Source organism: Talpa occidentalis, unplaced genomic scaffold (assembly GCF_014898055.3).
Source record: "Talpa occidentalis isolate TD23 unplaced genomic scaffold, MPIMG_talOcc4v2.1 talOcc4.15, whole genome shotgun sequence".
Classification (NCBI taxonomy): Eukaryota; Metazoa; Chordata; class Mammalia; order Eulipotyphla; family Talpidae; genus Talpa; species Talpa occidentalis.
This window is the reverse complement of record NW_023601543.1, coordinates 906642-1042200: the sequence shown is the minus strand read 5'-3', so window position 1 is coordinate 1042200 and position 135559 is coordinate 906642. Positions and strand designations below refer to the sequence as shown.

General features: G+C 60.7%; 7 protein-coding genes across 14 annotated transcripts; 2 read left to right on the top strand and 5 right to left on the bottom strand.

The window, feature by feature from the left end:
* Window positions 1-10239: 10239 nt before the first annotated feature.
* On the bottom strand, window positions 10240-22707 carry L1CAM (L1 cell adhesion molecule). Its single transcript, XM_037512844.1, is given in 28 exon segments — window positions 10240-10379; window positions 10382-10470; window positions 11089-11161; window positions 11508-11642; window positions 12001-12156; window positions 12268-12387; window positions 12466-12639; window positions 12724-12846; window positions 12927-13128; window positions 13293-13408; window positions 13816-14038; window positions 14201-14271; window positions 14459-14656; window positions 14898-15008; window positions 15159-15283; window positions 15459-15615; window positions 15719-15885; window positions 16001-16112; window positions 16624-16767; window positions 16891-17022; window positions 17193-17377; window positions 17510-17621; window positions 17875-18045; window positions 18134-18256; window positions 19148-19350; window positions 19528-19633; window positions 19996-20010; window positions 22598-22707. Coding segments are annotated over 28 exon segments (3759 nt in total). The 5' UTR covers window positions 22674-22707.
* A 31187-nt stretch (window positions 22708-53894) lies between these two features.
* AVPR2 (arginine vasopressin receptor 2) lies at window positions 53895-55540 on the top strand. The gene is made up of 3 exons (XM_037512843.2): window positions 53895-53925; window positions 54254-55135; window positions 55268-55540. The coding sequence occupies exons 1-3, from the start codon at window positions 53901-53903 to the stop codon at window positions 55471-55473; spliced, it is 1113 nt and encodes a 370-aa protein (XP_037368740.1). The 5' UTR covers window positions 53895-53900; the 3' UTR covers window positions 55474-55540.
* Window positions 55541-56045: 505 nt separating this feature from the next.
* On the bottom strand, window positions 56046-70554 carry ARHGAP4 (Rho GTPase activating protein 4). Its single transcript, XM_037511774.2, is given in 23 exon segments — window positions 56046-56530; window positions 57520-57619; window positions 57905-57994; window positions 58124-58307; window positions 58380-58453; window positions 58540-58690; window positions 58693-58772; window positions 58862-58967; window positions 59049-59183; window positions 59264-59341; window positions 59424-59484; window positions 59967-60069; window positions 60309-60336; window positions 60574-60658; window positions 60738-60929; window positions 61045-61146; window positions 64769-64990; window positions 65071-65199; window positions 65827-66003; window positions 66214-66276; window positions 66444-66606; window positions 66690-66897; window positions 70488-70554. Coding segments are annotated over 23 exon segments (2811 nt in total). The 3' UTR covers window positions 56046-56317.
* A 4316-nt stretch (window positions 70555-74870) lies between these two features.
* NAA10 (N-alpha-acetyltransferase 10, NatA catalytic subunit) lies at window positions 74871-80276 on the bottom strand. 2 transcript variants are annotated; one of them, XM_037511771.2, is made up of 8 exons: window positions 80115-80202; window positions 79636-79734; window positions 79259-79299; window positions 78275-78320; window positions 78066-78181; window positions 77839-77883; window positions 76467-76551; window positions 74871-75805 (listed from the first exon to the last, which is right to left on the bottom strand). In XM_037511771.2, exons 1-8 carry the CDS (start codon window positions 80133-80135, stop codon window positions 75569-75571), a joined length of 690 nt encoding a protein of 229 aa, XP_037367668.1. In that variant the 5' UTR covers window positions 80136-80202; the 3' UTR covers window positions 74871-75568. The 2 variants fall into 2 exon arrangements, with proteins under 2 accessions (XP_037367668.1, XP_037367669.1); XM_037511772.2 differs by having other exon boundaries at window positions 74873-75805; window positions 79241-79299; window positions 80115-80276.
* Window positions 80277-80563: 287 nt separating this feature from the next.
* Window positions 80564-86647, bottom strand: RENBP (renin binding protein). The gene is made up of 11 exons (XM_037511770.2): window positions 86591-86647; window positions 86184-86293; window positions 85941-86016; window positions 85675-85750; window positions 85284-85456; window positions 84509-84733; window positions 84045-84126; window positions 83596-83771; window positions 82868-82999; window positions 80761-80848; window positions 80564-80693 (listed from the first exon to the last, which is right to left on the bottom strand). Exons 2-11 carry the CDS (start codon window positions 86288-86290, stop codon window positions 80566-80568), a joined length of 1263 nt encoding a protein of 420 aa, XP_037367667.1. The 5' UTR covers window positions 86291-86293; window positions 86591-86647; the 3' UTR covers window positions 80564-80565.
* Window positions 86648-88878: 2231 nt separating this feature from the next.
* Window positions 88879-110217, bottom strand: HCFC1 (host cell factor C1). Of its 6 annotated transcripts, none has more exons than XM_037511768.2 (26): window positions 108968-110217; window positions 104370-104518; window positions 104028-104188; window positions 103321-103529; window positions 102689-102773; window positions 102094-102200; window positions 100804-100983; window positions 100327-100686; window positions 100017-100177; window positions 99265-99462; window positions 98826-99050; window positions 98643-98747; window positions 98177-98396; window positions 97814-97956; window positions 97529-97667; window positions 97164-97384; window positions 95115-96603; window positions 94782-94945; window positions 93754-94330; window positions 93059-93382; window positions 92793-92911; window positions 92565-92702; window positions 92149-92334; window positions 91263-91563; window positions 90912-90975; window positions 88879-90628 (listed from the first exon to the last, which is right to left on the bottom strand). In XM_037511768.2, exons 1-26 carry the CDS (start codon window positions 109158-109160, stop codon window positions 90589-90591), a joined length of 6258 nt encoding a protein of 2085 aa, XP_037367665.1. In that variant the 5' UTR covers window positions 109161-110217; the 3' UTR covers window positions 88879-90588. The 6 variants fall into 6 exon arrangements, with proteins under 6 accessions (XP_037367665.1, XP_054551472.1, XP_054551473.1 ...); XM_054695497.1 differs by having other exon boundaries at window positions 93059-93379; XM_054695498.1 differs by having other exon boundaries at window positions 93754-94327.
* Window positions 110218-111044: 827 nt separating this feature from the next.
* TMEM187 (transmembrane protein 187) lies at window positions 111045-117721 on the top strand. 2 transcript variants are annotated; one of them, XM_037511767.2, is made up of 2 exons: window positions 111045-111167; window positions 113384-117721. In XM_037511767.2, the coding sequence occupies exon 2, from the start codon at window positions 113547-113549 to the stop codon at window positions 114348-114350; it is 804 nt and encodes a 267-aa protein (XP_037367664.1). In that variant the 5' UTR covers window positions 111045-111167; window positions 113384-113546; the 3' UTR covers window positions 114351-117721. The 2 variants fall into 2 exon arrangements, with proteins under 2 accessions (XP_037367664.1, XP_037367662.1); XM_037511765.2 differs by lacking the exon at window positions 111045-111167 and adding an exon at window positions 112553-112998.
* The last annotated feature ends 17838 nt before the right edge of the window (window positions 117722-135559 follow it).

The window sequence follows — 135559 nt, the reverse complement described above, 5'->3', positions numbered from 1 at the left end:
ATATAAATAATACAAAACATTTGATATCTTATGCACGCCTGCCATGTTCTGGCTCTCTGGAGACCCCTGACTGACATCTGGGACACTCACAAGCTGCTTCTGCTGCTCCCGCCTGTGCCTCCGCCCCCCAGAAGGACCCGTCCCACTCCCCCCAAAGCACACCCGGAAAAAGAGCCCCCCCCAAGTTACCATTACCCTGAGGGAGTGCAGCTAGAACTCGCCAGAAGCCGGCCTGGAGGAGTGCATGTAGGTGGGGGGCTGGCGTGGAGGAGGGGCGTGTGTAGGTGGGGGCTCCCCATGACCCACTGAAGAGGGTGGGCTGGGGAGACTCAGGAGCACCTGCCCTCTGCCCCGTGATTCAACGCACGGGTCCGAGGGAGCCGGGAAAGGTCAGTGTGGCAGGCCCTGACCGACCTCTACCCTCGAGTCGGGGGACCCTAGGCAGGGCCCTCTTTCCCTGGCCACAGAATGGAGCCCCCCTCAGCCATGGGAGTCACGCCGGGTGGACCGGGCACTGCACTGTGATGTACCGGCCACCCCAGGACCGCCACTGGCCCGGAGGGGCGGCTCTGGCCAACCCAACAGCCGCAAGGCGTGGCCCACCACCAGCCTGCAGACGGCAGATGCCAGAGGCGGGAGCTCAGGAGCCCAGGATCGGACACCCCCAGCTCGCCTCAGGCATCCAAGGGCCCACGGGTGGCACAAGGCAATCGGGTGTCTTTGCGAGCCCTCCCAATGAGCGGGCGGCAAAGGAAGGAAGGGAAGGGGCGGGTGTCTGACAAGAGGGGGAGGTGCATCTGGTGGAGCTGGGGGTCCCACCAGCAGGTGACTGGGTGACTGGGTCTGTGTCCCCAGCAGACAAGCCCAGGTAGGGTCACGTGGTGGTGGTCTCAGTATTCCAAGGAGCAGCATGGGAGAAATTCCCAATGCCCAAGGGCTTTTTGAAGTTCACACTTGCTAATGTCAAAGCAGACCACTTGGCCAGCTCAGCTCCTCAGGGAAGGGGATGGATTCTGCCGCCCGCCCGGGGAGAAGCTGCAGTCACCTTGCGAAAGACCATCACACAGGACTAGGAAGAATTCGTGGCCGTTTTTTAAATGATCTACCTCAGATATTTTCATTGGATACTGTAAGGTCGGTGCAGGGGGCCTGGTGAGGGCCCCAGGCCGCGGGCTCAAGGAGGGGCCTTGAAACCGCAGAGGGAATTCCACCCTTGCCTCAGCTCCCGGAACCGGAGGCTTCCACCCGAGGCAAATGGGACCTGATAGCGATGAACCAGAAACCACCAAAAAAAAAACTTCGGTTCCGCAGACCCAGTTTCCCTAACCTTTCCTCACCCTATAAAAGGACATCTTCCCCCAACAAGAGGCGACTTCTCCTGGCTGGGGGGTCAGCGAATCTTGCCAGGGAGCGCAATGAAGTTCCTGCCTGTGAGAAACTTAGCCTGGCTCTCCTTTTCTTTACCGCGCCAATCCTCTCAGACACAATATCCAAGGTTGGCAGTTATTTTGTCAGCACGTTGAATATATCGTTGCCTTGCTTTCTGGTTACGTATTACTTTTCTAATTTATTTTTATGACTTTGTCTTTGCTCAGTATGATCTGGTTATTTTTTAATGGAATGTTCAGCATTGTAGAAAACTGTATAAATAATTTTTTTTTTATTATTCTTTTTAAAGATTCATTCATTCCTGCCCACAAGAGCTGGGGTACAGGCCAAAGGTGCGGGGGGTGAGAGGATTCACCAGAGACAGGGCTGGGAACAGAACAGGAGGAATGACTGAAACACACTGCTGAGGGGAGCAGCGGACGAGTGGGGAGCTCCCTGGCCAGGTATCGAACTCGTGCTGCAGTGGCTGCGGATAGCTTCATAGGCTGCGCCTCCACCCCTTGTGCCACCAGGGAGGCCCTGTATAAATAATTTAAAACTATGGATGATGTTCTCTTCCTCTAGAGGAGATGTATTTGCTTTTACAGGGACACAGAGATCCTAGATCCTAGATCACCTCAATCCAATTTCCAGGAATTTAAATGGTTTAAATCTTAGCCACAGTCCCTTATGGGACAGCGCTACAGATTTTTAGAGGGCTGTTCTGTGTCTGATGGACCCTTTCTGTACGTCTTTGGGTTGCAGCCCAAAACATGATGTGGCCCCTCTTCGTGGGCCCTGAACTCCCAGTGCACAGATCTGTCAAAAAACGGTGCTCATCAGACGCTAATGCTAATAGAGGGCCTCAGGGGACAAGCTGCCTTAAATGCGGATGTCACCTGTTTCTTCACTGTCCCATATCTTGGCCTCTTAATTCCTCAGGACTTTTTATCAGTTGGATATTATCAAGCAAGTGAAACTTTTTTCATAGTTTGTTGAGCTTGTTTAGTGGAAGTTCTTCCTTGCATTACTGATTCTGTCATTCCCGGACACAGACAGCTTCCAGCACTCTGCTGTTGGGCTCTTTCTATGGCTGGGTTCGCCTCCGATGCTGCTGGCAGACAGTGCACGATGCTCCCTCCACCAGGTCCACTGCCACCAGATTGCCCGTGTCTCCCTGACTCAGTAAGTCATACCACAATGAGCCTTGTCACGCATGCCTCTGTGCACCTGTGCACAGGCTCCTCTGTGATGCACGGGACAGAGCAGAGCTACTGGGTCTGGGAGTGGGTGTGTACTTAACTAGATGCCTGCGCTCTTCTCTGCAATGGCGGGGCGGTCTCCAACACGCCCAGCCCTCCAGGGCTCCCAGACACCTGACAGCCTTTGGTATCAGGGACTTTCTAGGTGTGTGTGCAGGGGTGTGGTTCCTTAATGGGTGTAAAGTGATACCTCCTTGCTTTAATTTTCATTTCTCTAACAATAGGTTTGAGCATTTTTTTTTTTTTTTAGTATATTGGGTTTTTCTTCTATAAAATTTCTACTCATCTGCTTTGCCCATTTTTCTTTTTCCCCCAGTTTTATTGAGATATAGTTGAAAGTACACTACAAATCATGGACCAGCAGGGAAAACAGAAATGGCACCGAGTCTTTGAAGAAAGAAGATAGTGTGTGGAGGACTGACTGCCACGCAGTGTAGGGCCGGGCGCAGGGAGACCAAAGGAAGAGGTTGGGCCATGGCGCCCTGGCGCCCAGGACAGGAGCCTGCTGGCTGGAGTCAGAGCAGAGAGGGCCGGGTAGTGCAGCACATCATGACCCGCCCACTTAGTTCGGGGACAGACACCAGAGTTCTGATGTCTGTGGGGCCCCCCTCCTGGCTCCGACCACGCTGGAATTAGCAGGAGGCGGAAACCAGCCGTGCTGCCAGGCTGAGGCCTCCCTCTTCCTCTAGCACCCCTGTTGGTGGCCCCTGGCAGCCGCAGAGATCCAGAGCCAGCGTGACCAGCTGACTGTGCCATACACCCCCTGTCCTGCCCCTTCTTTTTCTGGGCGCCAGCACAGACTTTTCCACATCAGCAGGGGTTGACACCTTTGTTTCTGCCTGACAAAACGCCCGTGTTCTCCCCGAAGAGCAGAAACTAAGCCCCAGCAGCCTTTGCCGCCATCTCCAGATGGAATTAATTCCGCCCCTAGGCTAGCCAGAGCCCCGCTTGACTACTCTGTGACCCAGACACTAAATTGTAGTCCCCCAGCAGAACAACTGCTACATAAATAAGGGGAAGGAGAGAAAGCAGAAAAGAAATTACAGCTACATGTACGTATATCTGCTGATATGAGTAAAGAAGAAATTACAGATAGTTGTACGTTCATTTCTGTGACTGATCAATCAGGCAAAGAACATGAACAGACATTTCTCCAAGGAAGACACCGACATGGCCAACAGGCACGCGAGGACACTCAGCAGCACTCACGAGGGCCGCGGAGGCACAAGCACGGCGAGCCGGCACCTCATGCCGGTCGTGATGAATCTCATGCAAGAGACAAGAAGAAGCAAGGGATGATGAGGATGCGGAGGAAAAGGAGTCCTTGTGGGATTATAAAATGGTGCAGCCACTATGGAAAACACTATGGAGGCTGCTCAAGAGACTAGAAATAGAATTGCCATAGGACCCAGCAATCCCACTCCTGGGCATGAATGGGGAGGCACAGACACCTCCGTGTGGAGAGATGCCTGCATGGCTGTGTTCGTTGCAGTGTTGTTCACAAGGCACGGAAGCGCTTAAGAGCCTGTTAACAGATACACGAATGAAGGTGAACACACGCGCGTGCACAGACACACACACACACACACACACAGGAACATTATTCAGCAGTTAATAAAGGAAAGCACGCCCTCTCCAACAGCATGGAGGGGCCAGAGCGCATGATATTAAGTGAATGAGGGAACGAAGCAGCACAGAGAAAGACATGATTCACCCACAAGCGCAGTCTACAAAGGCTGAGCTGACAGAATAGAGAGAAGTGGAGTCACCAGGGCCCAGGAGTGCAGACAAGGGAGCTTTTGGCCTGCAGCGGGCCAACCAAGCACAGGGAAGGGAAGGCAGGGGGCCAGGAGGCTCGGATGTCTCCTGCCCCCACCCTATTCTTACTCTTTCCCTGGGTTCTGTGGCGTTCTCTCTCTCATATCACCTCGTGGCCTCACCTCTTCGTAGTCACTTGTCCCCCGTAGCCCTCTGAGTGACGCTGTCCTTGTGTCCCCGGCCTCTGGCTCAGGTGTGTGTACTTACACACGTCCCACACTATGCTCCAGGTGTGCACCATCAGGCAGGCCCGCGTGCCCCACGCCCACGCTCCCAGGTGCCTTCTGCACCTGTTCCAGGGCAGGGAGAGGGGCAGCCCAGACCCCACAAACCTGCCTGCTCTACATAGGTTCTGCCATTCGCCGCATCAACACAAAACACAGGAGACTTTAATGGGAAGGAACTTTAATACAATTAGGAAACAACACAGGAAAGGCAAAGAACCTAGTTTCTAAATCAAGCGCCCAAAGTGATCCGTCCCCTCGTGGGCAAAAGTCCACCCAAATGGGACTGGCCCAGAGCAAGGCCCCAAAGCCTGGCACAGTCCAAAGCACCTTTTGGTGGGGACCCACAGAAAAGGGTCAGAAACAACCAGACAAGTCTGGAGGGAAAAGAGCAAAATCAAAACCAAGACAAAAACCGCCATTGTCACCCCCCACGGGTCTCTCACCCGCATCTGTGTCACCCGGTCCACGACCAGAAGGCAAGCGCAGTTGCTTCACGTGTCTCTCGGCTCCATGCGCCTCCTCCAGGTCTCCTTCTGGCTCCATCCTGCCTCCTTCCTTCCTTCCTTCCTTCCTCAGTCTCCTCTGCAGCTTCTTCTCTCTGCTCTGCTCCATCCTCCCTTGGGTGGGGCAGGAAACCTGGAACCACCCCCTTTCCTGGGGGCCCCCGTGTTACACGTCGACATGATCAAGGCCGCAGGTGAGGGCCACAGAGGCCAGCGGTGCAAAAAGCCTGATTCATTCATTCACCCTACATTGTCACAGGGTTAGACTCGAGGCTGAAGATGAGTGGCCCCTGGGGATTCCTGTCCAGCGTGTAGACTATAGTTGACGATACCGTGTTGTATATTTAACAGCTATGATGAGAGTGGATTTTATTTTATTTTTTAAAGATTTATTTATTTTTATACAAGAGCTGGGGTACAGGCCAGAGGTGCAGGAGGGTGAGAGGATTCACCAGAGACAGAGCGGGGAACAGAACAGGCAGACGAACCAAAGTACATCGCTGAGGGGAGCAGTGGGCGAGACAGGAGAGGGCTGCCGCACCAAGTGGGTTGCTCCCTGACCGGCTGGGATTGAAACTGCGCTGCAGACAGCTTCACAGCACTGCACTCAATCCGCTGTACCACCGGGGAGGCCCAGAGAGTGAATTTGAAATGCTGTCAACGTAACAACAAAATGGTAATCCTATGAGGTGAAGGACATGTTAACTAACCGATGTAAACATCTCACGACATAACATTCACACACCGAGTCACCACATTGTACACCTGAAACTTACACGACGCCAGCCGTCCATCACATCTCAATGAGGCAGAGAAGGGCTGCCACTTGGGAAGCTGCCCTTTGCCACTGTCCTTCAGGGTCCCCCTGCACGTCGCCATGATGCCGCCGCAGCTGGTGAGCACAGGTCGTGCAGAGTTGTCTGTAAACCGGGCTGGAGTGACTTCCTCCTCTGTCCGGACTTCCTTCTTCACTGCCTCGCCATCCACGAGCGATGACATCGTCCTGACCGAATCTGATGAGCAAGAAGCAGAAAGTCCTACAGATGCTTTCCTAAGACATATGCAAACCAGAAGGGGGGACATACACCCCTTGAAAACACAGTGTTAACCTCAGTGAAGTTTCTAGAAGTTCAGGGCAGTAAAGCATGTAAAGTCGCTCACTCCTGCACTATGGCCAGAGGAGGAAAGACGAGGTGACCCTTAGGGCAGAATGTGAAGGACTTTCTCTCGGCCGGCCAGGTGAACAAACTGCTTCCAGGAGACTTTGCAAATCGTGGAGAGTCAAATATTTGTCAGCTCATGCCCGGGGCCAGGGGCTGAGCCGCGTGGCTTCGCCTGACACCACACACGGCTGTGGCCTGATGAGCTACACTGACCCGGTCTCTCTCCGAGACCCGTGCGCCTCGGCACAGGTTCAGGCATGTGGCGGGAATCTGATCATTTTAACTTCCAGTCAGGATGAACGGCACCCCGCCAGGGCCATGGAGGTGTGCCCTGCCCGCCTTTTCGTCCAGTGTGACCCTGGGGGACGCTCTTGGCTTCTGGAAATCAGGGGGGCTTCGCCAAATGAAAGGGGTGACAGCAGGTCGTTTTGAACAGCCGTGCTGCCTCTGTTCCTTCTGTTACATGCCCCAAGCTGTTTGAGGCCACAGGCTGCAGAGCCTACATTCCATGCTGCTGTTGTCTAAGTGTATATACATAGCTGTTTCCCCACGCTCTGTGCGTTTGAATATATTGCCCTATTTAATGACCTTTTTCATTATTAGCAATAAAAAAAAAATCTCAAGGATGTATTATTCATTTCTTCTTATTCTTCTTTTCCGGCTTGCTTTTCAAAATTTCTCCAAGATTTTTTTTTTTTTTTTTTTTTGTGGGACCCTCGCCCGTGGCCGGGGATCAAACTGGCGCTGCAGAGGTTGCGGGCAGCCTTGCAACCCAGCGCTCAACCGCTGCACCACCAGGAGAGGCCCTCTTTTTTTCTTTTAAGATTTATTTTATTTATTTATGCATTCAAGAAGAGGGGTGCAGGCCAGAGGTGCGGGGGTGAGATGATTTACCAGAGACAGAGTGAGGAGCAGAACAGGGGGAGCCACTGAAATCCACTGCTGAGGGGAGCAGCGGGGAGGCAGGAGAGGTCTGCTGCGCCATGTGGGTAGCTCCCTGGTCGGGGATGGAACTCGTGCTGCAGTGGCTGCCGATAGCTTCACAGTGCTGAGACTTAACCCCTTGTGCCACCAGGGAGGCCCCCACGCCCCATTTTCTCCAAGATCTTTTCTGGAGTTGGGGAAACCAAAAGTCTCTTTCACAGATTTCCTGCCCTGGAGCAAAGCCCATCCCTCTTGCTGAATCTCAAGGGCTTGGACAGAAAGTGACTGAGTTCCCCTGCCACAGCCGCGCTGAGGCTCAGCTGTCCGATCTGCTCCCCTTCCTTGCTCTGGCTCTTACTTCTTCTAGAATAGCCCTCAAAAGTCTCTCATATGTAGCTGTGGGTCTGACTGTGCTGAAGGTCATCGCTACGCGTGACTGTGCGGGTGCCCGGATCCCAGGGCAGGCTGCATCCCAGGCTCACCGCATTTCTCGCGGCAGGGCCAGTGCAGTGGGTGCACAGTGGGACCCGGAAACTTAATGGTGGTTTCCAGCCAACGATGCAGACCAACCTACGCATCTCCAAAGTCTCTTTCAGAACATGATTCTTGACTTCCTGACCCCGCTGGTCTTCCCACATTTAGTCAGGAAGCAAAAAGGAGGCCAGTCCCCCCCGCACCCCCACACATACCTTTTCAGGGAGCAGGCCCAGCAGGCCCCAGCTCAGTCTCCAGAGCAAACTCTAGAGGCCCCGAAAGCCCCACAGTGGTGTGCTTTATTTCCTGCCGGCACCTGCAACACGGCGTTTGCATGGCACCGTTGGGGGTGGTCCATGGCATCACACACGCGTCCAAACGCAGGGAGCACCCTGGCCCAAGACAGCGGTGGACCACGGTCGATGATCACAGCTCACTGCTAGCTCGCCCACTACGTGTCAACCACGGCTCTCCTGAGGGCAGCCAGGGTGGCGCCTCGGGACCTAAAATCACCCTGAAAAGCAAAGTCCACGAGGTGTTTGAACATCCAGGGGACCAGATGACGGCATGTCCTGTTTTGTTCCTGCTCCGTCACCCGCAGTCACCAGCTGCGCATGGAGGTCTCCGCGTGGGCGGCGAGGCGTGCAGGCGGTGAAAGGCCCTGCTGCTTTTCCCACACACAGCCCAGAGCCCTCCACTCATGCCACTGGCCAGACGCTCGCCCCGGCCTCCAGATGCCAAGGGGCCGGGGAGCGGAGCTCAGCTGAGCAGCCGTCCCTTGCTACGCTGCGGTGGACACACGGGTTGGGGACAACCGGCCAGCAGGCAGCCACGGGTGGCTGTTGGGAGCCGACCCCGGTCTCCTAGGCGTTTGCTGTAAATAGGAGCAGAGAAGCGGGGCCAGAGCTGGCGTGGGGGAAGGCGGCTAGTGCCCCGGCTCCGCAGCAGTTTCTCCGCCAACAGGACGGACCCCCGGGAATGCAGAATAACCTGAGAATGGGCTAAACAGCGCCAGGGGGCAGGGCGGACCCCAGGGGGGAGGCACGAGGACCTCGGAGGGCAGAGCTTGAGGTTTGGGTGTGGGAACCCCGGGAAAGAGATACTCTTGTGGCGCCTTCTCCTGGCGCAGCTGAAGGTGACGCAGGCCTGGAGCCACAGTGCAAGGCCAGGGCCTGTGGGCAGGGCGCGTCCCCTCCAGGGGCGGCGGGAGAAATGCGGCTGGGAAGGTTGGGGGTACGCCATGCAGGCTCTGAGGCGCTCCCAGACTGGCTGTCACCTCCGAGGAGAAGCGGCTCTGCCCCTTCTGCCCAGTCACGGGAAAGAGGGGCCGGCCGCGGGGTGGGAGCCCAGGCTCGGCAGCGGGCGAAGGGCGGTGGGCCGGGCACAGCGGCCACCCTCAGGCTGGCAGGGCAGGAAAGGGAAGTGGCTGGGAACAACGACAGCAGCTCTGTTTCCAGGTCTTTATTGGCTGTTAGAATTCTGGCGTATGTACATATGTATACTCCCGCGGTCTCGTCTCGCCAGCTCCAGGCGGCGGCCCGGCCGGGACTGCCGGGCGGGGCACAGCAGAGCCGGGAAGAGCCATCTTTCCTTTCTTCCCTTTTTAAATCTGTTCTTCTTTTTCCTGGGGTGGGATCACCAAAGCTAACTGCTATAAAACCTAGAAACCACCTAGACTCAGACATCCGCCTACACACTAGGGGCACAGGGGGCGGGGGCAGGGGACAAACTTTCAAAGTCACGGTGTATTTACATTCCCGAGGTGCGTGGTGGGGAGGCTGAGGAAAGAACTGTTCAGGGGGCAGGAGTTTGGGGAGACCGAGGGGTCTTGGGGTACAGTGGCAGCTGGGAGAGGCTGGGGCATGGGCAGTGAGGGGTGCTGCCCCATACCCCAGCAGTGATGGAGGCCACTTGGATGTTGTCTGGTGGGTACCAAAGGCAGCGTGTGTGGGGAGCCCCTGATAGCCGGCCACGAGGTGGGTGGCTGCGGGAGGGGTGCAGACTGAGTATGCTGGGGGCTCGGCAGACGGCCTCCTCTGCACCCACGACTGGAGGAAAGCGAGCAGATGAGGGGGACACAGAGTTCTGTCCCAGCCAGGCTGGCCGAGGGGCTGGAGGTAGAGGTGCCACCCCGGTCCTGAGGAGACCCTTTGAGGCCACCCCTACTTCCTGTCCCCCCCACAGCCTCTCTGCGCGGAGGCTTGCGAGGCAGCACCTGAAGGCTCCTGCTGTGTGTGATGGGCCCCCGAGCTGGAGCAAAGCAGTGTGTGCCCAAGAATGGGATACAGCTGGGTTTTGGCAATCAAGTGGGGATCGGGGAGTCAGAAGGGATTCAAGGCAGTGAGGTCCTCTTCTCTGCCCCCGACTCAAGCCCCCCACGGGCCCAGGGCCAGAGGGGAGGCGGAGGCTGGGTGGGGAGGGAGGGCCCCGGTCCCAAGGTCAGGGGGCCGGCACCGGCGGTGTCAGGCTCAGGGGTCCCGGCCTCCCCACCACGGGGCGGCTATTCCAGGGTCCCCGCGGGGTTGGTGGGGGAGGCGGCCCCTGAGCTGTCGTTGCCTCCAGCCGCCCCCTTCTCCTTCTTGCCGCTGTACTGGCCGATGAAGGAGCCATCCTCGTTGAACTGCACGTCCACGCTGCCCCGTAGTCGGCCAGGCTGTCGTCACTGCCCAGGGGCTTGATGTCCCCGTTGAGAGAGGGCTGGCTGCTGCCGAAGGCCTTCTCCTCGTTGTCGCTGCCGGGAGGAGGGGGCGGGCGGGAGGGCGTGAGGAGGGCAAGGGCGGCACTGGCCCGTGGGGAGCCTGGCTGCGGGGAGGGCCCCCACCACCGTCTTGGCAAGCCGGGGTAGCTTGGGGCTTTGGAGGCACCGGGGAAGAGGCTCTCGTCCTTCACCCCACGGCAGGGCAGGCGGCACACAGGTGAGGGCACGGCAGGAGCAAGCAGGCTCCCAGCCTGGGGCTCGGGGGGGCTCCCGGCGCACAGCCGTGTTTGCAAGGGGCGCCTGGCTAGCAGTTGGCCCTGGCTGCGGCCGCGGGCCCGGGCTTCCCTGGGGGCTGGGCGCTGGGACGGTGACAGGCAGGCCCAGCACTGGGTGTCCGTGTGGGGAGAGGGATGGCACGTGTTGGCTTTTCCCTGAAACGGGGCTGCGGGCCGTGCTGGAAAGCAGGAGTGGGCGGGGCCGGGGGTCACGGAGCACTCCCAGGCTTACACTGTCCCCGGGAGGGGCCCCCTGCCTTACCTCTCCAGGGACCTGAGGTCACCCGGCAGCACGAAAGAGAGAAAGACAGGGTCAGAGCAGCCCAGCGGCCGCCGGACGGGGCAGCCCAGCGCGGCCCCCGCCAGCCCGGCTCACCTGTACTCGCCGAAGGTCTCGTCCTTCATGGGTCGGGCCTCGGAGTCCACCTGCGTGTCCTCCTTGTCCTTCACTGCAGACACAGAGGGCAGCTTCCTCTCTGGCCCGGCCTGTCCCTGGCCTCCGGGTCCCAGCCCGGGCAGGGGCACTGGTGGGGCGGTCCTCAGAGCCGAGGGCCCCCACCACCGTCTTGGCAGCACTCAAGAGGCCAGGAAGCCTTCAAGGCTGTAGCCCTCCCTGCCGAGGCGCCCAGCTGCCATCTGTGCCCATTGGCACAGCAGCTCCCTCCCTCCCCTCTCCGACCTGAGCCTTGGCACAAGCCGGGGCAGAGGAGGACTGGGAGAAACAAGAGGTGCCCCGCTCCTCTCTCCCCTGCGATCTCTCGGCCTTGCAGCTGTGCGCCCCGGGGTGGGGGTTACCTGAGTACTTGCCGCCCTTGCTGTGCTTGATAAAGCAGAGGATGAGCAAGATGAGGAGCAAGAGCACCACGGCGCTGACGAAGCTGATGAACCAGGCCTCGGTGGCGAAGCCGGCCGGCCGGAGCAGCACACGGCCTGAGCGGGGAGGCAGGCCGGGCCCGGGGTGAGACGCCTGGCCTCGGACGCCGCCTCCCCCACTCACGGCCCTGCTGACCCCAGGTCCTTGGGCCCCGCACGCAGGGTGATGGCCCGGAGCTGAAGCTCCAGGGACTGACGTGTGGGGGAGCTTTTGAGGGTCAGGGGAAGCCATCTGTGAAAATGACTGCCTGGGAGTAGTTAAAACAGAAAAATGCTAAAAGAGGAATGGCGGGGCCCAGACACCTCCTTCACCGGCCAAGGGCACCCAGTTTATGGGGGCAGGGCGTGCTGTGGGGGGGGGGGGGCGAGCTGTGGGGGGCACGGACTGCTAGCAGGGCACTGCGGGCAGCCTCACCGGTGCCGTTGGTCTTCACCACGAACTCCCGCAGCAGCGCGCTCTCCTTGAGCAGGAGGATGGTGTACTTGGTGTCGGGCTGCAGGTCCCCCTGCGTGTAGGAGCTCTGGCTGTAGCTGACGTCCTGCGGCGCGATGTGAGGGCCCAGCTTCTCGTCTGTGTGGGGGAGGGCGGGGCAGGGGGGAGTGGCTGCAGCACACTGCTCCAGGCACCCCCAGCCCTCCTGGCCCAGGCCCCCCTCACACCAGGGGCCCTACTTGTGCTCACCCTGGAAGGCTTTGAACTTGATCTGGAACCCGAAGTTGCACTGGCCCTCCTTGGGGACCCACGAGACCACGCTATAGTTCTCGCCTGTTGTGACGGAGATGTTGCCAAAATCCGGGGTCCCTGGGAGTGTAGGGAGGGTGTGAGGCCGGGGGCAGCCCAAGGCGCACCCGCCTGGTTCCCCGCAGACCCCCAGCTCACCAGACAAGGCCATGGTGCCGCCCTCCCGCGCGATGGCCTCGCCGGGGCCCTCCTTGGTGGTGGCCTGCAGCTGGAAGCGGTAGCGCAGGCGCGGGCTGAGGTTGGTCAGGTTGTGCGTCCGCAGCTCCGGGTCGGGCAGGTGGAAGGACAGCTGCTGCTCACCCCCGTCGTCCACTGTGGGGCAGGAGGGAGTTGGTTCTGCCTGCCCGCTCTGACCCCCTCGGCCCCCCACTCCGGGCCAGGCAGGTGTGCACGTACGGGGCTGGTAGGTGAGCACGTAGCCGGTGAGCACGCCGTTGTGGCTGCGCGGGGGCAGCCAGTGCAGCAGCAGGCTGGTATCCGACTGGCACTCCAGCTGCAGCGCTTCAGGGCAGCCAGGCACTGTGGGGCACAGACGTGAGCGCTCCAGCCAGGTCCGCCCTGGGGGAGGGGCGCGGGGGAGAGTGGCCTGCCGAGCTCACCTCCCTCTGGGGTGCTGAAGGTCTTCCAGCTGGCGGGCCCCAAGCCCCGGCCGTTAAAGGCTTGCACCTCCAGATAGTAGATGCTGTAGGGCCGAAGGCCTCTGAGGATGGTGCTGGTGGAGTTGGCGGGCACCACCACGTGCTCCTTGTGGACGTGCCTCTTGCTGTGCTTCCTCTGGCTGCTCTGCCACCAGTACGTCACCTGCAGGGGCAGGAGCCTCCACTGGGGCACAAGGCACCAAGTGGCAGCCCCCGCTGCATCTGCCCGCCACCGTGCCCTCCCCGCCAGAGGGCTTCCCCGAGACCTGCCAATGCCGTGGCCCCTGGTCCGTGGGGGTCCCCAGCCCCCACGCCTTGGACCCTTACATTGTACCCCCGGAGATGGCCCTTGACTTGGGCGGGGTCCAGAGGCCGCCACCTGACCAGCACGGCACTGGAGTTGAGGATCTCCACGTCTCCCAGCTCAGGCTTTGCCTGCGGGTCTAGAGGAGCGGGGACGCGGATGAGGGGCGCAACAGCCCGAGGCACCCCAGGACACTCCCGCGCCGGGAAATGGATCCCGGCTACGTGTGGGTGGGTCGATGGGGAGCAGGGCCTTCCCGCTGTCTCAGGGGGCCCTGCGGGGTGTTCATTTGTGGCAGGGAGAAACAGTAACGATGACGCAGAAGGGACAGGGCGACGAAAGGCACATCTGGTGACATTTCCGACCCAAGGGAAGATGCAGGTGGTGAGCCCGGGCAGGAGCACCCACCCTGAGCCGGATCGGCCAGACCCGCAGGCTGGCGCCAAGTTGGAGTGTCTCCTAATGGTGCGCCGGTGGCCGATGGAAGGAGGCACAGGGAGAGAGGTGGGCGCGGGAGGGGAGCAGGCCCGGGGCACCGATACTCACAGTCCTCCCCAGAGTAGCCCACGGTGACGGGGGGCTCCGGGCCCTTGCCCTGGCTATTGACGGCCTGGACCTTGATCTCATAGGGCACGAAGGTGGACGTGTTGGACACAACCAGGAAGGCCTCACTCACAGTCTTCTCCTGCCAGCTCCCCCGCGAGCCCTGAGGGCGCCACTGTACCCGGTACTGAATTTGTGGGGCGTTCCAGTCCATCCACCTGAGTGGCTGGAGGGGGCAGGGAGGATCTGGTGGGCCACAGCTGCCTCCTTCTGTCAGCTGCCCCCAGCTGCCCTCCACCCCCAGCCATGGGGGCCATGCACAGCTGTTGGGAGCAGGGGCGTCGGCGTGCAGCCTGATGTCCAGGGGAGCTCGCCCGGGGCCCCTCACCTTCCAAGTAATGACCATGTTGTCAGTCTCGTTGCCCTCCCCCTTCACATCCACGGGGTTCTTCTCCGGTGCTGGAAAGGCACACATTAGCATGTCAGGGCTGCCAGGCTGGGGAAGGGGTGGCCCATTCTGAGCCCAGAAGCCAGGAGCCAGCAGCCCCAAGGGCACCCGGAACCAGAAGATCCTGGCCACAGTCACTCTCCAGAGCCTCTTGACAGACCCTGGAGTCCCGGCACCTGATGCTCCCCAGTGGCTCACCTGCCTCGGGTGTGACCACAGTCTCAGAGGCAGGACTAGGTTCTCCGGGGCCGTATTTGTTGATGGCGGTAACTCTAAAGGTGTAGTGGACATAGGGTGACAGCTTGAGGATGGTGGACGTCTCGTTCCCAGGCACCTTGCCCAGACTGTGCAGCTTCTCAGGGGCCATTTCCTTGTCTTCAAATTCAATGTCATACTCTGCCAAGAAGAGAGGCAGCCGTGGAGTACGCAGCGTGGGCCGCGTGGGGGCAGTAGTGGGGGGACAGTTGTGGCTCTCCCTGAGGACAGAGGGAGGGAGGGCCCAGGCAACTAACTGGCTTCCTCAGATGCCCATGAGTCCCCACGCCCAGGCGCATGGTTCGGCGAGGGCCGCCAGAGGGGAAAGCATGGGAGCTGCTAGCTGGGGTGGCAGTGGGGGTGGCACGCTCAGGCCTCTTACTCTCGATGGGGGCGTTGTGGTCATCGGCGGGACTCCAGGACAGGCGCACCTGGTTCTGCCTCAGCAGGTGACGATCAGACAGCTCCAGACGGGGCACCGGCCCGGGGCTCCCTGAGGGTCACAAAGGGTGGGTGCTCCAGCCCACTTCAAAGCCAGCCGCCGCTCCCAACTTGCAAGGGCCAGGCAGTGTGAGCCGGGGCTCCCGTGCCTGCGGCACCCCCATGCCCTCCAGCACAAGCCCCATGCCGCCCCAAGACTCACCCACCACCAGGAGCTCGGCCCTGCTCTCCACTGTGTCCAGCTGGGTGCTGGCCACGCAGCTGTAATTGCCCTGGTCACTGTAGTCCAGACTGTGGATGACCAGGCGCCCATCCTCTATGAAGTACCTGGGGAGCGGGAGTACGCTTGTCCTGTTGCCGCTGACCCACCCCCTCCTGCCCTCTCCTGCCAGAAACTTCCCCCTCCAAGGCAGGTTGCTCCCCACGACGAGTACAAGGCCGGCACCTGCTCTTCCCGCCCCCCACGCCATTCGCCCTGAGTGCATTGGGGCTGGGGCCGCACTTGTCACTGTCCCCCAGCTCCTGGAGGGCTCGGCCATCCCCACGCCAGGTGATGCGGTGCTGCAGGGAGGGGTCAAAGGAGGCCTGGCACGTGAATGTCACCCTTGAACCTTTCTTCTCGATGGCGCTCCGGGGCCCCTGTGTGATCCGAGTGGCATCTGTGGGTAATGATGGGACGGGAGGGTCACCCCAGTGTCATCCAGAAAACCTAACCTTCCCCCCACAGGTGTCACTTCTCTCACAGCAACAGAAGTGCCTGACCTTTGACCTGCAGGTTAGCCGCAATGGTCACGTTGTTTTGGTCGTTGGCAGCCTGGCAGAAGTAGTGTCCGGTGTCGTTGGCCTGGAGGTCACGGATGCCCAGGGTCCCGTTGGTGTAGGGGAAGAAGCGCTCATCCTGCAGCACCGTCTTGCCGTCCTTGTCCAGCCTGCGGAGCGGGACCCAGCTGGCTCAGACTCCACCTGGGACGGGCCCCTCTGCCGTCCCTGGCTCTCAGGGCCCGGAGGTGCATAGAGGCGCCCCAGCAGGGAGCGGGCACTCACCACTGGACACTGGGCACGGGGGCTCCGAAGGCCTTGCACAGAAGGTAGGCAGTACTGCCCTCCACTGCCAGGTACGTCTCATTGTCTGGGGTCAAGATTTTGGTCGGCAGCTCTGGGGAGTGGGCACGGGAGATGGGGCAGGACTCAGGCCCGGCAGGGGCACAGCTGTGAGGGGTGGACGCAGGGCAGCGCTCCCAGGAGGGCTCGTGGCCTTTGGAAGTGCAGTGACGGCAGCGGGCACGCCCAGGCCCAGGCCCGTCTCACGACTCTGCTCCGCTCTGACCCCAGGCTGAGCCGCCAGATGTGCCTCCCGGCCCGGCCCCCCTTGAGGCCTCACGACCAGTTGAGCCCGCTGACACTCTACCTCCTCCCGAGAGCCCCCTGGCCCAGCCCCATGGGCCCGGGGTTCCAGGCCGCGGGCGGCTTCTGCACCTGTAAATGACACCGGGCCCGCTCCCCTTCCATCGCGACCCCACCCCGGCGCTGGGAGGATGGGCGAGAGGGGCGGGCCCCGGCGCGGAGGAAGGCGGCTGTGGTAAGAAACTCCGCTGCTGGCTGAGTCAGGCTGGTGGCCTTGCCCGGAGGGCCCGGGGGTGGGGCGGGTGCCCAGGGCTGACACTCACGGACGACGTAGATGTAGGCATTGGCCAGCAGGACGCCATGCCGGTTTCGGGCTTCGCACTGGGTCACCATCGTGTCGCTGGGCTGCACGTTGCTCAGGACCAGGGATCCGGGCTGAATCCGGTATTTCTGGTCCGTGGTCAGTTCTGTGTGTGCGGCAGGCGGGCCCCGAGAGCCGGAGGCAGGGCTGAGCCCCCGCCTGGCCCCCTCTCCCTCTCCCGGGCCCCGACTCAGCGCACCCTGCGCCCGCCCCGCCCGCAGCGGCTCACCCTGCACAGGGATCCCATTGATTCTCCAGGTGACCTCGGGCTGGGGCCTGCCCTGCACCTGGCAGTCCAGGCGGGCCGTCTCCCCGGGCCCGTACAAACGGCTCTGGGGCTTGCGCAGCCAGTACGGAGCAGCTGCAAGAGGGGACAGCCGGCCTGAGCCCCGCCTGCGGTCTGCTCCGGCCCTGCTGCAGGTCCCCCCCCCCCGCCCGCCGCATGACGGTGGGCATCGCGGTCCACCGGCCGGGGCCCTGCTGGGAGCCTGCGGCAGCGGGTGGCAGCCGTGCCCGACAGAGGCGCCCTACCCTCCACGGTGACGTCGTAGGCGTGGCGGGCACTGCCCAGCGCGTTCTCGGCCAGGCACAGGTACTCGCCGTAGTCCTCCTCGCCCACGTTCAGCAGGTGCAGCGTCTTGTTGTGGTTCTGGTACGTGACCCGGTCCGCCGGCATGGGGACGCTCAGGCGCAGCCACTTGATGGTGGGCGTGGGGCTGCCCGGAGCCACGGTCCAGGGAGACGAAGGGAGGGAGCAGGGAGCAGAGGGGAGGGGGACAAGGGCCTCAGCTGAGCCCGGCCGGCGGCTGACCACCTCCCCGCACCCCGCAGCCGGCACGCAGACTCACAAGCCCTCGGCGATGCACTCCAGGACCAGGGGCTGCCCCTGCAGGGCCACCAGGTGGCTGCTGGCGTTGGTGGGGAAGAGCAGGCGCGGCTTCCGGTCGATCATGCTGTTGGCTGGGAGGAGAAGGGGGTGGGGCGCGGCCCACCCCTCCCCGCCCCAGCGGGCGCCCGGGCTGGGGATCTCCGCAGAGCCCGCAGTGTGCCAGTGTGCCCCGGGCCTCCGCTCACTCGCAGGGAGTGCCCCTCTCTGTTGTCATCACCGGGGAAGGGGGGGTGGGGGGGGAGCCGGGGGTGTCTGCTGGAAGCAGGCCCAGCTGGCGGGCGGAGAGGCGCCGGGAGGGTGTCCGTGGGAGCCTTTTGGACTCACTGGCCTTGACCCGGAGGTCAATGGGCTCCTTCTGAATGATGGTCCGGGTGCCCGGGAAGTGGGCGTGGCAGATGTAGTCCGAGTGGTTGTCCGAGGTGAGCACGTTGGCAAAGTAGAGGTTGCCGTTCTGGCCCATAGTCACCCGCTCATCCTGCTTGATGTGTAAGATCTCTGCGGGAGCAGGAGGCACAGGTCAGGGCCCGTCCTGGAGACATGCGCACTGGGCCCCGCCCCAGGCAGCGGCCCCCGTGGCACCCACTGCTATTCATCCAGTAGATCCGCAGCGGCTCAGCACTGGGTGGGGGGTGGCAGGGCAGAATCACCGACTCCCCTTCCTCTACCTCCACGGGTTTCACGGTCTCCTTTGGCCACTTGGGGGCACCTAGACGGGACAGAGGCTGTCAGCGGGTCCCGACCCCCCCAAGTCGAGGCGGTGCAGGGCAGAGGGAAGGAGGTCCGAGGACTTCCCGGGGGTGGCCGAGGGGGTGAGAGGAGCAGGCTGGCAGGAAATTCACATCAAGGTCCTCTCGGCCCCAGCTGGAGATGGGGGCCCACGAGGAGGAGAGCGTGGCGGAGGCCGGCAGTCCCCGCTCCCTGCGGCCCTCAGCGCCCACCCTCAGGACATGCGGGGACGGGCGGGTGAGGCCAGGTGCGGTGACGGGGGAGGGGAGCTGTGCAGGGATGCAGGAGTCACAGGCCCTTCCATCATCCTGGCATGGAAACCATGGCGATGGTCCCCAAGGTAACCAGAGGGCGGCAGCTCAGGGAGACGGCGGCAGAGGGAAACCCCAGGGAAGCGCCACCCAGACCAGCGCAGAGTGCCAGGGCGGCAAGGAGGCGGGATGCCAGGTCAGTGGCAAGGGGAGAGATGAGGACAGACGGCGCCAGTCGAGGAGAGAGGAGACAGATCGACGCGGAGACAGAGAGAGGACAGAAGGGGTGGCAAAGGGCGCGGAGCATGGAGATGGAGACAGGACAGAAGCCAGAGGCCAGGCAACGGGTCAGACAGACGGGCCGGCTGGGTGGGGCACACGGAGCAGGCGTGACGGGGATCTCCGGCCAGAAGCCGAGCGCCGCCCCAAGAGAGGGAGAAGACAGGGCGGGGTGGCAGGAAGCCGCTGGGGAACTGGGCAGAGGGGCGTTGAGGCTGGCAGCGCACCCAGCCCCCGTGGCCACACAACCTCCCGCCGAGGCACCGGGCCTCCCAGCGCCAGCCCAGCTCCCGAGACTTGCTCCGGGGCTCCCGGGCCCCGGGCCCCTCGGCGCCTCGCACCCTCAGCCATGAGCTGGATCTCATGGGACATGGCAGTGCCCAGGTCGTTGCTGGCAAAGCAGCGATAGGTGCCCTGGAACCTCTGGGCAAAGTTGCTGTTGTTGCCGGTGATGGTGAAGGAGCCGGAGTGAGGCGCCTGGTGCACGGTGACGCCCAGCTCCTCGCTGGGCAGGAAGTGGACGCCGTCCCGAGTCCAGCGGAACCTGTGGGCGGAGAACGGCTCAGCGGCCTGCGGTCCTGGAACCCAGGGCAGGGACGGCAGAGACCAGGAGCAAGTGTTCGAGGGGCCGGGGCCCCTAGGGCAGGCTGGCACACGGCAGGACCCGCCGAGACCCAGAGCTGACAGCAAGGCTCAGGGCACAGGGTGAGGGGCCACTCACTGCACTTCGGGTTTGCCGCTGGCCTCGCACTTGAGGCTGATGTCATCTGTGGGGAAGACAACCAGGCGCCGTGGAGACTGTTCCGTGATGACGGGCGGCTCCATCACTGTGACGGGAGTAGCGGGCCGGTGAGGACAGCGTCCCGCCAGCCTCACGGCCTTGACCCCGTCCCATCATGGGGGACGCAGGGTCTGGAGCCCTTAGAGGACCCACAGCCATGGGGGAGGGGGAGGGCCTAGGCCCGTGGGTAGAGGGAGGGCAAAAGGGATGCAGCAGGCGCCCAGGCAGGACGGCGAGAAGGCCGCGACAACAGTGACAAGAGACGCGTCGGAGCCAAAGAGCGTGAAAGGGAGCAGAGAGCCAAAGCCACCCCTGCCAGACAGCCCCAGAAAGAAAGGGTGTAGGGAGGCCGCCCCGCTTTCCCTCTCTCCTGGCCTTCTGGGAAATGCTCCCATCCTCCCAACTTACCGTGGTGCCCTTCATCTGGGGGTCCAGCAGCGTGGGGGAGGGGAAAGAAATGCTGAGCCAAAAGCCCCAGAGGGGCCAATGCGGATGGGGCACGTGCCGCGCCTGGGTCACAGGGCTCAGGGCCAGGCGATGCTGGGTACAGCCCGAGCAGACCGGGGAGAAAGTCTTGCCTTTCACGAGGCGCGTCCTTTGGACAGACCCTTCGCTCTCCGGGCAGAGCCTGCAGAAGCGACTCTATCCCACATGCCCCACCCGCAGTCTCTCGCAGCCTCCCAGGCAGCCCGCGCGCCCCCCTGCTCCAGCCCACTTCCCTGCTAATCCAATTAGCGCAGCCCAGTGTTTTCGATGACCAGGCTCGGCCTGCGGAGCCCCGCTGCCCCTCCGCGCCCTCCCTGAGGAGCATCTGAGTTTCCGCTGCCTGCAGGGCTCACGCCTGCCCTCTTTTTTTTTTTTTTTGGTCTTTTTTTCCTCTCCTTCCTTCCTCCCAGCCCGCTACCAAGCTCCGGGAGGCAGAGGCCAGAGCAACTGCCCCCACCCAGGACTCAGCCAGCACCCTGGTCGCGAAGAGAGGACCTAGGAGAAGAGGGGAAGGGAGGAGTGACTGCTTCTGGAAGCTTTGTCTCCACCAAAGACCCCAGTGTAAGGCCCCCAGGAGAGGGGGGTGCTCCCTGGGGACACTGCAAGGAGCCCTGAGTTGGGGAGGGGCCAGAACAGGCAGCCCAAGAGCAAGAGACAAGGACTGGGATGACAGAATGGGGAAAAGCTGGGTGGAGGAAGCAGGAGAAGGCACAAAGGGATCTGGAGTGGCTGGGTAGGGAGAGGGCTCAGACCGGCGGGCAGCTCCCACCACGGCGGGGCCAGGCCACCACGGTAAGGCCTCCGGTGCAAAGCACACAGTGGGGCTGCTCAGTAACCTTCTTCTCTCCTCGCTCCCTTCTCCAAATTCTCCCTGTCCCTCCACACAGATGCAGCAGTCAGATGGCCCGGCCCACGTGCGAGCAGGGCAGGCCAATGCCCAGGCTGAGACCTGAAGGCAACCGAGCGTGGAAGGGAGGAGGATGAATGTGTGGCTGTGAATGTGCAGAGGCAGGAGGCGGCAGTGGAAGGGTGGATGGCCCAGGGCATAATGCAGTGTATCTGTGAGTGTCTAGCAGGTGTTTGTACTGCGGGTGTGTCTTTGGGGAGTGCCGATGAGGGCTGTGTGTTTAAGTGTGTGCCTCCATTCAGTGTACAATTTTGTGCTTTATACCCACCTATGGGTCTGTGCGGATGACTGCCTTTGCGTCCCAACCCCTCGTGGGTGTGTGTCTCCTGTATGTCCTCGTGGGGTGTTGGTCCCTTCCTATCTCTGTGCCAGGAAGGGGTACAGGTATCTGGCTCACCTGTGTCTACCCAGGTGCATATCTGTGTGCATCTGTAGCTGGGGGAATCGGTGTGACGGTGCGTGACTAAAGGGGCATTTCCCCACCTTTGTCACCTCAGCCCCTCTCCACCTTCTCAAACCCCTACCCTACAATGCCAGCTGCCTTTGAAGACCACTTCCCTCCACCCCTGGCATTGACAGTTTTCCCATCACTGTCTCCACCAATGTCTACTGACACTGGCCTCCTCCAAGTCCAGAGGAGATGGCGAGGTGGCAAGATGAGGGGGAAGGAGCCCCTGAGGAGCAGGTCAGGTTCACAAATGCCCTCACACACTCAACGACGAAATGTCCCTTCACACAAACCCCTTCCTTACACAGGCATTCAGTGTGTTCACATCTTCTGCTCACATTCAGGAGAAAACATCATCACAGTACACACAGCACACACACAGACAGGTGCTCACAAGCACACACTCACTGCAATCAAATGTGAACAGATACCACAGAGCTTCGCAAAGCTGACCAATGAGTAACAGTTATAGTGACTCACAAACATACCATACAGGAAATCAAAATCGGCCTAATGACACACCCACAGACAAATACACAGTCTGCCCAGATCGCAAGCACACACATACTCGTGTTTACTCACAAAGCTCCAGCAACACTCCCCAACACCCACATACCTCCCCATGACCTCCCACAAACAGAATGCTCTAGCAGCCCCAGCCCCCAGCCCCACCAAATAACTACTCATCAAATCATAAGGTGCCAGAAGGCTCCTGCATCTTTTCCTATCCCAGTCCATTGCAAAGCTACTGAGGGCCCAAAATAGGATTAACCAGATCAGCAGCAGGGCCAAGACTTGACTCCAGGCCTTCTCACAAGCCAGCTGAGGACAGGGAAGGCCCACCCCACCACACCCTTGCGGGAAGAGGACGGGAGGGACAGGGCAAGGGAAAACAGCGAGGAGGCTGGGCCAGCGCCCTGTCCGCTGTCCTTGGTGCTGAAACCTCCCCGTCCCGCCTGCGCGCCTGTTCTCTGTCCTTGGTGCTGACACACCTCGCAGTTTCCACCCTCTCCTTTCCAGAAGTACACGACGCCCTGGGTACCTTCTGCCCACTCCGTGCCCAGGAAAGGAGGGATGAGGGTGTAGAGCTGGGAGGTGAGGAGGCAGAAGATAAAGGGGGCTCCAGTGTGAAGGCAAAGGGAGGCACGAGTATCCTTCCAGCTACTCACATTCTTCCGGGATCTGGATGAGCAGGCAAGGACTGCAAAGGAGGAGAGGCCACAGGTACCGCAGCGCCACAGCCATCTTCCAGGCGGCGCCGGCAGCTCAGCTGGGCACAGCTGGCCGGGGACTCAGGATCCAGCCAGAAGGAAGGGGGCCGATGGGAGGCTTCGGGTGGGAGCTGGGGGTGGAGGCACTGGGAGAAGGAAGGGAAAGGAAGGGTGGAGGACGAGAGAGGGAGAGAGCGGATGGACGTTAGTGACTAACATCTGGGTGAGCCCAGGCTCCCGGCCCCGCCCCTAGCCCCGCCCCTGACTATCTGACTACACCATTCCTCCCACCCCCCCCCCACCTTGGACTACCTAGAGGGAGAAATCTGGAAGACACTTAGCCCCAGCTGGCCTTCAGGTTGCCTCTCATTGTCTTCCTGCTCTGTCTGCGTTTTCCCCACCAGCTGCCCCTCCAGCACCAACTTGTTGCCCCCATCAGCTCCCCTGGGTATGCCACAGACTGCTCCATACATGCTGTCCCCATGTGCGCCAGCAAGCAGGTGCCTGTGGCATATGAGTGTGGATGTGGATCTGTAAGCAGCCAAAAGGCACATCATGTTTATGTGGTATTCATGTGGCTGTGTGTGTGCAAGCAAGGGCACATCTGTATGTGTCTTTTCAGGAAGGGGTACACTCCCAAGTGGCTGTGTATCTGAAGGAATCAGTACCCAGGTCTGCTAGCAATCTGCACACAAAGGTGTGCTGTGTTTTCTTGTATATCTGTTTCTGTGGGAGGTGAATGTTCATGTGTGCTATCTGCGTGCACACAAGCATGCACACACACGGAGAGAAATCTTGTTGCAGCGTCATTACTATAGGTTCTAAAGCCAACTGATTGCTGGTGCTGTTCAGGCCTAAGAAGCTGGTGGGGGCTTGGCAAGTGGGGACAAGGAAGAGAGGAAAGGGTCTCAAGAAGGTTGCTTTTCACAGAACAGGTTCAGGAAAAGCAAGAAAAAAGGGGGGGGGGAGCTTCCCTTCAAGAAGTGGCAGGAGGGGCCTCCCTGGTGGCACAAGGGGTTAAGACGCAGCACTGTGAGGCTGTCCACAGCCTCTGCAGCATGAGTTCGATCCCCTGCCAGGGAGCTACCCACATGGCACAGCAGACCTCTCCTGACCCCCCGCTGCTCCCCTCAGCAGTGGATTTCAACCTGCCTGTTCTGTTCCCCGCTCTGTCTCTGGTGAATCCTCTCACCCCCACACACACCTCTGCCCTGTACCCCAGTTCTTGTATGCATAAAATAAAGAAATTTTTTTTTTAAATTAGTGGCAGGGCCTCCCCGGTGGTGCAGCGGTTGAGTGCCACGCTGCGAAGCTGTCCGCAGCCTCTGCAGCACCAGTTCGATTCCCCACCAGCCAGGGAGATTCCCACATAGCAGGACAGACCTCTCCTGCCTCGCCCGCTGCTCCCCTCAGCAATGTCTTTGGTCCATCTGCCTGCTCTGCTCCCCGCTCTGACTCTGGTGAATTCTCTCACCCTCCTGGGCTTCTGACTCTACCCAGTGCTTGTATAAATAAATAAATAAATAAATAAATAAATAAATAAATAAATAAATCAATCTTTAAAAAAAAAAAATAAAGAAGTGGCAGGAGGGAGGAAAGCACCCGTCTTTTGCCCCTCAGATTCCCAACGGTTAGTAGTGGTGACAGTGGCCTTCCCCTTGCAGACATTCCAGGCCGGTGTCAGGGCAGGGGTGCGGCAAGCTCTGGGACAGTGTTTCTGACACCTCAAGTGTCTGGGAAATTTAATTTCTGGTTCTTGTTCTGAGTCTTCAGAACCCAACTGCTACATATGTCCAGCTCAAGCCCAAGTAATTCCAGCCATGCTACATTCAAGGAGCTCTAAGAGCTGGGGGCCCAGGAGAGGGCAGCGTCTGTGCCAATGGTTAGAAAAGGAATACTCTCAAGAAGCCACGTTGAGTTGAAAAAGGAGGGGGTGAGGGCAGTGGTGAAAGTGCAGGCGCGCTGTTGGGTGACTGAGCGTGGACGCTGCAGTCTGGATGCTCTCACCAAATCCATATTGAGCATGGGCCCTACAGCCAGTCAGGGCACTTTGACAAAGGGGGGGCAAGCCTCACCCAGACATGGAAGGAGGGGGGAATGCCATGGTCAGCAGGCAAGCGGAAGCCATGCACTGGTTTTGTGTGAGGAGGTGACCCAACAAGAGTGGCAAATACGGCAGACTGCCTGGGACTGGGCAGAAGATGGATGGTGCAAAGAGCAATCTTCGTAGGGCACTCAGACTCCCCCACCCGAAGCCGGAGAGGGAAGGGGAGCGCACTGGGGTGGGTCGATAAGGATGGGTTGAAAGCAGAATGACTTAGAGAGTCGGCAGAGGCGAACACACACGGTCCCTTCCCAGCTTCCCAGAGCGGTGCTGGGGCCCAGAACAGAGGAAAACAGCCGACCTGTCCTGCCCACCGCTCCCCACAAAGCCGTGTAAGCAGGGCGGCCGCGGGCGGCCCTGGCCTCAACTTCAAGGCCTGTAGGAAGCAGTTGGAGACTCAGATCAGAGGGCAGGCGATCAAACAGCAGCCTCGGGAGCTCTGAGTCCTCGGGTGGAGGGAGGGGGAGGGGAGGAAAGAGCAAGCCGGCAAGAAGTGGGAGGACGCCCTGCGTGCCAGGAGCCCGAGTGCTGCTTGCTGTGCCAGCGCCTCCATTTGTTCTGCACATCTAAGTGCCCTGAATGGCGTCAGCAGGTCTACCCCGGGTGTATAAGACACCCCCGACCCTTGGTCCCCATTCTCTGCCCTATCCCTGTCCTGTTCTGGTCTCACATCCAAGCTCACCCAGTCTCTTGGTATTTGCCACCCGGTTCTCCACCTTCCAGGGCATTCGGAGACAGAAAGTTGAGAAGCATTGACAGCTGGGAGGGACTTGCTGTAGCCCCCCCCCCCCAAGCTGCCGGGTCTCTGATCTCTCACCATTCCTCAGGCAATTATGGAGCAAGCAGCTCAGGTTGTCAGCACAGCAGGCCCCCACCCCCCACCAGCACCTCCAGGGGAAAGCGGTCCACAAGCTGGTGTGCAGATGGAGCCAAGGCCTTGTCTGTGGGGGGGGGGCCGGGAAGACTGAAGGGTGACAGACAGGGCGAGAAGAGGCAGGAGGGAGCAGGAGAAGCTGGGATGTGGGTCTGGGGGAGGGAGGGCAGGGAACAGAGACAAAGACGATAAGACGATGCTGGAGCCCCTGTAAACGAGAGGGAGCCTGTCAGGGAGCAGAGAAACCCAGGCCCAGGCCGGTGGCAAAGGAGTACAAAGGGTGAGAGCGCAGAGCACCCACGAGAAATGGCTGCAAGAAAGAGTGAGAGACACACGCGCATTTGCGTGTGTGAGTGTGTGTGTACAAGCACGCAGCCCTGGCGGCGCTGCATTGATGTCCTTGTCCCTGGGGGGTGCGCCAGGCTGGGGAAGGGGAAGGAGAGACGGGCCTGAGTCGGCGGAGGTCAGCCTCGGCCGCCCCGACAAGTGACAGGTCCTGGCCACTTGTGGCGCCGGTGCGGAGAGGGGCTGAGACAAGACGAATGAGTCACTACGGGCCCATTCTCTGGGAGCAGGTGGGGCTACCACAGGGGAGGTGAAAGAGGACCCCAGCAGGCACCCAAGATTGCTGCTAGCTCAGAGCAGTCGTCTGACCGGGAGGGGCGCACTTGGCTACAGGCAGAACAGTGAGTGCACGCCCACCGCTGCACACCGCTGCACAGCGCTCATGGGGCGGGCAAAACAATGGTGGGCCAGCCCTGGGCCGGCAGCCTGGACCCACTCCTGCCCTGGGACCTCACAACCGCACTGGGAAGGCGCTGAGGGGCCCCAGGGCAGGCCCGACACGCCTGCAAGGAGAGGCTAGAGAGGCCACAGGAGAGCCCCGCTCAGGGAAGCCCCACTTGCCCCTGGGGCCCCAAGGTGGTCTCCTCTGGCCCATGGCGGGGAGGGACCTGGGAGACTGTGGCCCTGGCTGAGACAGGCTGCTTTCCTCCCTGAAAGCGCACACACACACCCCAGCCTGGGACTCTCGTACAGCACCTGCTCGCTGCACCCCAAGGCCCAGATCCAGGGCCTACCCGCAGTCCTCTCCACTCCGACCCCACGGGTGGAAATGCCTGACGGGGAGGAGCACCAAGAGGGCCCTCCATCAGGTGTCCTCTGAGAGTGGCCAGGCCCCAGGCCCTGGCAGGCCTGAATGGGGTCAGGCTGGGGGCTCAGCACCCATGTAGGATGGACAGACTGGGGGCTGGAGAGCGGAGGGGGTCCCCCTGCCTGGGTTGCCGCGTGTCTGTGAGGGTGTGAATGTCACCTACACCCCAAGCACTGTGTTCCTTTAAGCTCCTCCTCCCCTCCCCCCAAGGCTGTGGCTGGCGGGTTTCCATGGAGACGGAGGCCCGCTCCCTCCCCTGGCAGATAGGGGGAAGCCGAGAGGAAAAGCTTGCCAAGCTAATGGCTTCTTTCGATAATACATAAAGGAGGTTGCTGGGTGGGTGCCCCCACAGGGACCTGGGGGCCCCCGGAAGCCTTACAGGACACGCTGCTTTGTCTGCTGTGCCCTCCCACCTCGCCTTACCCCTCCCTAAGGGGGCCCCCTAGAGTGCGCCCTCAGCCCCCTGAAGATTGCGGTCTCCAAGGCAACGACAGCTCACCTGTAATGGACCATTCTCCAGAAAGGATGAGGAAGGGGCGGGACTAGGTTAACCCTTTGCTGAAGGGAGGGTTTTGCCAGCAGACAGTTTTGCCAGTCAGCTGCCCACTCCCTGCCCGCCCCTCCGGCCCGCCCCCGCCGAGCGCACACACCGACTCCAGTCAGTCTGCAGATGACCCGGGCGAGGGAAGTGCTCCCTTTAGCCCGTGTTACAGGTGAGGAAACAGGTTCGAGGAGCTGGGACACCACGTCACAGAGTCGGCTCTGGATGGGTACAGGCTCCCGCGGCCCCTGACCACGCTGGGGGCAGCTGGACTCTCAGGGACCAGAGCGCCCACGCATGTGGCCTGCTCGCTCCCCGGGCGTGGTCAGAGGTCTGGGCCAGGATGCGCTCCAAGCCTTCCTGCCCCTGGGGAAAGGCCTATTTGCTGGGCAGATGGCAGGCAAATGCAGGGAACAGGGAGTGGAGTCTTAGGAGGCTGCCATGTGGGAGGAGGCCGCGACCCACGGCCTGGCCCACACTCCGCAGGCACCGTCCCACCGCTCAGCCCGTGCGCTTTACACGCGCCCCCTCACCAGGACTGGTGGAGAACACGCCCATTTCTTTCCCTGCTGGGCTCGCGATGACCTCGGCTCCTGTGTTCCACCCTTCGCGTGCAGAATGTTGGACGGTTCTCAAGAGCAAAGGCCCCACACTCCCTCCCAAAGAGGCCTTGCCTCCCCTGGAAGGCCCCTCTCTCCTGTTGGGGCTGAGAAACAGCGATGTCTCCCTGCCTTGCAGAAGGGGAAACTGAGGCCCACCAGCATGGGGCCAAGACTCTGGCCTCCTAGAATGCCAGCACTGGAGCTGAGTTCCCCATGCAGCTGGGGAGACTGGTGCCATCACTGAAAAGCTGCCCCCACCTTCCTCTGACCCCTCTCGGGCTCTGCAAAACGGGCTCAGAGCAAGCCCAGAAACTGCGCCCCTGAGACATGACCCTGGCGCTGCAGGGGGTTTCGGGCCGAGGGCCGGGCCGCCAGGCCCAGAGGACCAGTGCTCGGTGTGCCGTATGCGTGAGTCCTGCGGCCCAAAGGAGCAGGCGCGGGCAAGGTGAGCTCCAGGAGGGGGCCAGGCGAAGCCGGGGTGGGGGCGGGTGAGAGGCGTCCGGCCGGGAGACGGAGGTGCGGCCCCCTCAGAGCTTGCTGCTCACACCCAGTCCCGGACCTCCGGCCCAAAGGGGGGGCCGGGAAACGACTCAGACAAGGCCAGGTCCCTCCCGCCCCCTCCGGGTTCCCCACTCCCAAAGGGTTAAAGGGCAGAGGGGGACGCAGGAAGCCTGGGGGTGGACAAAGGCGCCTCTGTCCTGCCCAGGGCCTCAGCATTCCTAAGGCATGAACTCCCAAGGCACGGCCTCGGCAGCCAGGAGAGGGACCCGTGCGCACCCCCTTCTCCTGTGGTTCTGGTTAATTCCAGCCCAGGGGCACTGCCACCAGCCCCGCCCCTTCCGGCACAGGCCCAGGTCGGGCCTCCAAGGGGACCAGATGGGCACATGAGGGTGTGTGGCGACCAGAGGTGATTCCCATACACACAAGCAGGGATGCTGGAGGCGACACCCACACGCCCACACCCCCAAACCTCCCGGCCTCGCCCACATCTGCCTTGCGCTGAAGCTTCAGGCAAGAGAGCCGGAGCAGGGGCTCTTGGGGACCCCTCCAGCCCCTGCCAGCTTCGCCATCGGGCTCACTTCAACGCGGACAGGTGCAGAGCGCCCCTGACCCAGCGCACAGCACAGCACACCGCCGCCGTCCTGCTTGCCCAGATCCTGGCCACGCCGCGGGGCTGCTGGGCTCAAGGCTGAGACGGGACGAGCAGCAGGGCAGCAGGACAGTGGGCAGATGCCCCCTCTGCAGCTTCCCGGCCAAGGGAGAACGTGGAGGGCCAAGCTTCTGAGGCCTGGAGGGTGGCGGGGAGGGAACTGGACAGAGAGGCTTCTGGAAAGACCAGCAGTCCAGACCCATTCTCGGCTCTTCCCTCTCCAACCATGGCCTCTAGGGAGCCCTGTTTGGCCTCTAGGGAGCCCAAAGATCCTGTTGCTCTCTGGAGAGAAGGTTAGCTGGCCCTGCTACCCCCCTGTCCTCTGGTTCTAGCCACCGGGCGCCCCCGTTTCCACAAGACACCTGGGCTCAGGGCGGAGGCTGCGGGGATGAGGAGGGCTCACCCCCAGGGGAGAGCTCAGGTGCCTCGGGACCTGGGCAGGGAGGGGGGCAGAGAAGACAGGAGAGGTGAAGCAGGGGCCTCTACTGGGCGGGGGGCGTGCGCGCTCACAGCAGAGGTCCAGCAGAGGGAGGCGGTAGCGACGAGGAGGGGTGGGCAGTGGGCGAGGGGGGCAGGAGAGGGATGGGCTGGCACAGCCTGCGGAGGGCCCAGCCCATGTGGCCGCCCAGGGGCCACACCCGGCCTTCCTGAGCTTCAGGGGCGCTCACACTCTAGGTCCCCATTGTCTGAATCCGAGGGCGGGGCGGGGCACCTGGGGGTGCTGTCTAGGCCCCCAGTCCCACCCACAGAGGGGCGCTTGGGGAGCAGGGAGGCTGGCATGCCCTTCCCGCACAGGGCCCCAAAGCACGCGGCTCTGAGGGTGCCTCTCACCCCCTCGCCTCAGCTTTTTCAACCTTTTTCCAAGGGGGTCGGGGAAGCTCAGCCAGGCCGGGGACCCCGTGGGCCAGAGCAGCGCCCCAGACGCCCTCTCCGCTCGTCGTCGTCGTCACTGACAGAGGCACCAGGGGGCCTTCCCCAGAGAGGGACGATGGAGTCCACACCCCACCCGACAGCAGAGAGTGGGCAGAGCCGGGCGTCTGAGCCAGGGGCCCGGGTGGCGGGCGCGGCCGGGGATGGGCCGGCCAGAGCGCCGCTGCAGGGGCGGACGGGGTCGTGGGGGTACATGGGGGGGGCCCTTGCCCACTTGCTGCCTCCCTTTCCCCTTCACAGCCACAGCGCAAAGCCCACCAGCACCCCGACGACAAAGCCGAGTTGGGGGGTCTGCAACTGGCTTTTACACAGGCCCGAGCCTGGCCCACGAGGGCACTGGGCAGCGCGCAGCTGCCCACCGAGTGAGGGTGAGGCCCACGGAGCGCGGGCGGGACCCAGTGCTGGGAGGGGTGGAGGGAGGGGCCTGCCTGCTCTGCAAGGGCTGGACGCTGGGACCGGGAGGCGCCCTTTGGGAGCCGGTTGTTGCCAACCAGGGAGACCGAGGCCCGAGCACTGAGAGGGTCTCTCCGGGTCATCTGATCCCCAGTGAGCCTTAATTTCTTTTGTTCTTGTCCACAGATTTCAAACGTGCGACCGTGAGATGTAGTACTCGGGACGGCACACACAGACACAAGGCAGGACGGAGCGCGAGGAGGGGACCGCAGAAAAGCCGCCAGGAGCCTGGGAGGGGGTGTCCCAGCCTCAGCCTGGCCAGGAACATCCTATGCGGTCACAGAAACGTTCTATAGAAACCTCAAGGCCCGAAGTGTCAGGAGCCCCCGTGGGTGCCGGCCAGGTGAGAGGCCAGGCCAGGCCGCATCCCACCACCTGCAGCAGGGAGTCCACCAGAGGCCTGAGGCCCCGGGCTGACCCCCGCCCCAGCCCTCCCACAGGGGACGGGAAACAGGGCTGGGCAGTCGCTCTCGGGAAGAAAGGCCGCCTGGCTCCTGGCTGCTTCACCAGCAGGGCCACGTGAGTCAGCACAGGTGCCCGGAGCTGCCCAGAGCCCCTGCCCTCTGGGAGGAGTGAACGCCAGGCCCCCACTCTTGGCGGGGAGCCTGCCTCCCTGGGCAGGCCACTGATGGGGGCGCCGGGCGCACCTACCCTGCAGAGGGCAGCAGCTTGTGCTAGGGGCTCCCTGCAAGCCCTGCCAGTGCAGAGACCCCAAAATCTGCCCTGGGGAGGGGGCCAGGAACAGCAGACCTTCCCCACAGCCAAGGACAGGAACTCGCCCCTCCACGAGCAAAAGGCCTACAGTGGGCAGGGACAGGCCTCGGCGCCTGGCTCCCCGCAGACCCCCTCCCCAGCGGCCGTGGCCCACGGGCCTCCCTCCTTCACCCCTCCCGGATGGACTCACTTTCTGCACCCGCGGGGGCCCAGGCCCACCTCCCCAAGAGAACCCGTTCTTGGTGGCAAGATTCCAGAACAGAAGCTCTGGAATGGCCCAGTGCCTGGGGGTGGGGAGGGAATTTCGGTCGCGGTGTCCCAGGGCTGGCTTGGAGGGGAAGCGGGGTCTAGGCTGGGGGTCGGGAAAAGGAGGGAGAACAAAGCCCCCTACCCACTTGGGTGCGGAAGGCCAGCACCCAGTCCTGCTCCCTCCCCTCCCCCCGCGGCGGGGGTAGTCCCACCCAGCCTCCCCCCACCAAGCTGGTCCAGAAGGGCAGCCACGCCCAGGGCCACACCCCGTGCGGCCGGTGGGGTACCGCTCGGCCCCTCGAGGTCCCTTTCTCGCGCGCGCACACCCAGAGGGATGTGCCCACTTCAGGCCCCACCTGTGCGCCCAGCCCCGGGCCCCCGGAGTGTCCCTCCAGAAATCAGCCTTTTGGGAGCCGCCAGGCACCCCTCACCTTGCGGGCTCCGGCTTCCGGCCTCCTACCCCCGTCCCGTTCCCGACCGCTCCTCGGTGCCCGGGGTCGGGGGCCCGACTGGGTGGGGTCCGGTCGCCCCGCCTGGGACCGCCGGCGGCGGCCCCAGCTCTTGCCCCCGGGGCAGGGCTGGAGCGGGAGCGGGAGCCGGGTCCTCGCCTCCGCGGCCGGGGCGTCAGCGCCGGCTCCCCGCCTTACCTGCCGGAGGCCGCCGCTCGGGCTGCCCGCCCAGCCTCCGCGCACGCCCGCCTGCGACCCGCCGCCCGAGCGCGTCTGCGATGCCGGAGCCGATGCCGATGCCGATGCTGCGGCGGCGGCGGCGGGCGGGGGCGGGGCGGGGCGGGCGAGCGCCGGGCGGGGGAGGGGAGCGCGCGAGGCGGGGGCGGGGGGAGTGAGATCACCTCCCCGGCCGCGCGCCCCGCCCCGCCGCGCCCTCGCCCCTCGGCCCGCCGGAGCCCGGCCGCCCAGCCCGCCGCGGCCTGGGAACCCCGGGCGGTGCCCCCCCCCGGAGCTCAGCGGGACCGCAGCCGCTCGGTCCCGCCGGTCCGCGCCCACAGCCCGGTGGCCCTGGCCCTGGGGTGCTCCGCACTGGGGGGCCCGCGCCGCAGTGGTGCCTCGAGGCCGAATCACGGGCGGGGCGCCCCTGGGTTGCCGGCCGGATGGCGCAGGGAGAAGACGGGTGGGGAGACTGAACCCCAGCCCTCCTGGCCTTCGAGGGCCCTGGCGATGACCCCCCCCCACGGGGTCCTGGACCCCGCCAGTGGACGGGCTTTTGGACACCCCTCCCCCGCAGACCCAGGAGTCACAGGGCTCTCCCCCATTCCGGGCGCACGTCTGGGAGGGGCCGGCAGGCCTGGATTCCCCGCCTGGCAGAGGGGTGCAGGCTCCTGCGCACGCTACAGCCACGGTGAGGCCATCGCCCCTCTAGCTCAACGCCCCTCTAGCTCAACACCCCTACATGCCAGATCTTCCAGTGACTCCCTGCCAGGTTTTCCAGGCCCGGTGTCTTATTTCTTTGTTCTGGGAATTGGCCCCATCCTGACCTTTCCCTGAGTCCCCACTGTCCCTGGAGCCCAGCACTGACCCCTCCCCAGCGCCCCACCGGGCTTGGCTCAGACACTCAGGGCGGCGAGCAGCGAGGGCTCAGGAATTCCGGAATAAGCTGAGCCAGCCGCCGGACAAGGAAGGCCCCGGGCCCAGATGGCAGATTGCAGCCCTGGTGGCCACGGTATTTTTATGGGCATGCCTGTGGCCCAGTGAAGCATTCCGGGGGGGGCCTCAGCTCAGCATCCCCAGCCCCTCCAAGCGCTGTGGGGGGCCGCGTGGGAGGGGCCTGGCAACCTAGCCTGGACTTTCCACAGCATCTGACCATCTCCTGCCAGCTTCTGCTTCCCCTGGAAAGGGGCGGCCAGAGCTCACCTGCCCTGGGAGCGGGTGGAGGGGTGTCTGGGTGGGTGTTTTCAGTAGTCTTTAAGGAGCTGGGACTGCACTAGGCCCCCCCAGAGAAAGTGGAGGGGAGGTGGGCGAGGAAGCAGGAGCCCAGGGAGCTACCGGTGGCCACTGTTTGGTTCCAGTAGCCCAGACAGGGCTGGGCAAGTGTCACTGGTGTGGGCCTTTGGGTGCCAGCTGGTAGGCTGATCATGGGGGGGTCAGTGGGTGGGGAGCTGCATGTGAAGGGCGGGCCTGGGTGCTGGACATGGGGTATTTTCCATGACATAGTGACTCACATTTGCCTCCTACCTGCTCTGACCCCACCTTGGTAAGACTGGCCTCTTTGCTTTCCAGCCCACTCACCCCCAAAGTTCCCAGCTTCTTCCTCCAACCCCAACTTCCAAAAATCCTTTGCGGATTATAGGACTTGGTGTCGATCCCTGAGACAACAACTGAGCGCAGTATGAGGGACTAACCTTCTTCAGAACAGGCCTGTAGGTGCAGGCCGGCAAGCTGTGTCCATCAGCCAGCACGGGGCCCCTTGCTCTGGCTACACTGGCTTGTTGAGCCTAGGTGCCTCTCATAGACTGGCACATTTTGCACACCCACCGGGGGAGGCCCATCCGATCATCAGGCCACATTACAGGTGAGGACATGAAACCCCAAGAGCTCTGGGCCTGAGTGTGGCACTTGCACATTGGAAGAGCTCTGCAGGCTCGAGAGGGGCCCCGGGCTGAGAGTCAGGCAGACTCCCGGGGCTATGCCAGGCCTTCCGGTGCCTGTGCTCATTACTCCCAGCCCGTCAGTCACCCTGGGCACTGTCATCGCCTCCATTTTGTACAAGAGGAAATTGGGGTTCAGATGGCTCAAGTGACTTAACCCTAACCACCCTAAATAGCAGGCTGGGGTTTGAACAGCTTCGAGGGGACTGCAAAACCGACCTCACTTCTGTGTGCCGAGATAGAGGAGGCCTGGGAGAGGCGCAGGGACAGAGCAAGTCCCAGGAGAAGCAGAGGGGTTGGGTTCAGGGGTTGGTCTTCAGGGGAGCCATCTCTCCACTGCACGGACTGCCCGTGGAGGTTGTGAGGCACTGGAGAGACAGAGCTGGGTCTTGCCCACTCACACCTCTTCAGTAGCAAGTGCTCCTCCCAGCTTCCTGGGATCCATCCATCTTGGGCACAGTCTACCGGAGGGCAGCTCCCCAGAGTCAGAGCTCCCAAGACAAAGGCCCCGTGATGGGGGTGGACACTACAGCAGCCGTGGGGCAGGAGGAAAGCGGATGCGGCCCTCTGCTCTCTGGTTCTGCCTGGCCAGGGGGTCTCCTGAAGCCCCATGTGTTTGGGTCTGGGGGTGAGTCGTGTGTCACTTAAAGATCAGCTTTATTGAGTGTAATTTACACCCATCAGTCTCTCCTCGAGGGTTGAGCTCCAGGAGTTTTGCTAAGTGCCTGGTAAGACCAGACTCAAGGTGTGGAATCTCCTTGATTTTCCTCATGGCCCCTTCCATCTCAGCCCCCACTCCCACACTGCTCTGCTTTCTGTCTTTTCTAGAACTTACTACAAGCTTCTTTCCCTCAGCACAGGTTTGGAGACTCATCCATGTTGGGCCACCACGTGTGTGCGTGTGTGCATACGCTGGAAGGGCGGACACGGCACCATCCTCGCGCCAGGCACCATCACACGCGGGCCAGGGCGCGGGCAGACAACCGCGAGAAGCGTCTGGACCCCAGAGCTCTGATGCTGAGGCCACAGTGCCCCTTTGGCCTTGCCAGTCAAACACAGGGCTGCACAGCAGGGAGCCGGCTGCCCTTCTCCTGCCAGCTCACCTGGTTGGTAATATCCGATTTGCCTCCGCAAGCCACATAGCAGTGTGGGAAAAGCCTCCTGAAGCACAAGGAGAAAGGCCTGGGAGGAGGTGTGCCTTCCCCTCTCTTTGTTTAGAATCACTATGTAATTTTTTTGGTACTTTGTGTTTTTTCTGTGTCTTCTTCACAAAGTCTGAAGCTGGCCTGAAGCTGTGCTCCAGCTCCCATGGCCACAGTCTCTGACGCCCCCCCTCAAGAGAACAGCTCCTTCCCCCCTCGTGAGTGTGAGTGGGACTCGGTTGTCCATACTCGATGACTCTCCAATGAAGGGAGCGAGACTGAAGTGGGGGCAGGTCACAAGAAGCACCACCGTGTCCCTGCGTCCTGGTTCAGCAGGAAGTCCAGGACCTCGGCGCCACGCAGGGAGGACACTCAACAGCTCTCAGCACAGCTCACTTCTGGGATCTTTTCGTTCGCCTAGCCACCCTCAGCAACTTGTGCTCTCACTGCCTCATTCACCAGTGTCTCCCTGGAACTGCACCCTGGAACAGCTGGTCCCCTCACCCACACCACATCCCAACCTCTCCATTTCTTGACCTTCTTATCTCCAAGGAGCTTCTGGACCTTGCTTGCACTGCTCATACGTGGGCCTTGTATACCCCATTGTCTCCACAGAATGGCCCCCAACCTGTTCCCTCCTGATCTCCAACAGCCTCCTGCATTTTGACCCCACAGAGCTTTCCAGTGCCTTGGTGCCACTCGCACTAGACCTTTCTCTCTAGTCCCTGTCTTTTTTTTTTTTTTTTAAGATTTATTTATACAAGAACTGGGGTACAGGCCAAAGGTGGGGGGTGAGAGGATTCACCAGAGACAGAACGGGGAACAGAACAGGCAGACTGATGAAATACACTGCTGAGGGGAGCAGCGGGTGAGACAGGAGAGGTCTGCTGCGCCATGTGGGCTGCCCCGAGGCCGGCAGGGGATCGAACTCGCACTGCAGAGGCTGAGGACAACTTCACAGCGCTACGCTCAACCCCACTGCGCCACCTGGGAGGCCCCCCTAGGCCCTGTCTTGAGGGAGGATTCGTGCAGGAATGAGGGAGACAGCCGCATTTTTCAGGGGTCCACTAAGAAACAGCCCCGCAGAACGAGTGTGTGTGAGGACACAGTTACCAGGAATCCAGTCGTGTGACACAGAAGCTGGGAAGTCCTGCCACAGACGGCTCAGGAGCTGGATACCAGAGAAAGCTGGCGCTGAGCTGCAGCCCAAGGGCAGGGCAGGAGCAAGCCAGCCCGGGCGCCTCCAGGAGCTCCTCTTCCCGCTTTTTCTCTGCCTTCCATTGCGGCCCGGGGCCTCCGGCTCGGGGCAGTGATGCCCTTCCCGCGGCTCACGGATCTCAGCGTCAGCCTCGCGCAGATTCCTTCCCGCGCCGGCCCCCGCTGCTGTGGTGGCATCTTCTGTATCTACTCGCTGCGCAGACATCGGTGAGACGTCGTTCTGGGCGTGTCTGTGAGGGTATTTCTGGGCTGCGGGGAGTGGGGACCAGGTTTTCTTTCTGTGGTATTTTATTTTTTCCCCCACCACCATCCCTTCCATCTCCTTGACCCTTTCTCTAACGCCTCCCCTTAGCTTCAGCGTCCTCACAGCGCTTACTAGTGCGCACTGCTTTTTGCACGTATTTTACGAGTGTCATGTGAATGTCCAGTATGCAGCTGTCTCCTTCTGGTTTTTTTTCTAACTTTTGTTCAATTTCTCTGAAAAATGTTCTTTGAAGCAGGATTTTCTCTCCTTTTTTTTTAAAGATATATTTATTTATTTATTTATTTATACAGGCACTGGGTACAGTCAGAAGCGCGGGAGGGCGAGAGAATTCACCAGAGCCAGAGCGGGGAGCAGAGCAGGCAGAAGGACCGAAGGACACTGCTGAGGGGAGCAGCGGGCGGCAGGAGAGGTCTGCGCGCCATGTGGGACCCTCCTCCGGTGGCCGGGGAGCAGCCGGGGATCGAACTGGCACTGCGGAGGCTGCGGGCAGCTTCACAGCCCAGCGCTCAACCGCTGCGCCACCAGGGGAGGCCCAGAAGCAGGATTTTCAATAGCTCTAGGGACCAGGTTCTCTTCCCACATCCCCAGCCTCCCACCCCTGCTGCCCCAGGCCGCCCACCCGCTCCCTCACCCTCCCCTCTGCGTGGGCCTATCCCCCCTGCCTTAGCCTGGGGGACTTCGGTGCCTTGTGCTACTGACACGGCGCCCTCTCTCTGCATGTCTCCTGGCTTCGGGCCTCACTGCAGTACAAGTGCCCACAAGAAAGAAAGGTACTGACCCAAATGCCATCTCTGTGTGGGGAGAGCTTTCATGCCAGGCAATGTGGCGGGCAAGTGGGTAGCCCGCGGGCTGCTTGTGCCGCGGCCAATGCCGTGCGCACCGCACAGCGTCCACTCTGGGCCCCACGAGGATCACGTTGAAGCCCCGTTCCCCCATGCAGCGTGACTGGGCTCAGAGGTGGGGTTGCTGGGGAGGGAGTTAGGATTGAGTGAGGTCGTAAGGGCGGGTGCTGATTTAGCAGCACTAGTGTCCTTTAAGAAACGACCGCAGGGCCTCCCCGGTGGCGCAGCGGTTGAGCGCTGGGTTGCAAAGCTGCCGGCGACCTCTGCGGCGCCGGTTCGATCCCCGGCTGCTCCCCGGCCACCGGAGGAGGGTCCCACATGGCGCGCAGACCTCTCCTGCCGCCCGCTGCTCCCCTCAGCAGTGTACTTCAGTCCTTCTGCCTGCTCTGCTCCCTGCTCTGGCTCTGGTGAATTCTCTCACCCTCCCGCGCTTCTGACTGTACCCAGTGCATGTATAAACAAAAACGAACGAACAAACAAACAAACAAATAAATAAATAAAAACATGCCTCTATAAAAAAAAAAAAAAAAAAAAAAAAAAAAAGAAACGACCGCAGAGCGCAGCTGTCTCCTGTGAGGACGTGGCAAGCACGGTGGGAGCAGCCGAGGGGAGCCGCCTCACGGGAGCCTGCCTGGAGGGGGCTCGAGCTGGGGACTTTCCAAGCGCACATGCGTGAGAACACGGGCCTGTCACCTGAGTTCCCCAGCTAATGGGGTTTTGTCACATCAGCTTGGAAAGACAAGAAACCCCAGGAAGTGGTGCCAGGGTGGGCACTTTGCTTGGCATATTCAGTCTACGCACAGTCCAGTCCCCTGTCCCCCATTTCCCCGACAAAACCCCAGGCTTACGACGGAATTGCCATTCTCGCTTCTCTGCTGCCATCACAGACTACCGAGAAACCCGTCCGGTGTGTAGGCCTGTCAATAAGGATTCTGGGGCTCCAAACAAGGTGGTTGGGGTGCCAAGGCCTTGACCCATGCCTCCCTCTCTTTCTATTCTCCCAGGTGGCTCTCGCACACTTTCCCCACATGCTGTCCACGGAGAAACCAGGGGACACACATGCATTTATTTCTCTCCCTCCTGAAACCCCACTGGACACGACAGTGAATGACCTCTGAAATGTGACGACTCCTGAGGACAGCAGTACGAGAGGAGAACGCACAGCCAGAGACAGTACTGGCTGACAATGCCACGGGCTCAGCTCTGGGGAAACTGGGTCAGCGAGGACCAGTCAGCAGTCGCGCGGGGCTGGGCCGAAGGTGGAGCCGCAGCTGAAAGCTGTCTAAGAGGCAGTGGCGTTGCAGATGCTGTGGCCAGTCCCCAGCAGGAAAGGAGGTGGATGTTTTGCGGATGATGAAACCAGGTGTCTTAAAGGGGGACGCCAGCATTCCGGGCTTAGAAGCCCCGCACCGAAAGCAGGAGAGCGCTACCACAGTCCCCTGCCTGAGGGAGAGCGCCATGCCTGGGCCTCGGCCCCTGGAGTGTAATGGCAGCCCCAGGCGACAGCCCCTTCTCTGGGCAGTTTGGCCATCCAAAGAGGAAGGAACCGAAGAAAGAGTACATTGGGGTTCCCCAGAGAAGCCCTGCAGAGAAGCCCTTAGTTGACAAGCCCGCCCCTTCCAATGAGCTTTTCAGGACCCTGCTGTCAAATCTGAGATGGCAGCGCAGGGTCAGCAGATGCCTGAGGAGGTCTCTAACATAAAAGCATGAAAGACAGAGATCGAAAACAGGAGGAAAACAATTTGTGGGAAACAGGACTTGAGGGGTAAGAAGTGATACATTTTTTTTTTTAGATATTTTCTTAAAAAATGCTTTCTTTACAACTTGTTAATTTCCTGAGGAAGAGAATAGAATTTGACTATATCCATGAAAGACTAGAATGATATACGAAGGAACATTCAGAGAACAAACCAGAGCTTCCTTTTCTTTTAAATGTTTTTATAATTATTTTTTTAAAGATTTATTTATTTATACAAGAACCGGGGTACAGGCCAGATGCACAGGAGGGTGAGAGGATTCACCAGAGACAGAGTGGGGAACAGAACAGGCAGACTGACTGAAATACACTGCTGAGGGGAGCAGCGGGCGACACAGGAGAGGTCTGCTGTGCCATGTGGGACCCTGGCCGGCTGGCCAGGATCGAACCGGCGCTGCAGAGGCTGCGGGCAGCTTCACAGCGTGGCGCTCAACCGCCTGCACCACCAGGGGAGGCCCTATAATTAATTTTTAACTGCGGTAATATTGGGGTACCCCATTAGGTATTACCACCCTAGTGTACACACCACCAACTCACCTATATTCCACCACCATTGACTGTTGTGGGAAGAAATGGGGTGTAGGCTGGAGGCACAGAGGTGAAAGAATTCATCAGAGTGGAGAACAGAGAAGGCAGATTTATTGAAAAACACTGCTAAGAGTGATAGTGAAGGCAAAGATAAACAGCTGGGACTACATCCAATTAAAGAGCTTCTGCACAGCAAAAGAGACAGTAACCAAAACAAAGAGAAACCCCACCGACTGGGAGAACATTTTTGCACACAACGCAAATGATAAAGGATTGATCAAAAAAATCTACAAAGAGCTGATGAGACTCAACAAAATCAAAGAAAATAATCCAGTCAAAAAATGGGCAGAAATGCTAAAAAGGAACTTGTCCAAAGAGGAAATGCAAATGGCCAACAGGCATATGAAAAAATGTTCAACATCCCTTGTCATCAGGGAAATGCAAATCAAAACCACCATGAGATACCATCTTACACCAGTGAGAATGGCACATATTAAAAAAATTAGCAACAGCAAATGTTGGCGAGGGTGTGGAGAAAAAGGAACTCTCCTGCACTGCTGGTGGGAGTGCAAACTGGTCCAACCACTGTGGAGAGCTGTGTGGAGATTTCTGGACCTACTAAATACAGAGCTTCCATAGGATCCAGCAATTCCACTCCTAGGTATTTACCCAAAGGACACAGAAACATCAATTCCAAAGAACACCTGCACCCCTATGTTTAGAGCAGCACTGTTTACAATAGCTAAGCTTTGGAAACAACCCAAATGCCCAAAAATAGGTGACTGGATCAAGAAGATGTGGTCCATATACACCATGGAATATTACTCAGCAGTCAAAAAAGATAAACTCATGCCATTTGCAGCAACATGGATGGCGCTGGAAGGGATCCTGCTCAGCGAAATAAGCCAAAAAGAAAAAGAAAAATACCAGATGGTCTCACTCATAGCAGGAATCTAGAAAACCTAAATAAGGGACCAGGAAAAAGACTAATTATAAAAAAGTGAAAATGAAAATCAACAAGCAACTATAAACCCGAGACACACTACAGCGGGGAGGAGGGAGTAGGATCAAAACAAGGGGGGGTGAGAATTGCATGGGGACTATAACCAAGATGAAAATGCATACATTGTGCAAAAATGAAAAATGATGTAAAAAATGTATAAAATTAAAATAATAATAATATAAAAGCTTGAACAAAGGTTTATGACATAATGAATAAAAAAAGATAATAAACCATTACTGATATAAAAAAATAAAGTGAGGGGCCTCCCCTGGTGGCGCAGGCGATTGAGTGTAGCACTGTGAAGCTGTCCGCAGCCTCTGCAGCGCCGGTTCGATCCCGGCTGGCCGGCGAGGGTCCCACATGGCGCAGCAGACCTCTCCTGTCGCTCCCACTGCTCCCCTCAGCAGTGTTTTTCGCCTGTCTGCCTGTTCTGTACCCCGCTCTGTCTCTGGTGAATCCTATCACCCTCCCGAGCATCTCACCTGTACCCCGGTTCTTGTATAAATAAATAAATAAATCTTAAAAAAAAAAGTGAATAGTCAGGTGAAGTATTTTTCTTAATGGAGGCGTGTTTTATTTATTTATTTGTTTGTTTGTTTACACAAGCACTGGGTACAGTCAGAAGCGCGGGAGGGTGAGAGAATCCACCAGAGCCAGAGCGGGGAGCAGAGCAGGCAGAAGGACTGAAGTACACTGCTGAGGGGAGCAGCGGGCGGCAGGAGAGGTCTGCGCTCCATGTGGGACCCTCCTCCGGTGGCCGGGGAGCAGCCGGGGATCGAACCGGTGCCACAGAGGCCGCGGGCAGCTTCACAGCCCAGCGCTCAACCGCTGCGCCACCGGGGAAGCCCTCAGGTGAAGTATTTAAAAAAAAAAAAGAAAAGAAAAAGAAAAAGAAAAGAAAAACACTGCTAAGAGAAGCAGCGGGCGAGACAGGAGAAGTCTTCGCCCAAATCAGAACTTTCTGTGGTAACATCACTTCAACCATCTCTAGATGGATATTTCACTTCCTTTCTGGCTATAAGGAGCTGTCTGCAGAATCCAACAGCAGCTTTAGACTTCTCTTAAGTGTTCAGGTAGCTGAAGTTTCCAGAGACAATCTAAAAACTGACAAAGCCTTTCTCGTGGTGCCACAGTAGGAGGCTGCCAAGGACAAAACGGGGTGGGGTTGGGGGACTTTGAGAGAGCAGGAGGGCATGGCTGTTCGCATCCCTAGGGCCTCAGACACAAAGAGAGTTTGAGTTTACCCATCTACCCTTTTCTGTGGGCCTTCACCAAGAGAGTGTGGCAACAGGGAGGGAGAGCTGGCCGAGACGCACAAGCCCTGGCTACTGCTTGGACAGAGGACAGGCAGGGCAGAAACACAGCCAGGCGCCTGCTAATGGGCTGACGACAGGCCCCATGAAGTCCTGGTGCGACCACAGATACTGGGGCAGACCCTGGATGTGCCCCATAAGAAAAAATCTGAAGGCTCTGTACGTCCTCGCGCATCTGCCCAGCTTCCGGCACTCACGCTTGTTACCAGGCCCCGGAGCAGCCGAGGGACCTGTACACACCCAGCTGCTCCACCAGCAAGCTCGTCGCCAGAGCCAAGGGCCACACCACCATCCAGATGGATGTGGCTGACGGTGACAAGGTGACAGGCAGGCCAGTGCCCACCCAGCCTAGGGACCTGTGTGATCTATAGAGTCATTTTCAGGCTGGGCGGAGAGCATCAAAATCACTACCAAGGGCCTCCCTGGTGGCGCAAGGGGTTAAGCACAGCACTATGAAGTTGTCCGCAGCCTCTGCAGCACCGGTTCGATCCTGGCCAGCCGGCGAGGGTCCCACAGGGTGTGGCAGACCTCTCCTGTGTCGCCCGCTGCTCCCCTCAGCAGTGCATTTCAGTCCATCCACCTGTTCAGCTCCCCGCTCTGTCTCTGGGGAGTCCTCTCACCCCCTGCATCTCTGGCCTGTACCCAGCTCTTGTATGCATAAATAAATAAATCTTTTTTTAAAAAAAAGATAAAATAGCAAATAAATTCAATTTGTCTCCCGATAAAAGGCAGAAAGGAAGAAAAAGAAGAACAAAAATGTGTGAGACAAGTTCAAATCAAACACCGAGAAGGTAGACTCCAGCTCAAAGATAGCAACAATTATATTAAATAAGAATTGACTAAATCGTACTAGAACTCTAGTCTAGTGATTGTTGCTCCAAAATGTAGTGTTTGACAATAACTGCACTCACTTGCTTTTTGGTCTTGGTTTGTGTGACTCGTGTACGTGGGAGAGTCGTTCCTCAGAAAGCTGAAGTAAAACAGAATGACCATGTGGTCCAGAAATCCCACCTCCACGTATAGCCTCAGAAGCATCGATGCTCGCACACCCAGGCTCAAGGCGGCGCTAGTCACAAGGCCCAAACGGTGCGAAGGGCCCAGATGCGCAGGCCAGATGAGCCCACAGGCACCCGCGCTGGCCACATGAGGCGCACCCCTGGGCCACAAAAGAGGATGGGGCTCGCGCCCGCTGCTGCGTGTATGAGCCTCGAAAATACCGTGCTGAGCTAAGGAAGGAAGACAGGACAGGACAGACGTGGTGCGCTTGCACTCGCGTGGGCCCTGGAGCAGCCCAGTCCTAGAGACAGAAGAGAGACGGGCCATGGCCGGAGGCTGAGCAGGGGCGCAGGGTCCTTGCCGAGGCCGCAGAGCTTCTGCTGACAGCGACTAGCCCAGTGCCGCGTGCAAAGGGGCCGCGAGGACCGAGTCATTAGTACCGTGACTCTCACGCTTACAACCATGAAGTGCCAAGTGCATTTATGATCCACTCCCCACTTCTTTTAAAGATTTATTTTGATTTATACAAGAGCTGGGGTGCAGGCCAGGGGCGCGGGAGGGTGAGAGGATTCACAAGAGACAGAGCGGGGAGCAGAACAGGCAGACGGACCGAAGATACTGCTGAGGGGAGCAGCGGGGAGACAGGAGAGGGCTGCGCGCCATGTGGGGATCTCCCTGGCCGGCTGGGACCTGCGCTGCAGAGGCTGCGGGCAGCTCCACAGCGCTGTGCTCAACCTGCTGCGCCACCGGGGAGGCCCCACTCCCCACTTTTAAAAAGAGTCTGGGGAGGTCACCGTGGGGCATTTCGGGTGGAAGCTCCTTTGCGCCCAGCTGGAAGAGTGTGCAGCTGGACGCCCCAGAGCCACTGAGCAGCTCTCCCTCTTCACTTCCGTGGGGTCTCTCCAAGAGGCCTTCTCCGGGGTTCTTCTTAGCCCGCTGACAAGGCAAAAGCTGCATCGTCCTTTCTGGCCGCACCTCGAAAATCAAGCTTTTACCACATTCTGCCGGCCCAGATTGGGGGGAGGGTGGAATTCCACTTCTTGATGGGGAAATGGCGAGGTTCCAGAAGGGCATGTGGGATGGGAGCCACCGCAGCGCTACCTTTGACAAACGCTGTCTGCTCTGCGCACCAGTGAGCAGGCGGCGGCTGCCGGCCCAGACCCACGCGGCGTGCTGTTTGCAAGAGGCTCAAAGATCCCGACAAGTTGAAAGTGAAAGGGTGGGAAGAGCGAGGCCACAGACAGTGAGCATGAGAGAGTCGCGCGCGGTGCGTGTGTGTGTGTGTGTGGGGGGGGGGGAGAGAGAGGGGAAGGGAAGGGAGGGGAGGGGAGGGGAGGGGAGGGGAGGGGAGGAGAGGGGAGGGGAGGGGAGGGGAGGGAAGGGAGGGGAGGAGAGGGGAAGGGAGGGGAGGGGAGGGAGAGAGGGAAACAAGCAAGCCAGGGCGGCTGCACTGAGGGGGGGGGGGGGCGGCGCGGAGCCCAGCAGACGGCAGCAGAGGTGAACGTGCACGCACGTAACAACAAGGCCCCAAACACAGGAAACAAGAGGGATCGCACCAGAAATAAGCGACGGTCATCCACGAATCTCCAAACATCATCGGAGACTTAGCAACCCTTTCAGAGCAGTTCATACCCCAAGGCCCGGGGTGAGGGCAGCAGGAACACAGAAGGCTTGAATAGCATTATCAGCCAAAGTGACCTGATGGATAGTCACAGACGACTCCAACCCCCACGGGAGAACACGCGTTCTCCTCAAGTACACATGTAACATTCGCCAGCACACAGAACCTTCTGGGCAACTGAACAAGCCTCGATAAATTGCAAAGAGAGAAATCATACAAAGCAGGGTTTCTGACCATATGATGTTGAAGTGAAAATTGATAACAAAACCATCTAGGGCCTCCCTGGTGGCGCAAAGGGTTAAGATGCAACCTATGAAGCAATCCGCAGCCACTGCAGCACCAGTTCAATCCCCGGCCAGGGAGCCACCCACATGGCACAGCAGACCTCTCCTGACTTGCCCGCTGCCCCCCTCAGCAGTGGATTTCAGTCCGTCTGCCTGTTCTGGTCCCCACTCTGTCTCTGGTGAGTCCTCTCACCCCTGCATATCTGGCCTGCATCCCAGCTTTGGTCTACACTCCAGCAGGGCAGAAGCGGTCGTCCTATGCTGCACTGCGGGCAGGAGGCTAGTGGGTTCGGTGAGTGTGGAAAGCAGCCAGGCACTTTCTGATCAACCGAACACACTGGGGACATTGCAACACGCCCACAGGCTAGCCCTCAAGCGTTGGGGGTAGCCCTATTTACAACACCCTAGAACTGGCAACTGCCTAGGCGTCCGTGGCAGGTAGTGTGCTGAATGATCCATGGCCCACTGGCTTAGCCAAAAGGGGAACAAGCTCCTGAAACCACAAACTGAAATGAACTCAAAGGCACGCAGCTGAGCGCAGGCCGGTGGCCAGAGATAGCACCAATGCTGTGATTCTGTCTATGGAACTTTAGCAGCGACAAATCTACAGTGACAGGAAGGAGACTGCAAAGGACCATGAGGGAACTTTCTGGAGTGAAGCAAATGTTATAGCTCACGACTATGGTGGGGTTTATGCATGCATCAAATCACATCAAATTATGGTTTGTGAATTTTCTGTATACCAATCACACTTCGATCAAGCTGACAGTGACAAGAGGCTCAGGAGAAGGAGGGAGGCCATGGCATTGAGAACAGCGTAAGCAGTGAACCTGACAAAGCTGCCCTAGATGCAGCCACCATGGAGGCCAGGTGGGCCAGAGGAAGAAGGACCCATGAAACAGCCAAGGACTCAGCGATGCGCAGGAGGGACACTCACCCCAAGAGCTCCTGCTGAAGTCAGTTGCCTCTGTGAAGGGGGCCATGGGGAGGGGCTGCTGCTGCTGCTTTTTGTTACCAGCCTCAGGGCTGGGAACAATCTGACCATAACCCAGGAGCTTGCTTGACAGACTGGGAAGTCAGCCTGCCCCCAAAACCAGGACCCTCTGGCTATCCAGGGACAGCACCTCCACTGCTCACCTGCCTTCTGCCCCTCCCCAGCTCTGTAGCCCAGGACAGAGGTGCCTGGCAGAGCCCTCTGCCTTGCCCCTCCCACTCTGCAGGGCCCCTAACACATCAAGTGTCACCTCCCCTACTGCAACCTGCAAACAAGCTTTGTCTGACTTTCAAAATCACTATTCATTTCCATTTGGACCTGCTTAGTGGACACAGTCTCTTCCTGTCATCATTGAGCCCTGCATATCCCAACACACATTCACACACATGCATGTGTTTCTATTAAATGCCCATCCTCTGACCTACTGCTCCCCTCCCCACAGGTACCTCTCCCAGGTGTTTCATTGACCTGGCTCTCCTCATTCTGCTCTTGATATCATTTCAGTGGGTTTGCGCTCATTCATTTGTAGGGGAAGAAGGATAATCTTCCTTCCACTCTTTTGGGTTCTTGGATAAGATCGTCCTGTAATAAAAGGCAGATTATGTCATATATATTTAAATATTTATTTATTTATGCATACAAGAGCTGGGGTACAGGCCAGAGGTGTGTGTGTGTGTGTGTGTGTGTGTGTGTGAGAGAGAGAGAGAGAGAGAGAGAGAGAGAGGACCCACCAGAGACAGAGCGGGGAACAGAACAGGAAGATCGACCAAAGTACACTGCAGAGGAGAGCAGCGGGGAGGCAGGAGCGGTCTGCTGGGCCATGTGGGCTGCTCCCTGGCCGGGGATCAAATTTGCGCTGCAGAGGCTGCGGACAGCTTCATAGGCTGTGTCCCAACCCCTTGTGCCACCAGGGAGGCCCCAGGTTATATTATATATTTTTACCACAATAAAATTTCCCCCCCCCAAAAGAAAACACTATTAAAAAGAAGACAGATTAGCAGGAGAAAAGCAAGCAGACGCTCAATCACATGCGCCCCCCATCTAGCTGAGGGAGACCCAGCATAACCCAGGAACTCCCGGACATGGCCCGAGTCACCGCCTTCGATACCCTCTGAGGGGAAGGCCGGTACTGGTCGTTACGCCGACTTGGTCTGCACTGATAAGGGATCAAGAGAGTGGTCATGCCCCGCTTCCCAGTCCGCAGAGGGAGACACCCTCACAACTGTGGACTCCCCTTGTTTGGGCGCAGTCAGTAAGTGGCCCCCTGGAAGGCTGACTACCATTATTTGCCGTGATATGATGCTAAATATAGAAAGCCCTAGAGATCGTACCAAAACTCATTTAGAAATAACAAAAGAATACAGTGAAGTGGTAGGCTGCAAAATTAACACGCAAAAATCCATTGAGCTTTTACAGTTAAACAAATAATGAGCAAGAAGAAAAGGAAATGAAGAAAGTAATTCCATTTACAATCTCTTCAAAGAGAATTAGGTACCTAAGCACTAACCTAAGAAGGTGAAAGATTTGTAAAATAAACATTAGAAGACTTTACTAAAGGATATAGAATAAGACAAAGAGATGGAAAGATTCCATGTTCATGGATGGCGAGAATCAATACAGTCAAAATGACTATTCTATTAGAAGTGATATATAGATTTAAGTCAATCGCCATTAAAGTTCCAAAATATCCTTCAGGGAAATAAAACAAAAAAAATTAAAATTTATATGGAACCATAGAAAGCTCTGAACAGCTAAAGATAGCCTGACCCTCCCCCCAAAAGGGCCAAAAATGGAGGCATCATGTTACCTGATTAAAACTACATTACAAAGCAATAGTGATTACAACAATATGGTACTAGAATCAAAATAGACATGTGGATCAAAAGCCCAGAGTTAAATCCACAGATATAGCAACACCTAATTTACGGCAAAGGAGTCAATAGCATACAGCACACAAAGGAGAGTGTCTTTAGCCAAGGGTGCCGGGAAAACTGGACGCGCACATGTGAAGGGATGAAATGGGATCACTCTCCAGCTCTGCACACAGACATCAACTCAAAAGGCTTTCAGGCCTTAGATGTAAGCCCCATCACAATGAAACACATACAAGAAAACACTGGGGCTACATCTCATGACATCAATGACAAAGACATTTTGGAGACTCAATCCCTACAATGGAAATAAACACAAACGTAAATAACAGGGGTTCCCTCCAATTAAAAAGCCTTTACACAGTAAAAGAAGTATAAGTAGTTGAAAGGCACATCCTACTGAAACAAAAGATACACATTACACAATCTACAAGGGGTTACTCTCCCAGGTAAACAAAAAGCATATTCAACTTAACAGCAGAAAAACAACCCAACTGATAAATGGACAGAAGACCTGAGCAGACAGTTCACCGCAGAGTTGCTCCAGAAGGTCAGCAGCCATGGAAAGGCAGTCATCAGCGCTGCCGCCATAGAGATGCAGGTTCGCGAGGTGTCATCTCACACCCACGAGAGCAGCACGTGTGAGAAGGACCCCAACAGCGGCGGGAGAGGACATGGAGGAGCAGCAGCTCTCCTGCGCTGCTGGCGGCAGTGGAAACTGGTGCAGACATTCTGGAAAGCGATCTGGATTGACCTTTAAAAACTAAAAATGGAAATACCACCCAGGAGTTCCACTCTTGGGTATCTAGCCAAAGAAGCAAAAAAACCATGTATTCTGTAATGTTATTGCGGCATTATGTGCGATGCCTGGGGTCTGGAAGCAGGCTCAGCACCCTGATGGAAGACTGGGTGAAGGTGGGGTCACCCACACCAGGGGACACTATTCAGCTGTAAGGGAAGATGAAATGTCACCGTTTACAGCAAAAAGAAAGGCTCTTGAGGGAATGACAGAGCCTGGCAGAAGGACAAAGACAACTGCAGGATTTCCACGTATGTGAGTAAAACAAGGAGTCGTGGTGGATGAAACGCTGAAGCTAAAGAGTCACGAGCTAGCAGACTCCTAGTCCCAGAGTCGTGTCTGTGGCTAAGAGGGACGGGAGGGAGAAAGGGTCAAAAGGGCATAGAGATGGTGGTGGAGTAAAAATAACCAGCCTAAAATAATCTGATGCCAGAGAGGCTTTATTTGCTCCCCTCCACATTCTTCCCACCGCCCACAGGACCCCCATTTGTATGGTGCAGGAGTTCGGGAGGGATGCCCACTCCGGGGTCCTCCTCCGTGCCCAGGCCTGACCCCTCAGCAGCTCGACTGTGGCCTGCCTTCCTGTGGGCGCCTGTGTCTCCCGGTTTTCTGGCTTTTCTCTCTTTCATCCCTGAAATGTCCTTCAAAGATCTGTCCAGGGCCTCCCTGGGGGCGCAGGGGGTTAGGACGCAACCTACGAAGCTGTCCGCAGCCTCTGCAGCGCGAGTTCGATCCCCGGCCAGGGAGCAACCCACATGGCTCAGCAGACCTCTCCTGTCTCCCCGCTGCTCCCCTCAGCAGTGGATTTCAGTCAGTCTGCCTGTTCTGCTCCCCACTCTGTCTCTGGTGAATCCTCTCACCCCCTGCACCTCTGGCCTGTACCCCAGTTCTTGTATGCTTAAATAAATCTTTTTTTTTTTTTAAAGATTTATTTATTTATACAAGCACTGGGTACAGTCAGAAGCGTGGGAGGGCGAGAGGACCCGCCAGAGCCAGAGCGGGGAGCAGAGCAGGCAGAAGGACCGAAGGACATTGCTGAGGGGAGCAGCGGGCGGCAGGAGAGGTCTGCGCGCCATGCGGGACCCTCCTCCGGTGGCCGGGGAGCAGCCGGGGATTGAACCGGTGCTGCAGAGGCTGAGGGCAGCCTCGCAGCCCAGCGCCCAACCGCTGCGCCACCGGGGAGGCCCGCATAAATAAATCTTTAAAAAAAGAAAAAAACAACAAAGGGCCTCCCCTGGTGGCGCAGCGGTTGAGCGCTGGGCTGTGAGGCTGCCCTCAGCCTCTGCAGCACCGGTTCGATCCCGGCCGCCTGCGAGCGTCCCACATGGTGCGCAGACCTCTCCTGCCACCCGCTGCTCCCCTCAGCAGTGTGCTTCAGTCGATCTTGCCTGTTCTGTTCCCGGCTCTGGCTCTGGTGAATTCTCTCACCTTCCAGCGCTTCTGACTGTACCCAGTGCTTGTGTAAATAAATAAATAAATCTTCCAAAAACAAAAACAAAAACAAAGGTCTGTCTAGGGCTGGAGAAATGCCACTCTCTTCAGCCTCACTGCCAGCATTAACCAGGTCCCGCCATCTCCATGCTGGCCGAGCGTGGCAGCCTCCTCCTCCGAGCCCCACGCCACACTCTTCTGGGCATGGGCTACACAGCGCAGGGCAGGGCCCAGGTCCCGCTGTGTCCCCACCAGCAACGTGAGGCCAGTGGCAATGCTGTTTATGGAGCCCCGAGAGCCAGTGGGGTGCAGGACAGCAAGTCTGGGGTCCTGCAGACTCTGAACCCAATCCCCTCATCTTCCCCCTGTCCCCTCTGTTTGGCCACTAAGCTGGCCCACCTACAGAGCCCCTTCCAGAAGCACAGTCCTAGAAGGAGCTGGGGGCCGACTGAAGGGGCAGCCCTCAGGGGCAGGGAGAAGGGGTGAGTCCACTGAGGATAACTGGCCAGTCCTTGGCAAGGCCCTTCCACAGCCTTCCAGAAGTAGCTTCTCGGGGCTCCCTAGCCACTCTAAGATCCCTGCCCTTCAGTAACCACCTCAGGGAGACTGGCCCAGGGCTCTGCTATAGGTGCACAGAATGTGGTGGGCCTGGGCCCCCGCGGGTGCAGAAAGTGAGTCCATCCGGGAGGGGTGAAGGAGGGAGGCCCGTGGGCCACGGCCGCTGGGGAGGGGGTCTGCGGGGAGCCAGGCGCCGAGGCCTGTCCCTGCCCACTGTAGGCCTTTTGCTCGTGGAGGGGCCGAGTTCCTGTCCTTGGCTGTGGGGAAGGTCTGCTGTTCCTGGCCCCCTCCCCAGGGCAGATTTTGGGGTCTCTGCACTGGCAGGGCTTGCAGGGAGCCCCTAGCACAAGCTGCTGCCCTCTGCAGGGTAGGTGCGCCCGGCGCCCCCATCAGTGGCCTGCCCAGGGAGGCAGGCTCCCCGCCAAGAGTGGGGGCCTGGCGTTCACTCCTCCCAGAGGGCAGGGGCTCTGGGCAGCTCCGGGCACCTGTGCTGACTCACGTGGCCCTGCTGGTGAAGCAGCCAGGAGCCAGGCGGCCTTTCTTCCCGAGAGCGACTGCCCAGCCCTGTTTCCCGTCCCCTGTGGGAGGGCTGGGGCGGGGGTCAGCCCGGGGCCTCAGGCCTCTGGTGGACTCCCTGCTGCAGGTGGTGGGATGCGGCCTGGCCTGGCCTCTCACCTGGCCGGCACCCACGGGGGCTCCTGACACTTTGGGCCTTGAGCTAAGGGGCCCAACCCCCTCCTGGTCGCCATCTTGCTTTATGGCTCGAGGTTCCTCCCTTCAGGACTTGCTCTGGCTGAGCAGGGAGCTGTATGCGCTGGTGCTATCCATGCCTTGGGGGACAAAGCCCCTGCCTTTCTTCTTAGAGCCCAGAGAAAACCTTGGAGAGGCCTTCCTGAAGACTTCCCTGGCTCAAAGGGAAACCAGGAAAGCAGGAAGCAGTGAGGGCCAAGGGCCTGGCCCACGGCTCAGCACCAACTCACCCTCAGGACCCTTCCTGCTGGGCCTTGCGTGGGCCCAGAAGGGGGGCCTGGGTGATGCCCCCTCCCCTGAGGCAGGCCTGCCCTCCTGCCTTCCCAGGTTGCTCTGCTGCTCTCCATGCACGACAGGAGGAGGCTCTTCCATAGGTCATGATCTGTGGGCACCTTCACCCCATCTCTCTCCGTTGTTCACCCTTCAAGCGGGGTGGGGGGGCGGAGGGGGAGGTGCAGAGGGGGCGCGCTGAGGCCCAAGACTGGGTGTGGTGGGTGGAGACATCGCTCCCACCTCACCTGCCTGCTGTGGGGGCGGGGGTGAGGACCGAACCCTCGAGGCCACCCTGACCTGGCATGGGTGGGGGGTGGGGGTGGAAGGACAGATTGAACACGCTGTGACTTTTTTCTCAGTGACCCACAGCTTTTCCTTGAATAATCTGTTTTAGAAACTTGTCAGGACCTGCACTTTCTGCCACTTTTGCTCCCTGGACCACAGTAGGAGAGTCTCTGCTCTGTTCCTGGGTTGAGGGCAGTGTGGTCAGTCAGGGCACCCTGTCCCAGCAGCTGAGGTCAGGGAGTTCCCATGGCGGCCGTGGGTACCCTACTTTCAGCTGTCCAGCAAAAGACACTGTGAATGGAACGTGCGGGGGTGGGGGCAGTATGTGTGTGTGGGAGTAGGGGTGTGGCGAGTGTGTAAGACACTGGATCCCTAGTGCTACCCAGTGAGGGAGGGACGCAGGAGGGCTGGGGCGCTGCCAGGTCCTCGGCAGGAAGATGAGGCCTTGGCCTCGGCCGTACTTGGACTCGGTGAGTGCGAGGCTGTTTTGGTCTCGAGCCTCGTAGGCCAACAGAGAAGCCGGACAAACAGGAAAAAGGAGCCATTCTCCAGCGCAGCCTGGCCCGGAGGCGTGCGGGCCACTGCCTTGGGCTGGCCCGGGCCGGCCGGGCCGGGGGCATGGAAAGAGGCAGGGGAAGGATGGGGCAAAGAATGGGCTGGAGGGGGCGAGGTCCTGGTGCCAGGGGAGGGGAGAGGGAGGAGGCGGGCCCCTTGGTCAGCCACTGCACACTGTAGCCTCTATGTGAAGTGCCCATGGGCCCGAAGTGGTGCCTGTGAGAGCCCGGGGAGAGCTGGCACACTGCAGGGGCCCAGAGCCCCTCCTCCAAGGGCAGGTAGCTCCAGGTAGGCAGGAGGAAGATGGGGCAGTGTCCCTGGCTCCCAAGGGCCTGAGGGAGGAAGCTGTGTCTCAGGGGGCACTTTAAACTCCAACTGGACCCTGCCCCACCCCCTCCTTCCTGGCCCTCCTCTCCAGAGCCCTGATGGAGGATGGGTGGGGCCCCCTCTGGTGCAGGGGACTCCCTGAGCTCTCACCCCTTCCTCTCCTGGACTCACAGTGGGACAGAGGTGCTCGGCCAGGAAGAGGAAAGCTGGTCCCCCCATCTACCCCCGGCCTCATGTTCCTCGATTATAACAGGAGCAGCTGGACTGAGTGACGCCCCGGAGCCCCACCAGACTGAAGACTTTGTGTGGAGATGGGCCCCGGGGTGGGGGCGGGGACAGGGCCCGGGCCTGGCGGTCCAGGCTGGACCAAGCTGGGACCAGCCAAGCTGGCCCAGGGCCCTCCGGAGTCCGAGGACGAACCGGGAGGGCAGGGGCAGGAAGGGAAGCAGCGACCAGGCGCCAACTTCCCGGTGCCACAGGCAGGAGGCCAGGGGAGGCACGTGGGGGCGGGGGAGGGGCGGGGAGGAAGTCCCCTCCTGGGCAGGTCACTCCCTGAGGCCGGGCGGGGCGGGGCTGCGATGCGGAGCAGATTGAGCTGCTGGCCTCCTTCTGCCCTCCACCCAGCCGCCCAGGAGGCCCAGGGCGCAGCCAGGTAAGGAGCTCTGAGGGGGAGTGGGGAGCACTTCAGCCCCTCCTAGCCCGTCCCCAGTCTTCCCATGGCCTCTTCTCTTGGCCCCTGTCACAGCAGGGTGCAGTCTCTGCCAGCCCTGGTCTCCTCATCTACCCACCTGAGCGCCCCGCTCTCTCACCTGCTGGCTGCGAGGAGAGCAGCTGGGCGCCCAGGTCCATGTCTGGTCTGGGGGGCAGACCTCATCAACCTTGACTAGGCTGAGGGTGCACCCCCATCGCCCAATGCGGGGAACACCTCTACACGGCTGCACACGCGGCTGAACCCCACCCCTCCAGGCACAGAGGCTCCTGGCCATCCTGTCTTGGGTCAGCCCTCAAGGTTGAGCACCCCACCCCGTCTCCTCCAGGCGCTCAGGACACCTGCCGCCCCACCGCCCACCGGCCTGCCATGCTCACGGCATCGCCCACCTCTGGTAAGCTGCCAGCCAGGCCCTTGCCCAGCCCCGGTGAGCCAGGTGGCCCGTGGGGTGCGCAAAGCCCAGATGCCCCTTTCAGAGCCTGCTTTTACCCTCCTCTCCAGGGCACGGGGGGCTGGGGGGCAAGCCTGAACTAAAGCCCGGGAGCTGGGGCCACCAGGCCACCCCCATGCAGGGGTGTCGCTCGCAGCGTCCCCTGCACTGGGGGCTGCGAGCCAGGCTGCAGGAGACCAAGGCCACCCGCTCCAGGCAGCAGAAAGCACCTTGGGCCTGCTGCCCCCGCGGAGCATGGCCCTGACCCGGCCCTCTCTCCCACCCGGCCCAGTTGTGCCCGGGCCCCTCTCTCGGCGCAGCCCACCAGGCAACAGGAGCGAGGAGCCGCCGGACACCCGAGACCCGCTGCTGGCCCAGGCGGAGCTGGCCCTGCTCTCCACGGTCTTTGTGGCCGTAGCCCTGAGCAACGGCCTGGTGCTGGGGGCTCTGGCGAGGCGGGGCCGGCGGGGCCGCTGGGCACCCATGCACGTCTTCATCTGCCACTTGTGTCTGGCGGATCTGGCTGTGGCTCTGTTCCAAGTGCTGCCCCAGCTGGCCTGGGATGCCACCGACCGCTTCCGTGGGCCCGACGCCCTGTGCAGGGCTGTCAAGTACCTGCAGATGGTGGGCATGTACGCGTCCTCCTACATGATCCTGGCCATGACACTGGACCGCCACCGTGCCATCTGCCGGCCCATGCTGGCACACCGCCACGGAGGTGGTGCTCGCTGGAACCGGCCGGTGTTGGTGGCCTGGGCCTTCTCGCTGCTCCTCAGCCTGCCCCAGCTCTTCATCTTCGCGCAGCGCGATGTGGGGGATGGCAGCGGTGTCCTCGACTGCTGGGCCCGCTTTGCTGAGCCCTGGGGCCTCCGTGCCTACGTCACCTGGATCGCCCTGATGGTATTCGTGGCACCTGCCCTGGGCATTGCTGCCTGCCAGGTGCTCATCTTCCGGGAGATTCATGCCAGCCTGGTGCCAGGACCGGCAGAGGGGCCCGGGGAGCGCCGAGGAGCAGGCCGGATTGGCAGTGCCAGCGAGGGGGCCCGGGTGTCAGCAGCCATGGCCAAGACCGTGAGGATGACGCTGGTGATCGTGATCGTGTATGTGCTGTGTTGGGCGCCCTTCTTCCTCGTGCAGCTGTGGGCTGCGTGGGACCCAGAGGCACCTCTGGAGGGTAGGCAGTGCTGTGGCCAGAGCCTTGAGGGTGCTTGGGCTGGGCTGTGTCTCCCCTGAGCCCCTAGCAGACGCGTGGGGTTACAGCCTGGCCCAGACACCCTGAGCCCACCAAGATGCTCCGTCCCCACAGGGCCCCCCTTCGTTCTGCTCATGCTGCTGGCAAGCCTCAACAGCTGTACCAACCCCTGGATCTATGCCTTCTTCAGCAGCAGTGTCTCCTCAGAGCTGCGCGGCCTGCTCTGCTGCACCCGGAGGCACCCCCCACCCAGTCCAGGCCCCCAAGATGCGTCCTGCGCCACTGCCAGCTCCTTCCTGGCCAAAGACACATCCACCTGAGAAGCCAGGAGCCGGCCCTGGATGGAGACGCAACCCCAGGGTCGCTCCCTGGTGCAGGGCGTGGGGAGGGGTGGGAGAGGGCTGCAGGGCCCGGGGCAGCAAAAGGTTTCCACCCCAATGAATGCCAGGCAGCTGACAGCCAGGCTCCAGAGCCCGGACCACCGGGACGGCTGGGGCTGGTGGGGCCACCTCCCTCTCTCTCCCTCCGTGCCCCTCTTCCCTCCTCCCTCCACTTCTCCCTAATTAAAATTCCAGCTCGTTTCCCACCCAGCGAAGGTCTCCTTTGGATCAGGATAATGGCATGGGAGGGACCCCGCACACCCAGATAGAGCGGCTTGGGAACCCACAATGCAGGGGACTGACCTCTTAACGGGGTGAATCCCCAACCCATGCAGCTGTGGCACAGATGGCTCTGTGCCAAGGGGCCCTAGCGGCTCTGCCAAGCGAGCCAACATGTCACTTGGGCTGAGCATCCTGGCATCTGGGCTTGAGCAGCAGGGGTGCCAGAGGGCTGCCCTGTACCCACCTGTCCAGCTCCCCTAGACAAAGAACTGGCACACATTGGGAGGCAACACAGGTTTTTTATGAATGCCTGCCAACCTCACCAGGTGAGCGCCCTGGGCTCAGGCAGACAAGGGCCTGGGGGCTGGTAGGCCCACAGGCAGAGCTGGGCGGGGCCTGTTCCCACCACCTCCCCAGGCTGCTCCCAGAGGGGCCCAGGGCCAGGTTGGGGCAGGCAGAGGGCCAAAAGCAGCGCCCTGTGCTTGCAGGGCAGAGCTAGGGGAAGCAGAGGTCTAGGGAGAGGGCTGCGGAGGGCACGCGGGCCTGTACAGCCAGCAGGGCATCAGTGTGGCTTGAGGGTCGAGTCCAGGCCCTGGGGTTGGGGCTCCAAGGGTGACACTGGGGTCCCAGGGCCGCGGGAGAAGCCTTTGTTCTTGCCCAAGCGGCTGCGGGGCCCGGGGCTGGGGGTGCTGGTGGGCGTGGGCCCGAGAGCCTGTCGAGTTGCTGTCTTCCCCAAGAGCTCTCTGAACACGGAGCCCATGTTCTGTGCCACCGCCTGGCGGGGAGGGAAGAGGAGGGGCTGCTGAGGGCGCCCCGTGCCCTGGCTGCCTGGCCATGCCCCCACCCAGCTCGGCGCTGACCACCAACCCAGGCGAGCCCCCCTCACGCTACCCTGGCCTCCTCCCTGCTCCCCCAGGGGCCAGCGGGCCGCCCCTGTCCAGGGCCCGCGCTGCCGTCACACCCCCCTCCGCATTCCCTCCGGCCACCTCAGCTGCGGCTGTCACAGCGTCCTCTGGGGACAGCGCTCCTCAGCCCGGCCCATGAAGCGGGGGCCCTCGAGCTGGGTCCCCGCCCCTCTTCTCACACCCGCTCTCCCTGACTGAGACCACGGCCACCCCCCGCAGCCCCAGGGACCACGGGCGCACCAGAGAGCCCGGTTCCGCCCCACCCGCACCCGACCTGGCCCGCGCCCCTGGGGCCTCCCACTGCCGCGCCCGGCCCCAGCGCCCCTCCTGTCGCAGGCTCCCAGGCGTGGCCGCGGGACAGGACACCGGGTGTGCTCACGAGGGTGCCCGCGGGGCTCAGTCCCATCCCCAGGGCTTTGGTCTCAGCCCATCGGGGCTCGCTGGGAGCCACAGGGGGCCGCTTGCCCCAGACTGCACCCACTGTTCCCCGCTTCGAGAACCTCCTCACCTGGTTTCCTGGCCTGTCAGTCTCTCCTCCCCCTCCCTAGCCCGCTCAGCTCCCGCCATGTCACTGCCCGCCACCTGCCCCTTGCCCACGCCATTCTGGCCTCAGTGCCGACACCACCCACTCAGGAACCCAGTGAGGGACCTGTGGCCTCCATCCTGTCTCTAGGCCTGTCCTGCCCCACGTTCACCCCTGGCGGGCCACTCCCTGAGCTGGGGGGGGGTCACATCAGCTTGTCTGAGCCAGGAAAAGAAGGCTAACTTGGGGTGGTGGGGGAAAGAGGGGTTCATAAGCAGAGACAGAGACCCCTCAGGAGAGGTGCCCCCTCCTGACACACAGCCAGTCACAACTCACCTCATCCACCTCAATGAGCCGATCCGGGGACGTGGGGACGAAGCAGTGCCGTCTGTGCCCAGAGGGGCCACCAGCATCAGGTGGGGTGCACGGCTCTGGCCTGCAGGGCACAGGCGGTGAGACTGGCAGGGGGTGGGACAGGCAGTCCCTGGGCTAGGCCAACAGAGCCTCCCGCCCCAGGCGCGGCCCAGGAAGGGGCCTGCTGGCCCAGAGGGCCCATTCTGTCCTCAGTGTCCCTCAGTAGATGACCCTTCCCCCCACGGCAGCCCTTTCTGCACAGCCAGAGCTTGAGCCCAGCCCCCTGGGGTCTGGCCTAGTGCTCGGGTGAGGGTGGGCGAGTGGGGCTGCCCCAGGTCTCGTCGAGGTCCCATCTTGTTCAGCTTACCGACGGGCAAAGTCCATGCCCAGGGGGCCCTCCGGGCTGCTCGCCAGCTCCCCTGCATTCTGCGGCACCACCGCCACGGGTCTCTCCGCCCTGGGATGGAGAAGACCAAGAGGCTCGGGGCCAGCCACACGCGGTCAGGAATGCTCCACGCCTGGGGCTCGGGCGGGGGACTGGCCGGCAGCCTGGCAGGAGCCTCCCGAGCGAGAGCAGCCTACTCACCCCGCCGACAGCGAGATGTAATTGTGGGGAATGAGGCCGCGGGCGCCTGCACGCTCGCCCCGCCACCAGTCCCTGGAGGCGCGCTCGTGCAGCCGCAGCACGTCCCCACGCTGGAAAGTCAGCTCCTGGGCTGTGCGGCCGGTGTAGGCAAAGCAGGCCACGGCCTCCACGACGCCCTCCAAGTCTGCAAAGAAGAGGAGGTGGAGCGGGCGCCGAGGGTGGGCACAATCTGGGGCCTTCCTTCCCACCCCCTTACCGTCCTCTGGGGTCGGGGTCCCAGCTTCCAGGTCCAGCTCACTGTCCCCCGCCAGGCCCTCCAGCGGGGTGTCCCTGAGGTCCGAGCAGAGTGAGGAGAATGAACGGAGGCAAGGGCTCCCCTCTGCCAGACCTCCCAGCCCCGGCAGCACAGCGCATACCCCAGGCAGCTGGTAGAAGGTGGTGCCATGCATTTCTCGTAGACAGGGCCTGGCAGCAGGGTCAGGGGTGGGAAGACCCGCGCCGGCTGCACAATGAGGGTCTGCACCAGCTGGTTCACTCGGCCCTGCAGGGCCACCGGGTCCTGCCCGCGGGCACAGGCAGCAGCGTGGGCCCGAAGCACACGGCCAGGTTGTACGGGTCCATCATGTTCTCGTCGCTGTACTGGGCCAGGCTGGGGAAACGCATGTCATCGGCAGGGGTCACCCGCAGGCGCCCACCTTGGCCGCCACCCCCCCCCCCCCGTGCCCCTTGAGCACTCACTGGTTGAGGAAGCTGAAGAGGTAGCGCAGGACCACCAGTACCGGGCTGGGAAGCCGGGCCAGGAGGCGGCTCACATGCTCCACACGCTCCACCGGGGCCTCCAGCTCTGCCCCCACCCGGAGGAAAGCACATGAGCGCGGCCGCGCCCACATGAGCGGCACCCCCCAGCTGCAGACCCGGGCCTTACCCACAGAGGCCAGCAGCTCCCCGAACAGGTCCGGGGAGAAGAGGGGGGGCTCCAGGCTCCGGAAGTAGAGCTTCAGCACCCCGGCCACCGAGTCCAGGTCACGGGCAGTGCAGCCTTCTACCAGCGGGTCCTCCCCTAGGCCCACAGGGGACAAGAAGGCCACTCACACCCACTCCGGCCTGCCCCCCGCCCGGCCCGGCGCGGCCCAGTCCCACCTCTCTCGAAAGATTCTCGGATCTCTGAAACCCGGGGCTGGGCGCCCGACACCCGGAAGATGCCCTCGTGCTGCAGGCCTGCAGGAGGGCGGAGACCGGTGGGTGCTGGGCCCCTCCCCACTCCGGGATGGGGCGGCCAGCGGGGGGCGGGTCTGCTTACCGTGAAGGTTAATGAAGCGGACACAGCTCTCCACCACCTGCGGCACAGGCTGCCCTGAGCTCTGGGGACAGAGAAGTGTTTACCTCACAGGACACAGCGCACCTCCCCCCACCACTCGCTGCCTTTGCTTCTCTTAACAGCGCCTTAGGCCACCGCCTGCACCAGCCCCTCCCAGGGGTGCTGTCTCCCTCTCCATTCTCTGTGCTGACCCACTCTGGCATGTGAAAATGCCATCAGATGCGCTCTGCGGACCCTGAATGAAGTCAAAGCGCCAAACTCACATTTGTTCGTTTAAATAGTCTGTCATTCTTGTCAATGGCTATGGGCGCAGCCTCTTTCTGTCACTCCACCCCAGAGCTATGCTGGTCTGGAACAGAGCACTGAGGACCCTGTGTGGCTTGTTCAACTCCTCAGGCCCAAAAATGCTGCTACCTGGGTTTTTTTGTCACAGACACCCTGGACCACCCTGTGCTCGCAGCCCAGCGCAGACCAGAATGCAGGGGTAGGCCTACACTGAGTTAGAAGGTGAGGCAAAGCGAGTACCTGGATAAACTTCTCCATATTGCCCCCAAAGAGTTTCTGGTTATACTGGGAGCTGGGGCGGGGATGGCGGCTCTTCTGGAATTTTCTCTGTGTATACTGGGTCCTGTGGCGAATAGGGACTGGCTCTGAGGGAGATGGGCATGGAGAACAGGAGACCCCGCCTTCCTGGCCCAGCCAAAAAGGGCCCTGGAACTTGAGAATTATTCCAGAACCCACTAGGAAAAGTGGGAAACTGAGTCACCGAGGAAGGTGCAGCAGAGCTGGGCACCAAGGGGAGAGCAGACGGGCACTATGACAGAAGTCCAGTCCCCAGAACACACTGCCATCTCAGGAGAGACTCACCGGGATGCCTCCTGCATCTCCTTGTCACCTGGGGGAGAGAAAACGTGGCAGTACTTCTCAGGCCAGGGCCACCGCGCACCATGGTGACAAAGGGCAGCCTGAAGGCCAAAGTCAGGAAGCAACCAGGCCCCTTGTGGGCTTTTTTCCTGCCCCTCTGCAGGCAGAGTGGGCCATGGGTATGGGGGAGGGGGTTCCAGGAAGGAAAGCCAAGGGAGGGTACCCTGGGGGGGGGCAGGAGGGGCTGCGGGGCAGAGGCAGGGCCCACCTCGCTGAAGGGCTTCCTGCAGCTTCTCATTTTTGGCTTTCAGCTTGGCGAGGATGCTCCGTCCACTCAGGTACTCCTGCAGCTTCTGGAAGCCCCACAAGAACTCGGACTCGCACCTTCCGCTCTGGGCCTCCTGCACCCCCCAGCCCCGGCCCCCCTCCCACCGTGAGATAGAAGGTCTCTGTTTCCTGCAGCTGGCTCCGCCTTCGGCTAGCCTGCCGAGCCCCTGGATCGGAGCTGGTTGACTTGAGGGACTCAGTGGAGGGACAGGCCTGGAAGGACTCGAGCACGTCCCCATCGTCCGAGGCCACCGCCTCCAGCAGGGCCTGCAATGTGGCCTTCAGTGTCTTGTTGACCTGGGGGGAGAGGCAGACAGAGGACAGGAAGGCCAAGTCAGAAGGAAAGGGGAGGGTGGGCCGGCTGGCTCCATACTCCAGGGCCCTGTTCCTGCCCCGGGCCAGTGACTCATACCTCCTCGGTCTCGATGGTTTGTCGGTCCAAGCGGCTTTGGATATTCTGGGCCCTGGGCAGAATCTCATCCCGCAGCTCCATCTCAACCTGGATCTCAGCCACCTGTGCAAGGCAGTGTCCGGGGGTCTGAGGGGCGAGCCCAGGGGCAGAGGGCCTGGCCCAGGCTATGGGCACCAGCACATTTCTGCTGTCTGGGGCCGATGAACATTACCAGCAGCGCGGGAGGCTTCCATGCTCAGCTCGGGAAAGTGGAACAGGCGGCACCCAGGCCAGAGCACACGCGCACAGTGGCGCGGCTCAGAGGGCCCAGGGGTGGAAGGAAGCCCGGTGGCCACGGGCTGCTGAGTGAGTAAGCAAAGGCGGCGCCTTCACTCCGTGGGCCGTCAGTCGGCCATGCAAAAGGATGCGGGCCTGGCTGGGCCGCCGCAACGCGGACGATCCCTGAAAACACCAGGTTTCCACAAAGTCCAGAAGCAGGCGATGAACACATTCTGGAATCAGACAGAGGTGCTGGCAGCACGACGGCGAGGATTCTAGAGGCGGCTAGAGACCTGTACACTCTAGGGGGGCTACGGGCAGGGCTACACCGCAGTAGAGTGGTTTATATAAAACAGGAGGGGAAGGAGAAAGGTAAGGAGAGCAGGGTCTGAGGCAGAAGAGGAAGGGCCCGGCCAGAACTTTTCTGGGGCGGACAGAGGACAGGAAAGTTGCTCACTCTATTCCAACAGTGACCGAGCCCCTGTGGCGAGCGAGCAGTGCGGGCTCTGCAGGCGGGCGGGTAGAGCGGGGGGGGGGGGGGGGGGGGGGACGAGGGGTCCCTCTCCTGGGAACACGTGAACATGCAGAAGGTTCTGACATCAAGTTACTCAAGAGTGAGGACTTACCTCACCAACAACAGGCTAACCATGCCCTGTGCCCAGCTCGCCACTCCCTGCAAGCCCAGCAGGAGGGGCGCAGGGGCCAGCACAGGGACACCAGGCAAGGGGAAGAGGTGACGCCCATGAGGGATGCAAAAGTTGTGGACAATGGAGACCGGGGAGGTGACAGACAGAAGCCAGAAGCAGCAGCCAGAAGGCTGGGGGCAGCAGCTGTAGTGCTGGGGTGTGGGTGGGGTGGAAGCCAAGACTGGCAAAGTCCACCTAGGAAGCCATATGGTGATTCCTCTCAAAGTTAAACACAGACTCTGTATGACCCAGCAGCCCCACTTCTGGTTACACGCCCAAAAGAAGAGAAAGCAGGGCCCGCAGAGACACGTGCACCCCCACACTCAGAGCACAACACAAAGAGGCGGAGTCCCCAGCGTCTGCGGATGGGGGTGGGTGAAGGGAGCGTGGCTGTCCCTGCAGCGGGGAGCCAGTGGGCCTTCCACAGGAAGGGCGTTCTAACGCGCATCCCCACCTTTGGGCATCGTGCTGAGTGACCCCAGCTGGATACCACAGGATGTGTGCTGTGTAGTCCCACTGGTGTGAGGGTCCCAGAACAGTCAGGTACATAGCAAAAGAGGAAGAAAGGGGAGAGTCTGCAGAGGGGGGGCGAGGGCTCTGAATGGAGAATGGGTGTCTAATGGAGAGGAGATAGCTTCAATTTAGGAAGATGAAGAGTTTCTGGAACTGGATGGTGGGGGTGGTCACCCAACACTGGGAGAGTACTTGCTGCCACTGAACCGTGTGCTTACAAATGGTTACAATGGTAAAGCTCTGTGTGTTTACTGGAATTATAAAAAAGTATATTAGGCCTCAGGGAACACTGACATTAGAAGACGTCCCCTCAAACCCACACAATTAGTAGAAAACTAGAAATTTACCCTCTGGAAAGTATAAATCAGATGAATTGTGGGTTCAGGGAAACGGGTCACAGCTGAAGGAGACGAAACCCCCTGCTGATGAGAAAGAGCAAAGCAGCCGCCACCCTCTGGGGTGGCCAAGAGCTGAGAGCTGAGCCTTGGGCTAGCCTACCGAACACATGGACTGTCACAGAGCATTAAATCACACAAGGTCGCTCTGGGTCCATGATGGGGGAACACAAAAACAAGACCGCTTGGTAATCATGTCTGAGCACAGAAAAAAACAAAGAACTTTGCCCAAACCACAAAAATGGCCAAACCTCCTTCTACTCCGGCTAACATGAGTGACTGCTGCTTCCTGACCATGGACTCTCAGCCCTCAGTCCCACTGCTTTCTAGATAAAAGTCAACACCCAGTCAGTCAGCCAGGCTTCCTGAAAGCATCCAACCCACAGTCAAACCCCACTGCCTTGCTCCCCACCCCCTAAACTCTAGCCCAAGTCCTATAAGTCCTGTCTCTCACCCTCTTCCTAAGACACACCTCCTCCCCATCCCATTCCCCAAGGTGTGGGTCTCCCTCAAAGCAATGAGTTCAGTCCCTTCCCTATAAGGAAGTGCATTGTTGACAAGCTCTGCGGTCTCACATCAAATACCTGACCCACCTCTCAGAACCTCCTCTTATGAACCAATGGCCAAGAAATGGCAGCCATTTGAGAGAAACTCTAAAACAGAAGACATAGGTCAAAGCAAGCTTTTTTTAAAAAAAAAAAAAAAAAAAGCTATAGATAACAGAGAAAATGCAGATAATAGAGGAAAATGTCAAAGAAACAAATTATCATTTCAGAGAGACTCAGGAAGGTATATTATATCCATGAAACAAGAACAAATGGTTGTTTTAAATAGAAATATGGGGCCTCCCCTGGTGGCGCAGCGGTTGAGTGCTGGGCTGCGAAGCTGCCCGCAGCCTCTGCAGCACCGGTACGACCCCCGGCCACCAGTGAGGGTCCCGCATGGCGCGCAGACCTCTCCTGCCGCCCGCTGCTCCCCTCAGCAGTGTACTTCGTCAGTCTGCCTGTTCTGTTCCCCACTCTGGCTCTGGTGAATTCTCTCACCCTCCCGTGCTTCTGACTGTACCCAGTGCTTGTATAAATAAAATAAATAAATCTTAAAAAAAAAATAGAAATGTGGAGAACCAAAAAGAACTCTTAGAAATTAAAAACATGAAAGCAATGTTTTAATTCAATAAGGATTGGAAGAGAGAGTTGAATAAACTCCTAAGAAACCAGAATTAACATGTATAGAGATAGGAAATAGGAAAGAGGGTTGGCTCATGAGGTCCAACATCCAATTACAATGACAAGGATTCCTGAAGGTGAGTGAAAATAAAATGCAGGGGAAAAAATTATCAAAGAAGTAACATGAGTCCCAAACCTCATGACTTTCCAGACTGAGAGGTTGCTTAGTGCTGGGAAGGATAAAGGCTCCCCAAGGCAGGGCATCATAAAATCTGAGAAGGGGGAAAGAAACTGTCCTAATAGCGTCAGGAAGAAAAAATATAGTTCACATACAACAGTTCTGCGCTCAGAATGGTATCAGACTTCTCCCCCATAATACTAAAAGCCAAAGACCTTGGAGCAATGCCTTTAACATTCTGAAGGGAAAGGATTTTGAGCCTTGGATTTCATACCTAGCTAAACTACCCATCAATTGCAGTGATAGAATCGGGGCACTTCTAGACACATGTGGTCAGGAAACTCTTGGTGAAGGCGCCACCCAGGAGAGAGTGATACACCAAGAAAGAGGAAGACACAAGACCTGGGACAGAGGCTCAAGCACAGAAGCGAGTGGCAGAGGTGCTCAGGATGCTAAGGAAGGGAAGTTCCTGGACCAGCTCTGTGGCCATGCTTGGGGCATTAAGGGGGCAGGGGGAGTGACCCTCACCTCATCTCCCTCATGGGGTTGGTAGTCAAAGCGCAGTGGGGGACAGAAGGCAACTGCATGCACCTCCAGCACCTTGGCCTTGTCCCCTGGAGGATCCAGGGCCTCTATTGCCTCTTCCAGGCTGCCCAGGCCCTGCATCTGGGAGGCCTGGGTGCGGCTCTCAGCAGCAGTGTAGCTCCGGAGCACCTGGCCTAGGGCCAAGTGGAATCCGGTGTCAGAGCACTGAGGAGGAAGTAAGGACATGGCTCAGACGGGCCTCAGTGCACAAGGCACTTGCCTCCCACCAGCTACCCAGCACTCACATCCATGAGGTCCAAGACATCGCGCAAGTAGTAGTTGCTGACAGCAGCATTGACACTGGCCAGGCTGAGCAGGTATTCGTTGCGTGCCTTCGTGCACTTGAGTTTGTGCTCCAAGAACTTGGCCTGACGCTGCTCGAAACCATATCAGCACAAAGATCACCCACTCAGCCCACAGGCCTGCCCCCATCGCCACCATGTACCCTCCCACCCCATGTCGACAGCTACCCTCGATGGGCACAGGCTCAGAAGTCCTGATGTCCCCTGACCTGGCTATGCATAAACCCTCCCATCTCACAACCACAGGTCCACCTGACTTGGCACCTCCACCCTTGCATTTCTGCTGGCCTCAGCCTCCTCATTCCTCTTCAGGGACCACCTCAAATGCTCTGCTCCCTACATGTCATGCAGTCGCCCATCTTACAGTCCTCCCACCCCTCTGAACCTTCATGGCTTTGTGTGAGGCAGGGACAGGGGTGGACAGGCCCCCGGCTTGGAAGCAACAGAGCTCTCTCACTCCAGCTAGGCTGGGGGGACCAGGCAGGAGCTTGAGGAACACTGCATGGGCTGGGCTGGGACCAGCAGCTCTCATCCCGGCCCCTCTGTCCTCCAGGGCTGTGCAGACCGAGGTCCTTTGCTCATAGCCTCGCTGGGAGTCTGTGGCTCTTCCCCTCCCCAGCCACGGGAGGGCCAGGGCCTCACTGTGACCAAGGCCAGGAGCAGAGTCTTCAGAGATAGACAGGTGCCCTGCAAGCCCACCTTCTCCACCTGGCGCCCTCCCTTCTTAAGGGAGCTCTTGCGAAGGGGCCCTGCCTCGGTGGTGGTGGCCGTTGTGACTGTCCGGCCTGCCCGCTTCTCTTCCTGCCGCTCTGCTTCCCGGAGCTTGGCTTCGGCGTTCATGCTCTCCACGTGGTAAGTCTGGTACGTCTTCTTGGCCTGCAGGGAGGCCCAAGGCCAGGCGGCCCCGCTGAACGCCACAGCCACGACCAGTCCTCCCCCCACCCCGCAGTCCATCTGGGATGTGGTCCCAGAGCATGGGTAGGTATACTGGTGACCCCACAAGCCCAAGTCTCCCCGGGGCACCCAATTCTTGAGACATAACGTGATGGCTCCCCTTTGATTGGGGCGAGCCTGCACGGTCCTCACCGTCTGAAGTTCTGACACCACCTCCAAGAGCTCCTCCTGCAGCCGCTGCTCCAAATCCTTACTCTGGGGGAGGTAACCAGCAGAGCCAGGGCGGCTGCTACTCCTCGGCTGGCACTGGGGCCCCACCCAACTCCCCTCTGCCCGAAGCCCACCTGGCCTCCCACGTCTTCCCAGCCTGCTGCGTGGGGATGGCGTGCCCACCGCCTGATCCCGCCCGGCCGGGGCCATACCTGCTTGACAATGCGGCCCACGTCCTCCGAGATGTGGCTGAGACGCTGGGCCAAGGAGCCGGCCAGCACCTCGCTGAGGGCCGCCCTCTCCCGGCTCTGCTGCCGCGTCTGCTGCAGCAACACAGCCCAGCAGTGCAAGGGCGACAGGAGGGCCGGCTCCTTCCTGGGGACAAAGGGGCACTCACACAGAAGGCTGCTGCGAGGAGCCCCACCTGCCTGCGCAGCCTCCTGCCAGAGGGCACCTACCGGAAACTTTGGTGTTCGCGGCCGCTGCCCCCCAGGCGACCTCCACGGCCAGCAAAGCGCTCAGCCAGTTTGTCCAGGCCTCGGGAGTACTCGAGCTCCACCTCGGCGCGGCGCCGCAGGAAGTCGGCCAGCTCCTGCAGCAGCTCTCTCCGCAGCTCGCCCTGCAGCTCCAGGCAGCGCAGCTGCTCGCTCAGCTGCCAGCGCATTTCTGGGGGACAGGGGTACCTGGGGCTCAGGCCTGGCGGAGGTCACGGGTGGGAGAGGCAGTCACCTGCAGGGTCTACCCCAGGGGAGCTGACACTGAGAGAGGGGCCTGAAGAGGCTGCCCCTGGAGAGAGCAAGCTGGGCTGGGGCAGGGGGCGCCTCGGGCCAGAAGCAGCAGCGAAAGGAAAGCAGTCAGCCCTACGGCGAGAAGGGTAACGAGGGGTGTCCAGGGAGAGGGGAGAACCTTGCCAAGGCCAGGGGCGGGAGGAGTTCAGAGGCACGCGGTGAGGCCATCCTTGGCAGGCTCAGCCACTGGCCCTTCCCATCACGCCCCAGTTCCTGGAAAGCCCCCGAGTTGCTTCCCCTGCCACTTCCTGCCTCTTGGGTGCCCAGGACCCTGGCAGGGAGTCTCACATGCAAACACAAGGGGGGAGACTGCCGTGGCAGTCTGTCAAACTTGCAGAGAACTTGGGGGCTCCATAAAGGGAGCCCTGCGCTTGGCCCCAAGGGGATAGGCTGCCCCACAGTGAGGCCCAGGAGCCGGGCTGGCAAGCAAAGGGACCACAGGCGGGGCCTGTTGTCTTCCCCAGGTCCCACTCCCGATCGCCCATCCCCAGGGCACCTGCACCCTCGCCTCCCTGCAGAAAGGCATGCCCGGGCCCCCGATGGCTGCGGCCTTCTCACTGCTGGGTATGGTGAGAGCGCTTTCCGTAGGGAGCCTGCAGCGGAGACTCGCCTGAGCAAGCCTGAGCACCCGTCTGCAAGCGCTCCTGCCACCCCAAGTGCCCAGTGCACAGAGCATCCCAGGCAGACAGGACCCAACTTGGCTTCCTGGCTGCGTCTACGTGCCCTGAGAGGGACGTGCGGTGACTTCTTCATCAGCAGGACGCACTCAGGCCCCACCTGTGTGGGCATGTTCAGCACACAGACGCAGTGGAAGAGGGACGCTGAGAAGAGGAACACGGGAGGGTGGGGTCTCAGAGCACGACAGTCAGAAATGAGCTGAAGGAAGTGATGAAAGGACCATGGGGACAGCTGGAGGAAGAGCGCACAGGCAGAGGCAATAGCCGAGGCATGTCCTGAGGCAGAGTAGCTGGATTGAGCTACCCAGGGAGGGGGGCATCTGAGAGGCTGGGGGGCCAACAGCACATGGTTGTGGTCCAGGGGGCGAGGAGCGACCAGGGTCCTCTCAGGTAGGGAGCCCCAGCAGAGGTTAGATGACAGAGGGGAAGCACCCAGCCCAGTGGGCAGTTATTGCAGCAGAGAATGGGGCTAGACCAGGGAGCCAGCCTGGAGGAGGCAAGTGGCAGGACCTGGGCTGGCTGTTTGCAGGACTCCACCGTGACGGTGTCGATGCCGGCACCATCTGGATTTTGCTCTTACCTATGACTTCCCAGGGGCTGTGTGTGGGGCATGAGGTGGCCCCCATGGGTTCTGCCTGCCCAGCTCCTGCCTCCTGATTTCCCTTTGCAGAACTTCTTCCTACTCTCAACCTCGGGCACCATCCCTCTGGCTGCGCACTCCTGAGTGTGCTGACCCAGCCCCAGCCCCCGCTGAAACTACTGCGTGGGGAGCACTCTTTGCACTAAGGAGTCGGGCTGCGTAAATCGAAATTGGGGTGTGGGGGACTTCCTGACCATGGCACTAACACAGAGGAGAGCAGAACCCCTAACGCCGAGAGAGAGAGACAGGGCTGGGCCCCAAGGCTGATGTCAACACGCAGGCCACTAGCAGCCAGCAGCATCTTCACTGAGTCGGGGTGACACTTCCTGCGATAAGTCAATTTCATTTCATTCCAAGAAAGGTCTGGAAAGGTCCCAGCTCACCTCACCTTCCCCTGGGCTTCCGCCCCACTCTCCGAGCAGCACCCTAACTGAAGGCACACCCAGCTGTTTCCTTTATTCTTCAGTGCCAGGAGTGGGTGCTGCCTGGAAGCCAGAACTTGACAGGGATCCAGACATGCGCACTGGTGACTTGTGAATTTCTGCCACCTGAGTGCAGCGAGCTGCTGCTGGCCTACAGCTCTCAGATGTCAGCTCAGATGCACCATCAGGGAACCCGTCCATGGCCTCCCCCAAACTAGGACTGGCCCTCTTCACACCCCTTTGCTTGGCACCGGCTTTCCCTGTCAGTGGTTGTCAATGTCCAGCGAGGGCTGCCGACTGGAGCCCAGCGAGGGCGGGGCAGATGCTTGCTGAGCACCTGAGCACAGGGAGGATGGAACACACCACGCTGGAGCTGCAGAGCTGGGACTCGGCACCCCGCCCCGACACTTCCTGTGAGCGCACAGCCGGTCTCACTTCTGCTGACAAGTGCAGCAGGAGAGAAGATGGCCTCCTAACCACTGCTGTGCTGACCTTTCAGAATTTGGGGTGTCAAGACAGCAATCCTGCTTTTCTAGCATAGTAGAACATTTCCGGGGGGAATTGGTGGGGAACAGAAGCTAAAGCTGTCAAGGACCCAGAGCAGGCAAGACATCTCAGACGCTTGCTGGGAACCCCAAACTCTCAGTGCAAATCACCAGATCGACACCTGCTGAGGACTTTCCAAAGTCCTTCAGCCTCATGACATCTTGGGGAAGCAGAATGGGGGTCATTATCGCCCTCTGAGAAATGACAAAGGCAACACTCAGAGAGCCAGCTGGCCCTGCAATGTCACCTCGAGGTGGCTCTGGGCAGAGGCAGCCTCTCCTGGACAGGGAGAACCCAGGCGCTTTGTTGGAAATTGTTTGCGCTGGTGGTTACACTGGAGCCTTCATGTCTGGTGCAGGAAGGTCAGGGCCATTTCACTTCACCTTCTAGGGTCTGCAGTGCTGAGTGACCTCAGGCGGTCGCCGCTCCTCTCTGACTTTCAGTTTCTTTCATGGGTAAAATGGAGCAATTGAAAGTGAGACACATCTAAAGCCTCCAGGAAAGTGCCCTGCAGGCGTCCTCCGCGGGCACAGGTCACGCCCTGAAGGAGCCTCACCAGCAGAGGCCACTAAGAATGTGCGCGGCTAATTTGCATGGGATTTGCACCAAGTGCTTCACAGAACCCCAAGAGGTCTGCTCTCTGAAAGGTGTTGGCACTCAGGCCAGCTTACTCGCAAGATCCTCAGCCCTGAGCTACCTCGGGGCCCCAGGGGGCGAAGGGACCAAAGGGACAACGGGGCGACCTAGTCTGGGAAGGCTTTAGGCTAAGCCACCACGCACCCATCAACCTGGGCCCTCGGATTCCCTTCCACTGTCCCCACAGCCAAATTAGGGTGTTTCATTTCACTCTGGCTAGAAGGCTACTTTCTGGGGGGCAGTGTACCCAGTGTCGCCAGCCCTCCTGTGGCTGGCAGGGTCTCCACTGCTCCGGGGGTGAATTGCAGAGAGGTAGGTGGAGGGGCCAAAGGAAGACAAAGAGGGAGAAAGGGGGAGGCAGGGTGATTGAGGCTCGAGGAGACCAGCGGTGAGCAGGGAGCTCCCGCCGCATTCTCCCCAACCCCTCCAGAGGTCGCTGGGGGAGGGCAGTGGGCCCCCGGGGCCAACCGCGGGACTTTCAGGGCTGCCCCACGACCTTCCGGGTCTCCTCAGGGAACGGGACCAGGAGAGCCCGGCGCCCTCTCACCTTTGACTTGCGCCTCATACTCGGCCTGCAGCCCCCGCTCCCGGCGCAGCTTCCCGTGCGCGGCCATAGCGGCCGAGTGGCCGCGCCGTCGAGCCCCGCTGCTCCACGCGGCGCCGAGCCGGCCGGGCGCTGGGACCTGGGGCTGCGCAGCCAGCACCCTACTCGGCCCGCCCCGCCCCCTCCTCCCCGCAGCTGCAGGAACGGGGCGGGGCGGCTCAGGCCGGGCCCTGCTCCAGATCGGGGGTCCCCGGGTGTCACCGCCCCCTCGCGCTGGGCGCTGGACATGCACCTGGACTGCGGTGTGCCCAAATTCGTTGGCCAAGCAGCCGGAGCCAGTGTAGGAGCCCCAAGGTGCCACGCAAGCTGGCACCCCCAGTTGACCCTGCCAATGGCCCCCAGAAGACCGTGTGGTCACCGTTCACACATGGCTGGCCCTCACTGCCAGTGGGCAGGGACGCCATGGCTGCTCCAGGCCCTAGACTCCCCTGGATAGCCTGCTGTCCTCAGCTCCCCAGGACATCAAATGGGGCACCCTCCACTGTCCCACTCCTGAGGTAAGCACGAGGAGGCTGGAGAGTGAGTGGAAAGTTCCAGGGTGGGAAGAAAGGTCAGCACTGGAGACCAGAACCTCAGCCCTGGCTTCCTCCGGGCAAGGGGTGTCGGCTAAGGTTCCCCTTCTGCTCAAACCCTTGGGGAGGAACAAGCCTGTTTCCCCATAGGTGGTTACCACTTCCTGCTGCCGGAAGAGATTCTTCTGCCTCCTTTCTCTCCAGCTTGCACCTGCCCTGTCCTGCACCCTCAGGGCAAGGCCTGAGAGAGCATGGGGGGCAAGCCTCCAGGCCTCCCTTATCCAGGTGTGCTTGGGTTTCCCTCCATACCTTGCCACCAACTCAAAGCCACAGCTTTTTTCCAGGGAAAGGGGAAGGCAGGAAACAGGTGACAAGTCGGGCTGAACAGCTGTCTTCGGTTGGTGGAAGGAAATCCCTGGGGTGCATATGGTGGGATAGGGGGAAGGCCTGTGGGCACAAATGCAAGGGGTCCAGGCCTGTGTGTGCAGGAGCAAGTCAGGTTCTGACAAACGTGGGCACATATCACCTCGACCAACAGCTCTAGAACGAGGGGACACTGTGCAGGCACTTCCTGCCTTTCAACTGTGCACTTTTGCCCAGAAGGGGAAAACATACCTCTCCAGCTCCCTGCCCCAACCCCCACCCCGCCCTCCAGCACCAAGGCCTTTCTCTGAAACACCATGTTTCCACGGGCCTGCGGTTTGAAGGCCTGGGACCGGGCCAGACTCCGGCAGGTCCAACACTCGGACTTCAGGAGCTGAGGTCAGTAGGAGCGCACTGCTCCAAGCCCGGCAGCAAGGCCAGGGAGCCTCCTGCCCCTCCCCAAGCATGCACAGGAGCATCCACGTAGAAACAGCTCCTGTGTCAGAAACCCACGCCCCTCCTCAGCTAACCCCAACACGCGTTGCCCCCTACCCCTCTATCAAGGCCTTAACCTGTCCCCAGAAATCCCGCAAACACGCAACAGAGCCAGGGACAGGGCTCGCACCCTCCTCGGGCCCTACTTTCAGATGCTCTCCTGGGCCCTTTTATATTTCAGAAACTCCTGTGATGCCCTATCCAGCCCCTGCTAAAACGTCAAGCAATTGGTTCTGGCTTTTAGGACACTTGTTTGACATTTGCTCCATCCTTAGCGCCACGTTCCCCTTCAAAGACTCCCAAAGCCAGGACAGTGAGGATCCAATGTGCAGGACCTCGCTCAACCTGCGGACAAGTGGCCCCGAGTGATGGCCACGAGGAGGATGGGCTCGGGTCTGCTGCGTGGAGGACCGGCCAGAGGAGACAATGGCGAGGCTGTTACAGCCGCGTACGTCAGAGCAAGCACAGATGAACTGAACTAGACGGAGAGGCCCCTCCTATCTTCCCGCAAGCCCGCCTTCCAGGAGTTCAACAATGGGGGGCACGGGGGATCAACGGTGGGCACCTGTGTGCCCAGGTGCATCCTCTAGGGAGACGTCTCCGGACCCCCAACCAGGCCTAGGGGGCGCTTTCCCACCCGCAATGTGCAGCGGAGGCTCGCAGACTTATTGTGGGAGGCGCCTCTCTCCAAAGGCGGGGGCCGCAGACGCGGAGGAAGTGCTGGGCCCACGGGCGGGGAGGGCCGAAGGCTCCCCCTCCGCGAAGCCCCGCCCCGCCCGCCGCAGCGCCCGCCTCCGCTCCCAAAGCGAACTGCCAGGAGCGGGGAGGGCGGCCGAGCCACCTCGGGCCTAACAGGACGCAGACACGGGGCCGGGCCGGGCCCCAGAGAGCCGGGCGGGAGCAGGAGTGCGCCCCGGGAGACGCCGAGGCTCCTTACCCCAGAGCTGGGGCGCGGCCGGCGCACTGCGCACGCTCGCCGGACACTTCCCCGCGCGGGGCCGTCCCGCCGCCGCCGGCCAATCAGAGCCTGGAACGGAGCCCCGCCGCGCCTTGCGAACCGGAAGGGACTGCCGCCGGGCGCGCGGGGCGGGGCGCAGCGCCTCCCCCGCCCCCACAGCTTGCGATCGGAGCCAATCAGAACGAGGCTCTCCGAGTGGGCGCGCCAGCAGGAGCGCGCAAGCGCGTCTTCCCGGGCCCGGCCCCCCCTCCCGCCCCAGCCTTGGCTTCCGCGCCGGCCGGTGGGTCACGTGCCAGGAGCCAGCCAAGACAACCCGGCTCCAGGGGGTGAGGAATTATTCAGCCCAGCAGGGGCGTGCCTTGCCTTCTGTAGCAGCAGAGGCTGAAGGCCGTGACAGCTCGGCAGTGCTGAGCCCCGCTGGGAGGTTGAGGCGGCCAGTCCCAGGGGCTGGGAGCAAGTGGAGGCGCGGCAGCAGCAGGGAGGGCTGGGTGGCAAGGTTGGGGAGTTCATTTTAGGGATAGGCTGAGGCCATCAAAGACGGAGCTCTAGCGTTCGGCAAGAAAGCCCAGTGAAGGATACAAGGCATTCTGCGCCTGTCAAAACCCAGAAAATGTGGGGCTCCCTGGTGGCGCAAGGGGTTAATACACCGCACTAGGAATATGTCGGCAGCCTCTGCAGCACGAGTTCGATCCCCGGCCAAGGAGCAACCTACAGGGCGCAACAGACCTCTCCTGTCTCCCCGCTACTCCCCTCGGCAGTGGATTTCGTCAGTCTGCCTGTTCTGTTCCCCACTCTGTCTCTGGTGAATCCTCTCGCCCCCCCAAACCTCTGGCCTGTACCCCACTTCTTGTATGCATAAATAATTCAAAAATTTTTCATTATAAAAAAAAGTATCTTTTGGGCCTCCCCGGTGGCGCAGCCGTTGAGCGCTGGGTTGCGAAGCTGCCCTCAGCCTCTGCGGCGCCGGTTCGATCCCCGGCTGCTCCCCGGCCACCGGAGGAGGGTCCCACATGGCGCGCAGACCTCTCCTGCCGTGCCCTCTGCTCCCCTCAGCAGTGTATTTCGTCAGTCTGCCTGTTCTGTTCCCCGCTCTGGCTCTGGTGGATTCTCTCACCCTCCCGCGCTTCTGACTGTACCCAGTGCTTGTATAAATAAATAAATAAATAAATAATTTTTAAAAAATTAAAAAAAGTATCTTTCTAAAAAAAAAAAAAGAACCCAGAGAATGTACAACACAAAGGGAAATGAAACCTTGGGCCGTAGTTAATAATAATGCGGGCTCTCTCCCTCTTCTCATTCCCCTTGTAAATAACTTTTAGAAAAATGTGCGTGTAAAAAAAAAAATGTGGGTGGCCAAGCTCAATGCCCTGATCACATCTGACAGAGAGCGAGCACAGGTTCGACTGGCTCCAACTAGCATGCGTTGGGTGTTGCCCCCAAAATTGGAATCCTCTAAACTAAATCCAGCTGGCCAACTTTAAGATTTATTTATGCATACAAGAACTGGGGTACAGGCCAGAGGTGTTGGGGAGGGGTGAGAGGATTCACCAGAGACAGTGGGGAACAGAACAGGCACACTGACGAAATGCACTGCTGAGGAGAACAGCGGGGGAGACAGAAGAGATCTGCTGCACCATGTGGGTAGATCCCTGGCCAGGGATCTAACTCGTGCTGCAGAGGCTGTGGACAGCTTCACAATTTGCATCTTAACCCCCTGCATCACCAGGGAGGCTCTGGCCAATTTTAAATGCACATTTTTTTCACCATTAAAAAAAAAAAAAACCCCAGGGCCTCCCTGGTGGTGCAGGGGTTAAATCTCAGCACTATGAAGCTATCAGCAGCCACTGCAGCACAGTTCAGTCCCCAGCCAGGGGGTGACCGATCCACATGGTGCAGCAGACCTCTCCTGTCTCCCCGGCTGCTCCCCTCAGCAGTGGATTTCAGTCAGTCTGCCTGTTCTGCTCCCCACTGTCTGGTGAATCCTCTTACCCCTCCCCCGCTCTGGTCAAGAACCCCAGTTCTTGTATGCATAAATAAAAATTCTAAAAAAAATAAAAACCACTTATCAGTATTGGCTCAACAATTGCAACAAATGCAACACTTAATGCAGAATGTTACTATCAGACCCCAGGGACTCTGCCACTGACTGCTCACCTTTCCTGTAAGCCCTAAACTGTACTGAAGTATTATTTTCAAATAAAGGCTTAGGTTATGGAGTAGATTCAAGAGTATGTCAAACACTCAGAACTAACCTCACAGGGTGAAGTTAGGGTTGCCACTCCGGTCACTCCCCAGCCAGGACACCTGTAACCAGTCCCATGAGCAAGTGGAGTTATGCATGTGGAGCCCAGCAAGGCAGTGGCAGAGTGCCTAACAGCGTGGGGGTCACTGGCAGCACCCAGAGCCTCCTTCCCCAGGGCCCAAAGATACTAAGCCCATCAGACTTGGGAACCCTACCCCCAAGCCCTGACAAGGCTCCCCTCTTCTCCCCTGGGCTGGGCAGGACATACTGTGCCCAAAGGATTCCAGATTCGCATCCACAGGGACACTGAGGGGCCAGAGGGAGGCATGCACCCCTCAAAGGTGCACACTTGCATGCACAAACTCCCCGAGGCCACTGGGTGAAGTTTATTGGGAAACCCTGTGAGGTGGGACAGGGCGGGGCAGGCCAGGGCAGGGAGAAGAGAGCGCAGGCTCTAGGAGGCCGAGTCTGAGGCCTCTGAGCTGTCCTTGATGTCGGTGCTCTCTGTGGTCTCGCTGACCTCACTGAGGTCTTTGCTGTCACCACCGCTGTCCTCAGCCGCCAGGCCCTTCTCCTCAGCACAGGCCTCTCCCGGGCTCGGAAGCGCGCTGCCCTTGCTCTCCACCTTGTTCTCGATGGAACCCAGCACCGCGTGCCGGCCCTTCTCCTTCAGCTCCAGGTGCCGCCTCAGCTGTCACCAGGAGCCCAGGGGAGCAGGAGGGAAGAGACAGCGCCTAAGTCTCTGGACCACAGCGGCCCTCTCTAGCTGCCCATGCCAGGAGGCTGCACCGGTCGCTCAATGGGGGGGTGAAGGTATAGGCAAGGCTGGGGCAGGAAACAGGGCTGGGCTGGGAGACCGGCTTGAATCCTGGCTCTGACCCCTGGGCCCATCCCCTCACCCATGCGGGAGGTGTGGGGTGGGGGAGGGGTTTCACACCACCCTCCCCCAGGCTGCTGCAAAGTCCTTTGAATGATCTTGGCATTCCAAGGAGTCTCCTAGAGAACCTCAACTTTCTCCTCAGCCCACTGTTGGCTCACCCCTGATCCTCTGGATGGCTGGATCTCCCTAGAACCCCCTGGCCTCAGGGCGCCACCTCCTCCACCTGTTGCCACTCCTGGGGTGGTACAGGTGTCTTTCTCAGAGAATATGATCTTGGGCGCATGGCCTTCTTCAAAGCCTAGGGGAGTGCCCATTCCCCCACCTCACAGCTTGGAAACTGAGAGGACGAGGCCACGGCTCCTGGCAACGTGGCTGCACGGGCTGGCACCCAGTCCAGCTCAATCGGCCACCAGGGGCCTCCCCACCTGCCCTGCCAGCCCCCTGCAGGGCCCACCCCGGCCCAGGCTCTCACCTCCTCAGCCATCTGGGTGAGGTCGCGCTTCATTGCATACGCGTCTTCCCCATCTGCGTAGTACTTGGGCTCCACCTCGCTGATCCTAGGCGCAGGGAGATGAGCCACATCAGGAAATGCTCCTCAGCCTAGAGCACCTCGCGTCATCTCCCTACCGCACCCCCCCCGCCCCTCCAGAGACAGCAAGCTCTGTTTCCAGCCCTCTGCTGTCCAGCAGTAAGTAGTGCCCAGTGTTTCGACCCCCACCTCCAGCCTGTCACCATCCTGCCCCGCTAAGCTGGCCACCCAGGAGCTGTTTCTGTGGTTTCCCCTTCCGCCAGCTCCTGTCACTGAGCACACACAGCGGTCCCTAAGCCTGGCAGTCACTCAGGTGGCCTGGCCCCTGACCCAAGCAGCTCAGGGCCAGGCCTACACTAGTAGGTTTGTGCACAGACTTGGGCGGCCTGCCCCCCAAGACCCCAGAAGTGTTGACCACCAGACACTTCCTCTGATGCCCAGCCCAGAGCCGCTGCTCTTTCCAGCTAGCCCTCCCTCCTCACGCCCCACCTGACTGAAGCCCAGGATCTTCTCCACAGGACCCCACAAGCAGTCCCTGAACCTCAATTCCAAATGGCTTTCTGTGCTGTGTAGTGGGCACAGCCACGCTCCACCAGACTCTGCCCATCCTGTGTTGGGCTCACAGATGCCCTGAGCAAACCTGTCTTTAGCCACTAGGACTCCCGAGGCACTCGAGAACTGCCCCTGCTGCTGCTGCTGGCCCTTCCTGCCAGCTCCTGTCACTGAGCACACACAGTGGTCCCTAAGCTTGGCAGTCACTCAGGTGGCCTGGCCCCTGACCCTCCTGAAAGCTTGGAAACTGAGGGGAAGAGGCCACAGCTCCTGGCAACATGGCTGCACGGGCTGGCACCCAGCCCGGCCACCTGTAGCTCCACACCCTCCTTCCTCCCAGGCCCACTCAGATGCTTTGAGGGCATGAGCTCCTGTTCACGTCCTAGGCCCTCATCTCGCTACTCCCAGGTCTTTGCTAAAACCTTTTCCCTGAAATGCCTACGTGCCCTTCCCCATGCTGCCCTTCCACTAGCCCAGACAGCATGCAGCGCTTGCTCCTCCCCTAAGCGAGAGGCACCAAATGGGCTCCTGTATGACAACATGCCCCGGCCAGCGACAGCAAAGAGATGCGTCACCACCAAGTGGACAAGAGCCCAGGCGGTGGCTAAGATTCATAGTCTGCTCCCCATTTCCGTTGATTCAAAGTCTTTCCTCTGGTCACCCTGCCCCCCTGCCTGGAAGGCAGCTGAGTCCTTGTCAGGAGCCAGGAGGAGCCAGACCTGGGCCCACCCGCACTCCACTAGAAAAATCTTGGTCTACTTACTGGAAGTTGAGGGTGTTGGAATAGAGGTGCAGCGCGGCTCGGTTACTGCAGGGAACAAGGTGCTGCTGAGCTGCAGGCTCAGCCAGGGAGGGACACTGTGTCCAGGCCCCGCCCTCCTCCTCGGCCCCCACCCCACTAACCCCACAGCCTGGGCCTCCAAAAGCCAGGGTACCCACAACCCACATGAAGACCGTATCTACCCCCCTCCCCTTGGCCCCAGCTTCCACCTCTTCCTGACATGCAGGGAGACGTATTTGGCGTTGAAGTTCTCTATCATGGCTCGGGAGGCTTGGTCCATCAGCTTCTGTGCCAGGCCCAGGCGCCGATGGGAACGTTTCACAGCCTGGCAGGAGAAGGGTGGGCAGGGGCTGGGACCTTGGGCTGCCCCCACCAACCCCACCTCCACCCCGTCTGCACCCAGGGAGGTCCTACACACCAGGGAGGTGATATGGCCGTGGGGCACATCATCTGGGTCCTCTTCCCTAGAGTGAGAAGAAAGGAGAGACCTGGCATTGGGGGGGAGCAGGGGCCCTCAAAACCCTACGCAGCAGGCAAAAGCCGCGTGCAGAGTGCACGCACATTGCTAAGTGATGGTGAGTTAGCAGACCCTGGAGTCATGGGGGCCTGCTCCACCTAAATGCAGAAGGCACTCTGAAAAGGTTGTGTACTTTCCGGTTCCAACTACATGACATTCTGGAAAAGGGGTGACTTCGGAGACCGTCAAAGAGATCAGCGGGGGGTGCAGCACAGGGAAGTCTTAGAGCAGAGAGCGCTCTCAGTGATACATTCGTCCCAATGCACAGACTCCACCAGAACACAAACACTGAAGCAAAGTGGTGTGTGGTGTTCAGAACAATATAGCAAGCCCAGGTCAATGGCAGAAGACCAATGGCCCCCAGGATGTTACTAACAGGAAATGGGGGGGCCTCCCCGGTGGCGCAGCGGTTGAGCACTGGGTTGCGAAGCTGCCCGCAGCCTCTGTGGCGCCGGTTCGATCCCCGGCTGCTCCCCGGCCACTGGAGGAGGGTCCCGCATGGGGCGCAGACCTCTCCTGCCGCCCGCTGCTCCCTCAGCAGTGTACTTCGGTCCTTCTGCCTGCTCTGCTCCCCGCTCTGGCTCTGGTGGATTCTCTCACCCTCCCGCGCTTCTGACTGTCCCCAGTGCTTGTGTAAATAAATAATTAAATCTTGTATAAATAAATAAAACTAACAGGAAATGGGGAGGGGAAGGGAGGCCTGGCGTGGCAAGGAGACTTGCCGCTCAGTTTTCCTGTGTACCTATCAGTGAACGAAAAAAAAAAAAATCTAGTAATTAGCTGAAAAAAGACACAAAAAACCCACCCAGGCAGCATCCACCAGACAGGTGGGGTGTGGGTGCTCCCCTGCCCTCTGTGGCAACTCACATTTTGGCCAGGACGTACCCCACAATCTTCCCATTCTCATCTTCAGCGATGTAGGAGAGCTGGTGGGCGGAGGAGAAGGGGTCAGAGCAGCGATCTGTCAGCCGCAGACACCTGCTGCCAGTGCACCGCCGCGGGGGGGCGAGTCCCGGAGGCCCAAGCCCTGTGCTGCGCCCAAAAGACGCATGCGGGAGCAACCCCGCCCCCACCCCTGCCGTACTCGACACCCCCCGATTCGGGTCTCTCCTGTCCTGTCCTTTCGGCACTCACCGCCCCTGCTCCGCCCCAGCTGAAAACAAGGGAGCCTCGTCCACCCGGATCCGGGCGCCGTCCGCCAAGGCCACCGAGGCCGGCTCTTCCTAGGGCCCGTCCCCGACCCCAATTCCCAGGCCGCCCACCTGGGGCCAGGAGAGGCCGTGGTAGAAGTAGTACTTCATCTGGTAGTTCTCGGGCAGGCACAGGAGGTTGCAGTGCTGCATGTTCATCAGGTCCTCTGGCTGCCGGGAGGGCGGCACACGGTCAGGCGCGGCGACGCGGTAGGCCGCGGTCGGGCCAGAACCCCGCTCCCGGCCGTCTGCTCCCCCCCGTCCCGGCGCGGCGCGTGTGTGTCGGGGCTCTGGCCCGGCTCCGGGGCGAACGGGAGCGCCGGGCGGCGGCCGGGCCCCTCCCGCAGATGCCAGCGTCACAGCGAGCGAGGGTCCGCGGCGGGGCCCCCGCGCGCCCGCGGCCTCCTCTCCGGGTGGGGCGCCCCCGCCCCGGGCCTTCGGCCCCGCGCGCCCACGGCCGGCCCGGGCTCGGAGGGGCCCCTCGCGAGCATGCGCACGCGGCCCGGGCCCGCACCCACGCGGCGCGGACGGCCGCGGGCGCCGGCGCTCACCCTCGCATTGCGGATGTTCATAACGGCGGCGGGCTCGCGGCCCCACGGGTCGCGATCGCGCAGTCGGCGGCCGCCGCGCTCCGAAGGGTCGCCGGGCGGCCGGGCCGGGGCTGCGACGGGAGCTGGGGCCGGGCTCGCGGGGGCGGCGGCGGAAGAGGCGGTGCGCGCCGGCCCGGCCACCGGGCGGAAGTGCGCGGCCACCGGGCCCGCCCTCCCGGCCGCTCGGCCAATGCGCGGGGCGGGCCGCGGGCGGGGCGGAGCGCGTGGGACGCGGCGCGGGGCGCCCCCCGCCACCGCGCCCAAGCTGGCTCCGGCGCCTGGGGTCGCTGGGGGAGGGGTGCTGGCCCGGCGGGCGACATCGGGGCGAGCGGGTGCCCCCCGGTCCAGCGGCGGCCACCCCTCCCGCGAACCCACAGACACGCGCACACACGCACGGCGGGAAGGGTCAACTTTATTCCGTGCCCCGGCGGGCGAGGGACGGGGCGGCGGGCGGGGGCGCGGGAGCCGGGGCGGGGCGGCTCAGCAGGGCGTCCAGCAGCTCCTCGCACATCGCCAGGCACCGAGGGACGTGGAAGCAGCCTGTGGGGAGAGGCGCAGCATCGTGCCCGCGCCCCAGCGGCCCCGCCCCGTCCCCCGCTGCACTCACCTTTGAAAGGGCCCCCTTTGACGGTGAGGGCGACCTTCCCCTCCTGGTTCAGGTAGCCGAACCATTCCCCAAATTCGGGATCGCGAAACTGCAATGACAGGGACGCCGTGGCAGCAGCGCCAGCCGGAGCGGGCCAGCTGCCAAAGCTCAGAGCGGGGGGGGGGGGGGGCGGCGGGCGGCTCACTGTCCCCGCTGCCTGGCTGCGGGGGCTCTGCGCCCAGGAAGGGGGGCTCCCGAATCACTGCTCTTAAGCCCAAGCGAAGGCTTGGACAGAGATGAAGGCCAGAGGCTTCCTTTCCCTCTCTCCGCAGGTCCTGGGAGGCAGCGGGCAGCCTGCATTTGGATGGCCCTGGGGGGTGGCAGCATGCCTGGGGGGTAAGGGGCACAGCAAGGACTAGAAAGACACCCCCTCCCGGAATACAGAAAGATTCCACAGCTGCACCGCGCTGGCAGTGCAACGACTGTACATCCTTATCCCAGTCCCCCCAGCGAGCTGAGGGCTCAGTGTATGAAGTCGCACTTAGATAAAGTTGGTGTGAAGAGAGGACCAAAGAGGGCACCGCCCTCCCTTTTGTAACAGTCACTCACACGCCCCCACCCAGCTGCCCGCACCCACAGGCAGGCTTCTGCCCACACCTCTGCTGCGCAGGCGGGTCCGTGCCCCCAGGCTCCCTGAGTCCTGCTCTAGGCCCATCTTCCCACCCCGGCGAGGCTTCAGTGGACCCCTTCTCAGAAAACCGTGGAAGAAACGAGTGACATCAAAGCCTCTCGCCAAAGCGTCCTTGTCCAGCCTCCCTAGGACGCAGCCTGCCCGCTCTCTCTCCCACGATCGTGAGACTCGTGCACCCTCCTTCAGTTACACCGTCCACACCATCACTTCTTGTCCCGCTACTTGATCCCATACAGGAAGAGACGGGAGCATGGAACTGTTTTCCTGTCCAGGTTTTCCTCGAGTGTCTCACTTCTGGCCTTTTGGGTTCTCGTCCTGGTTAGGCGCGGCTCACCACGCGGCCGCTAGCTCCGGGAAGTGTTGAGTGCCGTCTCCAGCGCAGTGACACGTACTCCTCACATTTCACTTTCTAGAGTCGAAAGCAGTCACCTCCCCCACACCTCCTCGCAAATGTCCTCGACCTCTACATACAGCCCGGGTCCCACGCCTCCTGGGTTTGCGCGTGGCGGCCGCGCGCCATGTCCGCAGCGGCTGCTGATGGCGAGTCCTACTGACACGTCTGGGATTTCAACCAGAACGAAGTCGAGTGCTTCCAAGCCCACCGCCGCTCGCAGCCGCCAGTCATAATGGAAGCACATCATGGCTTTCAGCTACGAAAGTGGAGTGGCCCCACTTTTCAGAGCCCCCGAGGCCCCAGCATAAGCGCCCGGGCTACAGTCGCGGTGGGGGGGTGGGGGCGCGAGGCAAGGGGGCTTCACCTGGAGTGAACCTTCCTCGCGGCGCTCGGGCCCTTCGCTCTGCGCCCCCGCCTCATCCAGCCGGCAGTTCCCGTCCAGCCTCTCTGCTAATTCTAGGCTAATCCTTGCCTCCTTTGCTGGGTCCTCCTAGCTTCCTCCTCCTCCCCTCCTCCGCCCCAAGGCTGACCAGGTCCGGGCTGGCAGCATGGTCTTTATTCTTAAGACGGTGGCCAGCCCAGACTCCTCCCGTGAGACCACTCTCACTGTTGTGCCCGCTGCAGCGCCCAACGCGCCAGGCACCGGCCTCACTGCCCGTCCCCAGAGGCCCACATCAAACCAGGAAGTCTTGCTTTCCGCACTGTTCCCTCCGACCTGCCCCCCAGGCCCCGACCCCGCTCCACCTTCCACAGCTCACAGCTCTGCCTAGGTCTCTATGTGGGCTGGCTTACTTGTTTACGGTCTGCCCCACCCCCCACTGCAATCTGACCTCTAGGGGGCAGGGGCGGGAGGCCAGACCTCCAGGAACTCTCAGACCAGCAGAGGAACTGTGCCCAGTGAGGAAGGAAGAAGGCTGCGCGGCTGAGCCTCCCCCAGCACCCCCAGGCTTAGCAGCCTCCGCAGCCCCCCAGGTTCAGCAGCCTCCCCAGCCCCGCCAGGCTGGCCTGCTGCCTCCCCTCATGCCCCTGCCAAGCCAGCTCACCTGGCAGAAGGTGTACTCCGCCACCTGGTAGAAGAGGCGCAGCAAGGCAGGGTCTCCACTGTCGCTGTAGCCCATGAGGAAGGCGATCATGGCCTCACTGTGCGGCCACCACAGTTTCATGGCCCACTCCAGCTGAGAGCAGAGGCGGGCGTCTCAGCCTCCACAGCGGACCCCAGCCTTCAGGTCCTCAGTCACCCCAACTGGCCAAGTACTTGTAGCTTAGTTATGGAATGGAGATCTCTAGGGTCTCAATGGCTCCTCAAAATGGGACGAGCTCCTTGGCCCAATGCACCCCAAGCAGCCCCCTAAAGGTCAGGGGCAGGACGGGCTCTCTAAGCCCAGGGAGTCAAAACCTGGTCTACCTCTCCAGTCTGCCTAAAGTCCTCTGCGAACAGCTCCCGCCGGAAGCAGGGACAGCCCTGCCGTGCAAGTCTGCAGGGCCCAGGCACAGTCGGAGGCAAAGACCCCATCGGAGCAAACCTGCTCCCCCTGCCGACACCTTAGAGCCACCTGGAGAGACACTGTCTCACAGACAGGGGCTGCTCCGCCCATGCCTCCTGTGCACCGAGGTCCAGAGTGGGGTCATGGGGTTGGACGCAGCCCTGTCACTTCCACCAGGCCCACTCGGGGGTAGGGCCCCGTGCGGAGCCCGGACCCCCTTTTAAAGTGGGTGACGACAGCTCCCACCTCTCTGGGCAGAGCCTGGAACAGGCCAGTGCGGCCCCCACCTGGGTAGGGCAGAGGCCATCAGCGTCCTGGAAGCAGAAGAGGCCCCCGTGCGCAGGGTCCCACCCAGAGCGGAAAGGCAACAACAGGAACTTTTCAATAACGTGGGCTCGAAGTTCAGGGTCACCCTTCCGGAGGGCGTGACGGAGCAGGAACCAGCCGGCTTCTAGTGCGTGACCTGGTGAGGGCGGGGGGGGGGGGGGGGAGGCAGGCACAGCTCCCCCACCCCAAGCAGGGGGCTCGACCTCTGCACTATTCACAGCGGGGAGCTGCTCTGAACACCCCGCCCCCGCGGCCACCCCGCGCAGAAGGCTGGCCTGTTGGCTGGTAGTCCCTGCAGTCTCTCCTGCTGCTGCCCCCCACCCCCGGCAGCCTGTCCCCTTCTCTGCCTGATCCTGACGGAGGGTGGAAGCCCCAGACCGCGGCTGTGTCGGCCCTGCCTGCCCCTCACCTGGATTCTGCAGTCTCCCCAGGCAACCAGAAAGCTCCTCGCCATCTTCCGCCACGTTCTCCAGCACAGCCTGGCCATTCCGCTGAGGGCACGGCGAGTGGGTGGTCCGGCCTTCGACTGTGCCCCGGGAAGCCTCCCTCCCCCGCTGCACGTTTGGGCTGCCGTGGCTGCCACAGGGGCCTGCGTGGCCATGCGTCCTACTCCGGGGCTCGGGGCCCTCCCTCAGCCTGCGGCCCACAGGCTCTCTGCCCCGTAGGGGTGGGTGAGCATGGCTCCCCCAGGGTCTTGGCCGCCCCTGACCCCGGCCAAAGCCGCCCGTGTGTCCCGAGTGAGTCTACACAAGGAGCCAGCAGGGCCCAGCTCCATCGGGGAGGCGGAGGAGGCGCCCCAAGGGGTGGAGGGGGGTGGCCCTGCCCTTCAGCTGCCGGGCCCTGTCTAATTCCGTGTCAGCCTCGTGCCCCTACCTGGACGTGCCGCAGCAGCCTCTGGGCGCACCAGTCCCCCAGCTCTGCATAGCTGCCCGCCAACACCTCGTCCGCCTCCCCAAGTTCTTCCACCAGGTTCAGCAACATCATGGGCACCGCCATGGGCTCTGAGGGAGGGGTCCCCGGGAGCTGGGGCCGGCCCAGCCCCGACGGGTCCTCCCGCACCCAGCGGACAATCTGATCCATCATCTCCACCGCTTCCCTCTGGGTGGGAGGCAGACGGGCAAGGGGCACCTCAGGCTGAGGCTGCACCTCACGGGGTCCCATCCCGTGTGGTCTGCTCCCCCAGGTCTGGGCCTGCAGGGCCCCCCAGGACTGGGTCTGGGGTGGGAGAGCCCTGTCCTCCCCCGCACTGGCAGGACACCACCAAAGACCTCCTCTGGGCTTGGCCCCGGGTTGGCTGCTGGGGGTCAGGCCAGTTTCCCCCCACCCCCTGCCTCTGGGGCTCCCAGGCTGGGTGGAGGGAGGGCAGCTACTCCCAAGCAGTTGGAGGGGTCTGAAAGCACAAAAGGTCCCAAGGAGGAGGCACAGGGGCCGCCCGGGGCTTCTCTGGGGGCACGCGGCTGGACGTCAGAGGTGACTGTCAGGGAGGAGCGCCCACAGACACATGATGATGATCCAGTGAGGGAAGAGGGGTGCCCCAGGGCCGTGGCGGCAGAGAGGAAGACCGAGCAGGGGAGGGGCTGGCCCCTGGCCCGGGACGCCTCGGATGGCAATGGGGCAGGCGACCCCAGGGCGCCGTCCCCCCAGGCACCTGGTACCGCGCCTCCCCTGTGACCCGCCACAGCTCGTTCATAGCCATGGTGTAGAAGCACTCGCTGAAGATGGTGCGCTGCACCTTGACCGGGCGGCCGTCCCGCGTCAGCACAAAGGCGCACTTCTTCCCGGGAGGTGCCACTCGGGCATAACGCAGCAGAAATTCACCACCTGGTGGGTGGGAGGTTGGCATGGCAGAACTCAGGTGACGACCCACCTTTCCCGCCCACCTTTGAACATCCCCAGGCCCTTCCCTGCTGCTAAGACGCCTCCCGGATCGCCTCTCGGCCGCTTGGCTCAGCCCAAGTGCAGGCTCCTCTAGGACTGGGCACGCAGGCCCCACCAAGAACACTGGCAAGGCCTCTGGGCATGGGGCAGGAAGGGCACACCTGCTTTAGCCGAGTCCAGAAGCTCAGGGCGGTGGAAGCGCTCGAACTTGCGGAACAGGCGGCAGTACATCCACACCTGGTGGGGAGCGGGGGCACGTGGCTTCAGCAGAGAGTAGTGGGGTGCTCCAGGCTGAGAGGAGGGGAGTCCTGAGTGCGAGTGCCTCCCCCGTGGGGGGAAAACGGGATGGGCCTTGTGCGCGTATGGACAGAGGGAGGACAGGCCAAGACCACTCCAGCGCCATCCCCCGGGTGACCTGCAGGCCTACCTGCCTCCCCTGCAGCCAGACATACTTGAGGTCATCGTACACCTGCCCGTCTCGGCCCAGGCACGTGAAGAAGCCCCTGTGGGGCGGATGGCACCTTAGCAAAGGGGGAAACTGCCTGCGCACGCCCTATCCGGGGACCCACTGCCCCATTGGGGACCAGCAGATCTGAGTGAGGTGGGGGCCCGGGGTGGGGTGGGGTGCGAAGAGCCCGCCAAGGGTCCTGGGAGGAAAGGTGAGGCGCACCCATACTCCTGGTCGTGGGAGTGCGCCGTCCAGAAAGCCACCACGCGGTCCAGTTCCTGCCCCACAAGCTCCTTCCAGGCCTGCAGCCGCTCCCGTTCCTTCTCCATGTCCTGGGGGAACCCCTGACGTGGAGCCACAGCTCCCCCCACGCACCTCCCATCTTCCCAGGTCCCATCTCCTCAGTGGGCTCCTGTGTGCCCCAGGGGGCCCCCGGCTGGAGCCAGCCCCAGGGCCGCCTCCCCCTGGCCTTGGCACCCAGCCCTCTGGGTTCTCCCCGACCCTGTGCGGGGCTGCTCCCTGGCACCAGACCAGCCTCAGGGCTGTCCCCACTGTCCCTGGGACCCTCAGGACAGCCCCCCACCACGGGGCCCACCACCGGGCTGCCACACTCGGAGACCCCCGCTCACCCTCACTGCCAGGAAGCCAGAGAGAGCTGGTCGCGGTCCCGTGACCGCCACTCAGCTGACCCAGCCGCGCCCCACCCACCCCCTCCGGGGATTCAGCAGGGTCCAGGGGCGGGGCCCGCGACGGGGCGGGGTCTGTCGGCCGCGCAGACCCGCCTCCACACCCCGGCTCCGCCCACGACCGGCTTGGCGGCGACCCCGGCGCCGCAGTCCGTGGAGCTCCGCGCTGGCCTCTGCTGTGCACGCCGGGTTCCAGATCCGCCTGGTGGGGACGGAGAGCTGGCCGGGTGCCCCAGGCGAGGCGGGGCTGACTTTCCACCCCAGCCACCTCTCCCCGCCTTAAACCGCGACCCCCCCACCCCCGGGGTTCCTGCAAGGCCAAGGCCGCGGGGCACAGGTGCAGTTGGAGAGGGGCCCCCCTCTGACCTGAACCCCCACAGGTGGCAGTCCTGTGATGAATTCCTTGCTCGCTGAGGGCGTCAGCGCTCAGTGGCCCGCGACTGCTGGTGGGTGCTGACTTCTTCACTCAAACCATCTAGCTGCACGGCAGGTAAGAGTGGGTGTCTGAAGACTAGTCTGCCCTCAGGCCCCCCAGGTTGGCCAGGCCTGTCTTCCAGCACCCAGATCTGCTTAGCCTGGCTCTGTGACTGTCTGACCAGATCAGATGCTCCCGGGAAGGTTAGCTGAGCTATCTCCCCACATTCCCTGCCAAGGGCAGAAACCCAGGGAGGGAATAGTCCAGGGGCCCTGCGTGCCCAGCATGGTCCAGGGAGCTTGGACTTCTGGGTTGGCTCCCACTGTTGGGCGCCGGTCTTTGGGGTCACCGTCACTGCCTCCTTCCAGGCCCCTGCTATGTACGGGCTAACCCACCCGCCAAATAATTCCGTTTTGCGATGCTGGCATAAGAGTGACCTGCCTGGCCAGCAGGTAGGTGGACACTGGCTTTCCTGTGTCCCCTCCAGCCTCCATTGTGGCTTACGCTTCCGAGGGCCGTGCCGGGCTTGTGTTGCCCGCCCTGCTCATGTTATCTCTGGGATCCCTTCTTGTCCAGCTCTCCCTTCCTCCCTGTGCTCTGTCCTCAGGCCTAGCTCAGGACAAGCCTTGGCATGTGGAAGGTTCTAAGGTTCATAGGGGTGGGCCCCCTGGGCCTGGGTACAGTGGACGGGGCCTCTCTTCCCCAAGGCTCAGGAAGGAATTTGTTCAGACTCCAGGCCCGATGTTGAGAGCAGCCTGTGGGCCTCCACATCCAGAGGGCCATGCTGGCAGCCTTGAGGCCAGGGCGGGGAGGGGCGGGTGGGCAGGACCCTCCACCTGGCCCAGACTGTGTGCACCTGGCCTCGTATCACGTGACCGCCTATCTGCACAGGCCCCTCCTGTTCTGGAGCCAACCCCACACTGGCCAGATGGGCCGCAGGGCTCCTGCTGCTCCCCTCTGAAGGTCACCTGCCTGTCCCCACCCCACCCCCAGGGCCGGGCTCCGTCAGGGTGAGGAAGGCAGAGCTGCGACCAGTGTCAAGGTCTGCATACAGGACTGGCCTACTAGGAACCCTCCACCTTAGGCGTGGTAAAGTGAGTGGATCTGTCTTCAAGCTGAGCTCACATCTCTGCACACATGTGCATGAGCGCGCATGTACACACACACACACACACACACACACACACACGGGGAGGGGCTTCTGGCACCAGACTGATGGGAAAGGAAGGGTGGGCGACAGAGGTGTCGCAAAGAAGGAAGCGTGCTGCTCCCTTTGGGGCCCCATAGGCACCAAGGTTGTCACCCCAGCCTCTGTAGGCCTCGTGGCTGGTTTGCACTCAGCTCTAATTCAGTCCATCTAACCCACCCACCCACGTGGTACCCCACACCCGGCCCCCCACAGCAGGACCGCCAGTCCTGATTAGTGCAAGACGGACCCCGACGTTCCGTGCCTGCTGAGTGTGACACAGAACCACACCTGAGGGCAACACGGGATTTTCTCAGCCCAAGCTCGGGGGCAAGCTCAGCTCAGCTCTTCCCCAGCCCATTCCAGGAGGCCGCCACTGGTGATCAGCCTTTGCCCCAGTCCCCTGTCCTCCAGCTGGGAGGCGGCAGGTCCCTGGACAGATCAGCGGCACCCTGCCCAGAGAGCCCCGGGCCCCAGGCGTGGCGGCATCGTCCCCGATGCCCGGTCCTTTGGAGGCGATCGGGAAGCAGAATCTGCTGTCATGGGGCCTTGCGAGCAAGAGGTTCCCCTGGGGCTTGGTGAGCCTGGGAAGGGGGAGGCCATCTCCCACAGGAGAGCTGGACACAGCGAGAGACAACAGCCATTTCAAAAAAAGTCTTTTTAATTGTTCAAAATAGCACAAAACGACATCGCACTGTGGTCACCGAGTCACGGGTTACTCTACAATAGATGACGGGCTACTGCTCAGAGTCAAGGGCGCTCGGAGGGGGCGGCAACGACGGGACCAGGCGAGTGGGCTCCGGGGCGACTAAACGTGACAGTTTCCACAGCGAAATATACTATAATACAACACACCGGAGGACACGGGCTGCTGCAGGGGCCTTGGAGGCCGGGAGGCCCCCGCCACAGCCGCGCCTCCAGGGCAGATGGAGTCTGCAAGGACACGCAGTGGCCATCCTCCCCGGGACCTGCCTGCGAGCCTTGCTCGGCGCCTGAAGCGGGGCGGGGGCAAAAGTGGTCTCATTTGTCACGCCAGGCAGAGTCCCCTAGGCAGGCCTCAGTCCGCTACAGCGTCAACTGGGAGAGCCGGTGGCGCACTTCCACCCCAGCCTCTGTGGGGTGCCACCCCCCCTTTCCTTCCAGCTCTGCCTAGAGGGTGACTGTGTGGAGGGGGCCAAGGAGGGGGCCTGGGGCGGAGAGCGCCTCGAGCAGACCTCCCCTCTGGGCTGTCCCTCCGAAGCCCCTCTGGCGCGGCATGGAGCTGCTCACCCACGGCTGTGAGGTCCGACTGCCCGCCCCTCCTGCATGCCCGTGCAGAGGGGCAGGGCCTGGGACCTAGGGCCCGGCAGGAGCCAGCAAGAGGCGACCGGGCTGGGCCGCCAACGGTAGGCCCAAGGGGAGACTCCACACCTCTTCTGCCCTAGTTGCCACCAGCTTTTCCTCCAGAAAGATCCCTGCCAAGGCTTAGCCAAGGAGAAAAAGTAAAAAAAAAAAAAAAAAGGGAAAAAAAAAAGATACAAGTTCTGTACACAGCTAACAACAAAGGGACAAACCCCACACACTAAGGCTAAAATTACAATAAAAATGTTAACTCCATCCATTTCAACTTAAAAAAATACAACAAATGCAGCAGTTGGTGGTGTGGCCCCTGGCCTGGACCCCGGGGAGGCCGAAGCCAGGCTCGGCGGGAGCCCCGTCGTCGGGAGTCAGGAGGGTCAGAGAACACTGCTCAGGCCACCCTGGGGGGCCTTCTCCTCCCTTTCTTTTTCTTCTCATTTTTTGAAATGGGAAAGAGGAGGGAGAGAAGGGGGAGGTGGGAGTACGAAGGCCTCTGAGAAAAGGGGGGACGCGAGGACAGAGCAGGGGTAGGTAGGGGCCAGCTGGAAATGCCAAGGGCACAAAGTAAAACAGAACCAGAAGCCCCCCCAAAGCCTCTCTGAGAGAGACAGGGGAGAAGACTGCTGGGGGGGGGGCTTTCCTGGCTCCCGGGCCACCACCTTGAAGAACAGCGAAGGGCTACGGCGTCTGCAGTCTCCTGCCCCCCGAGTCCAGGTGCTTTCTCTCCCAGGCCTCCCAGCGCGCGGCTGGCATGGCGGCAGCGCTGGGCCAGGAGAGGGAAGGCGAGCGGGCTCGCTGCTCTTCCCAGCCAGCCTCCACCGCCCCCAGCAGGGGGAGAATGTGCTTTCTTTAGGTTACTGAAGACAGCGAGAGAGGGAGAACGATGAGTGGCGGCCAGTGGCGGGCGAGGGGAGAGTGAGTGCCGGGGGTGGGAGGGCGGCCCGGGGGCACGGTCCTGAAGCGGAAGGGGGCTGGAGAATCCAGGTGCCGGGCAGCCGCCTCTCACTGGCCGTCTGCCTTTGATTTCTTTGGAGCGGATTTCCTTGGAAGATGGGAGGAAAGGGGCCGGGGTCAGGAGGGCATGGATGGCACTGAGGGGACCCGGCGGCCCCGCACCTTTTAAGTCCCCCCGGGAACACGCGAGAAGTGGTGCTCGCCCTCCGCCACGAGAAAACGGGATTTTGTGACCAGCGCAGTGACCGTGTTGACTAGACCAGGGCAGTGAGAGCATCAAGGCAGTTTGCCATGTCAAGGTCCTTACTGCGCCTGTGCGTGGTGCGGCCCACCCCCACCCCAGGAGGTCCCTCAGAGGGCTTCCCGCTTACATTTCCGGAGAGGACATGGGTCGCTTGCTGGCAGGTTTGGTGCCAGAGCTATCTTTACTGGTTTCTGCAGAGAGAGGGGGAGAGGTGAGTGGACAGCAAGCTGCGGCCCCGCCCCCACCAGTCCCCGCCCCGCCCCACCCATGCTCAGGGCCACCCTAGACAAAATTGAGGTACTCTCTTGCTGCCACTCCTCCCCAACCCCACCAGCAGCCTGGCATCTGGAGCCACACCAGACAGGGTGTCCTGGGGCTCGGGGGTGGAGGGGGGAGAAGAAAAGAAGAGCCATCCGCACCCCACTCCTGCAAGCTCCGCCACACAGCCGGCCCTAGAAGCCCAAGCAACCAGGCCTACCTTGCAACCACCTCACTTGGGTGGCAGGGCCGTAGCCTTTCTCGTTGCGTGCAGCGATGCGGAAGATGATGGCGGGCTTGGTGGTGTAGTCGATGTGGGCATTGGACAGGTTGGAGGACTGCACCAGGCAGGAGGGGCTGGGCCCGCAGTACACACGCATGAAGGCCAGCTGTGCCGGGGTGGAGCTCTTGGGCTCCCCGCTGGCCTGCGAGCTCTGGATGGCCAGGTACACTGAGTACTCGATGATCTTGCCAGAGGTCACGGAGGGTGGCTCCCAGGTGAGGTGAGCGCCATCTGGGCTCTAGAACCAGGGGCGAGGTCACGCCATGCCACGTCCCCTGGGCACAGCTGACCTTGTCCCACCCTGTCTGTCCTGGGAATGAGGTGCACTGAGGGCCTCGCAGCTTCTAGAGCTGACCCTGCTTCCCCATTCACTGTTTCCCATTAGCGGGTTCACAGTTCCTAACAGGACACCCCGCCTGGAACGCAGCCCAACGTAATGAGCAAGGACTCAAAAACAAGCGGAGCTGATAGGTCCCTCAGCGCCTTAGGATGTGTTAGGGATGAGGTAAAGAACACATTCGTTCGGCGTGCCACGCACACTGGACATCAGTTGCCAGCTTACAGAGGAGGAGAGCAAGACCAGGGGACAGGATGGAACTCGCCCTTGTCACAATTGGTGACAGCCAGGCCCGGAAGTCAGGGTTCCTGCTGCTGCCCATCAGGGAGCCACTGTTCACCAAGAGGGAGTCGCTCTGCCCCAGGCCTGGCCGGCGCTGCCCTCACACCGGGGCCCGCCACCCAGCACAGAAGGGAGCTCCGGGTAGGTGGACTTGTTGGAGCCTGCTCGCTTTAGTGGACAGGGCTGCCACCTGGCAAGACTCACTTTGCTGATTTTAATGGCACAAGGGGCCCCTGGGAAACCGGGCAGACACGTCTTAAAAGCAGAGATCTCGCTGAAGGGTCCCCGGCCGCAGGCATTGACCCCGGCCACACGGAACTTGTAGGCTGTGCCTGGCTGCAGCTCCTGCTTCTTTAGCTGGTTGTAGTCTGGGACGGCGCCAGAGTCATCCTACGAAGGGGGGCGGGGCAGAGCGCGCACAACATGAAGCCCTTGGTCCCAAACAGCGCCCACCTCCCTGGGACGCCGCGGGCTTGCATGTGCTTGGTGGACTGACATTGGGCTCCTCTGCTGCTTCATGGGGTGCAGGAAATGGCGGTGCAGGAGTGCAGGTGCCTGGTCCTGCCTTACAGCTGTCCCCACCCCCACCCCCGAGGGCAGCAGCTCCCTAGGACACTCACGTCGGCGGGGACGGCATCATCTGGCGGCATGAAATAGTGCGTCACCATCACATTGGTGCCCTTGATGACCCCCACGTCAAACCACTGGTTCTCTTTCTTCATGGGGGCTTTGCTGGGTGGGGGCGGGAGGTCCGGCTTCTGGAAGACAGAAAGGGGAGGAGTGACCAGGCCGCTGCCACTACAGCCCAGAGGCAGTGCCTGCCCCCTACCACATCGCACGCAACTCACCACCCCCAGGGATTCGATGCCATTGGCCACTTCCGTCAGGGTAGCTGCAGCCTGCAGCTTGGCAGGGCTGGCTACCACCACTGGCTGGGGCGCCACAAATGTGTTGGATGGAGCCAGGCCTGGGAAGAAAGGAGGTGTCAGAAGGAAATGCATCAGAAACCTGATTTCTGTGGAATGGAGCCTCCCTCACACCAGGCCACAGTCCTGAGCTCCTTGCCAAAGGCCCAGAGGCCCAAGTTACCGAGAGTAACTTGGGCCCCACTTACTCTCGGTGGCTGTGGAGGGCAGCAGGGCCACGGTGCTGGGGACAGCCCCGGCCAGCTCATTGAGGCAGTTGCTCTCGATGGCCGGGTCATTGAGGCTGTCGGCAGGGGCCAGGGCCTCGGTGGGGAGGTGGTGGTGCTGCTGCTGGGCCTGCGCCTCCTGTAGCTGTTGCTGCTGCTGCACCAGGGCAGCCAGCTCCTGTTGCGTCAGCACGATAGGGATGGTGGTGGCCTGGCCCTCCTGGCCCTCTGCTGACAGGTGCCCCAGCTCTGCCTGCGTCACAGCTGCCGCCGCCTCAGACGTGTCCATGGGCTCCCCAGTGCCTGCTCCATGGTGGAGAAAGACACTACTCAAGAGGAATGCCTAACAGAAGCCGACCCTGCCTACACCTGGCCCCTCTCCCAGAGGCCTGGTTGTCTGAATGTTCCGGACAGTCCCCAGGGAAGGAGGCCTTATCACCTTATCTCATCTTCCCTGACCTGAGAGGACAGTGGAGCCAGGATATTCGGCCTGCTTCCTGGGAGCCCAGCCCTACGTGCCCGCTCTGCCCCCCATACTGCACTCACTGCCCATCACCACAGCATCCCAGCGAGAACTAGCAGCCAGAGACTAGAGAAGTCCTCACTCCTTCCCACTCTGGGCTCCAGTTGGCCTCCGCCGGAGAGAGTGGGCCGTGTCACACTCCCCCAACACCTACCCATGACAGCCTGCTGTGCGGCCTGGAGCACCGCCTGGATGGCCAGGGCCTGGGCTTCCTCGGTGGCTGCAGCCTGGGCAGCCGCTTCAGCAGCCGCAGTCACTGCCAGCTCCTCAGGGGTGAGCCCTGTTACCATGAGGGTGGTGGTACCCGCCTGGGCCTCTGCCATCAGCTCCTGGGGAAGTGACAGTTGCTCCACTTCAGACTGTGTGGGCGGGGGAGGCTGGACCACTACGGTGGCCACCACCGCTGAGCTGGCAGGCTCCTGGCCTGCAGATGGGTCCCCTGTACTGCTTAGATCCACGGCGGCCTGGAGTTCAGGGGTCTGGGAAGCTGACAGGACCTCGGCGGACTCCCCCATCAGGGGTGTGGAGGCAGGCTGCAGGAGTTGCCTCGGGGGCAGCTGCTGGCGGGGCCCTGGCGAGGCCTGGAGCTCCTCAGGGGGCTGCAGGATGTCAACAGCAGAGAAGGGCATGTCAGAAGTTTCTGTGTTGGCTATGGTCACTGTTATCGTGGCCGGGATGGGGACTTCGGTGGTCAGAGCCCCTGGGGTAGTCTCAGTCATTGACGAGATCTTCTAGAAAGGGAGAGAAGCTCCCGTCAGAGAGGAGAAGAAGGCTAGAACCAGGGCGCCTTCACCTTTCCCTGTGGGCCTGGGTTTTCATCCTCAATGGGCAGGCACAACCCCATGAAATGGGGAGGGGTAGTAGCTACTGAACAGCAGGGGTGCAAGAGGAGAGACCCTGAGACCTGTGAATCTAGCCAAGGGGTGCTCGCAGGTTATGGTGAAACAACAGGCCTCGGGAAACAGCTACAGACAACAAAGCCCCCAGGGGAGACACAGGGCCTGGGAGGGGACTCTGTCTCCATGCCCTATCACACACTCAGGCTGTCCTTTTATAGCCTGGAGAGGGGACCAGCAGAGGCAGCGGCCTGGGACGAGAGTGACACCTAGTGTCCAGCCCCGAAACAGCACGGGCCGAAGAGCAGCAAGGGACAAAGCCAAGGGGCCCTCCCAGGGCTCTCACCGGCACAGAAGGGCCTGGGACAGGTGTAGACTGTGTCACAGTGGTCACAGCCCTTGTCAGCGTGGAGGACACGGTGGTTGTGATGGCACTGGAGTTGGTGACGTTCACACTGTCACCCTGGGTGCTCTCCACCTCTCCCTGATCGCTGGCGGCCGGTGGGGGGTCTGTGGGGGCAAGCAGCGGTGGGTGAACAGGCAACCTACCAGCAGGAGCCCTGAGACCCGCGAGACTGGCTATCCACCATGGCAGTCATCTGAAGGACCCCCCCCGGGGGGGGGGGCTGCGTATCCTGGCTCTGGGAGACCCGGAGGCCAGCCCGGCGTCTTCCCTCACCTTGGTTTGAGCTCATGTTGGAGGTGACGGTGGTGGCCGTGTGCGTGGTGCCCGTCTCGTGCGTCTCACAGGGCGGGTTGGAACAGACCCGCTGTGTCGGGAAAGGGGCCAGCAATGAAGTGCTGGCCTGTGGGGCAACATTGGGTGACGCTGCCCCCTCCACGGCGGCCTCCAGGGTCCTGTGGGAGGCAGCACTGTCGGGGAGCAGGGCACCCATGCTGACCGACATGGTGGTGCCAGTAGAAGTGGTCTGATGCGTCTCGCAGGGGCGGCTGGCAGGCGGCTGCTGCCCGCCCTCAGACTGGCCTGCCGCGCCCCCGCTGGAGGTGGCTGTGGTGGGCGTGTGGGTGGTGCCCGTCTCGTGGGTCTCACAGGGCGGGTTAGAGCAGACCCGCTGGACGCTGCCCGCATTCGAGGTAGTGGCCGTGTTGGTGGTGCCTGTCTCATGGGTCTCGCACGGCGGGTTGGAGCAGACTTGGGTCATGGTGGCCGCAGGGCACAGCAGCGCCTCCAAGGTGGCCACAGTCACAGTGGTGCAGGGCGAGCTCTCGTAGGCAGACGAGGGCTCCCCGGCACCCATGACGGAGCGTGCTGTGGTGGGGGTGTTGGTCATGTGGGTGTGATGTGCCTCCGCGGGGCGCCCCACACATCCCGGCTGATTCAGGCTTGCCACAGGGCTGCCCGTGCCACCGGGGTCACCAGGCCGGCCTTGGATGCTTGCTGGGGCTGGCTCACCCAGCGTGGGGCCGGGCCCGAGGAGTGGGCTGGCCGAGCATGGGGCCCCAGTCGCCATCACAGTCATGGTGGTGCTGGTGGCACTGGTCTGGCGGGTTTGGCACGAGGGCTTGACAGCAACACCCGGGGCGGCTCTCATGGCCTCAGCAGCCGCGCCGACCCGGACCATGACAGGGGTGGCACTGGCCACACAGGTGGCATGCCGGCTGTCTCGCTGCTGTCCTGCACCGATGCTGGACATGGCGGTGGTAGCCGTGCTGGTGGTGCCCGTCTCGTGGGTCTCGCACGGTGGGTTGGAGCAGCCGTGCGGCCCCGCCATGTTGCAGGTGGCCGTGGTGGCTGTGCTGGTGGTACCTGTCTCGTGGGTCTCGCATGGTGGGTTGGAGCATACGCGCACCATGCTGCCGTTCGGCTGCCCCACCGTTGAGGATACCAGAGAGGCCGCGGCCTCCTGTCTGTCACAGACGAACTGCACTTGAGCGGGCTGTGGATGCCCGCCGAGGTTGGCCACAACGGTGGTGGTAGCTGTGTTGGTGGTGCCCGTCTCGTGGGTCTCGCACGGTGGGTTGGAGCAGACCAGTGTCACTGTGCCTGGCTGCACATCACCCTGGCCTGAGTCGGCGATGGTGACCGTGGCTGTGGGCTGCTCTGTGGTGGGCGAGGCCAGAATGGACACCGGGAGGTCATGCACAGGCTGGGCCTCGACTCCACTGGGGGCCGTGATCAGTGTCACCTGGGTAGGCTGGGAGACAGGCTGCGGAGTGAGAGCGGGCAGGGGTTAGCGCGTTACCTCTCACCCACCTGTCCCTCCCACTGTCCGGCGGCATCACACACACAGGGTGAGACCACCGACTCGCTCCTCAAAGCCACAGCCCTGGCAAATCCAGGAGCCGCTAGCCCACTTGGGGACTAGGGGAGAGGCGGCATGGCAGCGGGGTTTGACGTGGGTCAGCCAGGGAACCCCAGGCCATGCCAAGGCCGTCTAGAGATGCTCCCCACTTCCAGGCGCTCTGCTTTGGATGCGTGGAGAGCAGCAGAACGCCGCGTGCTCGTGGACGTGAGCAGCTGTGTCCTCTGTAACGTGGTGAGACAGAGGCTTGCTTTCCAAGACCAGCCCCAGCCGAGCTATGCTGCCTCAGCATGACAGCGCGGCGCCGAGCGGGGAATCGGGGAGTTAAGAACAGAGCCAGGTGCCACACGAGCTACAAGGTCACAAGGAAACAGACTCGGCGACCTGCGGCAGCAGCACAAGCCCGGCAGTTCGGCGGGGAGACCCGCCCCTCCGTGTCTTCAGGGCCCCCACCTGCCCCCTACCTGCATGGTGATGGTGGGGGTGGTGAGTGCCCCAGCTGCTGTCAGCGTGGTCTGTGCGGCCGACACGGTGATAGCCGTGGGATTGATCACTTGGCTCGAGAGGGTGGCGATGGTGCCCAGGGTGGTGATGGGCGTAGCCAGGGAGGCGCTGGTGCTGTGGCCCCCGGCTCCAGCGAGGCTGGTGGACACGGTGCCCGTCACCGTGCCTAGGGTTGTGACGCCTAAGGCAGGAGGCAGGCCAGGATGAACCTCACTGCCAGTGCTCCTCTCCCACGGGGTGGGGGTATAGAGACTGAAGGATCTGGAGAGTGCCCACACCTTCCCCCAGCGAGGAAACACCAGTGCCCTGCCCACGGGCTACACACCTGTGGTGCCCTTCACAACCAGGGTCGTGACGGCTGGCTTGACGGCTGAGACGGTGACAGGGGTAACCAGGCGGACTCCCCCCATGGGCATGGTGCGGAGGATAGTGCCTGGCTGGCCAGGGGCGCCCTTTAGCACCACCTGGAATAGCAGAGCAAAGCGTACCCCACGTCACTGCAGGCTGGCTGGCTGCTGCGCTGCCCCCTCCGAATCCCCTCAGAACATGTGTAGCCCACTGGGGTTCTAGAGAGGACACCAGGGTGAGGAGGGGGCCGGGTCCACCTCACCTGGGTCACTCCTTGCTGCCCGTGACCAGTGGCAATTTTGGGGACGGCAGTGATGATTTTGGCGGGTGCACCCGTTCCCGAAGTCATAACCTTGGTGGTGATAATGGTGATGGGCGACTTGATGCCAGGACTGCTGGTCACACCTGGATGAGAGAGAAGGGCAGCTTTGTTGCAGGCCATGGTAGGGTGGCACCTGGGGGCCCTGAACTGTGCTAGCTCCCAGGGCCTGTCTCCCTCCGGCCTCCTTTCACGTAGTTTCTTGTCCTACCCTGAGGCTAACAAGGAGCAAGCTCATCAGAGCCACGGCCCGCTGCTCCCGCGCCACCAGGATGGCAGGAGGCGAGGAGGGGATAGGGGCGCTACCTGTGGCTCCCGCCTGTGTGATGATAGCAGACATGGGTATGGTCTTGATGATGGTGGTCGTGCCAGGCTTGGTGGTGCTGGGGGACACGCTGCTAATACCCAGGATGGTGGGCTTCGTCCCGGCCCCACTGGCCTGTGTGGTTGTGATGATGGTGGTGGGCTTGCCATCTGCTGACGTCACCAGCTTCAGGATGGTCCCAGCGGGCAGGGGCCCTTTGGTCTGCGAGAGGAAGAGAGGAGAGAAGGTGAAATGGCGCCGCTGCCAGGAATTCAGCTCTGGGCTGGCCCCTCCCACCCGTAGTCCAAGAAGCACAAGAAATGCTCTGAAGACAAGTAACGGGGTGCTGTAGCAGTGGGACTTTCTGTGCTGTCTGCACACGTGGGAGCTTCTCAAGGCGGGGTGCAAGTCTCCCCAGGCCCACAGCCCATTCACGCTGGCCGTGCCGAAGCTGGGCACCGAGCTCACCTGGATGATCTGAGTGACAGGGCCTGTGGACGCCTGGCCTGTGACGGCCGAGGTCTGAACTGGTTTGGTCTGGACCACCGACATCACTTTGCCCAGATTAGAAATCTAAAAACGAAAGAAGCAGTGAGTGACTCGGAAGCCAATAGCAGCCATGGCAGGCACCAGGTGGCCCCTTTCACTCACCAGAGCGCTGCCTCCTGGGACAGAGATGGGGCTCTTCACCAGGGTGATGGTCTTGGTGACGCCCCCCACCACGGTAGTCACGACCTGCGCTTGCTGGGCCACCGTCACGGTCCCGGACTTGTGCACGGTGATGATGGGGCGAGTAGACGTATTGGCGGCGGAGGAGACGGAGGTCCCCACCTGCGCCGCTGCGGTCTTCAGCATGCGAGTGGCTGGGTTACTCACCTGGGGGGGGCAGAGATCGGTCACAGGCCGGGCAGGGAGGAGCCACCACGGGGCTCATAGTTCCTGCCTGGCTGTCCCTCTCCCCAGCCCTGGACCTCAGAGCAGTCGTGGACCAGTGATGTCAGCCCGAAGAGTGAGCACTGTCCAACCCCAGTGCCCGGAAGCCCCTAGTGCGGAGGCTGCCAGCCCAGAATGAGGCCTGGAGGAAGCTCACCATCACTGGCGAGGAGGCCACCTTCACTGTGGCCGGGAGGGTGGTGGTGCCAGGTGTCACGGCCACAGTTTTGACGATGGTGGTTCCCGCTGGGACACTCAGCACTGTGGGCGCTGAAGAAGGAGGGATCTTCTGGGTGGCTGCAGCTGCGGCCGCCAGGGCAGCCATCCCACTCATCTGCGGGCTGCTGCCAATCACCTGCGAGGGCACCAGGCACATGAGCCCACAGGTACACTGGGATCCAGGCTGCCTCCTTCTCTGCTTGGGGGAGGTCCCTAGAACCCACAAGGAGGCACCACTCTGCCCCGGGGAGCCCCGTCTTGCTCAGCGTTCCTCACGGCAGCACCTCTCAGCTTCCATGCTGCTCGGCACTGCTCTCCCGGCACAAACTTGGACTCTCACCGCACCGGGGCACAGCAACCCATGAAGGGAGTTTGCCAGCAACTAAGGATCTTTTCTAAGGGCCTCGAGGCCAGATCCAGTTCTCTGCTGGTGGGTCTGGGGGCACCCCCAGCTGGCTACATTCTCCCCTCCAGCCTCAGGCCAAGAGAGGTCACACTGAAAACGTCCTTGAGCCAGATGAGAGAAAGCCTCTGTAAGCCTTACTAGCTGGGTAAGGACAGACCAACTGACCGGTGCTTTCTGTGTGCCAGGACCCAGGGTGGCCATGCTAGAGCTGGGTGGGATCCGACCCGGTCAGGGCGCCATCACCAGGAAGACCACCCCCATCCAGTCCGGCGATAGCACCTCACCGTCCCCTGGGCGCTCTGTGTTGGCACGACCATTCGCACGCCGGCAGGAAGGGAGGTCACGGTGACAGGGGCTTTCCCTGCCTGGCTGGCAGGTCGCATGGTGACCAAGGGGGTTCCCGTTGTAGCCTGTGGTCCGGTCACTTTGAGAACAGCAGGGACACCTGGTGAGAGAAGGGCCACACATGAGCACCTGTCCCTGCCGCTGTCAAGCATGAGTCCGCATGGCACTCAGCCGGAAGCAGCCCTGCTCAGGCCCACCATATCCCAGGGCGCCAGCCCTTGGCCTGGAGCACCTGGCCCCCCTGCTCACCTTGAGTCCTGGCTGCGGTAGGCACAGAAATCGAGCTGCCAGGCACTGTCGGCAAGACCTGGATGGTGGTGGTGGTGGGGGGTGCAGCAGCAGCCTGGGGCAGGAGCGTGATGCCTACCTGGGTCAGCGGCTGCACAGCAGGTGCGGCTGCTGCCGGGGCAGGGCTCTTGGGAGGGTTGGCAGGCACGGACGGGACCGGATTGGGTGTGGGGGAGGTGGCAGTGGCAGCCGTGGCAGGAATGTCATATTTCTGGAGCTGCAGAAGGTAACTGTCGGCTGTCGCCACCGCCCCCCAGCTCACCTCCAGGGAGTTGGTGTTGGCGCGCACCAGCTGTACCCGGGCCGGGGGCGGCGGCTTTTCTGTAAGAGAGCACACAGCTGGAGCCGCCCGCTTCAAGGGAGGGGTGGCAGAGGCTGCACCCTCGAGCTCAGCCAGACTGCGGGGAGCCTACGCTCCCTTCCTTCAGTCGGCCTCACCTGTTTCCAGGTACCAGAGATCCTTGCAGCAGACCTGGTTGTTCCAGGCCTTTCGGTAGCCATCACGTCCACTCCAGATGTACAGGCGCGTATTGATGGCCACGGCGCAGTGGCCAGCTCGGGCCCGAGGAATGTTGTCCTCCAGGGTGTCCATCAGAATGGTCTCCCAGGCCATGGTATCTGGGGAGGGCAGGAAGCAGAGGTCAGTGACAGGGCAACAGCGCCCCCAACCCCCAGGGCCCTTGGGTCGTTTGCTGCCAGGGTAAGGAATTAAAACCAGAAGGCACCAGAGGTCACCGAATTGGAAACAAGCCAGTCAACAACTGCGTACGGTTACGAGACCGCACGAGAGGAGCTCGTCAGCCAGAAACCGTAAACTGGGAAACCGTTTGAAACATACAGTCAAAGGCTTAACTTCTCGGGTGTCAAGTCACACGTCAACCTAGAGAGAGAGACGGGCAAGCAGAGAGGGCGCAAGGGACGAGAAGGAGCTGAAGGGCAAGTACGTACCCTCACTCAACAGAAGGGCAACACAAACCCAAGTCTCACGGAGCCTGGCAGTTTGATCTCTGTGCCCACAGCGGGGGCTCCAGAGGAGCCAGGGCAGGGGCTGGCCCACGGGAGGCACAATCACCTGGTGGGCTTGGCGAAGAGCCGCCGGCCCGAGGGCTGCCGGGCCAGCACCACCAGGGGGACGTAGGCCGGTACAGCCTCGGTGCCGGGCACCCCTTCGTCAGCCACCTCCCTTAAGGCCGTGCCCCACACGCTTGCACACAGGTGAGAACGGTGCAAGGACGCTCGCAGAGCGGCGTCTGTGAAAGTCCCGCTGCTGCCGCAGCGACTCAAAAGAACGAGGCCGCTGAGCATGCGGGGGTGACGGCAGTCGTGGACAGAGGGGAAGAGGGGCCGCGCGGCGCCGCTGCGGAGAGCAGGCTGCCGTGGGGCTCGTGGCGAAGAAACCACAGGAACACTCAGGCACAGAAAAGCCCCTGTGGGAGGAGACACCGCCAACATGGCGGCCTCTGAGGAGACCTGGAGCAGGAGGGAGGCTGGGCAGCGCGGGTGCTTTCGTCCTTCTGCGGGCGAGCCGTGTGCTGGAGGAGCCTAGTGACAACATTCAGAGGGGAGCGCCCTGCGAGCGCTCTGCCCAGTGGCTACTTCTCGTGGAGTCTAGAGGCCCAGCCTCAGAAGCAGCTTCGCTCCCTGCACACCCCACACAGCTCTCAGGGCCAAGGAGGGCCAGCCTCCTGAAGCCCTCCGCAGGCCACTCCAAGCCCGAGGCGGCCATACCCAGGTTGAGACAAGCCAGTGTGTTGGTACACTTCCACTCCTTCTCATGTGTGGCCACTTTGACGTCATCCATGACGAGAGGCACCCAGCCACCAAAGACGTACATTCTGGGACGAGGGAGGGAAGAGTAGGAGAGGATTGTAGAGAAGGTGCCGAGCTAGAGACCATTTCTTCCATTCAGAAAGTGCTAAACACACTTGGTCTTCTAGCTGTCCCCAGGAGAGTCCCCAGGACACATGAAGCTTGTCACGTGGCCCTCTCCGCTTGGTGGCTCAGCCCTCACAAGAACTGTGTCACCTCTACAATGAGAAGCCATTTAGCTCATCTGAAGCTCGCCTTAACCCCATCGCTCTGTGTTCACTTTGGGACCTTGGTTTTGACAAAAACACCCAGCTGCTTATACAGATGATCTAGAACAATCCATACCCTCAACCCCGAGTGTGCCTCCTTGCGGTCCCCCAGGGTCATGGAAAGAAGGGAATGCTGGATGCAGGCCCAGACTCAGAGGCGCCCGCAGGCCTCAGGGATAGTTGGAGCAACATTGGCCAAGAGTCCTTGGGGGCGGAGCGGGTGAAAACAGGGTGCGGGCACTCACTTGTTTCCTATGGTCGTGGCCGAGTGGAGGCTTCGAGGAAGGGGCGCCACGCCGCTGAGGCTGGGCTTATTCCATGTCAGGGTCTCTGCAGAACAACGGAGAAGAGTAACCCCCTGGTCAGACACGCGCCCCACAGTCCCTGGCCCCCGCCCCCGCCAAATTTGGGCACCTGTTGAGCCGTGCACACCATCCGGGCATGAGTCTCTCCAACAGAACGTGGCTCACACTAATCTGTTCCTTTAGACCACCTGCTCTGAGCTACAGGATCAGACCTACATCTTGCCCCTGCCAGCCTTCTTCGGGTCACGGCCCCTCATTTCTTTCAGCCAGTCTGGCTACTGCCCCCCGAGGTCTTTCAGGCTCTCGGACAGACAGGCCAGAACGCTGTGCTCCCAGCATGCTGACCGCTGCCACCTGACTAGACGAGTCCACTCCAAGACTGGCCTTCGTCCTCCCGTGTTCTCCCACCAATTAACTGACTCAGTCAGCTGAGCCTGGCTCTATCTTAAAAGCCAGGCCACCAGCTCAGGACAGATGTCAACAGCCCCCAAGAGGGGGCTTCTCAGCCAATGCTGGTTGCGCAGCTGACTACTCGGCCCCGAGGCGACGGGAGCACTGCAGCCACGTCTCACCGATATCCAGGGTCCAGAGGTCCCCCAGCCGGCAGCCGCTCATCCCTCCATAGATCACCAGCTTGGACTTCTTGTTGTCCTTCTCGGTGTACACCACGGCCGTGTGAGACTCCCGGGGCGGGGGCAGGACCCCGTATGTGATGGGGATGTCCCAGGCCACCACCCCAGAGCCTGGTCGCAACTCCAGGATGTATAAGTCGTTCAGGTACCTGGCGGAGAAGGGCGGGTCACTGCGAGCCGGGACCCCACAGAGGTCTCGGCGGGTTCTGTGAGACAAGAGCGGGCTCCCCCAGGGACAAAGGAGGCACGCTAAGTCCCTCCTTTACCCTCGCATTCCTGAGAAGGGGCTGCTAGAAGTTGGGGGGCGGCAGGATGGGGCATGCTGGGCTGCTGGCATTGTAAGAGGGCGCCCAGGAGGGAAGGGTGAGGCCAGCTCAGGAGGGGCTCCAGAAAGGCCCTGGGAAAATGCCCGTCACGAGACCTGCCGGCCGCAGAGCCAGAAGCCAAGCGCTGGCTCTGAACGTGCCCGACAAGCAGGGAGCAGCCCCAGGCCCAGTGTCTTGCTCCCTCCTGGCTCGGCCTCCTCAGGGCAGACCTGGGAAGTTCATCAGAGGGCACCTAGCACCTTTCCCAAAGGGCATGGGTGAGCGTGGACTTAGAGCAGCCCCATTCTCATGGGATTCCAGAGAGAAGGGGACAGGGCTCACCTCGGAATGTTGTTCTTGGGGTCTTCACTATCGTTGGCTAGACCCCCAAACAGGTAGCATTTGTTGCCCACGAGGGAGAAGCTGTGCCCGAGTCGAGGACACGGCGGGGGCCCGTTTTTGGGCGTCTTCGCTTTGAGCCGCTTCCACTCCCACCGGCTGGCCTGCGCACCCAAGCGGCAGGGGTTAAAGGGCGCTGAGCGGCAGCCTGGGCAGCGGCAGGAGGGGCTGCGTGCGGCCTGCCTGGGCCCACCCGCGCCCTCCAGCGTGGCTCCCTGCCTCGAGCCCACCCCCCCGCCTGCCCTCGCTCCCGGAGGGGGGGCCGGGGCGGCGGGAGCAGCGCACCTGCAGCTCGTAGAGGTCGTTGCTGTACTTCCCGTACTCCACCATGCCGCCGAACACCAGCAGGCGCGTGCCGTCGCACACGAAGCCATAGGCCGCGCAGCCAGGGGGGATGTCCCCTCTCACGGCTGGGATGAACCACTGGTTGGTGGCTGGGGGCAAAAGGAAGTGGAAGTCAGAACTCCCCAGGGGCTCCCTGAACCTGCCTCCCGCGCCTCTTACTCCTGGACGCACTGGTACCCACAGCCGGGTCTGAGAAAGGAGGGGCCCAGACAGCGCCTCTGCTAAGCGCCCCCTGTCTTCCAACCCCCTCAGCCCCCCAGGCCACCTCAGAAGCAGCTTGTCTCGAGACTGTCTAAGGAAGCCGGAAGTCATCGATCAAGAGAATCCACCTGCTCTGGGCATGTGGCCACAGACTTCCTTCCCCTATTGCTGGGCGGGCTGTCGGAAAGGAACTTCTAACGCCCCAACACCCTCTCGATGCCCAGTGCACCTCCTCGCAGGGGGTCCACAGCTGCACTGGTGGGAGCCCCCCCCACACACCGGTGGCAGGTCGTGCCCTCCTGCCCTGCAGGGGCCACGGCAGGTGGCGAGGGAGGCAGTCCGACTGGTCACGGGCAAGAACAGTCTGCCCTGTCTCCTCGGAGATGGTCCAGGCCCCCACGCCCCACCCACAGGGCCAGGGCCTTCTCAGCAGCCAGGCGTGGAGGAGTGGCAGCCGCGAGAGCTTCCTTGGCAGCCTCACAGCTTCTGCCAGCCAGAAGTGCCTGAGTCCAGCACCTCCAGCTGGGGGAGGGGGTCGGGATTCCACCGTGGAAGTGGGTGAAGCACGAGCAGGCAGCCAGCCCCAGCGAGGCTCGACCCGCCTGTGCCCAGCCTGGCAGCCCCGGTCGAGTGGCCCACACCTGTCACGCGGGGCAAACTTCCTCCCCTCTTGTGAGGAGTCCCCTTAGTGCTGAGATAAGGGGCTGTCTCCTGAAAGACACACCCCAATCTCCCCGAACACCTCTCGGTGGGGCCACATGCAGACATGACTCCATGGCCCTACATCAGCTCCGGTCAAACGTGAGCGAGCAGAGGGCAGGATGAGGAGTCAGCAGGCAGGGACTCATGGGGAGGCAGAGAGGGTAGTCCCTGGGGAGGCTCTGGAAAGCCCCTGCTGCGCCCTTGGCCATGGATACCGCCTGGCAGGTCGCTCAAATCCTATACGGTGCCACCCCCAGGTCCAACCTGCACAGATCTGAGAGGTCCCTCGTCTAAAAGCATAAATGCTCCCTAGAGACAGCGGTTCACCCAAGGCACGAGTGCCCCCTACTCTCCAGCACCCAACTGCACAGGTTGGTGTGGAACAAACGTGGGTGCCCTGGGCACTTAGGCTGAGCTGCTGGCACTCCAGGATCGGCCCACAGCGGTGCTCTCTCCTGCCCTCTGCCCTCTTCCTAGTAGAGGTGCAACACAGTGCTGCCTGCCACAGACACGCATGCACACACGTGTGCACAGACACGCATGCGCGTGCTCAGACCTCAACTGGCGGCCTCATTCTCATTCCAAGAGCAAAAACAAATCAAGAAAAGCAGCCGCTTCCAAGCCGAGGTGGCTCTTCCTGCACAAACCAGGAAACTCTCCTGCCGTCCCTGGAAGGACCCCAGCCCCAGGCCCAAGGTGCTGACAGGGCCTTGCCAGCCTCCTGTGAGGGATGAGGACTTGGCTGCCCCCCCCCCCCGTGTTCTCCCTGGATCGCGCAGGGGGCCTGGCTTGGGCCCCGCTCTCAGCTGAGGCAAGTGCGAAAAAAGGAGGTGGCCTGCACAGAGGAACCCCCGAGGCACAACCAGCAAGCTGGACACCCCAGCTCCTGTGTTGTCAGCACCCCTCCCGCTGCCACCCCTGCCTGTGATTGCTGTGCTCCCGTGACTCCTCGCAGGTGCCGCCAAGAGACCCGTGGGGCCCTGCCTGTGGGGCAGAGGTGCGCTCTGGCACTCCAACACCAGGGTGGCAGGAGGGTGGCTGCAGCCCCCCGCCCCCAGGCCCTGTGAGCCATGAGCGCCCCCGGAGCAGCCCAGGAGTAGAAAGCCCTTCTCAGAAGAGGTGACATCAGAGCCCAGCCTTGAAGGGTGAACAGGACTTCCCGACAAACGAAACCAGCAGGGCCAATCAGGAAGTGACTGCGAGTGGCGGTGAGCCCGGCAAGGAGGCCCCAAATGGAGGACAGACGTGGGCCCAGCTCAGCCTGGTGACCAATTGGATACAGCGACAGAGGAAAAGGGAGGCGTTTCGAAGGTGGCGACCTGTGCTCAACTAGAGAACGCGGCAGGACAGCCCCTGCCACCGGGGAGGTTGCCCAACGCCCCCTGGCCGGGTGACCCGGGACCTGTCGCTTCTCCTCTCCGACCCCAATCTCCTCCGCTGTGAAATCCTGCAAGTCCCACTAGACAGCTTCCAGGCGTAACACCCGGGGGACAGCCAAGAGCCACTGGGGCCACGCAGTCCTGGACAAGCACCCCACGCTGTGGGCACCAGGGTCCTTCTGCTCAGGTCCTCTGGGGAACAAACCCCTTTCGCGACACTGAAATCCAATCCCGGAGGTCAAGCACAGTGGCTACCCTCAGACCTCCCAAGGCCAGTCAAGTGCCCCCAGCTGCTGTGGTGATGGGCACGGGAGAGGAAGGACACGCGTTCTCAGGCGCACCCCTTTCCCGTGGAGCCTTCCGATGCGGCTGGGTGCAAGATCAACCTCTCCCAAGGGCCGCGGCGGAGGATGACAGGCACCTAAGCCACCGCTGGTGGGAGAGGAAGACCCCACGCCTCGCAGCTCCAGGGTCTGAGAAGGGCAAGCAGACACTGGTGCTGGGGAGGGCGGCTCTCCTGGGATGTCACCTCAAGAATTGACAGGGGTTTCCAAATGGCTACCCTGGCGGGATCCAGGGCCACTAGAAGGCCAGCCACCGGGCGGGACCCAACTGGCCCTTGCAAGCGGGATGAGAGACACCAGAGCAGCCCATGCATCTTCGTCACCTAAAGGCTATGCAGAGGCCCGGGACGCTGGGCTTGGGAGCTGAGTGTAAGTAGGCCCCTGCCCTTCTTTCCAGAACCATCTCCCTTACGTGCCCCGGAGTCTGCTCCAGGCCTCTGGATGGCCAGGTGTGTCCGAGGAATGCTGGAGGTTCAGCTCAGGCGCAGCCTCTCTAGAGACAGCCCTGACCCTGGGTCTTCCTGGCACTGCAGCTGTCTGGGCTGGCACCGAGTGCCACTGGCCAGCCTGGCCTCATAGATGCAACAGGTGCTACGACCAGAACGCCAAGGGTCACCTGCCACTCACCAGCCCATGAAAGTCAACCTGGTGGCGTCAACAACCTCCAAGGAGCAGAGGGAACCACTGTTTGCCTTGGGGGAGAGGAGCACCAAGCCCTCACCACTCTAACCTGTTTCTCCTGGGCCTCACAGCTGGAAGATGCAGGCGCTGCAGACCTGCCAAGAAGGGGAGCTCCCAACAGACCACCTCACCATCTGACCTGGGGGCTCCCTAGCCACACCCTGGTGCTTCGGGCTCTCGCCCAGGATGGAAGGACCCAGACCCACTCTTCCCAGAGCCCGGCGGGCTCCTGAGGGCAGCGCCCGGATGGGCGGGGGTCTCGGTGTACCGAGCTGGGCGCCAGCAGGCAGAGAGAGCCTTCAGTGCAGTGGACTGGCCCACCCACCAGGCCTGGGCATTGGGGGAGGCAGGAAAACTGGCAGCCACGGTCACCTTCTCAACCTCACAGGGAGAGGGGAGTCAGGTCAGGGAGACCTAGGCCGCTGCAGAAGGCTGGGCTCCACCCCTACCGAGTCAGCGGGCCTCGAGTCAAGAAGACAGACCAGCCGAAGAGAAATACTGCAGAAGGAGATGGCAACAGGGAGGCATTGAAGCCGCCCGCGCCCGATCTGTGGGTGCCAAGGCGCCTGCACCTACCACAGCACCCACCCAGCTGGGGGTCAGGCCGCGCAGCTCTGCCAGTGCTTCTAAAGACAGAACTAATCTGCAATTTTGAAGTTGTCATGTCTCCCAAAGAGCCCCCAGCTGGGGGGGGCTGGAGCAGGCGCAGGCGCAAGAGCAAGGCGGCAAGGCGGGGACCGGCCTGCACCAAAGGGACCCAGCGTGCTGGTGCGCCCGCCAGACCCGGTAACGGCGTAAGTGTGAGGTCACCACCGATGGTGACACCTTCGCCTCCTCACCGCTCGGACTAGAGGGCTCCTCCCCAGAAATGAAAAGCACCCTCAAACACAGGAGAGTCAGGGGGTGTAAGAAGGGGGGGGGTGAGGCAAAACAGAGACGCTCGGAAGAGCACCCAGTCGCAGAGGGGTGGAGTGAGCCGGTCCGAGCACAGGGCGAGCGAGGGAAGAGAGGAGCGGGGAGAAGGCTGCAGGGGAGGGAAGAGAAGGGAGGTTAGGGAGGAGGTAGCGGAGCGGGGGAGGGAGGGATGGAGAGGGAAGAAGGGGAGGGAGGGCGAGGGAGGGAAGAAGGGGAGGGAGGGAGGGAGGAGGCTGAGAGAGGAGATGGATGGCGGGAGGGGAGAGGGAGATGGAGGGAGGGAAAGACCCGAGGGCCCCGCGGGCTTTGCACTCACCCGTGTTGTACACGTGCAGCTCGTCCACTATCCCCTCGTTGCCGCCGCCAAACACCACGATGAGCTCCTTGATGGCCACGGCGCGGTGGCCGTGGCGGGGTCGGGGCACTGGACCCGACCAGCCCACCACTCGCTTCCAGCGGGGCTGCAGCAGCACCGCTGGCGAGTTGGCGGGCGACACAGCCGAAGCCATAGTTCCGAGAAAGGGCGCGATGGGAAAATGTCACCAAGCGGGAAAGGAGCCCCCCAATTCCTCGCACACACACCCCCTTTCGTCTAAGGCAGCGCTCACGGAGAAGCGGTTCCTCACACAGCGGTGGACGGCTCCATGGAGGCCGCCATCTTAACTACCCTCCTTCCCTCTGGCTCTTCCCCTTCTTCTCGCTCACCGCGTGTCCTCAAAAGCCTCCCGAAACTGTCGAGCGCCGAGGTCTGAGAAGCTGTAGGCCGCCGGGTTCCGCCGCCCTGACTACTTGCCCGGGCGCCCCCGCTCACAAACTCGGGCGGGAGGCCCTGGGAGCCGCCATCTTGAGCCGCCTCTCTCTCCTCCCTTCCTCAGTCGAAGCCCTCCCCCGCCGGAAATGGCGGAGCCCCGGCCCGGTTCCCACACCCCCCAGTCCCCAGTACTGGCCGGCTTCCGGGGCGGGTGGAAAAGAGCCACCAGCGCCGCGGTTGTCCCAGCCCCGCCGGCGCTCAGACCACAATTGTGGGAGCCGCCATCTTGAGACCGTGCCGCTTCCCCGCCCAGCGCTTAGTGTAGCCGCCGTCCCCGGAACAGGCTCGACACTCGTAAGGGATAAAGGCGCGCCGGAGGCCACTGGACCGAGCTCAAACTCTCGGGGGCTGTTCGGGAGCTCGCGCCGTACGGCTCGTGAGGTCTCGAACCTCTTCCTTTAGTCCGCCTCTGCTGCTCAGGCTGCGCCTGCCGCCCTGGGAGCCGCCATCTTGAGACTAGCTCCCCCTTCCCCCCTATTCTCTTCCTCCTGAGTCAATTCTTCCGCTGCAAACCAGACGCAGAGCAGTGTCCGATCCTCGCTTCCCTCCTTATGACTCCTTCCCACAGGAGCCGCTCCAAAGAGCCAGAGTTAGGCCCCGAAGCGGCAACTGTACGGCAGGAGGAGCGGTAACGGCAGGGCGCTCATGCCTCCTCCCTGGGAGCCGCCATCTTGTGTGAAGAAGTAACAACTAAACATGGCGGCGGCGGCGGTCGGGCGAGGGGGAGGAGTCAGGAGACGTCACCGCGCCCCCCCTCCCGCCCTCGCACCGTTCCGCCTCTAGACCGAGGCCGTGTTCCCTCGCGACTAGGAACCCGGGCTGCCGCGCTCTGGGCTTGTCCTCAGGCCGCGGTCGGGTCAGGCGCAGGCGCGCCCAGCCCCGCGGCCCCCTAGCGCGCCTCCACGCCTCCGCCCTGGGAGCCGCCATCTTTCCACTTCCCCTCGCCCGGTCTTTCGCGGGCGTCAATAGCGACTTTCAGCACAAAACAAAGATGGCGGCTGCGGCATCTGGGGAATGCCCGGATGAGTTTGTCTAACAGGCGCTTGCCCCGCCCTTCTTGGAGCTGTTCCTCCCCCCCCCATCCCCGGGCCGCTAAAGGGAGGAGCCGAAGAGTTGGCTTTAACTGGCAGTGGGGACTGGGGCGTTTGCTGAGTGGTGGCAGTGGGGGCCACAAGCGTCACGTCTCGGACGGGCGGCGGTCGCTTTCCCGCCTCACGGCCAGCGATCGCGGGAGAGGCGGCACGGGCTCCCCCGCCCGCGGCGCGCGGGGGCGGGGCGAGAATCGCCGGTGACGCAACGGGCGCGCGGCGCAGGGGGCGGGGCCGCCGCCGGCTCCCAGGCACTCTGGCCCCGCCCCGTGCGCCCCCGCCCCCGCCCTCGCGCCCGCGAGAGGGGCGGGCCTCGCGGCCCCGGCCCCCGCGCGCCAGGCCGACCCCCGCCCCGCCATCCGCAGGGCGGTCCCGGGGCGCCCGAGCCGAGCGGGCGGGCGCGGGAGAGCCCGGCGTCGGTCTGCGTCACCTCGCGTCACCCTGCTCCGCCTGCTTCCCAGAGCCGCGCGCCCCGCCCCGCGCGCAGGCGCACGGCGCCCTTCGGGTCCGCCCTTTTTCTAGATTTGAATTTCCCCAGCGGGGAGAGGCGCGATACCCGGATGGGGCTCGCCGGCCGTTTCGCGCCAATACTGTGAGTTTCCACAACGGCCCGCGAGGTGGGTACCGCTTCGCGCCCGAGTTCGAGCCTCGCAGGAGGCCGCTGGTCGCCGCGCCCCTCCCTCAGGGCCCCTGCAGGGTCGTGGCGGCCCCTGCGTGGCGCCGCGAGCGAGCGAGCGAACGCAGAGGATTCCCACTGGCGTCGCCCCGCGGGCGGCGGATCGCGGGCCGCGCTGCCCTCGGCGCGGGCCCTGCTGTTCAGCAAAGCAGAGGGGAGGCCGCGGCCGGCAGCGAGCCTCCCTGCGCCCGCCGCCCACGCGCCTGCGGGGCGTTGTTCAGCCCGGAACGCAGCAGCACGTGGCCGCACCACACCCGCCCGGGCCCGCGAGCCCGTGACACCGCAGGACGGCGCCCTCGCCTCTGGCTGGAGTCAGCGCCCGCCCAGCAGGAGCAGCTGAGCTTAAGGGTTCCAGGGGCCTGGCCCGCACCTGGGCCGAGCTTGTCCCCGCGCTGCGCGCTCCCGGCGGGGCTGGCCCTCCCCACCGCGCTGGCGCTGGTCCCCTTCCCTCGCTGCAGAGGGCAGCGAGGCTGGTCAGGGCTCAGACACACTAGAGGCTCGCGAAGCCGCCACTGTGACACGAGGCAGCGGTACCGGTGCCGACCCCAGGAAGCTGGAAGGGCTAAGGGCCAGGGCGTTACCCCTTGGGCTGGGCGTCCTTTTTCTCAAAAGGCCCAGAACCTCAGGCTAATGCTGTCGCGCCTTTGTGAGGAAAGCTGTGAAACCTTTGTCACATAACAAGGGTCATGGCAGTGGGGTTCCGGAGGAGGGAGGCCACGAGATACCCACCCTGGGCCTCCTGGTTGCTTGGCAGGTTGGTGTGATGACCTGACCATTTGAGCAGGCGCCCTGGCTCAGGTAGACTCTGCCGGGCAGCCAGAGAGGGTGCTGGCTTCCCAGCCTCCCTGGGCTGCCTTGCCAAGTTGACAGCATCTGGCACCTGCCCCCTCCCCCCCAGCTTCCCACCAGACACCAGAGAGACAGGCCCCAGGCGGGTGCATGCAAGGCGAGCGAGGAGCAGGATGGGGAAGGGCCAGAGAGGCACCCGCAGCTGCGCTGAGAAAGCGAGCAGGCCAGCACAGGGGGCCTGCAGTAGCAGGTGGGGGGGCCCATCTGGACCGGGGGGCCACTTTGGCCCCGTGGGGGGCACGCGTAGCCTGGCTGTGGAGCAGGGAGCCAGCCACTGACGATGCTAGCAGAGGCTGGCGAGATGGGTGCAGGGGGTTGAGACAGGGGGGCCGTGCACACTGGTGGCCTGTCTGGAGGGGGATGCTGTGGGGCAGGGGCCACCCCGACAAGAGGGGTCAGGAGCTGCGGAGCCAGGGAGGGGCTGGGGGGCTGGAGCCCTCAGGCCCAGCAGGAGGCCAGGGCCCCTGTGTAGGAGAGGGGTGGACATAGAGCCTCAGGAATCCGTGGCCCTGAGCAGGCGGAGCTGGTTCCAAACCAGGAGGCCGGAGTGGTCAAGGCCCAAGGCCACGCAGTTGGTACGGGGGAGCTGGCGTTTCAGTGTCCCCGGCGCCTGTCCTTGGGCTTTGCATCATTTCCAGAGCATTGAACCCCTTCTCGTGAACATTAACTTGCTTCTTGGCTATTAGGCCGAATCCACTGTGGCTGCCGCCAAGCCGGGGACAGTCCACACGGAGTCCCTGTTGGTTTCAAATGGTCTGGTCGTGACTGCGGGGACCGGCGGCTGTTTCGGGGCAGAGGAGCAGCCTCCACAGCCGGCTGGCCTCCCACACAGGAGCGAAGGGGAGACGCGCCTGGCCTCCCCCTCCCCACCCAAGTCAAGCTGTCCTTTCTCTCGGGTTCCAGAAGCTGGACTGCCTCTGACGGTCTCTATCCCCACCGGGTGTTCAGTTCAAAGGGCGTGGGTCGGGCCCCGGGGCGGGCCTGGAAACGTTTGTAATCCCGCTGGGGGGGGAGAGCCCGCTGCGCCTCGTAGCGATGACCCGAGAGAGGCTGGCCCGTTCAGGCAGCCTGAGAGGAGCTGGGCGCTGCGCGGGATTCCAGGCGGAAGGACGGCGGAGGTGCGCCGGCTCGCGGGTGGGCAGGGAGGGGGTGCCGGCGGCCGCGTGCGTGCCAGGCGTGCCAGGCGAGCCCCGCTTGTATCTCTCCTTTTCCTGCTGAAAACCGTTGGTGGAGCCTGAGGCTGAGTTGGGGAGAGGGAGACTCTTTGGGGGCCGGTTTTGTTTCTAACCACACTCTTTGTAACCACAGAGAGCAGCGGCTGGTCCCTGCAGAGCAGCCAGCCGCCCCCTGCCTCGGCTCTGGCGCGGCGCTGCTTCCTGCCGGCCCGGCTGCAGCGACGACGTCCGGCAGAAGCGCCTGAGCCGAGTTCTGAAGTCGCCGCTGCCGCGGCCCTCTGGCGCCTCCGCCCAAGATGCTGCCCGAGTCGGGGCAGGCCCTCCTGCACGTGGCCGTGGCCGCCAGCTTCTGCGTGGCCGCCATCCGCGCGGGCGTCTTCGCGGGCGTCTCCGTTCAGGTGGGCTACGAGCACTACGCCGAGGCCCCGGTGCCCGGCCTCCCCGCCGGCCTGGCCATGCCCTTCAACTCGCTCGTTAACTTGGCCTACGTGCTCCTGGGCCTGTACTGGTTCTGGAGAAGTGCTGGCGGCCCAGGGAGCCCCGCAGAGCCGCCGCGGCTGCGATACCTGAAGAACGTGTTTGCCGTCATGGCCCTGCTCTACGGCCCGGTGCAGTGGCTGCGCATCGGTACACAGGCCCGCCCCGCCGCCCTGCTGGACCAGTGGGTCACCCTGCCCATCTTCGCATGGCCGGTGGTCTGGTGCCTCTACCTAGACCGGGGCTGGCGGCCCTGCCTGTTCCTCGCCATCGAGGCCCTGTCCCTGAGCAGCTACGGCCTGGCTCTGCTGCACCCCCGTGGGTTCGAGGTGGCGCTGGGCGCACACATCGCCGCCGCCGTGGGCCAGGCCCTGCATGCCCATGGGCGCCGAGGCAGCGCCTCCTCGGGCACCTACCTGGCTCTGGCCATGCTCTGCTGCCTGGGCTTCGTGGGCCTCAAGCTGTGCGACCACGAGCTCGCTCAGTGGCGCCTCTTCCGGCGGCTCACGGGCCACTTCTGGTCCAAAGTCTGTGATGTGCTGCAGTTCCACTTTGCATTCTTGTTTCTGACAAGTTTACGTGCCCTCCCGAGCCCCCCCGCCTCCCAGGGGAAGGCGCAGTAGAGTGTGCGGCGGCATGGGAGGGACCTGGTGACCTGTCACCAGCGCTCCGTCTCCTGGGGGATGAGGTGGGGTCCACGGAAGACGGCTCTCTCCTCCGAGGTTGCAGGCTTCACGCTGGGGGGCGGGTGTCACGCGCTCTACGGCCCATCTTGGGGCTTTCTGTAATTTGAAATTTCTCAAAATAAAATACTGCGGGGACATGACCTCAGAAACCCATCGCAGTTGCTGTCGGACACCAAGTGGCTGGCCACGGCCCCTTCGGGATACCGGTGATGGGTGTGGGCTGGTGACGGCCGGACTGCACAGTGGCATTCCCGGGATCCTGGGGTGCAGGGAGACAGGCACGGCACCTGCGGTGATGGCTGTGGCCGCCACACCCCTCAGTCCTGCGTGCGGGAGGAGGGCAGCTGCCAGACATTGCGCTCCCAGGAGGTCGCTGTGGCTTGGACGTCCTTAGTGGTGGAGACCGAAGTCCCACGAGTCTGTCACCCCGGGTCCTGAGGCACCATGACCCCGCAGCTGTCACACAGGTGACAGGGTTTAACCAGCGCGGGGTGACGCTGGGGCTGAGGAAACAGGATTGTGCCTTTGGGGTGCTCCAGGCCCCAGAAGGCCACCCCCTCTGTCTCCCTTCTCCCCATTTGTGTTTCCGGTTTCACCCCCTGTGCCTGAGATGCACCTGGTCTTTAAAAACCAAGGTGAAGGCAGAGGAGGGAGACCAACTAGAGTCTCAGAACCGGCCCCCACACCTGCTCCATTCCCCCAGAGCCCCCTCTTCTGGGAGCTCCTGGGTTGGCATGCCAACCATTGCTATGACTACCAAGAAACTTGAAACTGGGTGCCCGCTCCAGCCATTGTGCCCCAACTGGGCACGTGTCAAGTGGGTGGCGAGTCTTGGGAAAACCGAGGGCGGCCCCTCCACCAGCAGGGCTCCTGCACCCCTGGCCTGGGTGCGTGCGAGCGCGGCACTGGCCGGAACCGCTCATTCCCTGCGGTGTTATCTCTGGGTCCTTGATGTGCCAGGAGCTGCCAGTGTCTTCAGAGAGGAGACTGGAGGGGGTCAGGGTGTACTTCCTTGGGGGCGTAATTAGAGATGGTGGAAGTGCAGGGGCCGATAGGACGAGGCTCTTCATCTGGCATCTGGGCCCCCCCCCCTTGGGTCTTGCTGGCTCTCCCTCATGGACAGGAGAGGGCTTGTTTGCCGATGACCCTGACAACGCCCTGCCTTCCATTCTGCTCCTGGGTCCGCCTGAGGCCTGCATATTACGGGTACTCAGATGACTGGGGTTCAGGGTGAACTGCACACACGGGGGCTTTTACCACCTTAAGGCCTGGGGAGACCCTGAGCCAAGCGCACCCCACCCATAGGGGAGACCAGGGTGGACGGGATGCCTTGGGCCGGGCAGCAGCCCCCAAAGACCAGCTCCACTGTCCCCTCCTGCCCTACTCTGTGCAGATGAGACACAGGACATCGGAGAGTGCGCGTTCCCGTGAGGGGCCCACGCCAAGGGCTTCCCTCATCTGAAATTCGAGACCCAAGAGGGGCCCAGATACCAGATGAAGAGCCTCGTTCTATGGGCCCCTGCCCTCCCACCATCTCTGGGCATCCTGTCTGTTTGCTCAGTCAGGGCAGCCCTAGCAGGCCCAACCACAGGCAGACGCCTAGAACCTTCTCCCCGCCTCTGTTCCTCCAGGTGCTACCCTTTCCGCCTTTCACTCTGAGCCCCTGGGGTTGGAGACTGGAAGAAGGGGGCTGTGCCCTTCCGCCCACTGGCATGCCGGGCCCCTGCAGACTTCTTGCCCCTTCATGTCGGCTTGCCCCGTCTTGCTCTCCCCCAGCTGCATCTTACCCGGACAGCCCAGAAACCCGCTGTCACTGGTGAGCTCCTCTGTGTGACCTCATGCTTTATGGCTGTCGAAGCCAGGCAGGACTTTGACACCATCTGCGCCAACCCCTCATGGCACAGAAACAGGCCCTAGAAGTTGGACTGGGCTGTGGGTTGCAGCACTGAGTGTCAAGCCCAGCATTGCCTCCTGGCCACAGCGCTCCCGCTGTGTCCTACGCTCCTCCCGGAAGAGGTCACACGGCGTTGCCACCTGGCCTTGTCCTGCCTTTGCCAGCCCTGGCGCGGGATTTGTCCCCAGTGAAAATAGCTGTGTTGCTTTTGCTCACGGGGTGGCAGTCCTGAGAGGCCGTGAGAATCCCAGGGGAACCTGAGCACCCGCAGGGCCTGTGCCCTACCCCCTCGGCAGCAGTGACTTCCAGGGGCTTGCACGGCCGCCCATCCTGTCCTGGAGTGGCTGGCCTTGAGCCTTTGAGCCTTTGGTCGAAGGGCAGGGGTTGTGTTTTTCATCACCACGCGACAGCGTCCACCTGTCAGCGCTGTCTCCCGTCGTGCGCTGTGAGACGGGCGAAACGTGATCTCGTCGCGACTCCGATCGCGCCCTGTCCGCAGGTGCACATGGTGCACGCACATGTGCAAGTTGGCCTGTGTGTACGTTTGGATTTGTTCTTCTGTCAGTTACTTGTGTTCATCCTTCCCTCACGTTGGAACTGTCTCTCGACTTCCAGGGACCCTTTCTGTGGTATAAACAGTCTCTGGCTGGTCTGGCTTTGGGCTGGCAGCCACTGCAAGTGACATGGAGGCACAGTGACGTGGCCACGTCGCTTTTTCTTCAGCGCTTTTGGGCTCTGTTCTTGCTTACGACAGTCTTCCGGGTGCCTCAGTTAGACTTGTCAGCACCTCAGCTTCGTCAAATCTTAACATCTGTAGCCACTTCGGGTCATTTGCCTCATAAGCTTAATTGCAAAGTAATCATTGCTATTAAGAAGTGAAAGCTGGGCTTCCCTGGTGGCGCAAGGCGGTAAGCACAGCACTGGGAAGCAATCTGCAGCCTCTGCAGCACGAGTTCGATCCCCGGCCGGCCAGGGAGTAACCCACACGGTGCAGCAGACCTCTCCTGTCTCCCCGCTGCTCCCCTCAGCAGTGGATTTCAGTCCGTCTGCCTGTTCTGTTCCCCGCTCTGTCTCTGGTGAATCCTCTCACCACCCACCTCCACACCCCTGGCCTGCACCCCAGTTCTTGTGTGCATAAATAAATCTTTAAAAAAAAAAAAAAGAAGTGAAAGCTGGGCCTTCTCGGCAGTGTGCAGTCAGCGTTCTTCATCCCTGTGCTGGAGGGGACACACTGGGACCCCGGGGAGCTGCCCCTTTGCGGCGGGCACTTGAAGCCTTTCCCTCACCCCTGAAGATGTCTCGGAGCAGCAGCTTGGGGGCCTGGGGCCGCCGCGAGGCCCTCGCTCCTCGCTAACACAAGCCCTCACCATCAAGGGTCCTGGACCCAGGGCCTCTGCCCAGGGCTGGGGACAGGCTGGCTGGCTCTGGGCCGGCTCCTGCAGGGCAGGCCACTCCCGAGCTGCACTAGTGTGGCAGCTCTGTGGAACGCCTCTCATGTTTTTCTAGTCTTTTCTTCGTTTCCCGCCGTTAACTTTGATCTTTGCCCTGTTTGTCTTGAGAACTGCTGACTTCTGGTTTTATTTCTGCCTCTCCTCTCCGGCCCCGCCCACCTGCACCTGGGGCCTCTGCCAGGCTGTGCACCACCACCATCTTGGCGGGTCAGGGGTCTCCCTTGCAAAGGCAAGAGACCTAGCAGATCTGGGCGGACCCCCAGGGGTGGCCACCCTGCGGGTTTAGATGCCCCCCGATCCCAGCCTACTGGCTATTCCCTGTTTCCCATGCGGTGTATGTGCCTGCAAGTGCTGTGACTGGCACCTGGCACCAACCAGATCCTCCTCCTGGGGGCTGCAGGAGCCCAGTGCCAGGAGAGCTCCCCCTTTGCTGCCCACTCAGCCCCTCTGCTCACCTGCAGCCTCCCCTGGTGCCACGAGAGGTGGGTCGCACAGGCTCACGCACGTCAGGCTGCGAGGACTCACGAGAGGCCACTGTGCCCGCCAGGCCCAGCGTCTCACTTCGCTGCCCTTGCCAGGTGGGGCCATTCAGAAGAGTTTGCATTTGCAAGTCCCCACTGTAGGGTAAGGAAAAAATGTCAGGCTTTCCTGCCCTCCTGCCATCAGGAGAGATGACGGAACCCTGCGGTCCTGAGCGCATGCCTGATGGCGGCACCTGGAGTGGGGTGTGGGCACAGGTAGATGGGATTCACCTGGGCTGAGACTGGGCTTTTAAGGGCGGCGTCACGGGGACGCCAGCAGAAGCCAAGCAGCAGCAGAATGAATGGAAGAGCAGAGAAGCAGAGAGAAGGCCAGAGAGCCCAGACAGAGTGGAGACGTGCTGGGGGCTGGGAGGCCTGCCAGCCTCCCGCCCCCCAGCACCCCTGCCTGCCGTGTACTGGGTAAATCCCAATAAAAGACCTGCAAAAAAACCACTGGGGACTCTGACTCCTCCTTGACCGGGTCTGCTGGATCAGAGAACCTGCACCGTGTCCAGGTCCTGACTCTACACCCACCTTTGCCGTTCAGAAAGCGCCCCCCCCCCGCCCCCGCGGGTTTTCTTAACTGCAGACACCATGGGGGAGGGGCTGAGCCTGCACCAGCCACAGTGCTGCGCTGGGACCCCCGCTGGGAGGTGCCGCAGGGGAAGGCACAGAAAGGGACAGAGGTCACCTGGGAGAGCACTCCGTATGCAGGAGACGGATCAGAGAGGACAGAGGGTGTCCTGGTGGATGAGAAGCCAGTTGTTCCCTGAAACTCCTGACACGCGCTTCTTGGAAAGATCACACGTGCAGGGGTGAGAAAAACACACCAGCACCCCTGACCAAAACAGCTGGCAGGGCTCTGTCGCCATCACAGAAAACTGACTTGGGCGAATCAAGAACATTTTAGCAATAAGGTCAAACAGGCTCAAAATATATAAAGGAAACACTGACAGAAGTCCAGGGAGAAGCGCGAAGCCAGCGTCACCCGGGAGCTTTGGCCAGGTGGAGACACCACGGGATCATCCGTGAAGCGGGCGTTGCCCGTGCCCTCCACATCCACAACCATCATCCAGTCTCAGCAGCAGCGCCCTCCCACAGAGCAGGAAACAGCTGGGTCTGAACACTTGGTGCCAGGCGCGCACAGTGGAGGCGCCACCCAGCTCCCGAAGGTGAGCCTCTCACTGCGCATCGGTTTGCTTGTTCTAGAACTCTGTGTGCGAGTGGCAGCGTGCAGCACGTGGTCTTCTGGGCCCGGTACGCACCCTCAGCACCATCTCCTCTGAGCACTGGTCCGGGCCTCGAGAGATGCAGCTCGAGCTTGCTTCTGGCTTTGGGGTACTATTAATAAAACAGCCTCAGACACACACCAAACGCCCGCGGGGTGTAAGGGGAGGGAGGGAGGGCATAAGGAGGGGGGAAGTCCCCAGCCTTGAGGGGAAGCCTCGGGCTCCTTGGGGTGCCTCCTTCTAGAGCCACTTTCACCCGAGGCCAGCATGGGTCGGAGGGAGCTTTGCTCTGGTCTTGCTGAACCCTCACTGGGAGGACCCGTCCCTGCCATGGGCTATGGGGTTGAAGGTCCAAGGTCACTCCCACAGGTGGCAGCAGGGAAATCAACCCAGAAGATAGAGAACAGCTGGACAGAGAAGAAAGGGGGATGAACTATCAGCCAGTCATCCTACGGCAGCCTCGGGCCCAGAGACCCCTCTTGTGATTATTTCTGGTCTTTCACAGATGGGTCGTTACAGTGTAGTCAAGAAAGTCCAGGAACGGCCTCTGTGGTGGCTCAAGGCAATAAGTCTCAGCACTATGAAGCTGTCCGCAGCCTCTGCAGCGCCAGTTCGATCCCTGGCCGCTGGCGAGGGTTCCACATGGCGCGCAGACCTCTCCTGCCGCCCGCTGCTCCCCTCAGCAGTGTCCTTCGGGCCTTCTGCCTGCTCTGCTCCCCGCTCTGGCTCTGGTGAATCCTCTCACCCTCCCGCGCTTCTGACTGTCCCCAGTGCTTGTATAAATAAATAAATAAAAAATAATTTTAAAAGTCCAGGAAAACTTCCAAATGTGTTTTATGGAACTGGAAGAACCTCCAGGAGAGGGTGAGCAGCACGCACGGCACGGGTGTGCCCTCCCGTCGCTGCTCCGTCCCAGTCACCCCGTGGACACTTGGCGGCCGACTGCATGAAGCCGTGAACACAGATACGCGCCCGCGCTCACCAGGAGGAAAGCGGCAGGTCGCCGTCCCTGCTAAGCGTCCTTATACATTTCGAAATGAAAGTGTTAGCGAGGACGACCCAGAAGGCAGCTGAGAAGTGAGCATGAGCTGGTGCATGTCACGGTGTGGCGTGACTCAACTGGGAGTTTGTTACTATAATTAGTGGTACTGCTTCAGAGGAGAACCTGCCATCCGCACGCACCGAAAAGTCACTGAAGCGGCCCGCGCTGGGTGTGTTCACAGCAGCCAAAAGCCGCCCCAGTGCCCGGTAACTGACGAGGGCCAGACCCAGTGTGGCCTACCCACGCGACGGAATGTTACTCAGCCTTGAAAAGGTAGGGCATGTGAGTCCACGGCGACACGGAAGGGCCTTGGGGGCACGATGCTCCGTGAAATCAGCCAGTCACAAAGGCAGGTGCTCACCTCACTGGCACCCGCTCCCAGAGCAGCCAGATTCACAGAGACAGAGCACATCGGGGGTGCCAGGGGCCTCCCTGGTGGCCTAGGGGTTAGTCTCAGCACTGTCACCACTGTGGCCTGAGCCCAACCCCTGGCCAGGGAGCTACCCAGGGTGCAGCAGACCTCCCCTGTCTCCCCGCTGCTCCCCTCAGCAGTGTATTTCAGTAGACCCGCCTGTTCTGCTCCCCGCTCTGTCTCTGGCGAGTCCTCTCACCCCCCCACCTCTGGCCTGCACCCCAGTTCTTCTATGCAAAAATAAAATCTTTAAAAAAAGTTAGAAAGGAGGTGCCGGGACAGCAGACTTGGTATCTTGTGGGGACAGAGGCCACGTGGGGAAGAGGCGGGTTCTGAGCATGGCTGCTGGGTTGTGTGTGTGTCTGTAACGGTGTGTACGCTCTGAACTTAAGTGCCACTGAACTGTGCACTTAAGACGATCAAAATCATACACTTTATATTATATTTTACAATAAACAAAGGAAAAACAAAAAAGTCTTGGATAAAATGCAATTTCCTTAATAACATGGGCACTGGAATGGCTGGTATTCAAGTCAACTACTGCCACGTACCAACCGCCCCCCGAGGCTTCAAACAAGTGCCAGTGGTCGAGAAGTGAGCATGAGCCGGTGACTCCAGAGCCGGGCTTGGCAGGGAGGGCTCACCTCTGCTCCACGGGGTGTCAGCCAGGGCAAGCCGCCGAGGGCCAGTGGGGATGTGGGTGCTGCACGCTGCCTGGAACAAAACAATGGAGAGAAGCAAGTCCCCGGGCAAGGGCGGCGCTCGAATGCATGAAACAGATCACATTTCCAGTACATGGCTGCCTCCACCGCCTGCTTCCTCCTCCACAGCGTCTCCGAGTCTGGAGGCAGATGAATGGTTTTGTGAGCATGCAACCAAACGGCACCCAAGGAACCCCCAACTGTTAAGGGATGCATGTGCTAATAGGGATTCGGCCATGCATGTGCACAAAGGCCAAGGAAGTGACTCCTGGTAGCAGAGATCTGTGATAGAATTGGTGTGTGTGGAGAAAGAGAAGAAACGATTTCAAATGATAGTTTTCAATGAAACTCCAAAAGTTACCCATCCCCTCGTGGGCAAACGCCCAGCCCAACAGGCATGGCCTAGAGCAGGCTGCTGAGGCCCGAAAGCTTGCGGCAAGTCTCAGGCACCCCTGGCGGGGACCACAGGAAAGGGGTCAGGCAGCTCCCAGAGCTGGGACTGAGGAGAGACTCAGAATTCAAAATACCACATTATCGACCCAAATAACAGCTGCCCAGGACCAAAAGCAGCTTCCGCCCGGGTCTCCTCCATGTGTCCCCTTCCACGTCTCCCCCAAGTCCATCGTCCTCCACGTATGTGTCCGCCCTGCTCCTCCCAACTGCTCCCATTCAGGAAGTCTGCTGCACGGCACACTGGAGCTTGTAATCCGGGGCACCTGCCTGTAAGTGGGGGTGGGGAAACGCTGGCCGTTCAGTGCTCCTCCCTCTGCTGCAGAGATGTCTCTGTAACGGTTTCTGACTCTGACCAGCGTGGAGGAGCCTGGTGGTGGGACATTCGAGGACTCAGGATTTACAGTGCAGTACTCCACATACAAATGACAGTTTGGAGTACAGTCCTTTTGTAACTTTCAATGCAATGTTGTATTCATTTCCGTACTATGACATAGTGTGCAGAATTTATGTGTGTTCATTGATAAGTAAGCTTGGTGGCACTTTTGTTCCTGTGCTATGCCTTTCTTGAATTTTTGTACCAGAGACAGGCCAAACTTATGAAGTATGTTGAGAAATTTTCCATCGCATCCTTTTATTTGGGACAGATGCTGCTACTGGTGTACACTGCCCCTGGAGAGTCTGGAAGAACTTGCCGGCAAAGGTGGCCTGTCTAAGAGAAAAGCCAAGGCCCCTCTCTTCATGACCTCATTGGGTACAAGAAACACCTGTGTGGATCGTGGTTCTGTGAATGTCAATGGTCTCCATGTGGGCACCTGGCACACTTTACTAGATACAAATACACCTCCACCACGAGTCAACTTTGCAGTATACATTGAAGAGTCTTGTGGTGCAAGAAATAAAAATGGAAATATCCTGTGATCCAGTGATACCATTGCAAGGTATTTACCCAAAGAATATGAGCACAGGAAGACAAAAAGTCTCATGCACTCCTGAGCTCATAGTGTTATGGGGCAACTGTGGCAGAAAAGGGGGGGCCCAGTTTGTGAGTCCTTGCCTCTGCAAAGAGCATAGGACAAGACCCAAAAGCAGATACACAGAAATAACAAAAAGGATTGAAAAGGATTTGCTTACACATGGAGGGAGAAAGAGAAAACTAAGAGAGAGAAGGAGAAGAAAATTTATTGGCTGGCATGTGGCCAGGTGCCATCTGTCCTACCTATGGATAGAGTCAGTTGAGGAGAGACCAGGGTACAACTGGAAACCAGTCAGAAAAGAGAGACCACGCTCTGTCTTTTTAAAGTCCACATGGTGGCTTAGCTCCGCCCCTAGCTCCTGGCAGCCCCCATTCTGGGAGTCAGGGTCAGAGTCTGGAAAGCTCCGCTTTTTACCCTCGAGTTGGCTGTGAGCGCCCCCCACTGGCTTGGAGGTTGCTCCTCGCGGCTCCTCTTACGACAGCAGCATGATTCACAACTGCCAAGACGTGGAAGCCAAGGGCCACGGCAGGCAGCTGGAGGAAGGAGTCGTGCAGCACGCGTTCCATGGGCTAGCACACAGCTGTTGAAAAGGATAGATGGGGCCCCTTAGGGCAACATGGATGGAACTTGAGGGGTTTGTGTTAAGTGAATAAGTCAGACGGCAAAAGGCACCGACCAGGTGGTCTCACTCATTTGCAGAATATAAATAACCAAAGAAAACAAACCGGCCACGCAACAGGGACAACTCACAGACTCTGACAGACATGGTGGCTACCAGAGAGGAGGGGGAAGGGGAGGGAAGGCCAGAGCAGATGGGCGCTGGAGATTTGACGGAGGGAGGGTGAGGATGTGATAGACGTAGGCGTGAGGATGCACTCCCCAAATTATGCATCACGGAAGCGAGTGGCCACTCAATAAACCTGGGCCAAGTCAGAAGCTGCCCTGTCCAGAGCAGGAGAAGCAGGGGCCCGGCCCCTTTCCCAGTCCACAGACTGACTTCCTCCTTGCCCCTCGGGCCCTGCTGAGCCCACTGTTCTCTACAGCTGGGGGCCCCTGACCGAGAGCAGGGGCGAGACAGCCCCCCCGCAAGCCCAGCACCTCCTTGTGCCACGCGGGTGGCAGCAGCCTGCCCGCCGGCCCTCCACAGCCACCAGCTCCCGTGGAGAGAGGGTGGACTCGAGCACTCAGGCATGGTCTTGGACTCCCCTCTTCTGGCTTTGCAGAATGTGAGCTCCTCAGCCGCTCCTCTCAAGGGTTACCCAACTGGGTGACCCTCACCACCTGGGCACGCACATCAGTAGGGCCAGTTCTGCTCAAGTGTGCCTGTCAGCAAGCCCCCCAGGGAGGTGGCTTTCCCTCGAGGGGCAGCTCTTGGCTTCAGAATGCACTGCCCGGCAGCTGAAAGCAGAGGTCGCCACCAGGCTCAGGATTGGCGTGGGGCCTTTGCTGTTCCGGGAGAGTCTGGTCTAGGAAGAGGAAGTTGCAAATAACTTGTTTATTTCAGGCCCTTCCTGAGATCCATTTATCCAAACTTTAGACTATTCTGCTCAGCTGAGAGCCATCGATGGCTCTTCGGGGCTCTCACGTGGCCATTTGTTCTGCAAGGTCACCTTCAAAGCCCTGACCTAAGGGTTTACTCAAATCCCCTCTTTTTTTTATTAAAAGATTTATTTATTTATTTACACAAGCACTGGGTACAGTCAGAAGCACGGGACGGTGAGAGGATTCACCAGAGCCAGAGCGGGGAACAGAACAGGCAGACCGACGAAGTACACTGCTGAGGGGAGCAGCGGGCGGCAGGAGAGGTCTGCGCGCCATGTGGGACCCTCGCCTGGCGGCCGGGGATCAAACCAGCGCTGCAGAGGCTGCGGGCAGCTTCGCAGTCCAGTGCTCAAGTGCTGCGCCACCAGGGGAGGCCCCCCTCTTTTTTTTTAAGATTTATTTTTGTGTAGAACAATGGGGGTGCAGCCAGAGGTGCGGGGGGGAGGGTGAGAGGATTCACCAGAGACAGCGTGGGGAGCAGAACAGGCGGATCCACTTCTGAGGGGAGCAGCGGAGAGACGAGAGGTCTGCTGCGCCATGTGGGTCAGCGCCCTGGCTGGGCATCAAACTCAGGCCTCAATGTCTGGTGATAGCTTGATAGCACTGACAACCCCTGGCTCCCAGGGAGGCCTCTTCAAACACCAGCTCTAAAAATACACAACCCTTGACCAGACCTTTCCAAGAACTCCGAAGGCCTCTCGGGAAGTAGGAGGTGGTGCCTGGGGGTCCTACCTGTAAGATGGAGACGTCATTTCCCGGCCCCGAGTTGTTGGTTCTTGGAGCAAATGCGCTTGCCCACCCAGGGTCAAGTTCTCAGACTCGGTCTCCCTTCCAGTACGCGGTGGCCAGCCCCACTGTCTCCGGAACGGCCGTGCCCCCACCCCGGGCCAGCTTGCCCTGACCTCAGGCTCTCAGCTGGTGCCTCTTCCACGCTTCCGGGTCTGCGGGGGCAGTAAACTGAGCCTGATCAGAAGTTTTTTCTAGCGATCATTTTGGGGAGTCCACAGCCAATAGCTGCAATTGGGAAAAGGAAGTGTGGGGGAAATCCCCCTTTATCACCTCTAGCGACTCAGGCGCCTGCACGCAGCCTCAGTGGATCAGCCAAAGATACAGAAGCGTGTCCCGAGTCAGAGGGTGGCAGCAGGCAGGTGCCGCCATCCCCAACCAGCGCCATCACCATGTGCCTCAGTCGGGCAGCACCCCCCACACACACCCCTGCAAGAAATCGTTTCTTTTTATCCTCTGGCTCATGCGTGGCCATCTTGCTTGAGCACCTTTGGAAACAGGGAGACAAGTTCCAGATGGGCCCAGGGCACCACCTGCCACACGCAGCCCGGCCCTCCGAGGCTAAGCACCTGGCTGGCAACTCCATTTCGTGTGTGATTTTTGTTCTGTTCAGCTTGTCTACTTTTTGAAATAATTTTGGAGATTTCCATTTTTCAAAAAAAGTCATTCTTTTTGGATAGATCTGTAACAGGGGGGTCCCCAGGAAAGGGGGTGGTTCCAGGTTTCCTGCCCCACCCAAGGGAGGGTGGAGCTGAGCAGAGAGAAGAAGCTGCAGAGGAGACTGAGGAAGGAAGGAAGCAGGATGGAGCCAGAAGGAGACCTGGAGGAGGCGCATGGAGCCGAGAGACACGTGAAGCAACTGCGCCTGCCTTCTGGTCGTGGACCGGGTGACACAGATGCGGGGGAGAGACCCGTGGGGAGGGGACCATGGCGGTTTTTGTCTTGCTTTTGATTTTGCTCTTTTCCCTCCAGACTTGTCTGGTTGTTTCTGACCCTTTTCTGTGGGTCCCCACTGGAAGGTGCTTTGGACCTGGGGCAGCTTTCGGGCCTCACTCTCGGCCAATCCTGCTTGGGTGGATTTTGCCCACGAGGGGACAGGTCACTTTGGGTGCTTGATTTAGAAACTAGATTCTTTGCCTTTCCTGCGTTGTTTCCTAATCGTATTAAAGTTCCTTCCCATTAAAGTCTCCTATGTTTTGTGTCGATGCGGCGAATGGCAGAACCTATTTAGAGCAGGCAGGTTTGCAGGGTCTGGGCTGCCCCTCTCCCTGCCCTGTAACAGATTTTCAAATGTATTGGCATAAAATTATATGTAGCATTTTTCACTTTAATTTCCCCCTTAACCCACCATTGATTTCAAGGATGATTTTTAATTTCCCATTGGAGAGCTGGCAGCAAGGCGCTAACTTCTCCTAGTCCATCATCGTTTCTCTGCATCACAGGCCTGCTCTGGTCTAACTCCCACTTCTTGAGATTGGTTGCCACTGTTTGGCCTGCACGTGGTATCTTTTTTTTTTTTTAAAGATTTATTTATTTATTTGTTTACACAAGCACTGGGTACAGTCAGAAGCGCGGGAGGGTGAGAGAATCCACCAGAGCCAGAGCGGGGAGCAGAGCAGGCAGAAGGACCGAAGGACACTGCTGAGGGGAGCAGCGGGCGGCAGGAGAGGTCCGCGCGCCATGTGGGACCCACCTCCAGTGGCCGGGGAGCGGCCGGGGAGCAGCCGGGGATCAAACTGGCGCTGCAGAGGCTGCGGGCAGCTTCGCAACCCAGCGCGCAACTGCTGCGCCACCGGGGAGGCCCTGCACGTGGTGTCTTTCTGAGTATTTCACATGTTCAAAAAGAGTGTGGGTTCTCTCCTCGTGCGCACACTTCTCTGTGTATACCTGCAAGGTCAGTGATGGTGTTTGGCATCAAATATTTTAACATTAATTAATAAATGTGTACAGGAGAAAGCAGGGGTGGCTTTTGAGAATCGTAGTGAAGCCTTTTTAAGGCTGGTATCCCAGGAAAACAATTCGTATATATATATTTTTTGACTAGGAAGCACCACGACTGCAGTCAGACGTGACACCTGCCAGGAAGAAATATTTGTCACACATGGCTAGCCCAAGGGCAACCATCCAAATCTGGAGAGAACTATCTACCAGACAAGAGACTGTGCCATGAACGTGGGTACACAGTGCACGGGCAACCCCCAGGCCAATGTGCACAATAAAGGAATGTGTGACCACATTTGTACTGACACCAATGCAAATGCAAAGCAAGACACACTTTTTCAATATTAAGCTTGCTAATGTGAAACAGCCAATGTTTTGCAGGTCGCTTGGCAGTAGCTGTCAAGCGATCTAACCATCCATCTCCAGGGAGTATTGACTGAAAACACAGCTCTGCCTAGGCATGAAAAAAATGCGGGCAAGGACACAGAACTGTTCATGCAACGCGATTGGAAACCACCTCACAGACCCTCCCCAGAGGAAGGGTGCAAGATTCCTATAGTGTCCACTCTTCAGAGCACATTGTGAGTTCATGGGGGCAGGGATGACAGGGTTAATGTGTGTGGCTGGGAGGAGGGGGCCACAGGGGGCTGTGGGAGGTTTGTGAGGCTGCTCTTAGAGAGGAGACTCTAGGCTGGGGAAGTGCAAAGGGGCTTTCTGACTTTGGACACTTCTGCACTGTTTGGTTTTGGTCACGAGCTGGTATTTTTATTTATTTATTTATTTATTTATTTATTTAATTTATTTTGTTTTAAAGATTTATTTTTATTTATTTATTTACACAAGCACTGGGTACAGTCAGAAGCGCGGGAGGGTGAGAGGATTCACCAGAGCCAGAGCGGGGAGCAGAGCAGGCAGAAGGACCGAAGTACACTGCTGAGGGGAGCAGCGGGCGGCAGGAGAGGTCTGCGCGCCATGCGGGACCCTCCTCCAGTGGCCGGGGAGCAGCCGGGGATCGAACTGGCGCTGCAAAGGCCGTGGGCAGCTTCGCAACCCAGCGCTCAACCGCTGCGCCACCGGGGAGGCCCACGAGCTGGTATTTTTAAAAGGAAAAGTTGGTTTTTAAAAACATGAACTCAAAATATTCCAGCTTGGAAAAAAAAAAAAGGCCACGTGGTAGGCAGGAATGGGACTCCCTCCTGCTCCCCTGTTGGCTTCACTCCCAGCCTGCTCGCTGGTTGCCCTAGAAACAGGCTAAGCCAGAGGACTTGGTTATCTCCAGGAGCCATGAAGGCAGTGACTCAGCAGAAAACCAACCCAACAGGGGGTTTTCATTCACTGTTTTCACCTGCTGAGTTTCATTCTCTGCTAGAAACACAATAGCGAGGCAGAATCCCTGATGTCACGTTTGTGATCTGGTGAGATGATAAAAAATGAAGGTGATGGAAGGCAACCCTCTCTGCTAGTTTCTCATCCTTTCCCTGCTTTCCTGTTTCTAGGAGACCACAGGCTCTCCTCTACTGGCCTCTGATAATGGTGCCTCACACTCAGCCCTCCTGCTGACAGTGTAAAGCCAGCTTCCTTTCACAAGCGCTTACTCATGGTTGCCACAGCAACTGGTGGCCTATAGACCACAAGCATGGCTCTTGAGATATTTAGAACAAAACAAACCCCAAAAAGCCACCCACCACTAGGAGTGGAACTGAGTAGAGCTCATAAATTCAATGGAGAGAAAAGCAAAGGGACACGGTTTGATTTGACTTCATTGTGGCACAGGTCTGTCCTGAGTGAGACTAAACCATCCAAGACAAGAGGTTAGAGATGAGAGTGCCTTTGTAAAGGCAACCTGATGTGCTCATGATGTCCTCATGTTGACAGAACTGAAAGGCTGGCATATGCAGGGCTCCTCAAGTGGCAGGAGAAGGGGCTGGGGCACCCATAGTCAGATATAGGCTCCCTGAGAAAGAGGCTCATAGCCAGGGTGAGGGTGTGGAAATGGTGTGAGGCAAGTGGCCAAAACAGACATTTTGACAAAAGACAAGGTGTGTATGTTCAATGGTGGTGGTGGGTGAACATGAGGGAGTGAGAGGGGTCAAGAATAACTCCTGGAGGGCCTCCCCTGGTGGCGCAGTGGTTGAGTACTGGGCTGCGAAGCTGCCCGCAGCCTCTGCAGCGCCGGTTCGATCCCCGGCCGCCAGCGAGGGTCCCACATGGCGCGCAGACCTCTCCTGCCACCCGCTGCTCCCCTCAGCAGTGTACTTGGGTCCTTCTGCCTGCTCTGCTCCCCGCTCTGGCTCTGGTGAATTCTCTCACCCTCCCGCGCTTCTGACTGTACCCAGGGCTTGTATAAATAAATAAATCTAAAAAAAAAAAAGAATAACTCCTGGAGACTTCTGACTGTGGCCATGACCCTGGGGTTTATGTCAGACCAATTCACTGAAAGCAGCTACAGAAACTGGACAAACTGTATTTTTAAAGAACCTTTGGAGAGCACTGGAGAACAAACAGCAAAGGTTTGATTTGAGAGCAGGAACTGAGTGCCCAGTCAGCCTGGCTTGTCCCAAAACAACAGAGGAGACAGGGCAAAAGTAGCATTTGAAGAGATGCCAGCTCAGAAACTTCTAAAACTAGCAAAGAGACATCAAGCCCCACATTTGAAGAGGGTACAAACATCAAGCAACACAACTGGAGACAAAGAAAGTAACCCCAGACATACTGAGAGTGAAACCTGCTGAGCCAAGACAGAGAAGTACTTAAAGGAGCAGAGGGTAACAAAATGGCATCTGCCAAGGGGCACTAAGACTGATGACTGACTTGTCAACAGAAATGATGGACAGTGATGGGATGGTGTTTGAAAAGTGCTGAAAGAGGAAAAACTGTCAACTTAGACTTCTATACCCAGCAAAATGACCTTTACAAATGAAGGCAAAAGAAACACATTTCAGGTAAAGGTCAGGGTAACTCAGTGGGAACAAGAAATAAGCAGGTTCTTCAGGAACCTGGCAGGAAAATGATTGCATGCATGAAGAGATGTTCAACAGCATTAGTCATTAGGGAAGTAGAAATCAAAACTACAGTAAGATCGAAGTTCACATCCACATAAGGCTATAAACAATACCAAGAGCGGGCGAGAACATTGACTTTGGAACCCTGAGACATGGATGTTACACAGTACATACCATGTGACCTAGCAGTTCCATTCCTACAGAAATGAAAACGTGGCCATCCAACAATGTACACACATGTGCTGATGACAGTGCCATTCGTGGTGGCCCCAGAGTGGCAGCAAGTCAAACGACCATTGACATATGGATGGATAAACAAAATGTCTCTCCACACCAAAAGGCTCTTTGACAGCAATAAGAAGGGATGGAGCACAGACACAGGGTTCCACATGGGCAAACCTGGGTGGCCTCCTGTGTCTGGTCCTTTCTGTGCCCAGAAGAGGGCAATCCAGACAGACAGAGAGGGGAGTCTCAGATCATGGGCTCAATGGCAGGAGGACAAGGGAGGATACGGAGCAGCAGCTACTGGGCACGGACTTCCTTTACGGGATGAAGATGTTGTTGCAGAGGTTTTGGTGAGGGCACAACTCCTGGAACAGACGAAGGAGCATGAGTTGCTCACTTCAGCACGTGGGCGCTCATCAGGCCTCTTAGCAGACTTGGAAAGGCTCTGCGCTTCTTCCGGTGCACAGGAAGTGCCATAGCAGACTGGTCATTGACGGCCCTCCCGGGAGCAGACCTTCCCAGCAGTCTCCATGGAAGTGCAAAGGGCCAAGAATAACGAAGACAATCTTGAAGAAGAGCAAAGAGGATCTAGAACCCTGAGGCTCACCACTAACAGAAATCAAGACTTCCTCTGGAGCCACAGTGGTGAGCTGGCATGATGTCAGTACAGGGACAGCTAGACTGATGTCACAGAGCAGAGGCTGATGTAACAGGCCTGTAAATACAGGCAGCACTTTCCATGGGGAAAGATAAAATTTTTATGATGGGCGTGGGATAGACTGAAGGTCCACGTCGGGAAACCAGGATGCGGGCAAAGAGCAATTTGAGACAGAGCATAGGCCTAAACATGGAAGCGTCTGGAAGTCCAAGGAGAGTAGTGTCGTGACCTTGTGGTGGACAATGCCTCTTGGGCAGAAATCAGACAATGTTAACAAGACCAGAGGCCGATCAGCTGGACTTCATCAAAAGCCATTGAGTGACAAGGTCAATGCACTTGCAGTGACCTGTCATCCAAGACATGAAGCATGAACACATGCAGAGGCGCCAAAAGAGACCCCCACCCCACCCGAGAACAGCTGCCCAGGCAACATGTGACAACAGCGAGTGCTGGTGAAGCTGGAGCCTGACCCACCGATCATGGGGCACTACTGCAGGTGTGAGTGGGCGGCGCCCCAGGAGGGCCTGCCCCCACCCTGCACTCAGCAGCATCTGAGCTGAGGCAATCTAGCTGAGCAGAACTACATCTCCCAGAATTCCTTCCCCTGGGGTTTTCTGGCCTAGCGTGGGCCTCAGGAGAAACTTGCATGGGATCTGGCAGGTGGGAGGCGGAGCAGGTGTTTTGAAGCCTTGTGGGTGGGGGCGGGGCCTTTTTGGCCCCGGGCAGCAGCCACCCATGTGCTCCCAGCTCTGCCATGTTCCAGGCCAGGTGTGGAAGCAAGTTCATGGCGAAGTGTGCCTGTTTGTCCCGGAGGCCACCTGTGTCATCAGCACTTAGATACGGTAGCACAGATGTGGGTCCTACTTGGTTTGTTCCCCCGAGGAAGAGCTGTCTCTCCTTTTCAGAGGCCACCTCTTGTGGACCGAGTCTTGACGCCAGAGGCAGAAATCACAGGGATGTGCCCACCGCTGGGCCAGCCCTGGGCGTTGCTAACCCCACACTGGTACTCTGCCCAGGAGGCTGAAATGAGAGCCATCACCAAGACAGAGTCATTCATGCCAGCCCCAAACGGAGCGGCACCCAGATGAGCAGCGATGGTAGAAGGGACAGACGTGGCCTCTGCACTGAGGGACACACCACATGGGGGAAGGCAACATGCTCTTGCCACTCCTCTTGACACGGGCTGGGGCTCAAAGCAGGGCCCGCGTGGAGAAAGCGGCCGGGCTGCAAGTTTCCTTTAAGAGAAGTTCAAGAATATGCAAAACAAAGCTGTATGTTTTGAGCCAGGACAGTGGTTTTCTTGCCTGAGACACATTTTAGGGGTGGGGGGCGTCATGCCAGGATAAAAATTCCCTGAAATCTTTGGACCTCCTCCTGCCAGAAGCCCACAGTCAACCCTTTCCCCTTGAGTAAGGTCGGCCTTGGCCACGGGCGTCTACCAAGGAGCACGCAGGAGCCGGGCCGTCAGAGGCGACACCGCCTCTACCAGGCTCTGTGAGGATGCCTGCCCTTGGCTGTCCTGGCCCTGGCAAGGCCCTTAGCTGACAGCCCATGTCAACTGCTACATGTGAGTGGGAGCTTCTGGATGCTTCCAATTGTCAGCCTTTGGGCCACCCCACCTCTACAGTGCTGGTGCAGCGCTGCCCCACCTGACCCTGCCCAGATCACATGGCTGTGAGCTAAGGAAATGTTGCCATTGTTTCAGCCCTACATGTTGGGGTGCTTTGGTACCTGGTCACCAGAACAGACTCTCTTGGTCACCGACTACACTTTCCTGCTTGTAAGTTACCACGAAGGCTGACATCCGAAGACCCGGCTCAGGCAGCCTGGTTGAGGTGGGGGCAGCGCACATGCCGGAGATGGAAGCTGAAGGCCCGGGGGACGCAGAGTTCCTGTTGGCACTGAACTGTATAGCGCCTGAGACATCGAGGCGTGTGTGCGTGCGCAGCAGGCAGCTGGAGGCCTGGCAGGGCAGTTCAGAGGAAGACTGGAGCGGCGACACTGTTTGCCCTGGGCAGTATAGAAGAGCCGAGCGTGGGTGCCGATGCCACAGGGCTGAGTGGGGCCGGGAACGACCCAGGGTGTGCTCAGAGGGACTCCCCGTTGCAGAGGTGGGCTAGAGGATACTAAGACGGCACTGTCACAGACGCTGCAACTGGCAGAGGGCAATGGGGGTGGGGGGCGCCTGAGAGGTCCCTAGGATGGCATCAAAAAGGGGTCCCTGGATTTGGGGACATGATCACTGGTGGTGTCCTTGATAGATGTAACTTAGGCCGCGTGCTGGGGTAGGAGCAGGATTGAAGAGGTGGAAGAATGAATGGGAAGGGCCTCCCTGGGGGTGCAAGGGATTGGGACGCAACCTATGAAGCTAATCGGCAGCCACTATGGCCTGAGTGTGATCCCCGGACAGGGAGCAACCCACAGGACGCAGCAGACCTCCCCTGTCTCCCCGCTGCTCCCCTCAGCAGTGGATTTCAGTCCGTCTGCCTGCTCTGCTCCCCACTCTGTCTCTGGTGAGTCCTCTCACCCCCCACACCTCTGGCCTGTAGCCCAGCTCTTAAAAAAAAAAATGCTTGTATTAGGGCCTCCCTGGTGGCGCAGGCAGTTGAGCACAGCACTGTGAAGCTGTCCGCAGCCTCTGCAGCGCGGGTTCGATTCCCGGCCGGCCAGGGAGCTACCCACATGGCGCAGCAGACCTCTCCTGTCTCCCCGCTGCTCCCCTCAGCAGTGGATTTCAGTCCGTCTGCCTGTTCTGTTCTCCGCTCTGTCTCTGGTGAATTCTCTCACCCTCCCGCACATCTGGCCTGTACTGTTTCTTGTATAAAAATAAATAAATCTTTAAAAAAAAAATGCTTGTATTAGAAAAAAGTTTAGTGTTGATTTGTTAATCCTCAAGTAGCTGGAAAAAGTTGAGCGAAGTCAGCCCAAGAATGTCTCATTGCTCCAAAATAAGGAAAAGAAAAGAACAAACAAGGGAGAAAAATCAATGAAATCAATGTACCCAAAACCTGGTTCTTTGAAATGGTCACATAGTCACTAAACCTCTACGTCGACAGATTGCGGGAAAAGGACACAAGTTGCCAACAGCAGTCGTGAACAAGGGGGTGTCACAGCAGGCCCCAGAGGTGAACAGGGAGGACAAGGAGCTATTACTACGCCCATGTAGATGCAATGGACACATTTTCTGAAATACATGCACCACTAAAGCCGACACGAGACAAACTCTGAATGGACTGCAACCTGAAGAAATGAAATGTAAACGACGACCCTTTCCACAAAGAAGCCTGCAGGGGCGGATGGCTTCACTAAAGAACCCCTCAGCGCACACAGACTGTTTAAAAACCTAAGATGGGGGGGCCTCCCCGGTGGCGCAGTGGTTGAGCGCTGGGCTGCAAAGCTGCCCGCAGCCTCTGCAGCACTGGTTCGATCCCTGGGCCGCCGGTGGGGGTCCCACATGGCACGCAGACCTCTCCTGCCGCCCGCTGCTCCCCTCAGCAGTGTAGTTCTTCGCCAGTCTGCCTGTTCTGTTCCCCACTCCGGCTCTGGTGAATTCTCTCACCCTCCCACGCTTCTGACTGTCCCCAGTGCTTGTATGTATGTATGTATAAATAAACAAATAAATAAATGAAATCTTTAAAAAATAAAAATAAAAAAAATAAAAACCTAAGATGGGGGGCACCTCCCAATGGACTTTTTTTTTTAAGATTTATTTATTTATTCATACAAGCACTGGGGACAGTCAGAAGCGCGGGAGGGTGAGGGAATTCACCAGAGCCAGAGCAGGGAGCAGAACAGACAAACTGACGCAATACACTGCTGAGGGGAGCAGCGGGCAGCAGGAGAGGTCTGCGCGCCATGTGGGACCCTCGCCGGCAGCCAGGGATCGAACTGGCACTGCAGAGGCTGCAGACAGCTTCACAGCCCAGCGCTCAACCGCTGCGCCACTGGGGAGGCCTCTCGCAATGGACTTCAAGAGGCTCTGACATCACAGTCGCCGAAGCTCGGTTTCCCTCATGAACAGATGCAAACATTCCAGATACAAAGTGGAATTCGGCAGTGCATACAAGGGGGCTGCGCCACAGCCAAGCGCTGCACTATGAGGATGCCAGGCTGGTTTGCTGTTTCCACAGCACTGGCTCCCTGGCGACGGGCACGCAGCGGGCTTACAGCTGCGCGAGGCAGGGAACAAGGCCAGGCTGTCCAGGCGCAGCAGCTCTGCCCCACACTGGACGGGAGGCCGTGCGGCAGGGCGAGAGAGAGGGCAGAGATGGCAGAGTGACTGTGTGTACACATTGCCCCAAAGGGCGTGCCTGAC

Coding starts and splice junctions, on each gene's coding strand:
- AVPR2 (XM_037512843.2), top strand. CDS start 53,901: ATGCTCACGGCATCGCCCACCTCTG. Junction 53,926..54,253: donor CACGGCATCGCCCACCTCTG/GTAAGCTGCCAG, acceptor CACCCGGCCCAG/TTGTGCCCGGGCCCCTCTCT. Junction 55,136..55,267: donor CCCAGAGGCACCTCTGGAGG/GTAGGCAGTGCT, acceptor CCGTCCCCACAG/GGCCCCCCTTCGTTCTGCTC.
- NAA10 (XM_037511772.2), bottom strand. CDS start 80,135: ATGAACATCCGCAATGCGAGG. Junction 78,321..79,240: donor GGGTACGTCCTGGCCAAAAT/GTGAGTTGCCAC, acceptor TTCTCACTCTAG/GGAAGAGGACCCAGATGATG. Junction 76,552..77,838: donor TCCAACACCCTCAACTTCCA/GTAAGTAGACCA, acceptor CCCTGCGCCTAG/GATCAGCGAGGTGGAGCCCA.
- RENBP (XM_037511770.2), bottom strand. CDS start 86,290: ATGGAGAAGGAACGGGAGCGGCTGCAGGCCTGGAAGGAGCTTGTGGGG. Junction 86,017..86,183: donor TCCCACGACCAGGAGTATGG/GTGCGCCTCACC, acceptor TCCGCCCCACAG/GGGCTTCTTCACGTGCCTGG. Junction 85,457..85,674: donor TCTGGACTCGGCTAAAGCAG/GTGTGCCCTTCC, acceptor CCCACCCACCAG/GTGGTGAATTTCTGCTGCGT.
- HCFC1 (XM_037511768.2), bottom strand. CDS start 109,160: ATGGCTTCGGCTGTGTCGCCCGCCAACTCGCCAGCGGTGCTGCTGCAG. Junction 92,703..92,792: donor GCATCGAATCCCTGGGGGTG/GTGAGTTGCGTG, acceptor TCTGTCTTCCAG/AAGCCGGACCTCCCGCCCCC. Junction 92,335..92,564: donor ATGATGCCGTCCCCGCCGAC/GTGAGTGTCCTA, acceptor CCCCCTTCGTAG/GATGACTCTGGCGCCGTCCC.
- TMEM187 (XM_037511767.2), top strand. CDS start 113,547: ATGCTGCCCGAGTCGGGGCAGGCCCTCCTGCACGTGGCCGTGGCCGCC.